The 109,479-nt window shown below is 47.6% G+C and overlaps 23 protein-coding genes across 23 annotated transcripts; 10 read left to right on the plus strand and 13 right to left on the minus strand.

Moving 5' to 3' along the window:
* Window positions 1-9,235: 9,235 nt before the first annotated feature.
* Window positions 9,236-9,748, plus strand: N7473_011110 (uncharacterized protein; the record flags this gene model as incomplete). Its single annotated transcript, XM_057157049.1, has 1 exon — window positions 9,236-9,748. One exon carries the CDS (start codon window positions 9,236-9,238, stop codon window positions 9,746-9,748), a length of 513 nt encoding a protein of 170 aa, XP_057004171.1.
* Window positions 9,749-19,428: 9,680 nt separating this feature from the next.
* N7473_011111 (uncharacterized protein) lies at window positions 19,429-20,644 on the minus strand (the record flags this gene model as incomplete). Its single annotated transcript, XM_057157050.1, has 2 exons — window positions 19,429-20,108; window positions 20,164-20,644. 2 exons carry the CDS (start codon window positions 20,642-20,644, stop codon window positions 19,429-19,431), a joined length of 1,161 nt encoding a protein of 386 aa, XP_057004172.1.
* A 4,564-nt stretch (window positions 20,645-25,208) lies between these two features.
* N7473_011112 (uncharacterized protein) lies at window positions 25,209-25,469 on the plus strand (the record flags this gene model as incomplete). Its single annotated transcript, XM_057157051.1, has 1 exon — window positions 25,209-25,469. The coding sequence occupies one exon, from the start codon at window positions 25,209-25,211 to the stop codon at window positions 25,467-25,469; it is 261 nt and encodes an 86-aa protein (XP_057004173.1).
* Window positions 25,470-30,819: 5,350 nt separating this feature from the next.
* Window positions 30,820-31,947, plus strand: N7473_011113 (uncharacterized protein; the record flags this gene model as incomplete). The annotated part of the gene is made up of 1 exon (XM_057157052.1): window positions 30,820-31,947. The coding sequence occupies one exon, from the start codon at window positions 30,820-30,822 to the stop codon at window positions 31,945-31,947; it is 1,128 nt and encodes a 375-aa protein (XP_057004174.1).
* A 4,883-nt stretch (window positions 31,948-36,830) lies between these two features.
* On the minus strand, window positions 36,831-38,727 carry N7473_011114 (uncharacterized protein; the record flags this gene model as incomplete). Its single annotated transcript, XM_057157053.1, has 2 exons — window positions 36,831-37,977; window positions 38,096-38,727. The coding sequence occupies 2 exons, from the start codon at window positions 38,725-38,727 to the stop codon at window positions 36,831-36,833; spliced, it is 1,779 nt and encodes a 592-aa protein (XP_057004175.1).
* Window positions 38,728-40,824: 2,097 nt separating this feature from the next.
* Window positions 40,825-42,653, plus strand: N7473_011115 (ankyrin repeat domain-containing protein; the record flags this gene model as incomplete). Its single annotated transcript, XM_057157054.1, has 4 exons — window positions 40,825-40,843; window positions 40,916-41,873; window positions 41,927-42,005; window positions 42,078-42,653. 4 exons carry the CDS (start codon window positions 40,825-40,827, stop codon window positions 42,651-42,653), a joined length of 1,632 nt encoding a protein of 543 aa, XP_057004176.1.
* An 833-nt stretch (window positions 42,654-43,486) lies between these two features.
* On the minus strand, window positions 43,487-44,764 carry N7473_011116 (Aminoglycoside phosphotransferase; the record flags this gene model as incomplete). Its single annotated transcript, XM_057157055.1, has 5 exons — window positions 43,487-43,574; window positions 43,738-43,804; window positions 43,964-44,047; window positions 44,095-44,344; window positions 44,666-44,764. 5 exons carry the CDS (start codon window positions 44,762-44,764, stop codon window positions 43,487-43,489), a joined length of 588 nt encoding a protein of 195 aa, XP_057004177.1.
* A 2,847-nt stretch (window positions 44,765-47,611) lies between these two features.
* N7473_011117 (uncharacterized protein) lies at window positions 47,612-50,057 on the minus strand. Its single transcript, XM_057157056.1, has 6 exons — window positions 49,699-50,057; window positions 49,414-49,651; window positions 49,302-49,358; window positions 48,937-49,254; window positions 47,994-48,884; window positions 47,612-47,931 (listed from the first exon to the last, which is right to left on the minus strand). The coding sequence occupies exons 1-5, from the start codon at window positions 49,887-49,889 to the stop codon at window positions 48,570-48,572; spliced, it is 1,119 nt and encodes a 372-aa protein (XP_057004178.1). The 5' UTR covers window positions 49,890-50,057; the 3' UTR covers window positions 47,612-47,931; window positions 47,994-48,569.
* Window positions 50,058-51,106: 1,049 nt separating this feature from the next.
* N7473_011118 (uncharacterized protein) lies at window positions 51,107-52,613 on the plus strand (the record flags this gene model as incomplete). Its single annotated transcript, XM_057157057.1, has 3 exons — window positions 51,107-51,581; window positions 51,647-52,010; window positions 52,065-52,613. 3 exons carry the CDS (start codon window positions 51,107-51,109, stop codon window positions 52,411-52,413), a joined length of 1,188 nt encoding a protein of 395 aa, XP_057004179.1. The 3' UTR covers window positions 52,414-52,613.
* Window positions 52,614-54,144: 1,531 nt separating this feature from the next.
* N7473_011119 (uncharacterized protein) lies at window positions 54,145-56,199 on the minus strand (the record flags this gene model as incomplete). Its single annotated transcript, XM_057157058.1, has 1 exon — window positions 54,145-56,199. The coding sequence occupies one exon, from the start codon at window positions 56,197-56,199 to the stop codon at window positions 54,145-54,147; it is 2,055 nt and encodes a 684-aa protein (XP_057004180.1).
* Window positions 56,200-56,399: 200 nt separating this feature from the next.
* Window positions 56,400-57,456, minus strand: N7473_011120 (uncharacterized protein; the record flags this gene model as incomplete). The annotated part of the gene is made up of 2 exons (XM_057157059.1): window positions 56,400-57,428; window positions 57,451-57,456. 2 exons carry the CDS (start codon window positions 57,454-57,456, stop codon window positions 56,400-56,402), a joined length of 1,035 nt encoding a protein of 344 aa, XP_057004181.1.
* Window positions 57,457-58,042: 586 nt separating this feature from the next.
* On the minus strand, window positions 58,043-58,345 carry N7473_011121 (uncharacterized protein; the record flags this gene model as incomplete). The annotated part of the gene is made up of 1 exon (XM_057157060.1): window positions 58,043-58,345. One exon carries the CDS (start codon window positions 58,343-58,345, stop codon window positions 58,043-58,045), a length of 303 nt encoding a protein of 100 aa, XP_057004182.1.
* A 35-nt stretch (window positions 58,346-58,380) lies between these two features.
* N7473_011122 (uncharacterized protein) lies at window positions 58,381-59,616 on the minus strand (the record flags this gene model as incomplete). The annotated part of the gene is made up of 1 exon (XM_057157061.1): window positions 58,381-59,616. The coding sequence occupies one exon, from the start codon at window positions 59,614-59,616 to the stop codon at window positions 58,381-58,383; it is 1,236 nt and encodes a 411-aa protein (XP_057004183.1).
* Window positions 59,617-63,034: 3,418 nt separating this feature from the next.
* N7473_011123 (uncharacterized protein) lies at window positions 63,035-63,712 on the minus strand (the record flags this gene model as incomplete). The annotated part of the gene is made up of 4 exons (XM_057157062.1): window positions 63,035-63,070; window positions 63,178-63,444; window positions 63,500-63,544; window positions 63,602-63,712. The coding sequence occupies 4 exons, from the start codon at window positions 63,710-63,712 to the stop codon at window positions 63,035-63,037; spliced, it is 459 nt and encodes a 152-aa protein (XP_057004184.1).
* Window positions 63,713-67,495: 3,783 nt separating this feature from the next.
* N7473_011124 (coatomer protein complex subunit alpha (xenin)) lies at window positions 67,496-68,076 on the minus strand (the record flags this gene model as incomplete). Its single annotated transcript, XM_057157063.1, has 2 exons — window positions 67,496-67,790; window positions 67,814-68,076. 2 exons carry the CDS (start codon window positions 68,074-68,076, stop codon window positions 67,496-67,498), a joined length of 558 nt encoding a protein of 185 aa, XP_057004185.1.
* A 7,772-nt stretch (window positions 68,077-75,848) lies between these two features.
* N7473_011125 (uncharacterized protein) lies at window positions 75,849-76,526 on the minus strand (the record flags this gene model as incomplete). Its single annotated transcript, XM_057157064.1, has 1 exon — window positions 75,849-76,526. One exon carries the CDS (start codon window positions 76,524-76,526, stop codon window positions 75,849-75,851), a length of 678 nt encoding a protein of 225 aa, XP_057004186.1.
* Window positions 76,527-78,684: 2,158 nt separating this feature from the next.
* N7473_011126 (uncharacterized protein) lies at window positions 78,685-81,192 on the plus strand (the record flags this gene model as incomplete). Its single annotated transcript, XM_057157065.1, has 1 exon — window positions 78,685-81,192. One exon carries the CDS (start codon window positions 78,685-78,687, stop codon window positions 81,190-81,192), a length of 2,508 nt encoding a protein of 835 aa, XP_057004187.1.
* Window positions 81,193-86,538: 5,346 nt separating this feature from the next.
* On the plus strand, window positions 86,539-86,907 carry N7473_011127 (uncharacterized protein; the record flags this gene model as incomplete). Its single annotated transcript, XM_057157066.1, has 1 exon — window positions 86,539-86,907. One exon carries the CDS (start codon window positions 86,539-86,541, stop codon window positions 86,905-86,907), a length of 369 nt encoding a protein of 122 aa, XP_057004188.1.
* A 2,295-nt stretch (window positions 86,908-89,202) lies between these two features.
* N7473_011128 (uncharacterized protein) lies at window positions 89,203-91,281 on the plus strand (the record flags this gene model as incomplete). The annotated part of the gene is made up of 6 exons (XM_057157067.1): window positions 89,203-89,310; window positions 89,363-89,627; window positions 89,687-90,293; window positions 90,360-90,618; window positions 90,669-90,967; window positions 91,065-91,281. 6 exons carry the CDS (start codon window positions 89,203-89,205, stop codon window positions 91,279-91,281), a joined length of 1,755 nt encoding a protein of 584 aa, XP_057004189.1.
* A 1,342-nt stretch (window positions 91,282-92,623) lies between these two features.
* N7473_011129 (Ty1/Copia family ribonuclease HI) lies at window positions 92,624-94,180 on the minus strand (the record flags this gene model as incomplete). Its single annotated transcript, XM_057157068.1, has 1 exon — window positions 92,624-94,180. One exon carries the CDS (start codon window positions 94,178-94,180, stop codon window positions 92,624-92,626), a length of 1,557 nt encoding a protein of 518 aa, XP_057004190.1.
* Window positions 94,181-95,866: 1,686 nt separating this feature from the next.
* N7473_011130 (uncharacterized protein) lies at window positions 95,867-97,428 on the minus strand (the record flags this gene model as incomplete). The annotated part of the gene is made up of 3 exons (XM_057157069.1): window positions 95,867-96,801; window positions 96,871-97,218; window positions 97,287-97,428. The coding sequence occupies 3 exons, from the start codon at window positions 97,426-97,428 to the stop codon at window positions 95,867-95,869; spliced, it is 1,425 nt and encodes a 474-aa protein (XP_057004191.1).
* Window positions 97,429-101,920: 4,492 nt separating this feature from the next.
* N7473_011131 (uncharacterized protein) lies at window positions 101,921-103,171 on the plus strand (the record flags this gene model as incomplete). The annotated part of the gene is given in 5 exon segments (XM_057157070.1): window positions 101,921-101,944; window positions 101,973-102,377; window positions 102,389-102,680; window positions 102,701-103,128; window positions 103,151-103,171. 5 exon segments carry the CDS (start codon window positions 101,921-101,923, stop codon window positions 103,169-103,171), a joined length of 1,170 nt encoding a protein of 389 aa, XP_057004192.1.
* A 2,821-nt stretch (window positions 103,172-105,992) lies between these two features.
* N7473_011132 (uncharacterized protein) lies at window positions 105,993-107,741 on the plus strand (the record flags this gene model as incomplete). The annotated part of the gene is made up of 5 exons (XM_057157071.1): window positions 105,993-106,190; window positions 106,253-106,300; window positions 106,372-106,672; window positions 106,753-107,051; window positions 107,112-107,741. The coding sequence occupies 5 exons, from the start codon at window positions 105,993-105,995 to the stop codon at window positions 107,739-107,741; spliced, it is 1,476 nt and encodes a 491-aa protein (XP_057004193.1).
* Window positions 107,742-109,479: the final 1,738 nt, after the last annotated feature.

The raw sequence follows: 109,479 nt of genomic DNA on the forward strand, positions 1-109,479 counted from the left end.
CCCTAAACCCTTTAGCGGTAGCGGTTCACCCTAGCGGTTTAGCGGTAGCGGTTCACCCTAGCGGTTTAGCGGTAGCGGTTCACCCTAGCGGTTTAGCGGTAGCGGTTCACCCTAGCGGTTTAGCGGTAGCGGTTCACCCTAGCGGTTTAGCGGTAGCGGTTCACCCTAGCGGTTTAGCGGTAGCGGTTCAGGCTTAGTCGCCCTAACCCTAGGGTTATAGGCTACCTATCACTGACCGCGGGTACTACCTACCCTAACTGCACGAGACTGGGTCTTAATATAAAGTCCCATAGTAGCACTTAGTTTTAACTAAACGACGCTTAGAACTATACATAATGTTCCTTTAGAGTAAAGGTATACATGTGCTTGTTGGATTTACGCTATAAGCATACATCCTACGTATACACGAAGCGTTCGTGCTGGTCGATCCAATACCACTATGATAAAAGGATAACGAACGTGCAATAGAGATGGGTCACTAGCAAATAGGTCGAATAGTGGAGGGTCAACTTTGTTTAATCACATTTTCCTTGAGCTCTATGCGTGAGTGAAAAGTCCGTCAAACTCAACACAAATCGTGTGAGTCTTATTTTATTTAACTAGGAATGTAGGTAGTATTTATAACTTTCGGTGCGTAGCAGAATATCACAGGAAAACGGTTATAAAAATCCGAAATAATAGAAGTTAGAATATACTGCCGACGCGGAACCTATAACCGAACTATATTTCAAAGCCCCTCTTCCCTTAGGCCCCTGCCATCTGCCGAAATACCAAGTCCGCCACTGCAATCGCTCGCGATGCCGCCTCCCCGAACACTTCCTGTTCCTCGCCAAGCCATAACATATATCCCGCCTCGTCGTCCGCTACATGTCCGCCACCCAGTGTGTCAAGGTACTGTGCAACCCAACTCTTGTTCTGGAAGACCGCCCAGCAACTGGGCATAACCAGGTCTCGGAATTGGCATCCCCCGGCTCCTAATCGGTCACACACTGCCTGCGGGTTAAAGCATCGGTAGCAACTGCTATACTGTCGGAACCATCCCCCACGTCCTTGTCCCTGGGACTGTGCCTCCCGCTTAGCGTCGAAAAACCGAAACCGCTCCGGGTTCACGCATCCCGCAAGCCCATGCCGTGCGTGCCCGACTTGACCAGATGCGACCCGCGGGAGATGGTAGCAGATCATACATACTCCGCGCCACGTTTCTAGACACCCAATATAGTCCGCTAATCCACGTGCTTGTTCCTGAATCCGAGTCTGAAGGAGCTCCGCCCCGGCCTGTAAATCTCCAAGATCATCATCCCCGTCCGTCTCCTCTAGACGCTGCCTAGGTCCCACAGACGGACTGGCCGGTAGTTGGACCGCACTAGCATCCCGACACCGATCGCACATAGGGGCCTCTCGCGTGCAGGGACTACCGTCACCATCGAGGAAATGAGATAGCTCCAACACTCGACAGCCAATGGCCCCGATATAACTCTGTATTGCCGCCTCAGCGCCGTCCAGTGGTCGTGCATTTCGCTGACTTGTCGTGGCCTTCCACTGTGCGGGAATTAAAACAATCGATTGCCCTCCAGCTCCGTCCCGTCCAAGTCGCCCAACCTCCTGCGCAAAGTCGATAGCACTCCAAGGTACCCCAACATGCACTACCCACCGGACTGCCGGATGGTCAATGCCCATGCCAAACGCAGACGTAGCCACAATATAAGAAGGTTCCCCGGCTCGCCATTGCTGAAGGACTTCAGCCTTCTCCTCGACGCTGCCAGACGTAGAGTGATACACCGGAGCATCGATCATCTGAGCAACCTCCTCAGCCACATCCTTCAGGCTGCAGTAAATAATAGCACGCGTGTCAACCGCCAGGCCTCGAATAACATCTTGGATTCCAGGGACAGCAAATTCACGAACAAAATCACGCTTCGGAGGGCAACGGCTGACGTGGAAATATATATCCCGCCGCATCGTAAGGCTGCGAACCATCCGCGCACCACGTAACAACATCGCCTGCTCGAATTCAGGAACCATAGACGGTGGCATGGTGCCCGTCAGAAATATCATTTGTACCGCTAATTTCCGGAGCATAGGCAGAAGCCCCATTGCAGCCCGATACGACACCGCTGTGATAGCGAGGTGGCACTCGTCAAACACCACCCGGTCCAGTTCGTTTGCGACATGCAACCGAGTTAAGAAACCGCGGAATCGATGTGTCACGGCTTGCTCAACCGCAACCATGATCAGTGGACAGGAATATAACCGATCCGGATCCGAGTCTGCCTCCCACACATGCGCCTCGATGCCAGCCTCGGCGCATCGCCGTCGCATCTCGGCTTTTAACACCACAAGGGGCAGGATAACTACTGTCGTTCCAGCACCAGGGAGCTGACAGGGAAGGAGATATAGCAGGCTCTTGCCTTCGCTAGTCCTGAGGATCGCTAAGACCTGGCCACTGCCCGCCAGGATATACTCCATCGCCTGCTGCTGCCCACTGCTTCGATACTGCGCATTCGTGCCATACATCCGCTGAAGCACCTCCATCGCTTGGTCCATACGCCATTGCCGCCGAGTCCGAGCAGGAGCCTCTCCCGTCGCGCGATGCGCCGTACAATAGGACTCTCCAGCTCCTCGTCCCGGTGTCGCTTGGACGGAGTAATCGATGATTGAATCAGTGCACTGCCTGATCTGCCCCCACTGCTAGCTGCCTTCCTCCAAGGATTGCTAGGATGACTATTCGGGCTCTGGTCCCATTCTCCCCAAACCCACGGCGTTCGAGGCGCAACCGGCCGATGCGACTGGGTGAGCGTAGGCTGGAAATGGATAGGGTCTCGCACGAACTGGTGCTAAAGCTGACTGACGTGTCGAAACTCCTGGAGTCCCGCATCCGTTAACCCGGCCCGAAAGTTCACCGTTCCTCCATAGACACGATTGCCCGTGTGGGGGGTATGGCCGGCCTGCCAGTGGATAGCGTCCGACATGCTACCGAGCGCAGGATCCGTCTCCTCCTCATCTCCACCATCCTCGATCAGCAGGTTCGCCTCGGCGCTTGCGAATTTCCGTCGTGCAATACCCACTGTGATTTGTCGCCAGCCCTGGACATGGATATGTTTCCCTAGGGTAAGCTTCCCTGCATCAACAATAACCCGCGTCATCACATCCGCTCCCCACGGATCCAGGCCCTGACACCATAGGTAGTCAGAGACGGCCCTAGACTCTGGTGTCTCGTGCTGAAGGAACGCTCGGAACGGCTGAATGAGAGCGAGGTACTGGATCACAAGCTGGGCGACTTCCGGGAGGAGGAAACGAACCGGCCATCGAGACGCATTATTCTGGTTCCGGGTCTTGTGGTAGCTAAGGATAAACAGCATCTGCCCGTCATGGAGAAATAGGTCCCGCGTGATTAAGGTAGTATTCCTCCACCGAAGTGCAATAAACTCGGTGCGACGCCCTTGTTGCCCGGAGCCAATAAAAAAAGGGACCATCAGCGCGCGCAGAAACCGCTGCACAGCATCCTCATACTGTTGCACGGTATCGGTGCGTACCTCCCACGTACCCGCGGCGGTCTGCGACCAGAACGTCTGGAATAACGCCTGGGTCTTACCTACCCGAGAGACCAGCCAGTCCTTAAGTGGGTCGAAATACGATGCGTTCCGCGAGTCAGTTAGGAAGGACTGACCCGGCGCGGTAGCATCCCAGTTATCGACAAGGAGTGCGAGGTCAAGACTAGGAATATCACTCGCAGGGCTAGACCGGCCGCTGAGGCATAGCTCCTGTTCAAAAATCCGCCGAGCCTCCGCAATCCCTTCGAAGACGATCCGATGGAGGTCGGAGAGGTGGAAGATCACATCCGACCATACCAGCGTCTCTTCATCAGCATGCCAGCGGAGCTGTGCTGGTGGAACTTCGGTCTGGCCAATCCGGAAGCCGAGTAACCGATTCTCTAGCAATTCCACGACGGGGCCTTCTGTGTCATTCAACAACCACTGATCCCGAATTTCGACGATCATAGCACCAATGTCCGCATCTTGGTTATCACCCGTCTCGGCTAACACCTGGGCAAGTACCACCATCTGACAATCATAGATCAATTGCGATAGAATCGATGTATAGTTCCCGATGAGCATCCACGCGCCTTGCTGATAGCTCCAGAACCGCACGGCTGCATACGACACTAGGACAGAATCGAACTTGCGATGGCGCACAGTGTGTTGAATAACTGCCAGGCTAAACTCGAGAACAGCCCGGTCGAGCCGGTCATAGGAAGCCCCGGTGTCTGCCTCGCCGCTTTGGGGATCTGTTCGACTGGTGAGTTCGCTCGCGGCCTCAGTCACCTCGCACCATGCTTCGAGCTGTCGACTGCTTGGCTGGAAGAGTGTGTCCCGGAGATGGCCTTGCTCAACGACTCGGTCCCAGTAGCAGATCAACCGCTGCCAAGTGTCGATATATTTTCGACGAGACTGCTGGTTCTGTAGTTCAGTGATGGGATCCTGGGAGGTTTCCCTCCGTGTGAAGGTATTCAGTAGTCGTGCATTGCGCCGGCTGAGGCATCGGGCCTCTACGTTCTGGTCATGCACGAGGACAGTCATTGTTTTCTCTAGAACCCGTCCGATACTCTCACAGATCAGGAATAACAACGGCTCGTCTTGCACCCGAGGGAGGTAATAGCTAGGACCGAGTTCTTTGAGCTCCAGCCCAAGGAGATGGATGTAAATACCGGTACGCCTCATCCACGGCGTCAACTCGGAAACGTGCCGCGCGGTCTCTACACAATCTCGTTGTGGCTGAGATTGACTCTGTTGGTACCGTCCCATAATTTGATTCCATGCATTATCTGGTACAGGAGTGGGGGGAGACGGGATGTGGGTCGATGATGGAGCATTCTCTGGTGCATTGGCATGGGGATATATATATTGTGGAGTAGCGGACTGGTGGGTCTGGTCGGCCAAAACCACAGCAAAGTACTGTTGGCATTGCTTCTGCTGAAATAACGTCTGAAGGTACGCCTCATGCCATGGGATAGCCCCTTGACGTAGAACTTGCCATTGATGTGTTTTGTTATAATGTTGTCGCATCCAATCGGTGCTGGTCGAACGAAAGTCGCAGTTGGGGAGGTGGCAGAGGAATCCCAGCACGGTCGGCAGGCCACGAACCTCGTTAATGCCATCTCGTGGGTGAACCACACCAGCGTTGGAGGCGGCGACCGGGTCTAACTCGCTGGAGGATGCAATTCTTCGTCGCTGGCCGCTTTGTAAGTGATGTTTCTCTAATAGATGACGGGAGAGATTCTGTCGTGTGTAGCAACCCCCGTGTGTGGTGCAGAGTACCACATGGAACGCTGGCAAGACTCTGAGGTACGAGGGAAGCGCTTCCAGTTCTGGGACCACCACGGACTCTACCGGGCTAGAACTACGCATAGACATAATAGAAAGGTCGGAGATCCAGATCCTGTGGTCAGAATACGAAAAATATGTTGATTTGAGTAGAGAGAGCTTTTTGAAGAACAGCGGGATTTCCCCTGAAGAACAGCGGGCGCTAGTAGATTTTTGGTTTAGCGCCGGGAAGCTTTTGTTAGTAAGGTTGGTGAAGTACGCTGTACTTCAACGTGGACTATATACAGGCCTACTTTTGCTCTGCCGCACGGCAGCCCCCGAGTGAGATCAACAGCAGCGCAGGCTTCTGCGACTACTCCAACATCAATGAGCCGATTGGGATCGATCTAGGTTATCAGTTGATGTGAGAACACACCCTGTTCCTTGTCTTCTCTATATGTTCATGTTCATACTACTGACCAGTATTCAATTGCAGCGGCGCGTCTTCCAGGCTGATCTTACTGGCATGTTGGCTTAGCCTAGTGGCTTGTGTCCTTGCCGAGTTTTCGCCTCATTATTTACGACTCTTGCTACATTAAGCCCGAACCTGATTGTGAAAGGCTCTATGGGCATCATATGACAAAAGACCGACATTGAAATTGACATATAAAGGAAACGGTTTGGCAGACTAAATAGATTCTGATGTAGCTGTGATCGAATTGAAACACATTCGAGCCCACCTGGGAAGGATGTATCTGCAAGATTTCTTTTGGCAAGTGGTAGACAAAGTGACGGTGAAAAGAAAGCACTCGAAATGACAGCCTCAGGTGTGACCTCCCCCCTATTGGCAGTAATATTCGATCAGTCATAATAATCACATGGATGATGGCAGATGGAGTTGACCGGGAAGAACATATAGACAAACTGTCAAATGGGTCACAGTATGTTCAAACAATCCCTGACATCAATGTCTAGGTAAGAAACTTGAGAGTAATTCTGGGATTCTTGTTAATGTCTACTTTATGCAATATTTTGCCCTTTCAAGCAGAACTCACATCTTAAACACCCTAGCGACCCTGAACGTTGTGCAAATTTAATTGATCTTTAGATCATTCTGCCTTCGAATGGTGGATTGCGTCGCCTCATCTACCCTTCTCGTCATTTCCGACCGGCCTTCCTGCAGGGCCTCATCGCCTGATTGAGGAGAGAAACCACTGAAAATTTGGTTCAGGGAAAGATTTGTTTGTTGCATGAAGCGAATACACTCATCAGGACTCGAATTACAGTCAAAGGTTTCCCATTCTTGTTGTTTATTCTTTATATAATCTTCGGCTGCTTTTGCTTCACGTATCATAGTAACCAACGCATTTCTGTCGTTGAAGGGCTCGTCCGAAAGCGGCGCAGTAGGTAAGAAGTGCCGAATGGTCATATCTATGGTCAATATGATGGTTGAAGAAATGCGCAAATCGTTCGGTTTGATGAAGATAGTGTAGAAAGAAGAGAGTTGCGGCAAGATTACTACTTTCCCAGGTCTGGACAGCTCTTTATATGCAGTAGGAGGCAACCTGGAACTGGGTTGATCTAGTCTGGTGCGGGGTTGCCATACCTCTACGAAGATTGTTCCTAAGTGTTAGCGCCCTGTTCCATCTGAGCGGCTATTGGGCGTATCGGGAGAGCGGGTCCTTATGTGGAGGTGAACTAATCAAGTGAATGAGTTATGTCGAGGAGTGTAAACATCCATGATAACGACCAGTCATATCTCCTAGTTTGGCGCCCGCCTTCGAATCCAGCCAGGGGCTATTTTTTGTTAGCGATCGGGCGAAATGTGCTGAAGAGGGCAGAAGGCGTCAACGGTTCCACAATTGTTTCAGGGGTCCCGTCCCCACCTTGAACCACTTCGATCGGGCCAGATACCCCTCCGAACGATCCGACCATATAAGAAAGGTATGGATCATTCCTCACATCCTCGATCTTGCCTACTAATTCTACTTTGATTGCGTTACTGCATTATTTTAGCATAAGTTCGTGTTCGTTAAGCAGAATGATTAGATCGATACTGAATGAGCATGGCTCCTCACCTATAGTATCTTGGAATTTCACTCTAGCGCTCATCTGAGGCGTTGGAGTTACCACTCCTAAATTCAAAGGCACCGTCACCTGTTCTTAAATCAACCCCACTGTACTATACCGCACGGGAATGGGCCCATTCCACACTTTTTGTCCGTGCAGCCCATTGTAAACCATCCAGGGGACGGCAGGGACCTTATACCCTATTATCAATTGGGATCTGCTGTGATCCCACAATTACCGCTCGGTTTCTTCGCACGACCAAAATAACCGAAAATAGACCGCCAGTTGACCATCGACACCGCCTAACAGCCCTGTTACAGAACTGTCGGGTTATACGCTCCTCTGCTACAGATGATCATTAGGTGGGTGGAACAGACCCTCAGGCAGCCATGGTTGTTTCGTTGGGCAGGATAACGGCTGGAAGCGGAACCAGATAATGAGGGATGGGTCCACAAAAGGTTGAAAAGACGTGCACAACCAGGTTTATATTTTATATTTAGTAAAGTGATATCTGGAGTTTAGTGTCGGCGTTGTGACAGAGGTATCCCCTACATAGATTGTTGGACATCTTGCCACTAAAGGCGCAGCGAGGTGGCCTCCCAACACTAGAACTTGGAGCTTATTTGGCTCGGCAGCTACGCGGACCAGTCAAATGTTAAACATTTCCAAGAATATTCCCGGATTCTACAAACCAGCTCAAACAGTAAGTTACCACAGCATCTCGGCAGAAGATCGCATTACCACGCTCAAAGATCTTTCCGTGCGCGTTCGAAAGTGATTTTGCTATGGTTCCCCAAAGCTGTGACATCTGTTTTTCGACAAAAGATTCACGAAGCTCCTAGCTCTGCCCCTCTCACTTCCTTATGCTGGGAAATTCAGATCCCAGACCATCCCCATCCTTCATGAACACGAGATCTGCTTGTCCTCCTTGATTTGAAATTCCACTTAGAGCCTTCAGCTGCGACCATTACATGTTACGAATGCAAGCTACTGCGCCAGTACGCGTCGTCGCCCGATACCCGAGGGAAGGTTATTCATGAGGTTGCAGATTTTTGGCGAAGTGAGTGAGAGCACGGGTCAGCCATAAACCGACTAATTTTGGGCCGATTCTGAGCTATATGAGAATGCATGAGCTAGTCAATGGCTTCCTCAATCTCTTCAATCTAAAATTGGTGGAAATCCGAGAAAATTACATAAGAACGGATTATATTTTGAGGTGCAGATTAATGCCACGATCACGGAGGCCTGGACTGTATTCCAGTCACCATGAAAGAACTAACAGTGCATGGGGGTAGAAGCCTAGATTCATCACCTCAACACCACCCACTAATAGTTTTCGCATATACAATTAATGTATAAGAAAGTACAAGGCGTAGATCCAGGCAGGTTAATTCCACAACCTTCTGACCGTATCAGCGCGGTGTGCAGGAAAGAGGGGTCAGCACGAGCACATGGTCGATAACGAGGTATTAAGAAAGATTAATGGGCCGCTTCCCATTCGGTGCTCACTTTCAGGATCCAAAAGCACACTACAAGACCTGCCGTTTACTAGGCAAGCTCTAGTAGCTTATGCAGTATTTCATATTGTCTTGAACCTAGGGGTAGGGTGGTCAGTGCTAAGGGTAAGACCAACTGACAGCTTTGATTGTTTGACGCACAGATGCGCCTCCTTACTTTTTCTCTCCCTTTTCTTTCATCCCCACTTCACCGCCAATTTAATTTTCCCAACACCCCTCACTGTCCACCAATATTTTTGAACCGCTTCTCAAGCTCTCTAAACTTCCTCATTTTCACTTGGCAGACGCCAAACGAAGCACTGCTTCTACAGAAGTCGAGAGTACCAGCTACTCTGAGTTATAACCAATATGTTTGACTTTATATTCGAGTGCATATTTGGAACGCCGTCGAACAGGTCACTGTCTCCTGCCAATCATAGATCGCCCGAGTCCGTTGCTTCCGAAATCGTCACCAAGATCCTCAAGGCCGACACCCGCTGTTCACTCCAAAAAGAACTGAACGAGCTGATTCGCATCAACGGTTGGTCCGATACCGTAGCGAAGGCCATTCTGGATGGCTTACAGAATGCAATTGAAAACGGAACGGAGATGGCCCGGGCAGCGACAGAGGCTCTTGCTCAAAGCAAGGAAGCTGCTGCCAGCTTTGCAACAGATCATCCTTTCTATGCCACATTGATTGCACTTGGTGTCCTCGCATTGTTGATGCCCTGGGCTCTTGAGATACTCGGCTTTGGGGAATTCGGTCCAATCGAAGGTTCGTTTGCGGCAGCATGGCAGAGAACGTATGCTGGGTATGTGCCGAAAAGAGCTTTGTTCGGGTATTTTCAGAGACTAGGGATGAAGTGGAATTGGAGTCTTTGAAATTCACGTACCCCGGATTATTGGAGATGTTATGGTTGGATTACCATCCATAATCTCTACCTGGCTGATTTGTACGAAGCGTAACCTGCGAAGCTAATCTTGTTGATCTTCATTGAGCTTCATTCTAATTTTTTGTGCCTTGGATTTCATTTGTTGCGGTTTCTGTGCTAAAAGCCGCGACTTGAGAGCAGCGAAAGATATCAAGCCATATCCCACAGTGTTTCTTTCTCTACCTACTGAGTGAAATCGACGTATCCCATCCAATCACCATCTGAATTGGTCTACTGTGCGTATTCTCCCCTTAAGCGTGGCCAATGAGAAGTAGAGTTTCTGTATCAAAATAGCTGCACCACAACTAGCACGAAGAGCAGAGTGAAACTCAGCCACAGGTTGACTCCGAAATCCACATGTAGATCAGAGCTCCGTGCATGTATAGACTCCCAAAGCCACACTGAATCAATAAGTTGTCAGCAGGGGTGCCAGACCACCAGCTGGTGCGCTTGACAGGTCTTCGCAACTGCGTGGCTCTTCCTTTCTGATAGGTAATATCACCTTTTTGATAGACTGTGTATCATGAACAGAGACTTACCGCTGGTTGCCACGTTCAAAATTTTAAACGATGTACACCCAGGCTTGAGCGACTGCGAGGCTTATTTCGGTGATCACTCCGTCAAACAGAACCACAGTATTTTGACAATCAACCCACCTTTTTCAGCGTCGCGTGTGACGTATCTCATATAGTTACACGCCATACGGACATAGGCGTATACAGAATGAGAACGGCGAAAACGTGTTCAGACGTGATTAACCAGATTGCATTAACTCTGCGCACTAGCAACCGCGGACTATGATGTTGACGCCACCCATGCCATTATTCCTAGGTTTGTTTTGAAAAGACTAGGGGCATATGAGAAAGTGGAAAGAGGAAAGTGAAGACCACGGAAAAGGTATAGTGATACTGGAAGTGAATGGAAGCTACGAAGCTTCTTATATACACTCCACTCCCCACTTTGAATGAGCTGTCAGCAAGTGCTAGCGCCAGACGTACAGACAGGACAAGCGATTGGACAAGAACTAGACACCGATATTTGCACGAAAGTCAGTGTAATCATCAATTCACTCACAATAGGGAATCTCCTGCCTTCTTCTCTTCCCAGCGCGCGTTCCATTTTCCGTTTAATCAAGAGAAATCTTTTCCAGTTCTCAAACCCACTCTAACAGTTGATAATAATCCAAATTTATAGGAATTCGGTAATTTCCCATATAATACATTGAGCTGTACATGCTGAAAAAAGCCCAGATCCTTGCCTCCACCAGGTCATCCGATGCGTGACTTTCTTCAGCTATGTGAGCGACTACCCTCCACGCCAACAGAGATTGAATCATTGCGGATGAACAAGCCACCCTTATGCGTCAAGGGCTACAATTAACACCTCTTGAAGAGCTAGATCTCCGAATGAAGGCATTATTCGATAAAGGTCCTTCATATGCATCCATCAAGATCCATGCACTTCAAATCGCTGCTCTAGAAGGACCCGCAGTGGCGAATATAAAAAGTGCGCGCCGCCTACCCCCAATCTTTATCAAGGCCTTTCGTTGGGACACTTGCAAGCTCGCTTGCACTCTTATTTTTTTGCTTGCCCGTTCCTCTAATAAGTCGCTATATTTGAGGCTCTCAAATTTCAAAGTCTGTCTTTGGGTATACTTCCAACTATAGCAGATATAGTCAAGTCTCCATCAGCTGTCCTTTCAAAACATTTTGCGAAAGGAAAAAAGGCAGCTATTGGCGGCAAAGTTGGGAAAGCAACCGTTCACGGTGTTAGCTTAGTCGATATTGAAACGATCGACAGAGCAGAAAGGAAGTCTTCTGATATGCTCTATTCGTCCTTTGCGCATTGCTTCGTTCTAGCAATCGGTGGAGAAGGGTTTCGTCTTTAACGACCTTTGGGAGAGCATGACTACCGTTTAGATCAATATCTCATGGCGGGTGGATCCAGACTTTGTCCTTGGAGGACACTCAGAAGCTTTTGAAACTATTCACAAAGCTGGTGCGTTCTGAGGCATGTCATTCTTGAATCCTCGATCTGGCGTTGCGGTTCTAACAGATGATAAGAGGGCCAATGGTCCAAAGATCTTAATGATGGCTAAAAGAATATTGTGTTGAGATAAATACAAATGTGTGGTAAAGGGAAAGCACAGGAGTCCATTGTTCCGGTATACCGACCTTGGGTCAGGATTTTCGAGAATGAGAACGTCCAGGTAGCTCATTCTAAGAAGTGGACCTGTATTCGAGAGATAGGAGACAAGAAGGCTTGCAGAGCATTAATTTCGCGTGAAAAAGAATGTACAAGTCGTCAAAAAAAATCCTTGAACTTTGAGATATCTGTTGCAGCTACATGGGAACCAAATTTGCATTTCCACAGGTCTCCTTAGCCTTCTTATCTCCCCGTCTGAAAACACAGCGTCAACGGCCTGTGGAGCCGATTACGCCGCCTAACGAGGCAGTATAATGACGGAAAAACGTCGTGTTTACCAACAAGTTAAATCATTAAATCACGATATGTTTCTATTTAGCTGCAGATTTAACTTGGAGCCGAATTTCAGATTGATATGTGAGTACCAATCCCGATTCTAGGGCGGTTAAATGTTTCTCAGTTTACTGATGGGATTGGACAGGCCAACGGGGGCTAGGGTTCCTAGACTTAACAGTCGATACATTGCGATGGTCATTAGCTATATGACAATTGTAAATAGCTTAGAATTTGGGGATGAATGACACTCGGACACTTAGGGATCACCAGTTGAACTGTGAAGCCGTTGCACATTGTTCAACCGAGTTCGCCTTACTGACCGAGTTAGTACATATCCCGTCTAAGGGACTATGGCATTGACATTTTTTGACCTAACCCGGTCCATTCGTCCACTTGCCCAGGACCACCGCCGAGCAGTTGTGCTTTCGACCACCCCAATACCAAGTAATCGTGCGTCGAAAGATGTCAGTATGCCGTGCGGTCCACCTGCATCATAGAGCGAGAAGGTTTGATGCCTTACAAGAGTCTATGTCTGAAGACATTACTCTTATTCGGGTTCCATGCCTTGCACATGTGATTCAGCTTAGTCTGAATGAGCTACTTGGTTATATCAAGGCTTGCCCGCTCAATGAATCAACAGAGACGCGATGGAATGAGCAGCGATCACAGTCCACGCGTGCTAATTCCGGGAAGCTTGATATTGCTGATACACTTTCGAAGGTAATATATATTCCTCAATTCTCTTTATATACATTACTAACTATTGTTACTATTAGATTCGAAATCTTGCTGTTTATATAAACGCAAGCCCTCAACGCCGAGTGACATTCTACAACCTACAAAGCGATATTGTTAAGATTATGCCTTTACAGGATGTGAAAACGCGTTGGAACTCAACATTCTTAATGCTTCAACGTGCAAAGCGCCTACGGCCAATCTTCCAGCATTTCTGCACTCAGATTCACACCAGTATGCGATCCATGAAGTGGTTCAAACCCAAGAAGAACCTCACGGTATCTCCAGTCTGCATCAATGAAGTAGCCGGTGATAGCCATAATGGCCTAGGTAAAGGGGGAGGTCCAGCAATCAAGGGCAATAGATATCCTTGTCCTTGCGGAAGTGTTCGTAAGGTTCCTTCTTGTTGGTCTTGTATAGAGGCCTTAAGCCGGCGCCGTATCGTCTTTGCTGAGGGGATAGATAGTGTAAGAGGGGCGGATTGGGCTTGCTGAATCAATTTATGAAATGCGGGATGTTCAACTAGCTGAAAGGGAAGCCGTGTATCCGCAATAAAGGTAAGAAGGCCCTGCTCCCAGCCTTCCTGAGAGAATTCTTCGACGTCCGGCACATTCTACTTATAGCAATTAGAGCCTAAGTAATTATAATTGTGTAGAATATCTACGTACCTTTTGTAAAAACCGAGTTTAAATGGGGTTATAATCTTTGACTGCTATTTGGAGTCATGTTTTATACAAATCTAAGGGGTTCTAATAAACCTAAATAAAATATCTTAAAATTAATATTTGAGTAAGACAAAATTTAGAAGGAGAATTCACAATTAAAGGTGGAAAGATAAAATTGTAGAATTCAGCTAAAGTATAGACTCTATACTTGTAGGTGAAATATATATTTCTCTTATAATACACATGAATTACTAAAATGTCCTTCCACTACAACCCAAACCTGGATTCTAGTGTTTTCATTTCCTAAAACTAGTATAGGGTATATTGTAAATAAGATATATATAATGATTTCCTAAATTTACATATGGTTGTGAAGAGTTGTTGTGAGTAAAGAGAAGGGTGAACAAAACAACAGTAAATAACAGTAATTTATCAAATGAATCATCCATTTTGTGCAGCTCAATTAGGGAATAATTATGTATTTGCGGGTGACACAGGTCGGTGAGGGTAAGTCTTGGCGGAGCAATGCGGGTTGAGGGTCGGTTCCCAATTCCCTCTGAGAGAACCGACCCGCATGCGGGTCGGTGTTCAATTCTAGTTTGAGGGACTCGGTGCGGGTGAGGGCGAGGTCTAGTCGTAAGAATAACAGACATCATCAGTTACACGTAGGCAGGGCAGACATTTATCCGTTACCCTTTCATTATCATCACATGGATGTGGAAAGAGAGAATAGACTTTGACGTTCAGTAGCCGATTACACTTTTTCTTGGTCATCCGCTCCACGTCAGTGTAGATTAACTTTAACCTCTTACTCGTTGACACCGATTGGTTATATGCATGTGGAGTATGATTTGACCGAGATGAGGAACCGCGGTTGGCGAAACCACTGACGAACTTACCAAGGTCGCCGGTTCGGATGATCTACGTGAGTCATGTGGCGTACCCGGAAGCGGCGACAGTCATCAGAACCCTAAATCTGAAATCAATCTCAGGTATGAAAGAGGCTAATCGCGCAATAATTCTCTAGTCACCCCTTAACCCATAGAATTACCATACTCAGATACACAGAAGTCAGCGCGGCGACGGTGTTGTCCACGTTTCCCTTGGCGGCCGTTCATGCCTTTCGTGTCGCAAACACCCCCATGCTATTTCAAACCTTAGTCACATGATACGCCACACCTGGTATGAATGGCGTCAAAATGACATGTAAATATGTGGTAATAATACTAGATTTCACATGGTACCAATATGAAAGCTGTGGATGATGACTTCATGTTGCCCGGGATCGAGGTCTCGTGCCATTTTGCGGCGGGTTGGGATGTTGTTGATTGAGCGTGTCAAGTGTAAATAAACCCCGCTAATCTGGCTGGATAGCCGCTAGATATTGCTTAGAAGAGTGTTGGATTTAGAAATCGCGACAAAAAGCGATTGAAGAAATGAAAGCTTATGTTAATTTGAATTGTGAGTTGCTTAACACTCGTGTCAGGCAGAACACGAACTTCCTCTCGGCCATTCCAGTACCATATCTTCAATCTATGAAAATCTCTTTTGCGTCAAATTAAGCACTGTAATCAGCACACAATATACAGGTAATCACTTGCGTCAGTTGGTTCTTTATGTGCATGCCAAATGAATCAATTATTTTATTCTCATGTCCGGTGCAAACGATAATAGAACTTGCATTGTCGCCACTCTAAGGAAAGCGTAATTTTTCACTTTCATACTCACCAATTAATTTCTTTTACGGGAGTGTTAGAGATCGGTAAAGCTTAACCGGACTCTGGCATAAGTCGGGTGATATCAAATTGTTCGGGAAGGAAGTCTAGTAATGCCTATGGCACCTGATAGTCGGCTCTTTGGTGGTTTTCTCCAACAGAAATGTTATTATTCTCAAATTCAATGCCAGTGGCTTCGTCACAGATGCTCTTCTATGTTGTTATTTGGTTGAAGAGCGAATCGCATGTCTCATTGGCGATCAATAATGACCCACAATTCTTGCTCAGGCTGGTCTGGACGATGCCTCTACCACGAATCATAATCACGAATCATTGGTCCTCCTTGAAGTCCCACTGCGCACCTCCAGGAAGGTTAGCTACATCCTATACACCGAGTTGCTTTCTAACTGGCACGAACGAATATACTGGACTCACCCAAGTTCCCCTCTCAACCGACCAGATGACCCAGCGTAGACATCTTCAAAAGCCCCTCTCTACATCTGTGACTGTTCCTCACTTCATTGTGTTTATTCTTTAGAAGACTGACTACACTCTAACCAGTAATCCTTTGCAGTAAAGAAGGCGTAAGACGAGCTCCACTGCATGTGTGGGTTAGCATAACAGCGAAACTTTGGAGATTCCAACATTTGGAAGAATTGGCCAAATGTCCCCCAGACTCCTGGCACGCAGGTGTAGCTCAAGAAAGCGTTAACGATTCATGCTCAAATATTCACACCGGCTCAAGTCGTTGATGTGCAATTACCTGGCGCATGAAGCGCTCTTAAATATCAAATCAATGTTAATTTTACGATATTTAACGGAGTCTCGCATACAGTACGTCTCGAAACTGGTCACCACTTACACTCTTCGACTCTTTCTCGACTCTCAACTGTTAATCGCCAAGACGCACTAGTCTATATGGAGAGTTTATCTGGAGTGTCCTTGTTAGTTGGGCCTATACCTATATTGTTTTTTATTACATAGATACCACTTGTAATTTTGATACAACTGACACTTCGAGAATCCCCACTTTCAAAACCATCGACTCTCACTGGGTATGGGTAGATCTTCCAAGGTTGCTGGAAGCCTTGTGACGAAAGCATCCGAGGCCTCGAGCGCACTCTCTTCTGCAGTCTGCATTGATCAGAATTTTCTAGAGAAAGCAGAAGACAATTGAAGAATTTTATGGCCTCATTACATTGCTATCAGATACCAAATAATAACCTTGCGCGGAAAGGTGTATATTTTCTATTGATCCAGATATTTGCGCACCTTTCAAATATAACTAAATACTTTCTAGTTGCGAGGACATGACATCCAAATTATAATTCGCTTGCATTGCTTGTATCCTAAAATACTTACTAATCACACTAACCTACTGCTGGCTCCTGGTTCATCTTTCATTTATGGCCTTCGGACTGGCTAGAAGAGAATTGCCACAAAATCCCTATTTTACATGACATCAGGCTATGCTTTAATCCATGGCTGTCTGTAAACCAGTGTGGGTCACTAATACTTATTTATACAACTGGTACTCCCAACTACTTTAATTCATTACCCTACCCAGATATACTTCAACACCCAATTTCTTTTATTCTTAGTAAGTACAGCTACACAAAATTGTATGCCGATGGCTAACGAAGATGTTTTGTCACGCTCAGTTTCACAAGAACTTCTCAGGTCAGTCCAGAAAATTTCTCTTATAAAGTCACCATATTTTAATGCCGAATTTCAGTTTAAATTGCTCGGCTTGAGAAGATGAAGCTTCAATATATTCTCCTGGGCATGTTTTTTACAACCATCATGTCTTTCCCAGTGGGGGAAAATGGGGAAGCAGTGCTTACCATCTATCCAGACGACAATATCTTTCCGCTGGAGTGGTGCTGCACTGGTTGCAAAAAGTATGGTGGGGCAAATAAGTGCCAGAAATGCAGCAAATGCCGAACCGCTTGGGAGTAACTATTGCTGCCCAAACCCGAGAGGTGTAAAAGTCTTACTTTGAGTTATAGTCTGCGCCATTCATTTTCAACAATTTGGGGTTGCCTAAGTGGAAACTGATATCAATTGTAATTTGTTTTAATTGACTTTTTGACATCAATGTTTGTTGCGCTGATCTCTGCCTGCTGTTCTTGTTCGCTATAATAAAAAACTATTGCTGGATTCAAATGAGCGGCTTCTTTTCTTGTACATTTCTACCCTTTCTAAATAACTTGAGACTCGCTCTATCGAAATCGATGTTCATTACCTATTCTCGAGCTCATTATAGACAATTCCAGTGTCTCCGGTATGGAAAAGCGGACAGGATGTTGCCTATAAAATTAGACTTTGGCACAACCCAACCCAACCCAACCCAAAATGGGTTTTGTTGTTGAATATCACGGTCACTGATGTAGTCACGGGAACGGGAGCACGTGCATGTATATATGTCTACCTGGCTACCAGCCTCTTGTACCTAGAACAACACAACAATACAATCAATTCCTATCAACTATACAAACATTGAAGCGTCACTTATAACTCAACAGGTTATGAGCCCGAGACTGCGCACATCAAACTGGAAAATCCCCCCTACTAGGTTTCCCCTACAAGTGATGGCTTCATCTATTGACCGAACTGGAACAGCTTGCTTCGAACTTCAGAGAAAACACGGTTCTCACGTCCAAGAGGAAAATGAATTGTGCGGATCATCGCAATAACCTCAGAAACAACTACCACACCGCTACGGGCATTCGTCAGATTAATCCTGGGATACACCTCTGTGTTACAAATACGCGACAGCCATCACACCGCTCCAGATGATTGTCAGACCAACGATATCCCACGGTCATGTTGCACAACAAACAAAGTCCGGCCCACCGCCGCAGACACATCACACCGCCAGATACACACGCAATAACCTATCCCAAGGAACCTAGGGCTTTGGGCCTCAAAGCTCAGCGGTGTACGGAGTATTAATTTATTAATTAGCCATAGTGGATTTATCGTTGGAAACTTTTTATCGTTGGAAGCTGGACCACCCAAGAGCGGTAGCGGCTGGGTGGTCCTTGCCACGGGTACTCTAGTGTGCAATATGACAGTAGGCGGAGTGGCTCCGGTGGAAGGTTAAAATTTCAGTGCCGGACTTGAATGGCGCACAGCGTAGACGACAGGCATTTCGTGTACGCGAGTGATGCTGATGTTCCTTCGTCGCTTGCAGTTCTACTATCCTACTGGTTTGACCCAACGTGTTGGAGGAGGTTGGAACCCATGGAATTTGCAGCCCATTCCAACGGGGTAATGGCCTTCAGCGGTGTTGGAGAGGAGAGTGGGGTTTCGACACACGATGCAGCAATATATGTACACATGTTTCCTGGAAAAAGTTGACTGGAGCACTCTTATCTTTCCGTCAACCATCCGCGCTCAATAGATTTTCAAACAGCCTGCGATGCAAGCAATGCATATGCCTGGTATCTGCAGATCCGCGCTGTGCAACTAGCTCAACGTCATTCGTTGGATCACAGGCGCCAGTGAATGGTCGAATTTACCTCCATTCCCGCTTGTCAGAAATAACACAAGAAAAAGTCCAAATCCCAAAAATTAATCCAAGGATATAATACGTAATGCGAAGAACGCTAAAACTGCAAACAAGTATCAAAACCCAAATCAGAGAGCACCGTAAATATGCAGCCGCTCAGGGTTCCTACTTCAGTTCGATGACCTTCACGTAGAAAGAGTCTGGTGGGTTTCTTCATCTGCGATGTTAACATGGCGGATGGCATGCTGTGCTGTGTACAAGGGTACCGAACAGGCTAAAAGAACGCGGCCATTCACCTCCGAAGAAACGCCATGCCTTTGGAGATGTGTATACCCTTGAATATAGCCAATCAAATAATGTGAAAATGTCCTCTGTACGAACATAAAACCGAACCGAAGGGCGACGTATGGAGTAGATTGTCAATCAGAAGCAATGTGCATGTGACAGCAATCGAGTTGTTGCGCTATCCGAATTGAAACTGCTTGCAGTCTCAGGACCGGGCTTAGCCTTGCGGAGACGTTCATGAAATAGGCTGGGTAGGAGTTTTTGGCTCGGTAGGCACGTCGGACTTTTCAAGTGACTTGGCCAGTCGTCCATGGCTGACCTTGGACTCCTTGGACTCAGCGGGAGACATGCCCGCCTTCTCGGAATCACTGGGCTTCAATTTGAGACGACCTTGTTCCAAAGCACGAAGGACAGCTCCAATGTCTTGCGGGTCAATTGATCGCAGCTTGCTCATCGCGTCCTCGGAGACATCTGAAAATGGATTCCATCCCAACTCGTCAAATTCCTCGGAACCGGATGACCGAGACTCGGCCACAGAGGGACCATTGATCAACCGTTGCAAGTAAGTGTCCGATACACTGAGTTTACGTGGCATCTTCACCTGCTTAGACTTGGAGCCTGGGCTTGCGGAAGCATTTTTTTCTTGCTGACGCTTCAGCGGACGAGAAGGAATGGCATCAGGGTCTTCGCCCACCTCATTGCGAATCTTGTAGTACACAAGACCTAGAGTGGCCGCGAGTACTCGATGTGCAGTTTCGGGAAAGCGACGGACGGCTTCTTCTCGAGTGATAACGGATGATTCATCACTGGAGTCACTTGAGTCGCTGTTGGCAAACATGTCGGTCTGCTGCATCCGCGACCAATCCTTGTAACCACCCAGTTGATAAAATTCCGCGAGTTCAACCAAACGATGGACTAAATATATGTTAAAAAGGGGAAAGAGGATGTGATTTCATTGATCAACGCGTACCTCGACTTCTGTTCTTGAGACACCAGAACTTCCAAACCGTACGCGGAAAGTATCCGGGCCATTTAAGAGCACCGGTAGCAGTGATGACAGGAACAGAGCTGATGGGCGCGGAAATGGTGTGGGCGAGAGAGTTGAAACGGACACGGTCAGAGAGTCTCATGTGCGATGCCATAGAGTCCAAGCGCGAGTCCACTGAGTCCAAACGCGAGTCCACTGAATCCAAACGCGAGTCCACTGAATCCAAACGCGAGTTTATCTGGGCGACATCCGAGCGCAGTGCCACGACGTTGAAGTCAAGACGGTGGGAGGTAGCACGTTGGGTCTCCATTTCACGACGGATGTGGTCATCCTCGCGGTTCCGGCGATCGACATAGCCATCTTTGGTAAGGACGGTAGATTGGAGCTCGAGTACACGTGAGTCGAGTTGGTTTATGCGGTCATGAAGATCAGCGTTGCGTCCAGACGGTCGCGCGCTGGACATGGAGGGGGAGTACTGGAGTTACACGGGTAACTCCTTACGGTGGTCGTTGGGGGCATGATAACAATGATTATAATAGTTGTATAGATGGCTAGATCATATCTAGAGTCGCAGGTCGTCCAGTTTGTCGGTGGGGATCGTTAATGATGTTGCTTGAGAGGCGAGGATGAAGGAAGAGGGGGTCGCACTGCTGACCGCCTTTGTGTCCTATCCCATGGGGTGCGTAGCTTGTCGACACGCACCATACGGCGCGGGAGGACGCACCACGAACCAATCATGACACAGAGAATTGGAATCAGCCCCTGAGTTGATTTAACAATAGGGAGTAGGCCGGGGACAAATCCCTCCGGGTAGGGCACGGAGTTGTAGGCGACGGTCGCGGGTCTCCCGTATATGATGCGTTTCCCGGAGATGGCGCTGCGCCATACGGCCCGGGACTGCTACCTCACACGCCTGGCAGAGGATTGCATTATACTCGGGATGGTAGTAGTATAGCGGTGGTGCTGTCATCGTCTTAACGATTTCGATGCGAAACGGCTTTCGATTCAGAGGATCAGGGGTCTAACCCCCTGAGATAAGAGCTCCCGGCCGTATAATGTTGTTCCCTATTCTTTGCTTTTTCCCGCCTTTACGATCGTGCTACCGTTCCCGCCCACGTATCCAGCACAGTCGGATCATTTATGAGTTAGCCATTGTTCTTGCACTAAGGCCCTAAGCCCTAGGCATGGCCGAATCTGGCCTATATGTATATGAAGATACCGCAGATTTCGATTGGAAACCTGCGGCCAGAAATATCTCTACTAGCGTTGAAAGCCCTCCGGATCTAGAGATAAGAGGCCGCCGAGGATAGGTAACAGGCACTCTAAGCCCTGGTTGGCTCGGGCTGTCGCCGGCCGCTGCCGCCGGCGACGGCAAGGGCGGGCGCCCGTAGGGATCACGTGGTTTATCGAGATCCCTAAATCAGTGGGGGGTGCCCGTCTCCGCCTACACTGCACGGCGAGGACCTTGCCAGTATTATGTCCCCGCCTCGGTCCCGGAGATAGAATATTTTAGGCTCGTGGCCGTAGGTGGCTCTCTAGGAGGCCTGATCACCTACGATCGCCCCGAATCTAGCCTTAGGAAGGGGTCAACCCGCGCTTGGTAGGGAGATTCACCGGTGGGAATGTGGAGATATATATCACTACGACCGGTCGAGAAACATGCTGGAATCCGACCCGCCGGCGGGGGCCGCGGCAGCCATCTTATAGGGGAAGATATAGAAATATGGTTAAACTAAAAACGTACGAAATTTGAACTTGAAAAACGGATGGGAACCTTAAAGCATTCAATTCTGAATTATACTGCAGTCAATTGTTTTGGCTAAACCTAACTCCATACTGATTATCTAAACCCTAACTGCAGTCAATTTGACTGCAGTACCCCCCATGGGTTAGGGAATAGGAATAATCGTCCGAATTCGCTATCTCTGGTTCACGTCATCCAAGAAAATTTGGAGTCATGTGATCAAGGATATCAATGCACCAGGAGCCATTTATGTAGCTTCTGGTGGTGACAGAAACAACCCTTGAAGTTGAGGGGAGGCTGTCAAAGATAGACTGTCTATCCTCTATCCTAGTCGATGACAAGCCAATCGGTGTCTGATCTTTCCGTGTCTGCTGTACCCATGATTTGAACGCACAAAAAATGCCTAATTCAAACACAACAGACGGCACGACGCTGATGCCAGTGGACAAAGTTTTCGAATCCTTTCGTTCGCAGCTGGCACATACTGTTATGCTGAAAAGGTAGTCTCTTTCGTCGTTTTTCGCCGACCTGTTCAAGCTGGTGCAGAAGCAAGCATTTCCGCAAGATATACAGAAAATGAGTCTGTAGATATCTCGTGCCTCGGTTGTAATCATCTTCTCGAAACTCGACGTAAATATTGGTCGATGGGGGCTCTGTCTTGTCATTAAACCCTGCATCAGCAATGTGTAACTGGAAAGTATGGTAATACTTACTTGGCCTTGCTTCACCGAAATGTAGATGGTGATGAATCCTAGTGCATGAAATCACATATAAGGATAATTCTTTGTTGCTGTCATTCCTGGTCAGACAGGGGAATGTTACAAAGTCTGGAATTTGTTAAAGTCGTTATGCAGTAACTGGTTCGCCGCAATCCCTCAATAGCACCCAGCGTTGGAATGTGGTTCTTTACTTTCTGATTAGTGGAAGATTGCCGTTACGGACCTCAAGGAATGCGCGGGCCGCGGCTACTTGCTCGTTTAACACAACAATTCAGGAGATAGATACGCATTGACCCTAATCCATAATGCCTTAAAGACCCTGCTGCCCTGGGTCCGACTTCTCTCTGCTTTCATTGGTTTTAGACTACAGTAACACTGGCCCCACATTCTGGCGCTTGGACGGAGCCATGGTTCAATAACGCGACCGCGACGCGTCTGTTTTTTCCTATGATCATTTTGCAATTGCACGATTTGAAAGAAACAACGTCGCTTTGATATCTTTCGAATTCGATCACTTGTATTACATCGCCTTATTCAGTCTGGATCAGTTAGTTGCTAGCGGAACAGCCCCCCAGTCTAAAAAAGGGGCAGGCATGGAGCGATTTTTTATCTCCCAGAATATAAGGTGCTGATTTGCAAGCCATGTGGGCATGCTGTGCTTATCTTAAATAGCCTTAAGAACTTATTCCTAAGAGGCCTAAAAATCAACCTTGTCCCGAATCTGACGCCAAGGTTCCTTCCTTAGTGTTGTCTGCTTCTCGCTTAGTTCTGCTAGTATCTCTCCTTCCTTCCATCTTCTATGCTTACGCCCCTCATTGTACGCTACCCCATTATCTTTTCTTAGCCTTCATTGTCTGGCTCTAATAGCATTGTCGACGGCCCCATCGCGAAAGTCGATGTTAACGTACTCGTGGCCGCGTTTCTCCCGGTGGTCCCCTTTGACACCGCCTCCAAGCTGGATATACCGCCGTTTACGTGTGTAAGGGTATTATCTACTTGCAGGGTAGAAGGCCTGTCAATCAGGTAGAAGAAAAGCACCAAGTCAAATTGCTTCAGGGAGGTCAAAGACTGTTTCTTGAGGAACGTAAATCCTCTTCAACATGGATCAATTTATATACAGTCTCATCGTTCAAAACAGGAAGGAGATTCATCCCTGATCATGGAGGGGAAGTGGGATACGACACGAGGTTCGGTGTAACCTCTACAGGGACCTTCCCTGTACAAGGTCGCTGGGTACTGATAACGAGGTGCCAGCGGTTGACTGCCGGAAGGCCGCCGATCTGTCAGCGAGGAGCCTGAGGCACCAATATGGGAATAACCTCATGTTAGGAATATCGTGACAACGTGTCAGAGGCGCCGGGAAACCAAGGAATTTATGCCATCCCAAGCCAATCGCCCGATACCGATTCCGCTTGCTCTCGATAACATCAGGAGCCTCTTTCAAGCTACGAATGTAAAAAGTACCAGCGACCCATGATCTATGCGCGACCTGTTCATCCACAATCGGGTCATCTGAGCCATAGTCACACTTGAACCCTCCGTCCCTCACAATGTTAGAAAACAACGTCCTATCCTGCAATTGAACATTATGAAATCGAGGGCGGGTATTGAGGCCCTCATCAACGATCATCAAGCCCAACCCTGGACGTTCTACTCGTCCAAGAACCAGCAATTACCGTATACCGAAAGCATGTGAACCACAGCATGGCGATTATACAAACCAACGGTGGAGAACGACTCAGCTCGATTTCAAAGCCTCATCTATGTCCACCGTAAGCTTTCAACACCCTCTCACCGACAAATGCGATGCGACCACCCAGACCTAACAGCAATCACGATCTGGGCGGCCGGCTTCCAGATCCTTGTCTTCTCTGTCTATATCCCACCCGAACCGATGCACATACCCGGTGAGGGTAGCTGGCCGAGGAATGAGCCCCAAATAATGCTAGCTACTTTAGTGGTTGGCGTTTCATGATAGGAATGACGGAGTGGCGGCTCGGCTAAATACCCTTTTCACAGAGGTCACCCATTAGGAACGGGTTCGCACAAGTGCCCTCAGTTTTCTCTCTCCGTGAAATTCTGTGGCAAGAACTTGCGAATTCGCACGCCAGACTCGCAACGAGGGGACGGGACCGACGAGACGGTCTAGACCATGGGTGCACTGTCGTTTTCCTTTAGCGGTGATCCCGAGGTTTTTGACTATGGACGACAACACGATTCTTCATTCGCGGCTTGCGACGGGGATGATCTAGGAAGGGATGTGATACTCCCGCGCTACTAGCGACTCCTAGGTACAAAAGTAGTATTGAAGAATGGCAGGTACAGCGGTGACTTCTTGAACGCTTTTGAATTCCAGAGCAGCTTAACAACATTCCATAAGGGGTCAGCACTGTGAAGAATGTGGCTGGTGCTGTCTAGTATAGGAGCTGATATTTATTCTTTCCGTACCCAAATTGATGCAAAATCAACCGCTAACATTCGAAGAATCAATTTGACGAGCCTATTGCTAGCACCGCCCAAAAACATCTTTCAGTCTTGAAGACATGAAAAATTATCTATCTGCGATGGCATATATTGATACCCAGCCCCTTGAAACTTTCATTTTTGAAGGTCTTCGGCAATTTGTGGGTGAGCATGCAGGATCACGCCAATCAGTGGACACAGCCTCCGAGGTTGTTCACTCCCTGTCGTTGGCGCTCAAGAACACCGTGCTATTTTCCCAGGACTTGCATCCTTCCGACTTCTCAAGTCAATTAGAAGATTCTCTTGACTGGGTGAAACGTCTGAAACCTATTTTGAAGCTTGTTTTCAAGGCTGACGGGTAATTCTAGTACATAAATTTATGGAAGTACAACGGGCTCAGAATCCATACCCTTTATTCTTGCAAAGGGCTCATATGCATGGTGAACTGTTTCCTCGCTTCGTTGATTACATGACGGAACAACCTTGTGATTCGTTTGCGTCAGACGGTCATGCCGTGGAAGAATGGCAATGCGAAAGTGAACTCAGCGAGGCTATCATGGGAATAGAAGAAAGCCTTCCCACAGTATCGGACTTGGCGGAAGAAATCGCAACACACCTCTTTAAAACGCAAATAAACAGAGCGAAGTCCGCCATGGACGGATGCTATTGTTTTTCTCGCTTTATATCTCTGAGCGGAGACATGAGGTGGACGCTACACACATCATTCATAAAACACAGCCGCCAAAAAGCTGGGCAAGAGAGCGGCCTGGCGATCTTTGACACGACGATACTTATGGACCATGGAGCCGTTGTATTCAGGGTCAGCGACTTGGTCCTTTTTCTCGACAAAGAACCCCGATACCGCGGCTCTGCTATTAACGCACTGGCGAGATACTGGGCGAAAAATGCCGACGAATACATATGTTGGGACATGATCCCAAAACAGGCGCTTGTCAAATTCATTCCGTGCGACACCTTAATTGATGTCCTTGCACCCGAAAAAATGTTTCTCATGCCTGAATTTATGGAAGCTAGGTCACTGGCTTGTTTTCGGCAAAAGGCTCAGGTTCCAATTTCGGTCGACTGCTATGCTCGGCGAATATCCCTTTTTTTATGTGATCTTATGCATGAAATATCTCCGAACACCAAAGCTGACCGCTTGATTGAATACTTATTTGCGAATCTCAGGGATCCTCAACATTGGGGTTATCACATTGATGGACACAAACATTACCTGGAGAGAAAAGTTTTGGCTGTGATTGTCGCAGAGTATGCATGCGCAATTGGATCATGGACGCTCAACGACAAATTTTCTGTTGATCTGCAGCATTGCGCTGATTTGCAAAGTGAATATCGCTTGAAGGCGGAAGAATTGCTGTTGAACGGCTGAATAACCCATGTATGTGGGAATTTTGGTTCTCAATGCAGGTTCACCAGGTGAGCAGGTTTATTCCAATAAATGTGATATATATCGAGTGGAAGGTAAAGGGTAGAAGAGCAGGCGTATTTGATACAGAAAAAACATGTATTTATATTCCTCTATAACTAGGCTTCCGCACCAAAGCCGGTTTGATGCTATAAAATACAGCTTAATGAGAAATCAGCGGTTTCCGAGCTGCTGGAATTTCTGAAAGATGTTTGTAGCCATGTCCATTTTTTTTGTCGAAACAAGTCTCGCAAGATTGTCGACGTTGAGAGCGATGATAAATAGATCTCGCCAGTGGGCGGAGCCGTTCCCGGGAGTTGAAACCGAAGCAGGGCAGTGGTCTAATTACGGGCTAGCGTGGAGCGGCTTCCAGATCGTTATGATGCCTAACATTAGGGGCTCTGAGCGTGAGTGTTGAGACATCGTAGTGGACGTAGGTGCACCTGGGTTTTCACGAACTGTCCGCTGTCGACAGAGGGACTTCCTTCTCGTATACGCAGCTAGGGATGTTACGAATTTTCGTTATCCGCAATTTACTTTCGGTATCCGGTAATGAATCAGATATATCGCCCTCCGGGGATATCTTTTTCTTGGGCTCCCCACCAATCGCGTGAATAGTTCGAATCTTCCATATCACTTGCATCAATCCGAGCATTATATCTGTGGGAAATACCGCTTTGAAGAGCTAAATTTAACAGCTGTAAGTAGAATGGCCTAGCATCTTTTTCAAGCCCCCTGTCTGATTCCGTCGGGAATGCCCAACCATTCCACGCTTTCCGTTCGTTCGTTCCATAGTAAAGAGTTCGGTCGACTGCAACGACCTGTCATACCATTACAGTCTATCTCTATGCCGGGAATTGGTAAGGACACCCCAACTTTTTAGTAACGGCACCCCAAATGATTACTTAATAACAGTTATTATGTAATGTCACCACACCCCAATTGAATTCTATACTATTCGTTGAATCCATTATACTTTACATGACCTGATTGTATGCCCAATTTCACCGCAATTTGAGCACTTAGAAGGCGCTTTTTTTCTCCCTGTTGAATTTCTACCTTGATCTCCACCTCTTGATTTGATATTTTTTGCCTTTGGTATAGGTAAACGAGGCTCTAGTAGTGGTAGATAATCAGATTGATCCTCCGATGCTAGATTTTGCCTCCAGAAAGGGTGAATCGCGGATAATGGAATAGGCTGCTTTATATCTAGTAACCGCACGATTCGGTGGGCGCATGGAAGGCCCATTGTCCTAGTAAAACCGTTAGAACATTCTTGTAAAGGGGTATGGGGTGTAGCTCTCTTCGCAATATCGACTTGATTATGAATAAGATTAAGTGAATAGCGTGAGGTTTTCCTATTAATACTTGAATATAGGAAGGACGGGCAGAAAATTAGCTGTTGTACTTGATCCTCTTTAACCTCACGTATTAGTGTATCAACCTGATAATTTAGTGCATGGCTAATTCGGTTCCAAACAGTTAGGATATCACCTGTTGAAGATTGAATATACCTCTTAATAAATGCATGTGAGCCTTCAACTCGTGAGGTTGCTGAATTCCCTAGATGGAAGTGTTGATTTGTCCAACAGCGAATAATCTTTTCCTTATAAATTAGCCACGTTTCCTTAATATACCGAATTGCGCTAGGGGTTGATTGATATCTCTTAGTAAAATCAGATAACCTTATATTATACTCATCCTCGGTAGGTGAATTAACAAGATTCTGCCAGCCCTGGTTAAATTGATCCCACGCATCATTTGTAGGAAAGAATTGCTTCACTTTTGCGGCAATATTCTTGTTAATATGCCAAATGCAAAGTAAATGCGGCCAGGTTGGGTAATTATCGCGTAATGCACCTAATAGAGCAAGATCTCGATCAGTACAAAGCACTGGTGGTTGAGGTATTAGGGGATTAAGCCATGAAAAGAAGGTTTTTAATGCCCATTTATAAGATTCTTCCTGTTCATTTTCCATAAAGCATAAAGCAATACTAAACGTCGTATTTGATGGTGATACCCCGATAATATGTAGTAACGGCATTCCATATCGGTTTGTCTTGTATGTACAGTCAAGTACGAATACCCTATTATATTGATTAGCATATCGAATTGATTGGGGAGAAGCGAACATAAAAAAAGTAATACAGCCCTCGATATCTTGTTTAAATGCAAACTTCCATTGATGAGTAATAAGTTGATCTTGAACATATTGAATTGGCGTACGGCCGGCAAGTTGTTCGCGTAGAAACGATTTTCTAAGGTTATACACGTCCATTGGTGTTATCAAAATAGTAGGATCACTCTTTTTAATCAAGCTAATGATCTGCCGCGGAGGGATATTCTCATCAAAATAATGATAGATAGCATCCCGCTGCTCCTGAGTAATCGTGCGTGCTACTGGATGTGCTATCATATTATCCTCAAGCTCATGGTTATGGTCAGAATTACTTACTTTGATATGCCATTTTCCATCTGAACTTTTACTAGTAGACTTACTAGCGTATAGACGAAAACTACATCCAATTCGCCTTGTGCTAGTCTTGCGACGCTTTGCGCCATCTGGTGCATTAATTCGGTCGGTATACTGGCCACCACGATCGCAACCAATACAGACATTCCTATCCGGGTTTGACCTGATCGTAGTAATAGCGTAACCTTGCGAAATTGCACAGTCGTGGAGAGCTTTAAGCATCTCCTCGCGGGAATCGTAGGCTTGATCAAATGGGGTTGCCATAGCTGGTAACTTGACAGTGAACAGGAAGCAGGAAGATAAGTGAGCAGGAAGATAAGTGAGCAGGAAGATAAGTGAGCAGGAAGATAAGTGAGCAGGAAGATAAGTGAGCAGGAAGATTGAATGATGAATCATTGATCGATGTAAGATGGAAGCATTATTATAATAAAATTAGGCGTATACTGGTTACTATAGTAATAGAGGTGTATGCAGCATACTAGTTGCTACAGTAATAATATGGAATTCAATTGGGGTGTGGTGACATTACATAATAACTGTTATTAAGTAATCATTTGGGGTGCCGTTACTAAAAAGTTGGGGTGTCCTTACCAATTCCCACGATCCTCTCATTAGCTGCACACATTGGGTGTGTGCAAGATAAAATCCAAGCCCCAGAGGGTGTGCAGCCCACGAGAGTTGACTGTAATGGGCAATGTTGCAGACGATTTAATACTGTTCTTGATGAGTTTCTAGTTAACCCCCCGCATATGGCACGCCTAGAACTATTACACAGTCATGGCCCTGAATTTTCATCAACGGACCCACTTTCCTCTTTTCTAGCGATATAATGCTATCTGCAGCTTGATTTACGAGGAAAGTGCATACAAATACGGCATTTTCTATCATCGTTACGTTAAGGTCATCGAGGCCCGACCGTGTAGTAAAGCCCTAATCCATAATGCCATAAAAAAGGCAGGGCCTTCTTGATTTATCTGCCCCCTTATTGGCCCATACATCTCCACACTTTGTAGGGACGCGTTCCCGCACCATCAGGGGACACACGCGAGAGCTAGAGGCGTGGCTTTTATTATCATCATTGGACGGACCGGCACGATGTTTGTAGGCTATCCCATATACCGGACTACACACCATGTGTATAGACCCGAAAGTAACAAATAAGGTCTTATGGATAACTGAGTTTTCGGCAACCTTTCATCAGTCTACCTCATATACGAAGCTATTATCGTTCTTTCCTCACTCGATGCCAGTTCGCTGAAGTGGAGAAATCGCGTGGGCATATATAAACTAGACATAGCAGAAAGGCCTTTCGGATGTACTGATGTTGGTGAATGCACGCCGGGTTCCAGATCATTCAACTTCAACTCGGATTCTAGGGCCATCCGGAGTTGCTGGATCTCAGCATCGTCCGCTGCTGCGACCGACCAGAAAGTTATCGAGATAGACGCAGACGACACTGTTGGGCTTATAGAAGACACAATCCTCGAACTGCGCCATGGTATAGCCGTGGCCCAACTAGGACAAAGTGGACGCACTGGTACCAGATCCGCGGTGCTTGTTTCATTCCGTACAGAGAGCGTCGAAGATGGCAAACGTATCCTTAAGCCACTGTAATCTTTCCATGCGCCCAGAGCGAGGGTCCGTATAAAAGGTAAGTTTTGTAAGGGGCCGGTTAGGTTGCATTGCAGAATTGCTGCTGAGCATCATGTAAGGGGTTCTCTTTTCTTCAAACAGATACTTATAAAAGCAAGGTAACATTATCCCCAAGTTTAAGATTTCTTATTTCACGCCGAAACTTTCGAACGCTTTAGTAATGGAGCACAAGCGTCACGTCTATTTGGCCTGCAAAGCTATTTTTTCTGCCCAGAATGCCTCAATCCGTAAGAGAAAGACCGTTCAAAAGCGTCTCGAAGATCACCGGTCGTCGCTCCAGTCTCTCATACCGGATTTCGATCTCAAGAAAGTGGCGGTTATATGCCAAACTCCCCTTGAGAAGCAAATTTTTCAGTCTGAGATAAAGGCGAAACTCGAATTTCCTGAATTATTCGCGCCTGCATTGGAAAAAGATTCCTACCCTTTGGCATCTGAAGAGGAGGCAGCAAGGTCAGAAGCCGAAATAATTGAAGGAATTACCCTGAACTATGAAAGGGAGGAATCAGGAGTGGACACGGTGATTCCTTTTGATTGTCGCAAAGATTGTCTCAATAAACAACCGCTCTATTGCGACCAGGGCAGGGTTTCCCGGCCTGTCTCAGCGCGAAAGCCATCACTGCCATCATTCTATCCATCATATTTCCCCTATCACGCTCAACACGCCATTCTTTCGACAGTGCAGCGGGTTTTAGAGGAGTCTTGCTTTGATTTTGCACAGAAGTGGTTTCCTCTGGATATCAAGGATCACGGCTGGGACTGCGCCGAGGCAGTCGAACTTACCAAATGGACAAGGTTGATTCAGGAACAGAGCTCAAACCTGCCTTGCGGTAGTTTACTATTAAATGGCTCAGAGCTTAGTACCGCATTATCGGCCGTGCATAAGATTCGCCACACTGCTGTCCATCGACTATTGACTACCGCCCGAGGAATAGATATTCTTGTCGTCTCTGCTATGCGTTTGACTGAGGTCCTACAGGATACATTACGCACTTCTCAGTTGGAAGATCTTCACGTGGATCTAGCAAGTAAAATCGAAACAATGGACCTTCAAAAAAAAGCACTTGATAGCTGTCTTGCACAAGATCTCGAAAACATACAGTTACAGAGAGAGCAGCTGGACCAAAAAGAGGAGGATCTCAAGAAGAGGGCTATGGGCAATGACCAGGATATGAAATCCTTGATGGGCCTCCTGATAGCGGAAACAGTGGAGAAGGTGTTTAGTCACGACTATAGGGACCAATGGGAAGCAGAGATGTCATGCTTTGCTACTGCTGACGAGGGCGACTAATTTCATTTTAGTTCGCGACAACAATATATTACAAGACGAGAGAAGGCGGGCATCTCCTTCAATGTACCACAGCATAGGCGAGAACTAAGCCTCTTGGGATAAGGTTTTTGATCTGCCTTTGCTTGCACTGTTCCGGAAAACCGATTTAATGTATTGTAGCATCACTCCTACTCCCACCCACGGTAATGCGGGACCTTCATCACCGCAAGGTTTAGACATTTGCACTTCAAGCGATGCAAAATTTGAAAGATCGAAACGCACGATGCAAGAATTCGCTAGCATATATACTTGTCGACCATAGCGACGCACTTGTTACATGCTTTTTCGCTTCATAAGATAAAGATCGGTACCTGCGCTCAGCTCCGAATTTTACTTCGACATCATTTCTTATCCGATGTGACCCTCGGTGCGTAGACGTCGAATCTAAGCGTGAGGTAGCTTCCGTAATCATGGCACAGGATCGCCACGTAAAGCAAACAGTGGAACCACTACAACAATCAACCCCACCAACGGCGAATGCGGGCAACATGAAACACAGATGCTCTTGCCGTCATCCGGGGGCATTGTGGCCACCATCGGACCACCATGAGGGAGAAGCCGACCTAACTTTACCGGACCACTACATCCTGCGAGAATAATTATTTGGACTTTAGCATAATTAGTGCTGAAATTTCGATTGTCTAATCAGAATTCTGATTATTTGTGTGGTTCATGTAGTATAATGCGTTGGAGTTCGGCAGTCCCCGGGATACGCACAAGATCTACGAGGCCCCGCCGATTATTTCACACGCCTGATTATTTCATTCAATATTGCTCTCGTAAATTCCCGGGACCATTCAGGCAGCTGCAAGGGAGTATACGTAGCTTGAATGGCGGGCAGCCGATTGGGCCGACATAGCAGCTTTGTGCAGTCGTCGTAAAGGTTCTGTCGAATACAGGATAAGGCACAATACCGCTAGACTGAAAATGCACCATGGGCAACATTCTAAGTCTATACTGTCATTCATTTTTTCAACAGCTTCCCCTCAGGTACAATAACCACGAAGCCATACACACATGGTCTACCTCGGCTTCGAACACTTTGCGAATGGTCAGGTATCGTAGCATATAAATATCGGTTACAGAACCCGGCCGAAGTGAGGCTGAAATAGAATCGATGACGTGCGTTTTTCAATGGTGATGGCATGATTGTGAAATCGGTAAAGATGTGGAAACTAGGAGACTGTGCATAAAGGTGGCTCCTTATTTTTGAGTGTTGATTTTTGAGTCCATTATCATGGGTTTCGCCCCCCTTTCGCTAGCAAGAGAATACAAGACGATAGGCAAGAAACTGAAATTATTTAATTGAATCCATTGTAGGGTATCATAGTAGACTGACGTGAAATGGAAAGTTGTTCCGACGGAGACTTAACTTGAACCAGCTAGTGCCTTAAGCGCCAACGAAATGTTGATATGAATCAAAGAAGCGTAAAGCACCATCTCCATATGGGCATGAACTCTAAGTCGTATTTTAAGCTCGGCTAGTTTCCCCCTCTCAAGAACCAAATCTATATCGCGCTGGCTCGCTGCAATTATCACCTTGCAGATGGTGGGTATTTTGATAGAGAATTAACGAGCCTCCCCAGCCAAGGGCTACAGATACACTTGCCATGTGAAGCCACTCGGTTATCTGACACCATTTTCAGCAGAATCCAAGTTCATCTCGATGATGATCACTACAGTTGATACATCATAAGATCAGCTGTACGATTGGTAAGCATCAAGCTCGCAACTGTAGCGTTTCCTCGATCGCTCTGTGCACGCAGTCCTGGGGCTTTAACACCGACGTATCATGGCTGCACCATTGATTGCCATAATTCCCCGCCATTTTATACATATTAAAAAATAAACCCATTTTGTTTCTAGCCAACAACAAAGACTATTACTATTGTAAAAACAATTTCTGCGATAGTCATCAGGAACCTAGAAAGGAACGGCCGTCACTCCAACCAATGGCCACAAAAGATTGTTGAATAGAGCGCCAGATAAAATTACGTTCCCGCTCATCACAAGACTCCTATGCATACATCCCTGACGTCCTCAATCTTACTGGAGATGTCTCACTGTGATTATGTCACGTGGAATATAGTCCTGTGCGAACCACTCAGAGACCTGGGTAATGGTGGCATCGATTGAAAGATGCTGACGGAGAGCGCCGGTGGATACGAACGTCACGCCTTCCTCATTTTCCCAAGCAGGTAGCCGTACAAAACTTTCCACGAACTCAAGCTCGAGAATTGTAGAGCGTAAAGATGAAGTATCAATTTCAGCCAAGAAAACACCAGTATCTCCCCGACCACAATGGTATCGAGCACGTTTCTTTGCGTCAGCTATGAATGGGGAAAAAATCAGAAGATGTCAGGCCATAAGTGTTTCCAAAATCGCTGTGTGGTACCAACCAAGATTATCACATGCAGAGTTAAACGGTGTTGATTCTATCGGTCGGGCTTCCCATCTCAGATGTGACTCAAACTTTTGCTTGTTCAGCCAAAACGAATTCGCCATCAGATAATGCCCCTTAGATGAGAATCCGTTCACTGAATCATAATGTGTGTAAGACTTATCGTGTTGAACGCGATACAAAGCAGCCGGTAGGTCGTCCATTGATATGACGATCGAAGGGTGCTCTTACTAATCAGAGCCCTGTCAAGTGGTAGTAAAGGGAGGCGGAGTGAGGAATGTACTTGGAAGTAAATTATCAAGTCACTGAGTTTGTGAGGCCTGATAATGCGGACTTACAGTCAATTTAACATGAAGATATCTGTCGTTGACATGATTTGGAAATCAACAAGGCCTGCATTGCGGCCTGGCCCGTCTCGATAGACCGCCATTTCCCTCGTAGAGTAGCAAATGCACCTCAGGACAACCTCATCCTAGGTGCATCAATAAAGTTGCGGTGAGATTTTGAACAGTGGGGATACAAGCGCAAGGTTCATCACCAGCACCCAATCACCTAATCGTAACACAATGGTCTCTTCACCACCCCTCCTCCATCCTCGAAGAAAGGGACGTCATACCATGACTAATCTACTTTACGTGCATGACGGGCACGCCTTACAAGATACTCAATCGATTCTGATGCATTATCACCGCCATGGTCATCTCAGAAAACGCTTTAGTTGATTTACAAGAATACTCACTAAGAGCCTGCAAGTTTTTCTTATGAGGTCGAAGCCGTTACGCCGCGCCAATTCAATACTCATCTCTCTCGCCATCACCGACACCATCCAGCAGCTAGAACCGCCGAGCTTCGTCAGGCTGCCCTGGCCGAGATTTTGAAACAGCCCTCTGGCTACCCTATCCCATTGGGGTTGGTGGGGTCGGGTCCACCCCATTTATTTTGTATGGCCCCACTTTTCCGATTTTAGTTCATTCCGGTTTCTTTTTATACTCCATTCCTGTTGACCTTCTCGATGAGCTACGGACTTTAGAGTCTGATATTTTCGAGAATAAGTAATTATGTACCCAAAATTGCGAAATAAGAGGAATCGTAATTGAATTGAGGTTGTGGTGAGGTTTTCAAAAAGGTGAATTTTTTGATGGGGTTGACTGTGTTGAGGTTTCAGCAGTCTTCGATACCGCTGAGGCTTCCTTGATATATATCATGGGACTGAGAGCTTCTGTTGCTCTCTGTCCTCCCTGAGAGACACTAACTTTGTATGGTAAAGTGGGCTTTGGGGAAGCGTGTAAAGCACGCTTCCACTCAGGGGCTATCTTAGACATCTTCAATCTTCCTCAATCGCTGGCATATAAGGCAAAGAAATATATATATCGCTGATCTGCTGGGGCATTTTCTAGAAGAGACCATAGGTTACAGGTAGTTTCCTCACATCAAAGCGAGTGGACCGAATATACATATATTTGTCCTGGTCATCCTTACTCTCCTGCTCACCACTATCAACACACATCAAGATAGCCGCATGGTTGTGAATCACGTCCCAAATCGAGACGAAACCACTCAGCACATGCCCTCTAAGTAGATTTATGTATGCCCCTAATGCATAGGTACGTAGTGCTTCTTTCTGGGCGTCAGATATGCCTTTGTTGGGTTGTTTTGGATGGGTAGCTTGGCGGCCAGGGCCACCGAAGATAGGACGGAAGTGGCAGAATTCTGTATTATAATTGGTTTATTCACATGATTAAGCAGGGTCTGAAGGGAAATTTTGTGTGCCAGACGAAAATGTGCCAGATGGCGTTCTTATATATGGGAAAACTCAAAGAAGTGGGTCCAACCAACAGATTTTGGTGCCTAAAGAAAATGCGTGCCTTAACTGGGAGTGCCGAAAACGGGAGTTTACTGTACTAGATATCGAATATGCATTCCTCTATATTTCAACCACCAGGAATCCAATTCGGTCAATCTTCTGGCACATACATATATAGGGGTAAAGAAAGAACATAAACAGGTCTGAGGACTTTCAGTCTGGTATTTCCATGCTTTACCATAAAATACACCGTAATTTTCTTGTTTCAGATTCAAATATATATCTTTCTCATTATTCGCATTTACCTTTTCTAAGTGTACAAACAGGCTTTTTATACTCTGTAGTTTATGCTCCTTGAAATGTTAAACTGAATCATGCATGGTTGTTGAGATATGAAGTTGTAATTTATCGCATTTAGTATGGTGTTTTGGGGTGGCCTGCACCACCGTGTGGCTCGGTCGGCCGTGAAACTACATTAGTTACTGAGGTTTCTATATTATTCGTCCATTTACGGTGGTGAAGAGCTGATGCAAACAATACGAGCGTTCAGGTGAGAGGATGGAGGCAAACATCTCATTTCAGCTGAGAGGATCAGAGTGGCAGTCTGTGCGACCGCGTGTAATTCTCACCCACTCGCACCTACCTATCTTCACTAACTCGAAGACGCTTTCGTGGCTGAGGGCTGTCATGACCTTCTGCCTGTTGTGGGCTTGAAAAGGAGTCCTGAACCTGCTGCAGATACGCAACAAAGACATGGAAATCAGCAAAGTCCCTCCAGGTTCTACGCGCCTCTGAACGGATTTCCAGATGGACCCGGTTCCATAGATGCTGCATGTGATCCTGGTTCGGACTAAGGTTGTCCGGGGCCCAACGTAGGAGCTCCAGGGCAAAGGTGGACACAGATTGGTCACACCATTGGTACATAGTGTAGTACCTTGTGCGTCCGGATCTCTCTACAGGGAGTTGATTGACGAGGAAAACGCAGAATGCGAACCAAGTCACCGTTTTTAGGCGGGCGGCATGCTCGTTCCATTTTTCAAGCAGTGCGGCAGAGAGATTGGTCATGGCGATCTTGATCTTTTGAGGCTTACTGAAGCGTTCTCCGTGCTTGTCCAAATGATGTTGTAACTGGGACATGAACATTTTAAATTCCCACCAGCCGCGTGATGAGTAGACCGATAGCCCCTGGGGTGGCTCGTCCGATGATAGTCGACGTTTGAATTGACCGTTAAGCTCTTTTGGAGGCAAAGCCCGGGTTCGCCGCGTGGATTGCGTCATGATATCGTCTTTGGGGCTAGATTTTAATCCATCTGTACCCGTACAGACCAAATGCTCATCATTTGAGAAGGCACTCTGCTTCCGTCGTCTAACAATTTTCGCTCGAGCTGGAATTATGTTTTCAACCTCCTGCAAATATGCGGTAAACGAAGTATAGTCCGAAAACTGCGTAGATGACATTTCGATGCGGTCGCGAATGCTGGGGAGAATTCCTTGCAGCAAGTAGTCCATGAAACTTTGAGTACTGACTTGGGGAAGGACAGGCGCCCACTGGATTAGCCAGAGAGAGAAATGTGTCACAGGTTGAGCAAGTTTCTGCCTGGCTGTTGTAATCCCATATCTGGCTTGTTGGGGGGTTGCTCGGCGTGAGAGCTGTTGAGCAAGAAACGTGCAATACGAGTTCCATGTCGTGTTCCCGGGCGTCTTGATAAAATCATCCCACCGATTCTTTAGGCTGCGCCCGATGTATTTTCCTCCGAGCTGCACTTTGCGAGTCTCGGTGTAGTAGCTAGGATATTGAGCAAAATGGGCTTCCAATGTGTTGATGTAAAGTACGCATTCAGCCCAATTTTTTCCCTGGTAAGATCCCAAGTGAAGATCTGGGGCGCGTGGCGGATCGGCATGACTTATGCATGCGTGGGTGGCTTGGGCGGATTTGCATGACGAAACGATTGCGCGTGATTGAGAAGATGACCTTCTCGGGTTCTTCACTTCTTGGTGGGAAATTGCTGCTCTGCGCTTCGTACTTTTCTTCGTTGAAAGGACCTTTTGACAGGGTAGAACCCGACTCGGGGCCATTACTCCACACTACTGGCACAGGTGACTCCCTTTTCACTCCCCCGTTAATTATCCTCGCATGTTCTGTCAAGGTCTCCTGCTTACAATATGCGGACGCATGACCATCAGTAGGTGTGTCGTTCATAACAGACCGTTCGTTTTTGCAGGCAGGGTTGGAAAAGGATTCTATCAAAGCATCCACAGCGCTGTTGAGATCTTGGCCGGAAGAGGTCACGACGGCTGGCGACTGGGGACTGATCGAATCAGATCTATCGAGGCCTATCTTTTGTTGAACGAGATCGAGGTATCGCTGCGCTTCGTCTAGCTTGAGTCTCTCCTCTGCTATCTGGACCTGTAGCTCTTTAACCATTCTCTGCCTCTGTAGCTGTGCCAGATCTTTAGTGAGACGGACGACCTTCGTATCACTCTCACGATGCTCTTTGTGGACACCTATGTCGTCTGTCATTTGGCTCGGACTCATAATGGTAGGTTCCGAAGGACAATGTATAGTTAATTTTGTGACAGAGCAAATGAGACTTCGGAGTGCGAGAAGTATTATATCGTCGTATGTCGGAGGATGACTATTAGTAGTCGAATGCCTGATACGCTAAGAGGTTGGTCTCTGGAAGAAGAGCGTTGGGTTCAAACTACCGAGTTCTATCAGTTATAATGGACATTGGCATGGTATTGACTGATTGAGGTACCACTATAGCTGGCTATAGGGCACTGACCACAAAAATGCTGCAGTGAGGAGGTTTTGGGTGAGAAGGTAATGCGTCGATTAGGCAGCAAACGGGGGTTGACTCGAATGTTGGCGTAAACCTTGTGTGGGACAGTGGGACGGTGTGTTTTATAACCCCCATAATTACGGCTAGCTGTTATAAAACCATGTCAAACAGTACGTAATTAATTAATTACAGTGGCACCGCGAAATTCTGTGACCCCCCCTATTGACCGCTTTGGTCGCCGCTATCGTATGCTGGACTAAGATAGTAGATACCTTAAGTAACTACTATTGTGGTACATCACTTCTAGTTTAGGCTAGCACTAGTCTATCTTCAGAATGCGGTCAGGAGGGGTCACAGACTTTTGCGGTGCCACTGTAGTTAGTGAGTTACTGTATGCTCTGGAGTCATCAGCCGGTGGCCAAGGCTGGCTCCATCTTCAACCCGGTCACCCCAGAAAACTATACCGAATGCGATTTTTCAGGTACTAATATATCGATCAAGAGAAGATATTATCACTTAATTTCAAGTCAATTAAGATTCTCTTATTTAAGTTATCCTTGAGAAGTAATGTATTTACTATGGTGTTATGGGGTGCCTGGGAATCTCCCCACTCAGCGTGTGGGACGCGTCCAGATTCGGCTGAGTTGGATTTTTGAAATATCTCAGCAACCACGCCAGTTGGCAACTTCTTGTAAACAACTATTTCAATGTAACTTCCTGCGCTATCAAATTAAACTGCCAATCATTGACTTTGGCTAACCGCGGAGCCTTCCGTGTTGGACTTGGAAGCCGTGTGCGCTCTGCTACAAATCTCCTCTATGAAAGAGACAACGTCTTGCCGATACAGCAATATAAATCTAAACAGAACGCATATCAGTTTAATGATGAATTGACCGAGCTGGCAGCTATCTTTAGAACTCTCGTTTGCCCGCGCCTTCCACGTGGTAGCCCCATGGGTTAGGGGGGGGAATCCAATGGGTTCCGCGATACGTATTACTGTGATTTTTTTAATTCAAATTTTCACTAGTTTTAAGTATATAGTAAATTATTCATTTTCCCAAGATTCAAGGCAATCCGATGTTTTAATAAGGTAGTTACAGGGGCTTAAAGTTAGGGAATCATTTTGATGGGTTACGGTCGGCCAGCGTTATCACCAATCTCATGAACATCGCGATGCGATACATCACACACGTATTATTGGTTCAATTCATTCTAAAATCCCGCCAGGCATTTCAGGGGGTAAGCCACGACCATCCGAGATCGCCGCAGGCAAGCAGGAACAAGAGGAGGGGTATATACCAGCGAGATTTCCCACGTGGATTAGGGTCGCATTATATCCATATTCGCTACCCCGGTGCTACGTACGAGCCCGAAGCGCCGCCACCCTCGGCCACGCAAGTCACCGAAGACGTGGACCAGTTACGCGACGTAATTACACGGAAAATACAGTTAGAAGCTAAGATCCAACCCGGCGATATCGACAATCCTAATTTGTGGCTGGACCGAATGGGACAGCTGCGTTATCCTGCTGCTGCATTTCGACGAGTTGGCATTATTTTTCAGGTGATTGGCGGCCAGCTCTTTCCGCTGTCCTCTCAAGACATTAATAGCCGAGTTCCTTTCGACCTGCAAGGCAGGCAGGCTAATCTTTTACGCGACTCCAGAAAGAAGCCCCCTTGGGAGGTAAGAATCGTAGGTAAAATGGTCGGCTTTCAGGACGTGCCTGCCGAAGTACTATGCCTCATAATAGACGCTCTTCTGCCGCAACGTTGGAACTCCACGCAGGATGGCCGTAACCAGCTGGTGATAAGACTTATCTGCCGTCAGTCGTTGCTTCCAATATCTACAGCATGACAGCCGCAGAGGGTGGTACTTGCAACATCTGCCGTTGATGCCTGGCTGCCTTATTAATCCACACTAACGATTATCTCTTTCCACCAGGGAGGTTTGATGCTGTCGTCTCAGATCTCGCAATCCGAAAGCTGGACTTGAAACATCTCGTTGAGACAGCTCCGCAAATCAACCGAGATACAATAATTTGGTTGCTATACCAAAAAGTGCGATTAGAAGGAGATGGAGACGTGACGCGTGTGCGAAATTCCCATTATGTCCATGCACAAGCGACCTTCCGGAATGATGATCTCATGGTCCGAGCCCTTTTGAATGGGGATCACCATCTCGAGTTGCGGGCTGCTTGTGCCCTTGCGGTATCATACCAGGGAGCAATTGCCATATGTGAAAGGCTGGCAAACCCATGTCAAAAACCACTTCAATGCCGACTTCTTCGCAGCAATTTAGCCGTGGCGGCTTATCGGGGCCAGGGAAGCATCATTAGGTCGCTGGTGGCACAAGGCAGCCGTGTCGATTCCTGGGATGATTTTCTTGGACCCCCATTGTATGCTGCAGCCATCTTCCCGGGAAGGGTGACTATCGTAGCCTTTTTGCTCAAATCTAAAGCCAACCCGAACGTCGGCGGAAGTCTAGGAACCCCATTACTGGTGGCCATGTGGAACAGAGATGAGTCAGTGGTACAGTTGTTACTACAGAATAGCGAGGTGGATCCAAATCAACCTGATCGCCAGGGCTTCACAGCTCTTTGGTGGGCTTGCTTTTCTGGAAAATCTGACATTGTGCGACTCCTCCTTGATCATAAAAAGACAGACCCAAATTTGAAATGTGGCGGGCAGACCCCCCTTGCTGCCGCTGCCGGGCGAGGCCACGAAATGATAGTGGGGTGGCTCCTGGAACGAGAGGACGTGTTTATTGACTTGAAAAACGGAACTCATTGCCCGCTATGGTGCGTGGCCTTCGCAGGACAACCGCACGTTCTGCAACTGCTTCTAGACAAGTTAGAAGTTAGTGCGGACGACTACGGACTTCACTCCAAGACACTACTATGGTGGGCTGCTGAAAGGTGTCACCTTCTGTGGTCCAGATGCTGCTGGAGCGTAGCGATGTCAATCCTAACTATCATGATGGCAAGGGTGATAACCCCTTGTGGGAAGCCGCTAAAAACGGACACGCCGACGTGGTGCGCTACTTGTTACAACGGAGAGATCTGGACCCGAACATCACATCCTACACCCACGATACGCCGCTTTAGGCGGCTGTTTTTGAGGGACATGAGGATGTCGTGGATGTATTACTCGGTTGTGACGCTTTGAATCCGAATTTGAAAGGGGGTTGGAGCGAATCTCCTCTTATCGTTGCCTCAACGAACGGTCTGACACGCATTGTGGCGATGCTGCTTCAGAGAACGGAAATCAACATCAATTTAGTGGATTGTAATCATCGCACGGCTTTATCATTTGCCTCCGAGAAGGATCATGAAGCAATTGTTCATTTGCTTCTAAACCGGAGCGATGTGGACGTGGGCAAAGTTGACCAGTGGGGTCGCACTCCCCTGTCATGGGCAGGGGAGAAAGGTCATGTGGAAATCGTGCGGCTCCTGCTCCAACACCAGCCGACGCTGATGAACATGCAGGATGCAGATGGCAATACGTGTCTGATTGAAGCCGTACGGGGTGGTCATCTTGCTGTCGTTGAATTGCTTTTAGATTTCAACGCGGATATCTGTCTGAAAGATTGGAAAAACCGCACAGCGCTTTGTTGGGCTCGGCAACGGCGGCATCAAATTATTGAAGCCATTCTGGCGAGGCGACGCGAAGAGCACCTCTAGAAGTACTGCACGCCCTTTTGTCTTTTTAGTACTAGCAACCAAATGGAAATCGCCGACAAGGGTCCCGAGTAACGAATGCACTCTTTATCTTGAGGATTTGGCTGTTGTGTCACACTTGAACCTGGGTCTAGCGAGCTCTATTATGGTGATGGGCTATCAGTTAGATTCGATTGCGAAGCGACTGATAGCTACGCATTTACCTAGACGACGGCTGTACTCAGAAGACCTCCTCAAATCCCGGAAAGCGACCGCCCGAGTTCGATCCCCATTGCAGGCTCAGAACCCAGTTGCGGGAGTCATCCGTGGGATCCATGTGGCAGGGTGCAATCAGTCGCCCTGTACAGAGCTGAGCTACTCTGGCGTCTCCAAAAGGATCGACAGTGTGGAGGCAAGTGCTCGCCTTGGGGCATGTCAGAAACATCTCATTTTTCGTGTTTTTGGACATCTCCCGTCAAGGTCTCCTACCAAATCAAGGCCGTCTATTGCTACCAAGAGAAAGTGATATATATTCCGAAAGAAAAAGGAGGAAGTCAGGATGAACTTTGTACTTGAAAACTTGGCTGAGAGCGTGAAATGTCATTAGTCACGGGGTCCAGCACAATAGTTAACTGAATTAGTGGCCGATCAGGTGAGTCATCTCTACTACGACCAGGGGGAAGCAAACAAATCGTTCGATATCCCAGTGAATCATCCAATTTGTAGAAAGTGACTTCCCAGTGGAAAAAGTATTTCGAAGTCGTGCACTGGGAATCGCGCCCGAGTCTTCTGGCTACGCAGGGCTTTCTAATTATTACCCCCACTAATCAGGACCCATTGCCCATCGCAAAGACGTCTCAGACCATTCGCTGGCGCTTCTCAAACGGAGGGATAACCGCCAGGATCGCAGCACAGGAGTACATAGTTCCAATCGATGCCTCGTTGCTATAAGCGACGAAAGGCAAAGCCATTGTTTGTGTTCTGGCGTCGTGAGCCATGTGATACCGTCCAGGTATTGCGCGGGCCACTCTTCGTTGACGATCTGGGTTAAGGGTAATGACAAGTCAGCATTACGCCCACTACAAGGGAGGGGACTCTTTTCACCCACTTCTGGCGTTGCCTTTTCTTGGCCATAGTCGGTGGTCCTGTATGGCGTTCGTGGAAGCGCGACGCCTCTGTGTTGCCAGAATTTCGGATTCTTAATTGGGATCTTCGCAAACTTGGCAAAGCAAGACGTTTCTCTCAATCCCTGAACCTGCCGGGAAAGCAAACGTGTTTTCGAATACTCGTCGACGCCCAAAGCTATCTGCAACACCATTGGCACTTGGACGTACTCGGGCTCAGATTCCTTCCCACCTCTAGGTAATTGATCATTAGTTTGTGTGCATCCCAGTAATCGTCTTCCTCTGCCGTCATCACTGGAAGTATGTCAACCTCGATGCCGAGCGACTTCAGGATCGAGTACACCACCAGATCGGCACCTTGAGCGCGGTCGGTAACAGATGTTGTGCCTCCCGTGACGCGTGTGGATAGGCATGGGAGCAGTACATTCCGAATACACCACCTGTGACGATCGGCTTGCCGTTTAATTCCCAATGCGGGGCCTTCCCATGCTTCATAAAGCCGGGATGCGAGACAAGGTCATGCACAATGCCATAGAGAGAGAACTTCTGCGGGTACAGTGACGCGGGGTGGAATCGACCCACCTGCGGGTTCTGTCACATAGAGGTTATAGGTTAAAGTAATGCTCTCTCCTTCACGAATGGTCTGGGTCTCATGCTCGCAGCCACTTTAAAAGGCATCCCATTGAATGCTTGGTCCACTGTGAGCGCACCAGTCGAATATCACTTCCTTACCCAGATGTTGTATCGCCAACATACCACCTTAGAATGGCGAGGGTAGACAAACGTTCAGGGAGCCGGCGTGATTCTCCAAGCGTGGAGTATCAACATGCTTACTAAAAAGACTGGATGGTCCGGAGTAGATCTATGAAGGATTTTCGGCATTTCCCTCCTGCAGTGCTGGATTCGACATACATTTAACTTGTACAGTTCGGCTTTGAGCTTCCGGAACGGCAGGCGGTTGTCCTGGTCGGTAATGCATCTGGGAAGAAGAATCTGCTCCACATTTTCCATGATTCCAAAGACCGATGGCCCAAAGTTAGTCAGGAAATGATCGCGATGTCGAGCTCGCGAGCGTTGCAGTATTCGGGATCCACTACATCTTGCTGGCCTCTACCGAAGGTGGCGAGATATCAATCGGCTATCAGTTGACGAAGTTTCTCCTGGTTCGGACCATGGCCAATCGTATCATTGAGTGGAAGCACAAGTTTTTGTGCTCTTCGTCCATTTCGAGAGTCCCAGTAGATCTGAACCGGGGCGATACTGTTTGCGTGGAAGCGGCAATATTATCAGCGATCTCACCGTTCATAACGGAGATGGAGCCGCAGGAGGCAAACGATGCGGATGCCCTTTAACCTGCGATCGAATCGGTCAATTGACATTGGAGCTCTTGAATAGCAGTTTGCGACCGAGCCGCAGGTCCAGCATCCGGATCATTTTCTCCGGCAGACTGCGGGGCGTGCAGCGTGAAGAGGACATCATTGGCTCTTTTTTGAAAAGCATCACATTCTGGCCGGTTCGTTGAATGCTCTTGATATAGTCGTGGAAACCAGCCACCCCTCTGACGACTACCGTGGGTTTTAAAGCAGACCATCGGTCTTCAAGCTTTTGCTTGATTTTGTCATGAATGAGAAAATCGCAAGCCTCGTGAGGGTCAAGCAATCGGGGAAGAAGACGGTTGATATTTGCTTGTAACTCTGCTACCGCCCTTGGCAACTGGGTGTGCTGTACCTCGGCCGCTATTAGGTATTTCAGACTCATGTGATGGATTTTGGCATTTGTGCAGCTCATGGCCAGCGTTTACAAAAAGTTATCAACGCAGACATCCAACTTGCAGATCTACTGGCGGTCAGCGTGAGTAGTCTTCTCAACGATATCAACCTTTCCACAATAGATGAGATAAATCTACCAAGCCGATCTTGTTGCCCAATGTCACCGGGACATCCAGTATCTTCCCCAGAATGTCCTTGTCTTCCCGTACAGCCAGACTGGGGTGAACATGTTGCAATATGCATAATTTGTCGTTATGCTATATCTACGGAACTCCCCTTCTATATAGCCAGCATCTCCGCAGCCGTGCGAGCAAAAGCTTCCAGAAATGGGTCCATCTAATCATGAAGAGCTTTATTTTGCGTAGCATTAGTTCCCGTTCCAGTGGATCTTAGACCTTTGTACTCCGTACGTACAGTATGAACGTCAGCTCTACTATGTAGTAAAAAGCTGTTGCGTGTGTAACAATTCCCAGTCATTCACCCGTGATATCACCGCGCATCCATGCTTTCTTGTTCCAGCGCCAGACGCATCCAATCGCTCAGGTATTGATCTTCCGAGGCGCGCGCGGCGTCTTTGGGATTGGGCGGGGAAGGGGACCCACCAAGGCTGACACGACGTGGCAACGCTTGCTTTGCGCCCTCTAATTTAGCTACGGCCCCCAACACTCTACCACACCTAGAAACTAGTAGGAGAGGGCATAAGAGCAGATTTTTCGTACAGTGAAACTAAGCGCAAAGTTATTGGCCGGCGTCGGCACGACGGCATCTCCTGCCGCTGCCGAAAACCACTGGTATTTTCTATGAGACGCCCTCAACAGCGTTCTCCAGGATAGTTCTTCAATCAACTCGTTCAATTGGTTCCCTCAGTACTAGCATGTACGGAAATCCTGTGGCTCAATAATATCCCCTGATAGAGACTGCAGCCAGAGTTCGCCGTACCGGACGTCGCCGGGGTAATGCAGCTGCTGAGGATATGTGATCAGGCGCAAGCCAGTGCGTGTTGGTGTCGACGTGTGGCCAAAAGGCATTTGCCTGTGGGTGGGGACTTGCCGTTATTACATCTTTGATGTATTGCGCCTGTTCATCTTCTAATCCAGCGATGTCGTATCTGTCTTCAAGCCTCACAAGCTACATGGCAGCCGAAATATGCTTTCCCGGGTCTTCTATGTCGAACCTCACGACACGAAGATATAGCCATTGAATGAATGCTTCAACGCTTCGAACCGAGATAACGTCCTCCATTTACTCTAGGTCTACCGCCTGTCGCTGATTCCCTCGAAGCTGGCTTCCGAACATTGCAGAAAATACAGGCGACTCGGTGCAGAGAAGGCCTTTTGAAACCGATAATTCGATATTGCTTGGTGTGACTCGATTTTTGACATGAGGATTCAGATAACGTGAGAGGATACTATAGGTTCGCATCTCAGACAAGCCCTCTCCAGTTATAGGCAATATTAACCACTTACTTCGTCACGAAATGATGAGCGCCCATTCTGGATACCCCCGCCATCTTTTCCGAAGTCAGAGTTCGTGCAGTATACTCAAGAAATGAAGATTGCCTGTGGGGTAGAAGCCTGTCGCTTAGGTACGAATAAAAAGATCAAGTCGGATGGGCGGCAAAAATGTTTCTTGGAGTCCTGAAACCGGACTCCTAGTCAGTCCAATTTTCTCAACACAGGAGACAATTTGAAAGTAAATGAGTGGAAGGTAGAACTCTGATGCGTGGAGCGGGGGTTTCTGAAAGGGCGCAGCCTTCGTGCAAAGACTCTTTGTGGTGCGATCAGATGCACCGCTAAGCGTAAACCGACACTTCTTTCTATTCCTAAATGGCGGGTGGACTAGTCCCTTTATTTAGCTTCAGATCCCCTTAGGCGCTAGACCTCAGCAAGACATAAAGAATCTTAGTAGCCTCATCATGTAAAACTTCATAACGAGAACACATTACAATCGGTCTAGTGAATTCAGTGCAAAACGTGTGGTGTGTGCTTTCAAGGGAACTCGTTAGCTCAAGCTGCCAGGAGCGTTAGAGCTCAGGCACGAAGAGGTAAAAGATTAACGTAGGAGCATTCAACGAAGGTATCAAGACTTAGTAGGAAGGGAAGAACAAGAAGAAGAAGACCACCAGGGAAGAGAGATTATATATATGGAAAACGAGCAAATAAGCAAACAGATAACAAGGCGGATAGACCCTTAAGGGCAACACCCGATGTTATTCCCACCTATCTCCTCCGTCCTCGCTACAACGTCACGCTCGTCGTAATAAGAGATTTCAGCATGAATCATGGATCTCACGGCCGCCGTGATTCGTGGCAACGGCAGAACTGCTATCCTATTGAAGTTCAACGTATGTAGGGCCGTCGCGCGTCAGGGTGACGAGAAGAGGTTGAGGATTCCACATACGTGGCGCCCCTGGGTGTCATATTAGTTGAAAATTCAGAGATGCTAGAGCTCTGGCAAACAGAATTCAGTACCGGGGACATGAAATGACGGTTCTAGGCATCTCCTCCAATTATAAGACCAGAGGAAATCGTAGTCTCTATGCTTGAGATCGCTGTGAATATGCAGCCACAATAAACGTGGGCTCGACTTATTGGCCCAACGGAGTGTTCTGATTTTCATAGATCTTGTAACTCTTACAGGTAGCAGTATGCCGAAGTTTCTACCGTAAGGCATATACTGATCTTGGAATCTCCATTTTCGTCGGCACGCCTATTTAGTCGAGCCGGACGTGTCCGCATTAGGAGCTCAAATGAGTATAGCTACGCGAAAGCGTAAAGCATGAAAACACGGTAGTATATTCGGCTTTCCGAAGCAGACTTCATATCCGTGACATCGCAATACCTATCTCTTGCAGTTCATATCCAGACCTATTATTATTTCCAGCGCTGTTCCGATAGTTTCTACCCCCTTCAATTTTTTGCAGGGTATCTCTCGCTCTGAGGCTTGCCTTGAAGGCGTGAGAAGTGTAAAGACTCTTCTGTTATCATCCCGATTCGGCCATGTGTGCTCCCATTGTCAATTCAGTTCTACCATCTGTGTCCGGGTCGTCACACCACCAAGAAATTTTGATCTCCACATGTTTCGAAACAATGACCCTCCACATTTTTCTGTGTGCCTGGACCTAAATGGTTATACTGGCGATTACCGTTGCCATTCTGGCAGGCACCGGGATTTACTGCAGAAGACGGGTTTCTCGGGTGTCTTGCGTTTGGGTATACATCCAGAACCCACTGGCATAGCTTGTCACAAATTGCCTGGAACAGAGGGTCGCCCGCATCAACGATTTTGGTCATGTCCTCGTAATTAGCGTGAATTCCAACAGAAGGAAAACGCGGCAAAGTGGCAGAGTCTTCCCCCATGAACTATTTCCTAGGAATCAGCAATTGGAAGAGCGCCTTGTTTTTGGTGGCTTACAGAATTCAATTCCAGAGACGACCCCTTGTTGAAGAAACAAGTCACATCTATTGGCGGTAACAGTCTTTCGTCGCGTTTTTCTATCACGCGACCCAAATCAGCTATAATCTGATCATGCATCTGATCGGTACCCTGTCCGATAAAATCCACGTTATGGAAGCACCCCTGTTTGTCGAGACCAGCGGAACCGGAAACGGACTGAAGCCAGGCAGCAAGGCCACTTTTTGTGAATGGCGTGCCAAGAAAAACGACGCCGTGGGCGGAAAGGGAAATATTGCAGAAGGCCGGCTCCAAGTGCGTGCTCGAGATCAATAAGGCCTGTCACCAGGATAAGTACAGCCCACGGAAACAAAAAGTTAACCTACATCGGTGCAAACCAGCCCGCCTAAACCATGGCAGATAAATGTGATGGGTCGTTCAGTCTATGAGCACTAGTCAACCGATTAATTGCTACATCCGTGAAGTTGGCTGCCTTACCGTGCTATCCTTCTCTCGATATATTGAGAGTAAAGACAGAAAATTCCTTGCGCGGTTTCGAATAAAGTCCTGCAAGTCTTCCTTCTTCCAGTCAAGCGTATACTTCTCATAAGTAAATGCGAGGATGCGAGCGGTGGGAAATAGGCATGGGAGGAGAGTCTTGGGCCAGGGGTCGAGAGTGCCTTCGGCTCTCCATGTCGTGGCAGGTTCGGCGGCCGGATCAAGGAGGAAGACGACACTGAAAATATATGTCAGAAGTCGCTCTAGGCGTCTAGATGTACTTACTCGATATTACTCTTCAACGGGCTGCAAAGCGTTTCGATTCCGGAGGTGATTGCCTCTGTATGCGACCTGGGGTATGGGGGAGGAAGCGAATCGCTATCGCCCTGGTCATTGTGGTATTCCTGAGACGCATTTACAGAAGGCTTCGTATGCCTGCGCGTTAGCCGAAAGAGCTTCGAAAGGCACCTGGGCATTCTGTCCGAAGACAAGAAGGCTTGTAGATAGAGATAAAGATAGAGTGGCTAATAGGTGAGGTGTGCTTTTAATGGTGCGATGTTAAAGCTGAAAGTTCTCTTAGCAATCTTAGGAGAAGACTGGCCTTGGAAGAGTCTTAAATCATCCTTTCGCGATCTTTTCATGCATTCCTAGAGAATCATTCCTTTTGCGCGTGCCTATTTTAAGAAATGCGCCAATTCGGTAGGGAAGGCTGGCTTACGCAACCGTTCTCAAATATACATAGCCAAGAAGAGGAAACTACTGGAATTTTGTTTAGGGCGCGAGATCATTGGATCACATGGTTGTTGAGTTGAAGCGCGCGCATACGGAGTACAGATATGTACGGTAACTGTGAGGGTTCCGTCTTCATAGCTCGGAGCCGCAAAAGGTTAGGCTGATACAGCTGTCGGAAGCGTGCTTAGGTTTCTCCGGTACCTCATGTGATGACAACAGCGCTAAGTGATTGGCTATCAGTGACGTTCTAGGTGATTAGCACACAGATGCACACAGCGGTGGATCAATTAATGCATATGAAAAAAATGCAGGGAATTGTTACAAACACCACACCGTTTTACTAGCGGCACCACAAGTATGAAATGGCCCGCTATCAGGACACGTCCACGTCGCGTAAGTATCAAGGCTGTCATCAGTCATTTTCTCCACCGCTCCAAACCTTCAACTCAGTACATGCTGTACCGTGTTTGACAGACCAACACTTGTCAGTGCCGTCACCACACTCACTTTTCATAAATCCATTGGGAGAGAGTGCGGATATCTTCCGGGGTTTGAATAACTCACCATCTTGGTGAGACGCGAAACCCCGTTACCGCTAGTCAACCGCGAACAATCGGAAGCGTTCGTGGGTTGTCAGCAGAAGCATATCATTGCCGGGTCAGACTAACCTACTGAGTCTGAGTGCCCACGACGTAGAAACCCGCTCGCTGGTATGTCGCAACCAGGCAGACCGCAAAACCACTTTTGGAGCAGTCACATGCTTGGCGACCGTAGTTTGTGAGTGTTGGCTGAGTAATCATTAATTTCTCCCCGTCCAATTAGTGAAAGACACGGGAGCAATTTTATCCGATTTGTTCGCGGCATCCCATGCTCCTTGTTTTTCTACAAGGGTTGGTCAGACACGTCCAGTGCGAAGAAGATGTCCGCCAATCACGAAGCTTTAAATGGACCATGTCCAAACATGTATAGCGAACTAAATGACTTTATCACCCGCCGCCATGATAAGGTGCTAAGACCTCTTCACTTTGCCGATATTTCCCTTTCGCAGTTCTCGGCCGAGCTAGAATGTTACCTCTCGGTATTGGACAGTGGTGGTAGCATTGCATTCTGCCGCGGAGAAAAACTGGCCAGCATTCAACTGAGCCAGAGATTGGAAACCCTCTTCCAAACCCCAACGCCCCGGGTGCTGGACGGACCGCAATTGACGTGGACGACCGTAATTCTCGCGATTGGCCCTCGTTTCGATGGACCCCCAACGCTCCGCGTGGGGGAGTCCTTGGTTGAATTTGCAGAAGACGACCTGGAACTGCTTAGGTCGGGAGCGCCATGGCGCTTTTTGAACCCTTGGCCAGATAAAGGTGATTGCACCAAAGAGCTTCAATCTGGCGAAATGACGCTCCAGGAGATCAACGAATCTCGCCAGATTCTGCATCAAGGTAGAGAGGCCCCTTGTTTCTTTTACTCTGCGTGGTGTACGAGATGCTAATGCAGTGGAATGCAGTCTTGGATAAAATGTCAGTACTTGAACAAGGCCTTATGCATCATCGCGAGGTCGTTGCTCAATTGTTTCAAAACCAACACCCTGCTACTTCTCAGGAAGAGACTCCAAAACTAGTCGAGGCTCGGGACGGCCCGCTGGCTGAATATCCCGACAGTGTGGGAGCTTCGGAAGAAAAGGCATTAGAGCCTCTTGATCCAAGTAATGATCGAACGTTGCGATCAAAAACCACCGAACTACGTTATAACGGGTCGGTAGATAGTTCCACTGCGGATATTAGCACGCAGCATGCGAGTCCGCAAGCCATGAACGCCGCCAGTCAGGGGTCTAGATTACATCAATCAGATTTTATTCAAGATTTGAGCGAGTGAGTGACAGACATACGCATTCCCTTTTAGATTGCCCCACTAATTGCTGAAAGTATCCTTGACGATCCACGGAATTCGGCAGCGATGCGTTGGTCAGATGATGGGCGATCTATCTCTCTTGGTTTGGGGAATGAATTTCCGGTGCATTTGCTTCGAAAGCTTTCAACCAAAAGCTATGATTCACTCGTTCGGCGGCTCTATTACTATGGATTCCGCAAGACATGGGGTGCCTATCATCATGATTGTTTCACTCGCGGCCAGCCCAGCTCAATAGTACCAACGCGACACATGAGCCCCAGTCCATCACCTCGTTCTATGCGTGATAGCCCTCGAGGGCCGCGAATTAAGATTATACCAAGAAAACGAGCGAGGAAAAGCGTTGAACAGTTGGCTGGAAAGTGATATACTTCTTGGTCTCAAAGTTTGGCTGTGAATTTTGCGATGTCCTTGACTCCCACCTGAAGTATGATCATCTGTTTATCAGGATAAGTCAACTTTCCGTTCGGCGAATGGATACCATAATAGCAGGCTAGTCAAGTGTACGGGTAGGCCATTTGTTGATCATGGTTTGTACAATTGAGATAATGCCCAATCATTCGCACATACAAACTTACTCTTTCCGCCGCCGTGGGCATCGTAGTCACGATGGGGTTGGTCCTGCACCGGAGTGCTTGGATTGCGACCTCTCGGCCGTAAATCGTATCGGCGATGAGGGATGGACCTCCGTGCCATCCTCCTGCCAATTCTAGGAAAATACGCTGATTGTGCCCCAAGACCGCCAACTCATTGTAATCGCAACATTGTAGTACGCAGATCCATGATCCCCAATGTAACCCGATGACCGCCCCTCCGTGGGGATAGGATTAGGATTTGTTGGCAATTTTGCTAGCATATAACCCCTGAGATGCTTAGTCGTCACCAAGACCATAGTGCCATTCGATGAACACATTGTGCACCACATCCTCGTCGTTCTGATAGCGTGGAGTTGAACCTTCCGACACGGGCGCAGGCTGGTCAGCCAGGCAAACGAATGTAGAATGATTTCTCCAATCGGCGATTCTTAGATAACTTAGATGAATTTTCCGATATCCCGGTCTTGCCTGTGTGGGATCATCGCGCAGCTGGTCCCACGGGATGCCGAGAATCTTGTTGGGTTTGCCAGCCAACAACAACTGCTCAGGTAATACCTAGGACGTGTCAAGAACGAGCCAGTAAGCCCCTGAAACCACATTGTAGGGCTAGGATGGGGAGACGCGCCGTGGACAAGAGAGAGGGACGGTGATTTGATGAAAGTCGATCTGAATTGTGAGGACTTAGATGCTGTAGGAGCTAAGCTTAGTTGTCGTGGAGTGCTAGACTATTAGCACGTCTGGGCTTTAGATCGATTCCTAGCTCTCAAGTCCGTTTACGTAGTGAATTCCCGAGCGATTGAAAGACACCAAATTCAAGAAACCTCTTCTCGTATGAGAGCCCTCCAGAGAAGGGACCATCCCCCCAGAAATGCATGTGCAACCTGCAGGAAGAAGAAAAGGCTATGCGATAGGGGCTGGCCTGCGTGCTCAAGGTGTCAAAAGTACGTCCAAATTGTCCCATTCTCATGTGAATGATAAATTTGCTCATTGATGACTAGACTATCGCAAACATGTCCATGCCACGATCAACAGGCCTTTCAGGTTTCAAAATTAAGAGGGAGTTCCGGGGTTGTAGGGACGTTCGTATTTGACTTGATTATTACCTTGTCATTCCGAGCGCAGCCTCCAAGCATTGCAGAATTAGATAATGTACCTATCGGTGCACATAGCTGATACATACTGAGCTTCAAGAGGCTCTAGTCAATGCAATTTCATGTCATGCTAAGGAATCTCTCTCCAAAAACGATCCGGCGCGAGATTCGAGTTCCTCGCAGCCTACGATGTTTGTACATATGATAAGCAGCAGTAACAACCCCCCTGCCTTGCAAATACCAAGCTGGGGAACGATAGTGAGATTTCTAACCAATATGCATTTATCAGTTAAGGCAGCAACAAGTAGTAGCTAATATGCGGTAACCTGAACGAAACATTCTGGTGTGCAGCTTTGCAGTCATGGCGCTTCTAGTGGTAATGTACCGGGCCCTCAATACGATTGAATGCTTTAAAAGTCTGATGAAGGCGCACCTCCACCAACAGTTGATCTATTTCTCACTGCCAATGCCTCCCGCAGCGTCCGCTCCATTGTTTCTAGAGCCATAGCTTCGGCTAGATCAAGGGGCGTGCTTGCGTCGAAGGAACGAATACCGGGATCAACACCAGCATCTAAGAGAGCCCGGACGATGTTTTCGTGTTCGTTGTCAACCGCCCAGTGCAGAGCCGTCCAGCCATTATCATCCTGAAGATTCCGTATTCCGCTCTCTGCCAAAAGAACCCTGGCAATTTCGTCCTCGCCCGCCTGGGCAGCAAGATGCAATGCCGTCTTTCCCTCGTAATCCCGGGCAAACGTATCTGCCTCTTTACTGAGAAGAAGCTCAAGAACTTTCATTTGACCCCCCAGGACGGCTCTGTGCAACGCTGTATATCCACTTGAATCGACGAACGACAGGTCAATTCCATGTACGATGAGGAGTCGAACTATCAACTCGTGCCCAGCTTCCGCAGCCTCTAGAAAGGCTTCCTTGACGGTCTCATCAAGGGTGGTACCGCTGTCAAGAAGCATATGCGCGATCGTCGCATGCCCATGGAGGACTGCATAGTACAACGGAGTCCGGCCATCGATATCTCTGACGTCTGATCTGACTTTGATACTGAGCAACAATTTTACCGTGTCCTCATGTCCTTTCGCAGCTGTATGATGCAGCACTGTGCGAAGTTTATTGTCGGTAAGGTGCGGATTGCTGCCCCGTTGGATAAGCAATTGAACGACAGCTTCATGACCATTTTGAGCGGCCAAGTGCAGCGCCGATTCTCCATGTTGATTTTGAATCTGGTCGAGGGCCCCGGCTTCCAGTAAAGCTATCGTTATACCAACATGGCCCTCGTTAGCTGCCCAATGTAGCGGGGTCCACTTTGTATGGCTGAGAGCATGTAGATCAGCCTTGTGATTCAGCAACGTAGGAACCATCTCTTCATGTCCTTTTGCTGCCCAGTGTAAGGGTGTCTGTGCGTTGTCATTTATGCTGTCGACATGCGCTCCAGCGTTTATTAGCATATCGGCAATCGTTCCTTTCCCCGAAAGGACGGCAAAATGTAGTGGCGTGGCCCCGCTCTTATCTGGAATTGAAGGACCGCATCCGGCATCTAGAAGCAGCCGCACGGTTGCCTCCTCACCAGCGCCACTAGCTTGATGAAGAGGTGTCTGTCCAACTAAGCTTTGAGCAGACACTTTCGCCCCAGCTTCCAGGAGACATTGGACAACGTCAACGAAGCCCAGTAAAGATGCCCGGTGCAATGGCGTCGCATTCTCGTGACCTTGCAGAGAAGGGTCTGCTCCTCTATTCAGAAGCTCCTGTACGATAGCAATATGACCGTTGCCGGCAGCGAGGTGTAGTGGCGAGTCGCCTTCCTCATCTTGAATGTCGACGGTTGCTCCAGCACAAAGTAGTGCCCGAACTATCTCAAGATGCCCTTCTGAAACAGCCAAATGAAGAGGCGTAAGTCCATGGGCATCATTGGCATCAATAGGAGCTTGGCGGTTTAGCAGCATCTCTGCAATTCGGCTATATCCCTTGATGGCAACCGCATGTAGAGTCGTCCTTTGAGCCCGGCCGATCCTTACGTCTGTAATGGTGGCTCCTTTATTCAAGAGAACCTCCACAACGCGATCATTTCCCGTTATAATGGCATAATCTAGTGGACTAAGTCCATTCTTATGACGTGCATTGATATCGGCTCCCACATCAACGAGTAAAGTCGCCACGTTACAATGACCGAAAGCAGTGGCCCAGTGCAGTGGCGTGTTTCCCTTATCATCAGCGGTGCAGGGATCGGCTCCTGCTTCCAGATAGCGCTTGACAATGCTTGTATGTCCACATACAACTGCAGAAAATAATATCGTTCGTCCATGTTCGCGGAGACTAGATGAAAACGCTGAGACAGCGAGCTCTGCGAATCCCTCCGCGGCTTGCGCGAGAGCCACGACATCTGAGGGTTCCAAATACTCAAATAGTTCCAGAACGATCTCTGGGGGAAGCGGAAGCCCCCACCAGCGGCCCATGTTGAGTGCGATTTTCAGTGAGAATCAGTATAAAGAGTTGAGTCTAGGTGGCCAGTGGCCCCAATCTTGGCGGAACACGAGATTTAGGCCCATCACGTGCGGAAGAGACGGCCTGTGCCAAAAGGGACCGACCGCAAATCGGATAGTAAGTCTTTGACGATGGCGTTTCTAAACATACCTCCATTTCAAAGTAGTCTGGATCAATGTCCACGGATCAATGTCCACGGATCATCGGGTGGATCCTCATCGTCAGCGTCGCGATTACGGCCACGACGGGCGTCGGTCTCCAGCTGGGCGACAGACCAGAACTGTTCCCACGCACGACGCTGGCGGCGTGTGAACTGGTACGTGGGGCTGACCCAATCGTGCGGTGCTTGGGTCCGGACGAAAAACATCAAAATCTGCCGCCATGGCTCGACATGCTTCTGGATGCTGGCCGGGTCCATGTATGCCTGTAATGGCTTGCCGACACTCTGGCCCTTCTCGATGCGCGCAGCGTCACTACGGATGGCATTGCCGGTGGCCTTGGTGATCTCCTGACTGATCTGGGCGACCTCTCCCATAGCGATCCAGATCGTAAAAGCTACGGCCTCGATGCCGTCTGCATCGCCGGCCGGGGCCGCGATGGTATCGAGCAGCTTACCGGGCTCAATATCCTGTAGACATTCGGCCCACAGCGCCCGACGAAGCCATGAATTCGCTTCGTCAACCTCGCCGGCCTGGATGGTCGTACGACCGTTGCTCTGCGAATCTAGCTGTAATTGGTCTAGCTGTCGCGCAATGCGGGTAGTCACGTCGATGGGAGTAGGTGGCTCTTCAGGCGTGTATGGGCTGGGCGGCTGTCGAACATGGATGTAATGCGATCCGGCGGCAACGTTAAAAAATCGCTGGCACACAACGCGCCCCATGGCCTCCTGGAGCGCCTGCTGAACAGTGGGCAATTCCCGCTCTGGGACACGACCACCAACTCCAACGGACCAGCCATGCTCATAGCGCCAATGCTTTCGGATACTCTCTCGGGTTCGACACACATAACCACAGTCCGTAGTGACAGTACATAGTAACCCATCAGTGTAAACGGCTAAGCCTTCGATGGGTCGCTGAACGGATGTGGGGAGAACTAGCTGCGGGTCCTCGACGTATCTACCCCATGTCAACACCGTCTCCTGCACATTGCGGGCATGGGAAAGTTGGATTAAGTGAATGCTACGTCGTAAATGCTTCACGATCTGACTTGGTCGTACAGCATACTGGCATCTGCGACACACAATAACTTGATATTCGGGAAGCTGAATAAACAGCTAGTCGGCGGTTGGGGGTGACATGGCGAGTGTGCCCGGTCGTGTGAATATATATCTTGTACTATACCTGACTAGTACACACTGACTGTGGTAATGGAATGGGTAGTAATGGGTAATGTTGCAAATGATTCAATACTGTTCTTGATGAGTTCCTGTGATGTTGACTACCCCTAAAAGTCTAGATAACCTTCTACGGTCTCGTGACTCAGTTACTATATACATAACATGGTAGTGGTTATGATAATGACCGGGCGATGAGCGCTCTAGATACCCATCCCGGTCGCACCCCATCAAAAATCCGCCAACTTTGACCACGCCAAGATGGACCTTTATGGGGTTGAATTGTTCTAAAAAATTGAAACAATTCCAAGTGAATCAATTTTCTATCAACTGGTGAATTCTCATGCCCATACGTCCACTCAATCAAACCGGGATGCGCAGCCAAATTTAACTGGGATGCGGGCCCCCTCGGCCAAGTGGGTCCCATACTTAAGAAACCAACCCTAAGTGGGATGCGCCCGCATCCCGGATACCCCCATGGGTTAGGCCCACGAGACTCGGTATTCCTCGCGAATTCCAAATGACTGACTCTTAGCCGCATGAAGCCCTAGATTGACCCGAGCCTTAGAGTTGAGGTATGATCGGAGACCTGTCTCAGTGACGACTTTTTGGATTTGACTGCTGCGACCTAAGTTGCCACCGGCTCGGGCCCAGAGCTGAAGCAGGTCGGTAGGAATCAAGAGGCTTTCAATATTCGCATTGGTAAAGGGAAACACTCGTCGCGCATCTACAACTTCCTTGTAGCTGCTATACCGCTGAGCATAGACTAAACCATCTGCATGCATCGGATGGAGCTGACGGACCTGTATGTTCATCCCCGCTAGATCCCGGACACCGCTAACAGGGTGCAGTCGCGTAGCCAGACGATGTTGGAAACCCATAGAACCGACCCAGTCCTGTAAACAACAGCGTTTCCACAGTGGATATTAGAGGGCCCTGATAGACATTCCTTCCCAATATCGACATAGGTTTTAGATTCGTCAAGGTAGGCTAGATTCAGTAGCGAACTGAGCTGCCTACAAAAGTCGTTCCGAAGCTGGGTGAAGTTCTCATGGTTCCAAACCAACTTAGTGCCATATGTCTGTACGACAATAAACATCCCACGGAACTCCGCCAGAGATGGGTGGATTAGCTTAGCTCGCATCCGTTCCCAGAGCTCAGAAAGGTATTCCTCCTTAATCGCATAAGGGATTAGGTCGGTGCCTCCAACATCTCGGGTACGGTGTTCGTTATGCTTAGCCCGCATTTTTGCAGCCCCATGCGCCCATGTCAGCGGAAGGTGCTGCATATATGTTGGTGGCATCACCTCACGGAGAGAAGGGAGAACAATCTGGTCGATCCAGAGAGCATGCTGGCTCTTTGTTAAGTAGGTTTCCCGCGAGCACTCCAGACGGGGAAATGCAATATAAAGCCATAAGTGCTGATCATGGAGGCCCTCAGCGAACCGAATGTGACGGCACTGATGTAATTGCTTGCCGTGGAACAAAACATGGATAGATTTCTGTACGTTGTGCATAGGCTTCGGATGGTAAGAAAACCGGAGTTCTCGGAGGACCGCTAGTGAGCGAGCCTCCGCGATTAAGGCGTCAATGTCAAATCGGATATTTCGAGTGTGGTTGGCGGCGTGGGGTGGGCAGGCACTAAGTGGAGGGACGCTTGGATCTCCAGTAAGAACAGTCTTCCAGAGAGGATCATGGGGAGGTGGTAGGGGATCTGAAATGGACTGGTTAAGTATATCCGGAAGGCCTGACTGGCGAATCCATGCCGCCATATCTTTCATGCTCCATCCACTGCCATGCTCCAATCCTGGGGCTCTGCATCGATAACATGCTGGTTCGTCACCCATATATCGTTCAATCCATTCTACAGCCGAGGGAAATACCTGCTCTGAGTAGGCAAGCGACAGTTCTCGATCACCGCCGATCGATTCCCCATCAGTCTCTGATTCCGACTCCTGTGACGAGGCTTCCGGAAGTCCATCACTAGACTCGGCCCAGGTGTCATTCTCAGGCAGAAGAAATAAGCCGTCTTCAGGTAGTGGAATCAGCCCCGCCATGTTCGACTGTGAGGAAAGACCCTCCGCTAGCTGTGCTCTGTCCGAAGCCAATTCCTCTCTTAGGGGCGACTGAAGGCTATTTCGCTCCTCTAGGGCCGCAAACTGGGTCGAGGATAGATTTGACAATGAGGAAGACGAGGTGGATGGACGAATAAATGGAGACAAGCGTAGTCTTATGTCGACACTTAATTCCCTTACATCGCGGGGGCTGTCATCTTGCTCATATGCATACACCGGGCTAAGAGATGGTAGGTCCGGCTCTTTAGAAAAAGCTTCACTAGGAGCCAAGAGTATCGAAGGCGACCCTAGATGCACTGCGGGAGAAGCACCCTTGGTGAGAGCTCTCCCGCGCTCCATTCTATCAAGTGTTGACTCGTAATCGTTAGAGGGACTGTTTAGAGAGCGGGTGGTTTCGTTTGGATGAGGAGAGAGACCCAGATCCGATGAGCAGTGGCGTGATGGTCCTCTGTCAATACAATCCCCCGATGGAGATAAAGTGGGACCTATCAGAGAGCTGATTGGAATCTGACAAGAATGTATACTGAGTTGGTCCTGAGATATATTATGGCTACACAGATCTCGCGTGGGGTAAAGATTCGGTGGATCTGGTTCTAGGAGTGTGTTCAGGTCTCCATTGTGAACTGAGGGCCTATGGTTAGCTAAAACCTCTTTATACTGATAGAGGTAATCACTCTGCTTAGCCGCTTTCTCTGCTTTTCGACGAGCTCGCTTCTGGCGCTGCCGCTCTCGTGCACGCTCCTTAGCCACTTCTATAGGGAGGCGGGGATGAGACCGTTGGGGGCATATTAACTGAGACGGATCTTTGCGCGCTATAGTACGGGTATAATTGGCGAAAATAAAGTCACTAGCAAGATGTTGTAGATAGACAACAGTGAAGTGTTCGGATAGATTGCTGTTGAAGGAGGGACTTGAGAAATAATATCTGCCCCTGACTTTGACAGGGGTTCAGCTTATTTGACCAGGGTTCGGTCTATTTTGTCGGGGGGTCGACATTTTGACAGGGGGTCGCTGACTGCCATTGGCCGGCACTCCACTAGCGCCCCGCACGGGCCCCTCGCTGGGGCGCCGGTTGGCAGGTTCATAAGGTGTATGACAGACCTGGGTTGTACTCAATACTATTAGCGGAATATTGATGAGTGCTGTTTCAGGCTTTCTTGCTGCCGGATTCATTTTCCTGGTCATATTGATGGTGACGTTTAAGACACAGCTGGTGTTTGCCTAAAGGATTCCATCGACACTAAATATCAACTCACTTAGGCTGGTTTAGTGGTTCAGCTACTACCTCCATTGTGGCTAATATGAGTAAACCTATTCACTGATATTTTTCCAAATGTGAGATCAACATTTTCAAGATAGCATTAGCCTGGTCTGAACGTCCCTCACTTACACACCGGGTGCATAGCTCTAACATTCTGATGATTGCTCCAGAGCTGCATAGTCGCCCCTGTATTCGATCGTACCCCAGCCTATAGCCAATAGCTCTCTTCCAAGTTTGGATTGCTTTGGCGGAAAGGCCGTCTTCTTCCATCCTTTTTGCTTGAATTTCATACGCTGTATAGTACCCTCTTTTCAACAACCAGCACTGTCGCGCAGAACATGTTTTGTTGTGCTTCTTGCTTTGCTTCCTCATCTCATCAAGAATAGACAAGACATGTCTCTGCTTCCACTGTGCCGGATATTCATAGAAGTTCGCAACCCAATTAACAGGAAAATTATCAACGAATTTAAGCCACCAATATGTTAGATGCAACGCTTGATGGCTAGAATCTGTCTTGCTTTGATTGCACTGTTCACGACGACGAGGGAGCTCAAATAGTAGCTTAGCTCGGAGTTTAGGCTCATATACCTTTGTCTGTGTGAGATACTCAACCAATAATGGGAGAACGCAATCTTCACATTCGCGCGAACCATCAATGAAAGAATCGACAATTGCGTCGCAAAATTTCGAAAGAGACGATTGAATAGTAGAGATGTCACCGTTGATCGTCCAGAGATATTCAACCATCTCGTAAAATATGACTCGAAAGGGATGAGATGGGCTGAAAGCATATTGCTGAACCCAATAACGCAGACAGAAGAGGAGGCGATACATAATTCCGGTGTGCTCGAAGGCGAGTTTATTCATGAGAGCGAACATTTGAATGATCGTTAAAGGATGTTCCTCTTTGATGACTTTCGGAAGAAAACCGGAAGCATGCTTCAGAAGTGGACGGTAGAACTTTCGAAGAAGTCGAAAATAGCTGTTCTTAGAGACCGAGTGTATTCTTAACGCTAAGTGTAACACTCGTTTGAATTCCTCAAATGCCCGACTGCTGTCCTGTCCGTCCTGACGCTGATATTCTCCGAGTTCATTCCAAACCCACGAACCGGAGTTGAATGAATCAATAATATAAATCCGGATAGCACGAAATATTATATCTGGGCGGCCTTGGCCTTGTGGCATCTCCGGCGCTGCGAGAATGGTACGAATTGATTTGTTGCTATTGTTCTTAGCCCAGCCCCATTTAGAGAACTTTTCCTTATACATAGCTTCACTAGGTCAATGAGTTAGTTACCTTCCATTACGCCGTAGTGAAAAGATGAAGTCAGAAACCAACCTGGCCCAAAAATTATAATGATCCTCCATTATCCTTCTGACATGACGCAAAGACATCCATTTGATATAGTAATAATATTTAACGATTTCAGCGTATGGGCCCCACGTGTCTTGAACTGGTGCTCTCAAATGAAAAGGTAGATCCGGCCCTTGTCTTACTATTGGAGGCATGGGGTTCTCGACCAATCCTCCATCCTCGTCACAGATCGAAGGAATCATATCTGGCAGGTAGAATAGAAAATCGGGGTAACTGGAGCCCATGATAGAGAAATGGGAAGTATAGAGTCATGCGAAAAAGGTAAAGGGTTGGGAAGATGATCTAACTCTTAACTATCCGTTGGCAAGTCATGATGACATTGTGAGCTTACTAACATTTTCCTGGAAAGCCAGCCCGTGCTTCAATTGGCTCAACTCTAAAAAGTTTCCCCACCGATGTAAGCATGCATGTCATTGGTTAGCTTAGCTGCCAACCGTGGATCCTGTTCAAACTAAAACCGAAATGGAGACAAGAGATATATTGGATCCGTTTACTACGCTCGGGCTATCATTGAGGTTGATTGAATACTTAATCAATCTCAATTCCACAGAAGAATGACTTGTAAATTTTCCACAACCTCTTAGATCCTGACTCCTTGGGTCCCTCTGTGTACTTTCTTGTAACACAAGCTCTCCTATCCTGTGCACAACGCGAGACAAAGCTGTCACAACATTTCGCTAGCCATAAATTTGACGAATTGATCTCATAGATCGGCAAGTTACAGTGCGGGATTTCAATTGCGTTCATAACTAACATAGCATAGACTACCGTTGCTCAACCTCTTCGCTTGTGGGCCCATTCTGCCCATCACTGTTATTGTGAAGCTTGCTTCTCTAACGGCTAATTTTCTACGTTTGCCTGCGGCAATGGTTGTGTCTCTTGCTGTTGGGGCGGCAGGCATACCTACGCCTGCCGTCATGCCGCTCTTCTTGAAACTATTTGGAGGCGCTGTGGGCAGTGGGGGTGCGATTTTAAGTGGTGCCACGGCTGGAGCAACGACTGCGGCAGCAACTCTGACAACTGCTTCTGGCATGGCCGGTGCTGTTGTGGGCTCGGCTGTAACTGGCGGAACAGTGTCAGGGATAGCGGCCGGAGCGGTGGGAGGCACGATAGCCGGAGGCGCGGCATCAGGGGCGGTGACGGCGGTTACATCGGGTGCTGTTTCCTCAGGTTTCTGGACGGGAGTTACAACCGCCTCCACGTTCATGGGACCGGCTGGATTAGCTTACGTCGGCGCTGATGGGTACACCTGGGACTGCTGGAAGCCTGTTGTGCTAGATGATTCGAACGGTGCCTCCAATGGTATTGCACTTCGTGACCTCTATAGTCACCCGAATATCCGGCGAATAACTGTTGATTGCAAAGGCTTCATCGCCGAGAACATCCGCGGTGGCCTGTTCCGCCTGTCCCCGGTCGAGGTCGAAGGCACTCTCGCCTTTCATGCTTACCCAGTCTAATTCTCACATAATTCTTGGACTTGGGTGACCTGTACATTGTTACTTTATAGAATGAATGGATAGCACGGCTTATGTTGCTCAGTTAAGACCTGACTCGTACTCCCGATTCTATACTCTATTACTAAATGCACTCGGGGGCTCATTGCAATTCTTTGCGCCCTGATTGGCCCCCCGTGCGTGCTCCCGCCGTCCGACGTGCGTGTTGCGCGCCCGCTGAACGAGATACACCGTTTGTTTCGCTTTGATAGGATGCTACCGGGACGTGTCCGCGGAACCCCGTGGTGCTTATTTCATGCCCCTTAAGCTCTCTCCACCATTCAATGAATTTTCACACCGCTACTTATGTCCTCGGGTCACAAGCGATAGCCTTACGGGATGGCTCTCTTGTATGTTAGGATATAATACTCGGAGTGTTTGATCTCGATTCGCTAATTCTATTTTTTTCAGAACTTAAATTTGCTCTTTTGTTACAAAAACTGATCATCATCGCTTCTCAAGTTGGAGTCAGGCCAGCGGCTCCGGAAGTAAAGGTACATCGTGAAGACCTGCGAACAAAAATACCTACCCCGGTTGTGGTTCGCCTCGGTTGACGATAGGGCCGACGAATCCTTCGGTCCCACGCAGCATGACTTTACGATTCTTGACGAGCCTCTCTCGGGATTTTCGACGTGAACCTACGCGAAGTGTGGCAAGTTAAAGTTGGGAATCTTATAGAAGTAGACAGTGCTTTTAGCTGTTTGGGGAAAAAAGAATTGGGCATCAGAAATACGTATTAAACAACCAGAATGGGCTTGGCTAGCAAAATAGCAGTCCCGGACGGCGAGAGAACCTAATTGCTGGATAGGCCGGCATCACTAGTTTGAAGGTGATACGTGCTGACACTTATATTTCATAGCAACAATACCATTCCAAGAACCAAAACTTCCACAGACGGGATGTGACAGTAACCAGTAATAGATTTTGAGAAGGTCCTTCGCTCAGGGCTATAAATGGAGTTTGTGTCCCGTTAAACGCTGGTTGCTAGAGCAGACATTATACAAATATATATTTACGCGCTCTGGCTTTTCTATCATCCAATAAAACGCTAGATATAGCCATGCATCCAAGCCCGCTGCGACTGCAGGAATTTCGAAGAAGCTCAGCCGAGCCCCCAGGGGTGATTCGATGATAGGATGGCTCATACGACTGACCCTTCATGTGGTTGCCTCCTATCTCATATCCATTTACCGACTGGGATCTGGTTGGTTTCCCAGTTTGATTAAGAGGGATGTTTCTTTCTAGGTATGGAGTAGCGGTGTGGATAATCTTATAGGGACTGCTCGGCTGATCTTGGACGGATATTTCAATACTGTGGCTGGAAGAATACTATGTAGTTAGGGGTGTAGACATCCCGAATCGGGGTATGGGTAAGTCACAAATTTCAGCCGCCGATCATTTGTAGAGCCCCATGCGGCAATTCTGATATACATATTCAGGTGGAGGCAGCTGGTAGTGGGCCCAAATGGCAAGAGAAGACCCTCAAAAATCTTGTTTCTCTACTTTCTTTCAACCGGAACTGTGGGGCCGATGACTACACCTTCTGCGTCTGATGGCTGATATGTTGAGTAACTGTCACAGAGTACGGGCAATCATTATAGGCAGAAGTGTGGTATACGACCATGATACCTCCTAACTAAGTAGCTATCTCCCGTATAGGTTTAGTTATGTATTCTGAGCCCATCACCCAAATTGCCAGTTAGGTGACCTGTTAATATCCTATTGGTGCACTAGTATGACCCACTAAGCAGTATTCCGACAACACTCTCCGTTTTCCACTTGGTATCACGTGGCGAGGCGCATCTGCACGTAAAGCCGCTGTCTCCCCTTTGATTTACTTTGACTTGCCATGCCTCTCAATCGGATTCTACTGTATCTGCAAACACAGTGAGCCCAATATCTTCAGAGTCACTTCCCATATGGAATGCATATCGGCCGAGATTATGTCGATGATCATGGAGAATCTGGATCTCCAGTCCCTGATATCACTCTGCCTTGTCTCGAAATGTTTCCGAGACTTTGCACGGCCTTTGGTGTTCAAAACTGTCAAGGTAAGCTCTAGCCACCCCGACATACGGAAGCGACTTGGTCTGTTGTGGGAAGCCATTTCTAGTTCCAGCCCATTGACCAAGTTGATTAAGACTTTCATGCTCAATGAATGGGGACTGGACCACGCCTTGTATGAGAAGGTCTCCCACTTTGCACATCGTCTAAAACCAATACTTCCAATGACTGCTTTAAATCTTCGCTATTTATGCCTGCCGATCGACAAATTTACACTTCTTTCCCTTCAAGGGCTTCAGTTTCCCAATCTGCATGAGTTCTGGGGCGAAGAGCATCCTGATTTCAGATCAGACGGGGATGAGCTGTTCAAGCTGCGGCCTTTTAAGTTTGCTCCATCTATATCAGCGCTTCACCTAAAGGGCTTTCGATCGGCCGGCGCCATTGAACTGTCGAAAATTGAAGTTGCAGCATCTGGAGTTCGAGAGTAGCTGTTTGGATTTTGACGATATCAGCAAAATTTTCCGGCATTGCAAAGGGTTAATGACATTTGAATATCGCCATCCTGTATGGGGGGTTTCGGACATTGATTCCCATTTTAACGCATCCCAGATCGTTCAGGCCCTTACTCCATTCAAAGACAGCCTAAAATCACTGGTCTTGGAGTTTCCTTATTTCGTCGGCACCGAACACACGGATCAGGACCTACCCGATGAGCTTGATGATACATGGGACCTATCCGATGACCTTGACGATGCTTAGGGGCAACTGGGATCGCTTGACCGTTTCGCTTATTTGAGATCTTTGAGAGTTGATCACCGTATTTTATCAAGGCAGTCTGTGTTCCCTGGTCACTTGGAAAATTTGACAGTCCGTCTGCTTGAGCCCGAAAGGGAAGCACTTATCTGCCATCTAGGCCAGTTAAGCCGTGTAGTATTGCTTTCGCTAAAAACTGTTGATTTCGTTTACCCGCTTGAACCTTTTGATGGTATTGATCTTCAGAGAGCTGGATTTCGAGACGAAGCCACCGCGACTGTGGGTGGACCAGAAGGGATTCGTTTCATCTGGTAATATGAAAACCAAAAGAGATCCTCACTCGACGTTTTGAGTATCTCGTGCAACGGTCACTCCGATAAATGTTACTTAGATTAGCGCAAAGGGTCTATCGTAGACATCCATAGAAGGACAAATTGTAAGGGGAGCAAAAGTGCCCTCAGGTTCTACGGTTACATTCTGAGCTGAACCAACCTGGTCGCTGCTGGATTTATTTAGCATCGCTGGTGGTTGAAAAGATTCATAGTCATGGAGGTGGATATAGAGCGGCGAAGGGTTTGAGTGGGCCGGAGAAAATGTTAGTGGAGGCGGAAGCGTCTACACAAAACCATGACTCAGAATATTCATGCAGAATATTCATGAAGTCGCAAGAAATGTTTTAGTTATGTCAAATAAAGCTAAGTAAAGGTCATTCACACGTACATCCTATCACTACATTAACCCAGGTGCGCGGCGGGCGACGTATTAGATCGATCATTTCTTACAGGCAGCTTGCTTAGAGCTATAGCTGCGCTAAGGCTCACAATGAAATGTCCATGAAAGGGCGTTTGAATCCCCGGTTTCCAATTGTAACATCATCAGCCCTCTAAATGGAGGTCAGGAAAGGGATTATTTGTACGCAGACTCGTCTTCGGCGTACATCGAGTCATCACGAACACTGTACGGGGGGAGACGAAGTTATCGTGCATTTGCTTTCCATGGTGCTTCTGTCGCTGGATTCGATGTTCCCATCATGCAAGAGCCCGAGACTATCTCCTCCATACTAATATCATCTGCCTCCCGGCTACAGGCATTGACCTTCTCATCGACGTTCTTGCCGAGACCAGCCTCCACATCGCCTTCAACCTCGAAGCCATCAGCAGTCGCCTTGTTCCCAGAATCGGCCCAGCCGACCAAGGCCTTCTCGAATGAAGAGGGGTCAGTCGTCTTGGCACGCCAATTTGATTTAAAGGTGGGGACAAAGGATGCGGGACTGTGAAAGGGCCTCCGTAACACTACTCTGGGTTCAGAGAGTGTCCTATCGATTTAAGCATTGCAAGCATTTCGCTAGAATCAAGGACAATAGCAGACGAATCCTGATCATCCGCAGGAGCACCAGGAAGTGGTTCGATGGATACCTGCAAGACTCCGTGTTCCCTTACTTGCTTGATTTTCTTCATGGTAGCCATACCCATTGGATCATCGTTCGGAGGCGTGGGCGATTTTGTGAGGTCAGGACCTGCGTGTGCTGCAACATGCTCTTGAGAGTTCGTCGCCATAATCGATTTCTGGGACAGGAAATGAAGTTGCTGAGCCAAACGACGATACACGTGCTAGAGAGGACAAATGTTGAGTCAGGAAGGAGTCATGATAATGGACGGTCATGGCTTACTCAAGTGACCCTGTTGTGCGATCTGAGATGGGGGGCCCAGGATAGTCCAACAGCCAACTCGGGAATGCGAGGGGTTGGCTCAACTTAAAGAAAGTGTTATGCGCCTCTTGTACTGTAAGGTACCGTAGAGTAAAAGCCTAATATTTAGTCATCGACTGCGTGATAGTGGCGCTGGGATATGCGTTTGGGATTGTACCAGGACTTGTTGGTACTTTCTCGCGCGTCTTTGGCTGGATAAATTACCCTGATGCACCTGCATCACCCACGTGCATTAAACATGTCTCATCGTAAAGATCAAGCAACTTATTTGTTAAGTTTTAGAGCCTCTGAGGGAAGATCAACCCTAGGCGACTTTTAGCCACGTATGTGCCTTGAGCTGGCTCTACGACTAGACGATTGGCTAGTAAATCCCCCGGAATATGACTCACGACCTTTCAAATTCTCTGGGTTTTGACGGGTCACATATAGGCAATACACAGTCGTGTGCCCACCTACAGCGCCTTCCTTTTGTCTCTCTTCACCCCAGAGATACAGTATTCTGAGTAAGAATCTGGAGTATCCTCTTTTTTCACTCGCACTCCTTAAAGCCTAATATTCCTTTGTGGCTATCATAATATTTTGCTGCCTGCGTTGCTGGGTTGTAGGTGATGTACGTAAGCCAGACTTGCTCTCACCCTAGATTCCTAGGCCACCGCACTTGATCCACTTTGATTACGGTTCGTATACTGCCCGTGCGCGCGAGAGAGCTCCGAACTGAACACAGAAAAATATATAGAACCTTAACTGATCATTCAATTAGTCGCGCATGAGATACAGAAGAAACTAGGAGCGCGAGGGCAGAAGGAAATGTCGTTTCTTATGGAGAACATTGATGTAAGCTGGATGGCCAAGCGCGGGTGATTGCCGAGATAGTCAAACGCGCTTGTAATTTGACAAAACGTTACAATCAGAAACCACACTATGACTGATCGCTCGGTTTCTCAATATTTTACTGTTCAAATCCTCTGGCTTCGTACACGTCACCCTATGTTCGCTATCGGGTCATCACAATATAAGTTTGGCGCCAATGTAACCGTATTCACTGTGATCTGTGTGATTGTTGCATCAACCTCTGGCAGTATGGGCTAGTGATTGCCTTGGGCGAATGAGATGGGGAAAAGGATTCAGCAGAACCAATCTTGAATGCAATGGGTTAGTTCATTGGAGAAGGAACGAATGCCGTGGGGGAGGTTGAAAAATCTAAAAAAGACGCTAATATATTAACTGGACAAGGCAACATTCTACGTTTTACATTAACCTGCACATTAAACGGCAGGACCAAGCTGGAGTTGTCGGTTTTTGATTTGCGAACAATAGACCCGAATATGAAAGGCGCGGATAGCCAGAAGGCTCGATCACCCACATGTTCACCCATCCATCGTTTGTAGCTTCCATGTACCACTGTAACACAAGTAGAATCCCCGAATGACCTACCTATTGCTATCAGTTGACTGGCTTGAAGGCTAGACGACTGGGCGGAGAGCTGGCCTATCCAATATTTTACTATGAGGCGTCCTAACAGTGCAGGTGCTTATGGAGTGATGTGTCAACTGATGTGCAGTGTGGGCTAGGCGCTAAGAAAGCACTGGCCGTGCGCAGCTTGTTCGCTAATGCATGGTGGTCACATCTATCTCCTGAGAGCTTATTAAATTCCTGTGCGCTTGACGGAATGAGGCTCGATAGAGCTGTGCCTTGTCAAAGAAAGGTTTTCGATAGATCAACATATCGTATTAGCGGTCGTCCACGCTATCACCATTCGTTCACAGCGAATCATTAATTCCATCCCCCACCTGTCTTCTCTAAAACTAGAGATAGAGAGGCCCAACGCTAAAATAAAGGAACAGGTTGCTTGAGGACATGCGGAGGTAGCACTGAGAAACGGCATCATAATGTGCAAACATGGTGCTTGGTATTGGTTTCCTGGTGTTACATTCAAGCTAGTAAATGAGGAACCCGAGATTGCCGCGGGAAGTGCAGTCTTTAGTGATTGTCCGGCCTTCCATGAAAGTTTGTGTGAACCAAGGCCGCAACTAGAAGTGTTCAGACAGTGTGAACGGAAGTTCGCCCGACAGCCATCTACTCTAAACGACTATAGGAAGAGTACGTTGTTAAGAATCCGTTCCTCCTTTCTCATTTTTCATTTTTCCTTCTCCCTTTGTCTTCTGATTGAGAAGTCTGAATGACGGCTTTGTGATAGTTCCAAGGTTGGGAGACTGAAATGCAAGTTTCATTCAAATACCTCGGCCATCCTTCATTCTCAATCCATATGTGTCCGTGTGTGTCAATCATTTAAGCTGATCTCTCACTAGGCGATATGCAGCAAATAGCAACTATTTATCTATGTATTCGCCCTGCGCATACGATACTACCCCAGCAGCGTCTATCGGCTGGTTTAGCTGTTCAGCTAGCTGTAGGCCCTCTTCAACGGTCAAACCCTCTTGACAGGGCATCCTATGATTCGGCCGATTGCATTTCTTAATAATCCCCTCGTTCGCTGCACGGAGGTCCGCGTTATCCTGCAGAAGTAACGCAGTGTGATGTAGCTCTTCGTAGTGGCCCTTGATAATCTGATCTACCACTATTTTCAACATGGTTGGAGGGCTTTTTGACCGCTGATGTAGTAGTTTATTCATTATGCTAGCCTGCTTGTTTAGCTGGGATACCGCCCTAGTCGTTTTTGGTGTGAATTGGCTAGATCTGCTGTTTGGCCGGCTACTTAGTGGTGACGGAGTTCGTAGAGAGATATTAAGCTTCGAAAGCAGTCTCTCTGCATCGATTGATACCAATGTAGAATCCCACATTTGCGAAAGGGCAAGGGACAACTTGAAGAAAAAAAACCTTGCCTGGAGTCAACAATGTCCTCAACTAGTCCCGAAGGTTATCGGGGCTTTGCTCCAAGGCTTCCTGGAGATGAAGTGCTTCTTCACAGCGAAGGCTAACTTGCGGAGACTTCCAGGTGCAATTGACTGTCGTGATGTGAAAATTTTCTTCCTTAAAACAAAGGTAGGTCCATAAATTCGAAATGATTGTGAGTGCGTGTAGAGGATGACCACTTGGATGCGGCTATCTGTCCGGTGAAAAAGCCTCATGAGACAATGTCCACTGACCTAAAGATAGTACGTTGCACAGTTAGCCAATTCCCCGTCAATAGACTAGCTGACACATCTCCAGTAACAACGAATGCGCCAAATGGAAACAGGGTAATACGCCAAATGATCACCTGGCCACGTCCCCGACACTCGAGACGGAAGGTGATACACGGTTCACCGTCAAAAATAAATTAGGTTTAATCCAACCGCGTGGGGGTAAGGCCTTTCCACATCACTATCTTAGAATCCCAGTCGGCAATTCTGTAGACCTTAATATCGGACGCAAAGATTCACAAAATTCATATCAGGAGGTACCAAAAGTACGGTTAATTGGAAGGACTGGGAAGATCCTTCCCCCTTCTTCGATACCGTGGTCGGAAACCCGTTGGCGCTGGAGGAGGGGTGGATCGTACTTGCAGGTCATCCAAAAACCGCGCACGTCCTTCTCCAACTGACGCCCAACAGAACCAACGCATCCATGTTTCTAAGCAGACAGCCGCGCGCATGCTTGCCCGCGCGTCCCATCATCACTGCAAGGAGCATCTTGGCATTACGGCTGATACACGCTAAGGTCTATTGTTTTGCGCATCGGTTTCTGATTCCAGGATTTGCAGATCTGGCTATACAGCGACTGACCCAAGTACTGCTTTCCCGCGACTCCCTGAATCAGCCCTTTCTATCACATCTCCCTGATGCGATACGCCTGGTGTACGGTTCAACGCCCAATGAGACACAAGTGGTTGATGCCGGCATACGAGATACACGCTGGTACTGTTATAGGACAATATAAACACTGAAACCTGAATGCGGAGACGGTGGGATCACACAGAAAAGCTGCTTTTTGGACCACATGCAAAGAATCGCCGACCGCAATCGCAGACACGGTCACAGACGCGTCGTCCTACCTTGCGCCGCCACTATTCGTATACGGGCCGTGAAAAGAAGCAATTTTGTATGATATGATATAAACTGAGGTTATACCGTCCTTACGGGCAGGCATCCTAAGGGGACGGGACCACGGCCGAGGCAAGGCCTGCTCGGCCAATTAGGCGACGAGTAGCCCGAATGAGGGCTGATCTGTTCACGTACTGGAGTATAGGCCTACACCACGTAAGGCCCCTGGCCGAGGTCGAAAATTATCAGAAGAACAACTTGATGAGGTAATCGACTATATCTCATCTTCGAAAGATACACGACGGATGCCGTACTCAAGGGTTATAGAAGAACTACAGTCCCCCTGTTAGTTCTGAGACTCTACGAAGGGCATTAGCTAGACGTGGATTTCATCGATGCAAGGCTGTTCGAAAGCCTCCTTTGTCTGATCGTACACGAGCACTACGTCTAATCTGGGCGCTAGAGCATGTTAATTGGACGAGTGAGCAGTGGGAAAAGATATTATGGACTGATGAGACCTGGGTCACATCGATCTATCATCGACGAATCTATGTGACGCGCAAGGCTGGCGAGGAATTTGATGATACATGTGTACGAGATCGAGTTGCTCGTGCACCTGGCTGGATGTTTTGGGGGTCATTCTATAGTAATGAGAAAGGCCCTTGTCTATTCTGGGAGAAAGAATAGGGCACTATTACTACTGCTCAATATACAGAGCGAATTGTGCCTCTTATCGACGGTATAGTTTCGCTGGCTCGCAATCAATTTAATCAACATCTAATTGTAATGCAAGACGGCGCACCATCTCATCGAAATCTCTTGACAATCGAGGATCTTCACGAACGTAGGATATACTCTATCGATTGGCCACCGTATTCGCCAGATCTTAATCCAATTGAGAAGGTTTGGGATTGGATGAAGGATTGGATCGGTGATCGAAATTTGAAAAATTATGATCGTAAGCTATCTTATGATCAGCTATGCGAGGCTGTGCGAGCTGCATGGGATGCGATCCCTAGAAGCTTTTTAAACCAGCAGATTGATCTCATGCAGAAGCGCTGCCAGGCTGTTATCGATGCGCAGGGGGGTCATATCCGTGCCCTTCGCTATGCTGCGACCCACCCATACGCTCCCGCATATGGGTGCCCCACCCCCGTTCACCAAAACGCGTCCATCACCAATTTTTTCACCAAATCCTACACCCAGCTATTACACCCACCCAACATGCCTAAATCCTCCAATTTTAGCGAAGACCGCATAGCTAGGGCCTTCGAAGCCGCTATGAGACAGAAGAACCCGAATATTTCGAAAATTGCGCGTGAATTCGACGTGTCTCGCGAGACCCTTGTAAGCCGCATCAAAAGTGCGAAATCGCCTACTTCTACAGGGGCTTCGCGCCGATATGCCCTTCAAGCCTACCAGGAGAGCACCTTAATCAACTGGGTAGGCCAGATGATCAGCTGGAACCTCCCCCCTACTCCTGCTCTTATACAGGCGTGGGCGAATCGTACCCTTGAGCGATCGGGTCAGGCCGAACGCCAGGTTAGCAAAATGTGGGCGTATCGCTTTATTAAGCGTCTTCCAAATGATATAAACCTCGCGCCAGTGAAGTAGAAGACTAAGGAATCGAAGAGAATTCAAGCTGAAGATGCCGGCTTGCTTGCGCACTGGTACGATCAGCTAGAAAATCTTCTCCATAGCGTACCCTCCCGGCTAGTATATAACTTTGATGAATGCGGCTTACAACCCGGTCAAGGGCGATCGCGAACCGTCATTAGTTCTAAGTCATCTTGCCCTGATCTTCCTGAAGCTGAGCGAAGCGAGACTATTACTGCGGTTGAGTGTATCGCTGCTGATGGCTGGCTTATGGACCCGCTCTTTATCTTCAAAAGTAGCGGCCAAAACTTTATGGAGGCCTGGTTCGATGGCAGTGAGAATCTTCCACTACATACAGGCACTGCAATATCACCAAATGGCTGGATTTCTGATGAATTAGCCCTCTCCTGGCTAAGCTATTTCGATACTGCTACTGCAATTGCCGACCGATTAAAATCTGGCGAAAAGCGATATCTGATATTCGACGGGCATGGCGCACACCTTACTCTTGAATTCCTCCAGAAATGCGAGGATAAATCAATTATTCCATTCGCATTTCTACCACATTCAACTCATCTCTGTCAACCGCTCGATGGGAAGCCCTTTTTGAATTATAAGCAACAGTTTCGGCAGGTGAATAATGAGCTATCATTCTGGGGTGGCCGCCCGTACGGGAAATCAGAATTCCTCCGGATTATTGCACCAATTCGTGAGAAAGCCCTTACACAGCGGGTAATTCGCAATTCCTTCAAAGATCGTGGTATTTATCCGGTCAATAAGAGCCAGGTTTTAGACAATCTATCGAATGGGTTTGACAATCTTCCTGTTCTATACACACCGGAGCTTCGATCGGCTAAGCGTACACCATCTCCATCACTGCAAGAGCTATCTTCTAGCGTGGAAATAGCCCTCCTAATACGATTGAAGCGCTCGAGAGGAATCACGCGAAGATATTAAGGGATATCGCTATTAATTCAGAGAAAACTCAGCGAAATCTCAGAAAAGCGTTCCTACACCAACGGGAGAAGTTCGAGGAGCTTGCGATGACACAGGATTCGATTCGGCGTATAAGAGCTGCACAAGCCCCCCAACGTCGTGTATACACTAAGCGGCAGGTTAAACCGCTTAGCCAGGATGGTATATTAAGGCCTCGTGATGCGAATCGGTCAATTAAAGAGCGGAAGGAGAAGGAAAACGCTGCAGAGAAGCGGAGGATTGATAAGGCAGCGGAGAAGGCGTACGGCTTCAAGCCTTCACAACTATCGGATGAGACTATTCAGAGGGCAAAGGATAATGAGAAGGAAGCAAGGGAGAAAGGAGAGCTCTTTTACATGGGTTGATAGTGTATTTAGTTGATTTCTAGCTAGTTTGGTGGATAAATTGCACGATTTGATGGAAAATTGGTGATGGACGCGTTTTGGTGAACGGGGGGTGGCGCACCCATATGCGGGAGCGTATGGGTGGGTCGCAGCGTAGCGAAGGGCACGGATACGCTTACTAAGCAGTAATAATGTATCACAGTGGTTTAATTACATGAAGTCGTAACTAATAAAAGGGTGGCAGGATATTAGTCATGAGAAAAGGGTGGAAGTACCACGCTAACATTATCAATGGTGTCAACCTGCGTAAAGAGCCGGCCCGATTAGGCATAGCTTACCCGTAGGCACCGACCTTGGCATCCCCCATCAAAAATCTCCCAGCCAAAACTGCCCCCTTAGGATTCGGCCCTTCCACGTGATAATCCTAGAATATTATGTGACATTTAGATAGAACTAGCGGTCGGACGAAAAGATCAAAAAGATCCGACCGAATATCATTACTACTCGTAGAGATGGGGGTGGGGAGAGGGGGTCGTATAGGGCCAGTACCCCCGGGCAAGACTTTCTTAACTACATATGAGTCTATTAGTAAACAACCCCCCGGTAGTGGGCCGGAATACCTTTAGGAGTGGATTTGGGAACCCTTCATAAACAAACTAATTACGTTGGAAATCGAATTGGGTGAATTGCCCCGTTCATACGGCTTAAATTGAGACATGGACTCAGAAATATACATCCCCAGAAATCACATACCGATTCCCTATACCTTTGTGGAGACTTAGGACTGATCCCCCAGTAACAAGAATATTGTCGCCACTGCCGCTATGTTGCTGGAGGGCATCTGCAGACCTGTTCGTGAGAGAGACTGCAGTCGCGGTCGTGAGAGAGGAAGGCATATCTTTCATCTGCTTCATCGCCTCTTTGATCTCTTGCACTTCAGCATCGGTAGCAGTTCCTATAAGCTTTCCACACACAAGCACATGGATGTCCTTCAATATCCCCTCCATTAATCCTTCCACCGAACCCTGTTTTCCCAATGTACCCACCACGGTTTTCTTGTACCGATCGTACCACTTGTCGTCATCCTTCCGAACAACCTTCTGGAATATTTTTTGAAGGGCCTCGACCTTTGCTTTGTATGACCCTAGAGTAGGCTCCAATGCCTCCTGTGCAGTCTCGTCGAGTACCTGCGCCCTCTCTTTAGCGCTATGAAGCATTCTGATCACTAGTGGTAGTCGTGCAGCCACTTGACGAAATGCTTCTGGCTGGCCTTGCGCATCTTTGGCGGCATCGTACACGGTTTTAATCACCTCGATTTTTGAGATTGTGCGCGAAATGAGGTCAACGACAAACGCGGTCTCGGGACCGCTCATTACGGGTACTTCCACGTGGTATCTCATCGGCGTATGTTAGACGGACGGTAATGGCACTAGAAAACTAGTGAGCCTTTGACGACGCGGCGAAATGTAACTCTTGACTTACATAACCGGGTGATACTGCTGGGTGGGGTTGAGAACGCCCACTTTGCTACAGAGAGCGTAGAGAGTTTGCGAATCATTATAGTAGCGAAGCTCGGAAAGCTGAAAAGTGGGGTTTGGACTTTATTTAACTGTTGTTCGGTAGCCGCTGGCCCCCACGCTGTGTGGCTGCCTGGAGTCGCTCCACACCCCCATAATAGGTCACAATCCTTTCCCAGGATCTGCGATATTTTAGAACAGTACTATGTATAAACACAAGAATAAAACCCGAACGGGTTTTATATCATGCTCTTAGCAGATGTAAGCCACTATTTTGCAGGTCTGGCGTGGAGTAAGACCCCCAGCCCACCACTTGGACATCGGCGTGGCGGAGGAACGTGTCGGTCACCCACGTCCCAAACTTTATTTCCCATAGTTAACAAACCATGATGTGGGCATCCTTGGTAGGATGCCCAACCTCCCATGTGTTAGAAGATGATGGAATCAATTGAGGGAACAGCTAGCTTGTGCGCGTTACGATACGTTGTGCTTCCGGCGATGTACAGTCATGAGAAATGGATACGGTAGCTTCAGATGCACGCAGATGCCATGTCTCTTGTGTCGCACGGTAATGAGCGGGTGATTGGCTGAGAGGCCGGCCTTCCCCGTGATGCGGGAACTGCCACAATTCCCCTGAGGAGCGATCCTGACCATTTCTGAAGCGGGGCTGCACCAACAATCTATCAATAACCGTTCCTTTCACAAGCCGCAGCCTCCAGAAAAGGCGTCAGCTTGATTGGATTGGCAGTTTGGGAGCTAATTGAACGTATATTGTTAGAATATGCTTCCAAATTTCAATTTGCACACCTAGGTGGCTCATCACATCGCACATCATCTAGGGCGTGCGAGTGCGGAACCGTTCACAGCTAGGGTGGGGAAGCCTCACCCAATCACCTTGTGATCTTCACTACAGTATTTGCTCGCTGGTCCATTTACGCAGTACGGAATCCTACGATCCGACACGTCCATTTGTTCTCATTAAGCGCCGTCACACGTAAGCAACTCAAGGTTTGGGGATCGAGCGTTCTGGTACGGACGTAGCCAGGATGGACCTTCTAATCCGAGATAAATTACAGAATAATTAGCCTAACGCGGTTTTTAATTACTACGTACAGTGGAAATACATTTGTGTCGGGTCGTAAGATTTCCGTGTATGCAAGTACCGAGGGAACCAATTGAACAAGTTGACTGAAGAACTGAACTCCCGTCTAACTATCTATCACTGGTAGATCAAGTACACGCTGAATAATGACGACCCAGAAGGCGGTAACTAGCGGTATTTATTACCTCTCCCCTCGACACAAGTTCCGTTCAACTCCTTCACCGCCATGAACGCACTGTCTCAAAATCGCAGATTACAGATTGAAACGAATCGGATCAATAATTTGATACTCAGATAGGATTGAAAGCATGAATAATTATCGTTATGCCAAAAAATCGAAGAGCGACTCCCGACAAACCTGAATACTTATTGCCGGCTGAATAGAGGTAGAGCACCCACTGTAGCGCCACCCTCACGTTTCCAGAAGACGGCCACGGCTAAGGAAATTTTTGAAGGGCTTATACAACAAAGCCTATATAACTAATCTAGGCGCTTGCCGGAGCAAGTCATGAGCTGCGGCCTCGCCGTACGTTTTCGTCGCCTTGTATGGCCGTGCATTAAAGAGGTGCTACCCCTGCGACCGGGCGGCTGCAGCAAAGTGATAGGACGGATGGGAGATAAAGTCCAGCCTCCCCGCTCAGCCCCGCTCCCCGAACCATCCTTCAAACTTCACTCATTCAACCGAAACATCATCTACACCAAGCGTCTCTACATATCTGGTTTGTCCACCACCTTCATTGATTCCTTGTCGGCACCTTAATCTGATCCCAGATCCTCAGCTTCTCGTTGTGCCATCAACACGTCATCTTGCTTTGATTATCTATTCTCCAAGCTGGAATTTCCGCCGCCTCTTTCACAACCTCATTATACGACTTTACAAGCAATCACCTAGCTGGCTGTATTCTTCTCTTCTGAATTGCTACATTTTGGCCTTTAGAGATGAAGTTTATTCTATCAGGATTCGAGAAGCAGGAGGAATTGTGCGACCAGCTTGTTACTATCTTGCCCGTGCTCAAGGAGCAGCTCTGTCTCCACGGTGCTACCTCCAGTGCTTCATGCAAGGGTCTTAGTCTCAATTTTCCCAAAATCATGAAGACAGTTCGATCGTTCGAAGACATTTACGGACGTCTTGATTTCGACAATCTAGACTCTTGGCTGGAGCAGATTAAACAGACGATCAGGCACCACAAGGAAACCCTGCAGCAAAATATGCAGCTTATGACCGACCTAGGGCTTGATTTAAATGCCTTGTCTGACTGGGATTGGAAAACAGGAAATCCGGAGACGCTTGTCGAAAAGGCGTCCCGAAACGCGCCTCGTCATAAACTGATGCGAAGCTTTTATGGTCCGAACTGGTCGTCTCACGCTTACACGTTCAACGTCCTCTATGGCCTTACAAAGTTGTTGTCAAAGAAACAACTACCCATGAAGATATTCAAGCCCAAGATTAACACGATCGCGACTGAAATCTTCGATTTGTGGGAGACCCTCAGGCGGCTGGATAGTCAAGGCAGAGTCAGATCTTTCCAAGCGCAATGGAGCCAACTGCACCCCGAAGCACGAAACCGTTGGCTTCAGCAGTTTAGGGAGTTGCATCGTCGTCCAGATTTGGCAATTTGCATATTGGCGCAAAATTCGAAGACGGCTTCGGCTCAAGAACCATTTTTATCCCCCTTGCTCAATATCGAGGACCTAGCACAAGCAAACGTTCTTCCGGAGTTTTTACAAAATCGGTCCGCCATACATCCGAAGGCCTTCCTTTTCGCAGATTCCCGCTTTGTGGCACTTGGATACTGGCACTGCTTTTTCAAGAAAATTGAAGTCGAGGGGAGAATCTCGTTCTTCTCTGATACCGACGCCAACGCAAGCAATTCTCCGTATGGGATACAATTCGAACTCGATACTGTGAAAAATTTACATATGACAAATCCAGTCACGGGTTATTATTCCCTAATGGCCCAAAAAATGACGTATGAGTTCCTCGTCTCATGTCTTTCGGCCCCTATAGAGCCTTGTGTCGAGCCCACTGCTGGCCCAAGAAGGGACAGCCCAAACCAGCTCCTCCCGATCCTGAGTCTGTCTGCCCAGCAGCAATATGGGAGACCAGACCACATTGATTGGAGAAATTTGAAAAATATTTCAAAGGCGTCTGCTGATGAAGCCCTTGATGATCTCTGGCAGCTCCGCAATGACGCAGAGTACTGGAACATGCGATTTACGGACATGAAAAAGAAAACCTTGCCCTTTCTCTCTGCTGTTTTCGGGCGTATAGATGTGCTTCACACTATCTATCGGAAACTTGATTCTTGCCGTACCGACCAGCAGACGAGCTATGGTGATGATTTGTCGGTAATCCAAGTACCTTCTGATGATGCCCAGATCAAAGACGCCATATACATGCATTCTATGTTTCGCTCTATCCTCGATGAGATGCTTTCCTCGATACAGAACAACGAGTGGTTACGCAGAGACCGGGAAAATCGAACGTTGCATTATCTTTTCAACTTAATGGCGGAAAATCATCCTACAATACGATTAATGGGCTTTGGGCCGATGCTGAGGACTATCGACCGGGAACTTTCCGATGGTAGTGATCAGGAAGCGCTCCCACTCCCCATCGCCCAAGCGCTCCATGATATGTCAGTTGTCTCTGCTTGTACGCAAGCGACTGCCAAACACTATAATCTTATTTCCTCTATAGACGATAATTACGCCCGTTTGGCACTCGATGCTACATTGGAGTGGCAGAAACGCGAAAGACCGTGGCTATTCCCTATCTCAGGATTTCTGAACAAGATTAAAAGCAGGGAATACGAGTTCAACAGACAGGCCCGAATTGACAGTGTTTCCCTGGTAGATCGCCACCGTCGGTTCTGGAATAGTATCGATGATTGCATGCTATTATGGGACAACACCAACCCTATTGTTCACATGATTTTCAGTCAGGCCCCGGTCCCGAGAGCATCTACGTCAAAACCAGCGTCAATCATGGTGGAAGCGGGGTGGGGCTCGCCAGATGCAAGCTCAAGGCCAACTGCTACACAGAAGAGGAAATCGCGAAGACAGAAACCGTCGAAAATTTCAGAGTCCTCATCACTGGCGGCCGTCTGGTCCACCGAAGATGAGCCGCGTATTCGGCCTAATGTTTATATCACAGAGGAAAGTGATATAGAGTATTGGAGTCGCTTTCGCGAAAAAGGACAGGAGAGTTTCGACACTTGGGTAACATTCCTGTCTCATATAGGTTTTAGCTGGGAACGATCGTTAGGGTCCATCCATACTTTCCAACTCGAGGGCCCCGAGGGAGATGCTCATAAAATTCTCTATCATGGACCGCACGGTCGGAATGGGGAGAAGTTGCCGCATGATTTAGCACGACGAAAGTGGGTTAATAGATTGAAGAGACACTTCAACGTCATTGTATCGGAGAAAGGGGTCTCGGTTTGAAAATTATGTTCATGTTTGTTTTGCATCTTTATGTCTGTTTGTATCTTAATGTTTGTTTGAATACAATTTCAAACCGCCCTGCGGCAGCGAAGAGTTCATTCTGGGTAGCTTGTCAGGAGGCATTTGTAAAACTTGTCAAGCTACAACCTTAACGGTGGAATCTGATGGAGGTTCCCTCCCTTTGGCGATGATTCCGCGGGTCGTTCCAGGACCAGCGCTTGATGAATGTTCCCGTTCTTGGCCTCTATTAGGCCTCTCCTTTGCGTTTCTCCTCTTTCCATTTTAGATGCTTGAACCTAGATGCCTTCTCGCTTCCCTCTGCTTCCTTTGAGTAGCCCCTCTCCTAAAAGAAAAACCTCTCTCTTTGTAGTTGAGTGCAGCAAAGCATCCATCACATGTGCAGGGACCCATAAACTCGATGATGATTGGATCGTTTCTCTTGGCGGCAGAATCATTTACCGCTTGCACCCCGCAGGGGATCTCCCGATCTCAACACCCATGGCCCACACCACCATGCTTAGTTGCCTCGTTGGATGCTTTGACTGCGTGAGAGATGACGAGCTACCACCAGAGGCAAGCAACTGACTCTTGTGAGGTAGTTGTAGGAGGACCAATCCCTCCGTAATTTCGGACTAGATGGCACGTGAGACAGCGTGGGCAACCCCAATAAAACTCCTCCCTAGTACTACAGAGAGCGGGTCTAAATGAGGGTCAAACCACTGATTGGTCCCGCTTTTCACCAGCCTTTTACCATAATTTTACCATAATTTTACCATCCTTTATTATTACAGTTGAATACTAAAGGCGAGGGTGAATACTCACCCCCAGTGCCAAAAACCCAGTTCATTTCCCGTGAATCAATGGATCCCAAATTTAAAACCGTCTGCCTCAATCCTCGTCTAATATCGACTTTGAAAATCACACCACGCCAATAATTCAAAAGCCTATCATATAAACCGTTCGGCCTCTTCCAGATCATATTATCAAAACTTTACTCTTGCTGGCTTGCCGCAAGAACTCATCGAGGGTTCAAATATATTGGCCAGTAGAGCCCTCCACATCGCCTTTTGAACCAATGCGATGGCACCAATCTACTTGGGCACTTCGAAAATCTCGATGGTGCCTCAAGGTATTAGGGAACCAAGTACATGGAAGCTCAAGCACTTTCTAGCTACTTCTTTGTCCATTGAAGGTCTATTTCAACTCTTCAGGGAAAAGGTATGTCAAATCTACCGCCTGTGTCATTTACTTGCTAAAAATGGAAAAAGCTACCAAGTGAAGAATGTGATTCTATAACATGGTTCAATCCCGACCGGGCTAATCGAGTCGATGTTCCTTCCAACACAGTGGCAGTTGTGTTGGATCGAATCAATCGCAGAGGTGCAATCTGGGTTTTCGATCAAGAAAAAACATATGTAGGCGGCATTGGAACAGAGACTGCAGGAGATGCTATAGTCATTCCCTGGGTTACAAATCGGTGGTTCTATATCTCGGGGAATTTGAGAGTCGGTCTTGTATTCAGGAAGGAATTCTAGTCGAAGCGATGTTCTTTTCGTTACGGGTCAAAAAAAATCCTGGACCAAACTGTGTCATTCGACAAAATAACCAAGACTAGAGAACAGGAAGAAGAAGAGAATCTATTTAGTGGGGTATCGTTGGTAGATTCCACTGATAAAGAGCGCCATCTCTTATCATCCCGATTCGGTAAGTTGGCTCAAACCTAGCACTCCACGTGGTAACGGCTATTCTACTCGTCACAATCCCCTCCTCTTTAAAGGGCCTGGCCCACCAGGTCAAGTCATCGCCATGCGGCCCTGCCGTCGTCAGGGTGGTCGGGTTCAAACTGGTCATTCAACGCTGCTTCTGCCCATAGAGCTAGCCCGTTTCGGCGGCCCTGGCTGATCCGGGTGACGACGGTAAAATTTGCGACTATCAATTCCCGGAGCAAAAAGAGTCAGCGGCGCCCGAATACCCGGTGGGACACTTCTGCTGTTGGATAGAATACTAAAACTACTTGGGTCTCAAGGCGGAATAATCAGCTCGTTGATTTCAAAAACAAGGAAGCAATTCAAGAATTATCTCTTTGAGCTGTTACGGGCCAAGAAAGAGATCGACGCGGTTTATGCATTGCAACGAAAGTACCAAGACTGAAGAGAGGAGAAGAGGAGTCTCTAGCTAGAGTTTCTCTCCTAGACACCTTCCTTCCCTCTTAAGCGGCTTCACCTCCCGCGGCTGTGCTTCATGAGCCAGTGCCCAGCGCAATTAAGTACTAAATATTCTCAGCGGGCAAGGTAGGTGAGCATATAAGGGAATTGGAAGCGGATATCAAAGTTGCCAGGACGCAGATATTAGTGAAAGAAATAATTCAATTGCAGGCGGAATTAGCCGACCTGCAAAAACATATCCGGACCAATCAGCTCACACCATGACGGCAAGGTCGACCTCGGAAGGCTGCTGCCACGATTGTATTGACGCAGCCGCAGGCGGGCTCGGATCTCTGGGAAACGGTCTATTGCCAGCGCTTCTTCCCCTCGGGCCCCCCAAAGTCGATTCTTTCGGGTTGCTCCGCTTCTTGAACCTACTACAGTATTGGCCAGAATACAGTCATGTGGCTGAGTCTCGGCCGTTCTGGTAAGTTTGTGTATGAGAACAAGAAATATAATACAATATCAAATCAAGTGGGTTATTCGGTAACTTAACCTATATCTGGCTGGCGTCGACAAATGGACTGACCCTGGTCGCTCAAGGAACTGTAGCAATTAATCATAGCCCTAGTAGGATCTAAAATATGTATGCACTAAAGCACGGCATGATTCTGTACGGTGCTGACTCTCTCTCTGTGGAATTACAGCACATTGCTACCGGACGTGGGTTAACCAGGCTACCCGCTTGAATCTTGGCACTTTGCGTGTTGTATATTTCGACAAGGTTGAACTTGTCTGGTCGCAGGGAGCACGTCAAGGCTACTATGACTATTCGGGGTATGTGAGGGAGATTCAAATTTATTCAATTTTGAAAAAGACCATGAACTGCAAACATAAAACAGAATCACAAAAGGCCGAACGTGTTATTCTTTATTGGTGAAATTTTGAGACTTGCCAAAATAAGTGGTTCCACCACCGGTATTAAATTGATTTTGGGTAAACTAATTCTCGGCAATTAAATCATGGAGGGGCAAGCTGCGACGGTAACTGCTGTAGATCCTGAACCCAGACACCCCACCTTAACGCTCTTGGGGTGACCGACTTAACAACTGCTCGGCGGTTGTCCCGAGCAAGTGGACGAATAGGACTGGGGAACATTTTGATATGTCACGATCCACTGCGTCCTCGCCAGCCATGGGCGAGTTCTCGTAAGTATCTTGCCCGCTATACTGAGAACTATTCTGTGGTTTCTGGACGGTATGAAATTTTTCTTCTCGTTTGCGTAGGTTATGCAATAATTTCATATTGGCGGTACACAATTGAGGCTCATTTGCACCACTCTCAGTCGTGCCCTTTAAGGGTGCGCTCAAAATGGTCCAGAATGATTGAGTCGTAGTTGACTGGGTCCAGGACTGAACGAGAACTGGCTTGTACAGCATATCTAGATCGACACAACCCGTGGGATCATCCTGGGTATGTGTTCCCCTTAAGTGCCGGCAAACGAGATGCACGCTTGTACTGATATAGAGACACTGTAAACACTGAAACCCACCACTAACCTGGAGAGCCGGATGAGATTGTGACCCGGTTGGCCGTGGCTTAGCTAGGCGGCCGCTTTTGAACTGATGTCCTTGAAGATATTGGTCCAGTCCAGTTCGCCGGTTCTTGGAGATCTGATGTTTTTTCCGGAAATGATTGCTTGCCTGTATGCCTTCGGTGGGTATCGCATACCGGCAAAGCGTGCAGATTGCAACATGCTCCTCCCAATCGAGATACAAGGGGAGCGAGGGCCATTCCCGGGTGGAAACTGGATAGGCAAGAGGAGCAGAGTGCGGCATGGAGAGATGATGGAGTCCTAACCGACTAATCGAGCAGAAAAGGAGTGAAAATGGCAGGAGTTAATGAGGAGAGCTCGAGAACCCCCAGGTCTTCCCCATATGTACTACCGCTTTCTAGTAACGTGACGCGTCGCGTGTCGAGCGACGGAACACATATTGCTTTTTCCAATCCCTTTACAGCCATCGCTACGGATTATTCGGGATTGCTGCCAGTGGTAGTGAATAAGGAGATTTGAAACTAATAGGTCCAGGTGTGTTAACCCCGAAGTCCAAGTATGTGGGAAGCATGGTACGATCTATAGTAACGAGTACATAGGATGGAAGGAGTACATGCTTCGGAAGCACACGGGCATAAGTATGGACTGTAATGGCGGGACAGGGTCCTTGCGGTCAGCCGGACTGTTTACTATGGGGTGCACGGACAAAAAGTGTGAAATGGTCGACCATTTCCGAAGATACTAGTACAATAGGGAACGTACTTCACTTCAAGAGGTAGGAGTGGTGCCGACCAACCCGTTATCTGGTGGTTGATGGAAGTCTGACTTGGATATTGACCAATCTCCTCATCTCTTATAGATTGGAGGTCCGAAGTTCCCGCGAGATGAATGTTCCATAGAGTCCATGTATCTTACAAAATGTCGGTGAGGGAGAAATAGACCGTTCAAAGATGCTCATTTGTTCTTCCAAATCAAATCAAATCTATCATCTGGAATTACTAGTCCGTACTGCAGACATGTTTGGGGTGGGATGCTATTAATGCACGCATGGGTGATGTTAGACAATTTGCCTCCCGGAAGCTTTGTGAATCAATTAGCTGGAGCTTGGACGTGTCCATGGCGAGAACAAATGCACGTGTTTTTGGCTGCAGTCGGCTCTCATGGCTCATTCAACACAAGCTTGCAGCGATCGTGAAACGATGGTAGGATTTGAGAGTATACGTGTCGACTATCCATTGGCCACAAAGGAGGCTGCAAATGTAGCCGCTCGGCTGTTCTTTCGGCCGACTACGCCCTGATGCTTCTTCACCATCTGCAAAGCGTCACTGGCCCGCAGATACGAACGGCAGCTACGTTCGTATATGCGGCTCAATCTGGAAACCTGCTTCCTTCCCATTCACAATAAAGGCGATTGTGATACATCAAACCGCTTAGAGATTTCATCGGTAGGATCGTTTTGTTGCGTGCTAGAATTTTCATATAAACTGCATGATGTTTTCAGTTGGAAAGAGTCTTTCAGAAATCGTTCACGTTTTCACTCGCCAGCTTATCATTATTTTAAGACCCAAACCTTCCTGTTCCAAGCGAATCTTTCAATCCGAAACCTCTTGCATCTCCAATCGTCGAAATAGCACTATATATTCGCAAATGTCCTCCCCGCAAGGCCAACGCATTCAAGCTAGCTGTGTCACTATATGGGGCAGTGGTGATTATGATATCGACGTTGAGACCGATGATTGGGCATCGTACTATGCAGTTGTCAAGAAGGATTTTGGAAGTTCGTTTGGACCACCTTTGACTATAACCGGGATTTGCCAATCTGAAGTCCATGCATGGAGCGAATTGGACCGAATGCTAGGATTATGGGCCAAGGTCATACAGAGCGGGGAGCCAATGACAGAGGAGCAAAGCTTGGAGATATTTGGAGGACCGAATGGCCGAAACAAACCTATCTTGCGTCAGTTCTTCGCCGAGACGAAGAAAAGACGGATGGAACCTGATGGCAAGAGTACATAAACACACGCACATATACACAATCACTCTAGATATATTGACGGAAGTCCCATGGAGAGCATGTAGCTTGTGACCACTATCCTTACAATGTCCCGGGGCAGATCACATATTTCGGACACGAGGATTCATCTGTCCAGGAATGGCCTTACAGACCGTCATGAGCAAGCTATCTTTTTATGTCTGAGTGCCCTTTGTAGACCACTGACACGATCTATCTTTAGGAAATTTATAGTTTCAGGGATTAACCAATTTACGCACATATCTTTGCGCTGGCAAATTGATATGCAAAAAACCGTGGCAGTACTACCGATAAGAAAAAGCAAATGGCTGGGTGACAGCGCCCAGAAGCATGCTACTGAAGGATTTCCATGGTTAGAGCTCACCCAATGGCCCAAATACTTTCAAGGTCACAGATTTCGGATGTGCCCAGTCTAGGCGTGATTCTTCTTATGAGCTACTGCTTACCGCGTTCACGCAGAGTGTAGAACTATTGATCAAGCGTGTAAATTACACTATCCAGGACCGGCGGATTAAGGAGTTTGACCAAATCCGAATCAATAGCTTTCTCTCACGGCAGGGCATTTGTGAACGACCAATTATCGTGGATCCAAAACCATCCACATACACCCGGTACCAGCAGGTATGGCAGCGCCAGATCTGTTTCACCTACCGCGTAGTCGCCCAGATCAGGAGATCATCCTGCGCCACCAGTTGACGACAACTCAACTTGCAAAATTAGACCGGATGGAGGATCTTGGTACGCAACTACTGGCAGAGCTATCCCTAGCAGTTCAGTATCAGCTAGATAATGCCTGTCTCGCACTCTCGATTGCTTTGTTTGATAAACTTGTTGTTCCAGACAGAGCAACTTTGTGAACGGCCGGGAATAAGCTAGTCTTGAAGGTGCTCACTGTGACGACCATTCATGCTACAAAAGTCACCACTGTCCGTGGGGGCTGAGATGCAAAAAACGGCTTAGCATGGGCTGCAAGTTTGAAATTCATTTCGGGCCAGATGAAACGGAGGTCATTTAATGCACCTAACTATGGGAAACATATGGTAAGCTGGGAGGACAATAAGATACGTACTGCAGCCGTGTTTTGGGTGAGATGTCATTAAAAGGAAATTTGTACTGCAGTCAATGAAAAGATAGAGAAAACGAAAGCTTCGTGAATGACAACTTTTTCAGCCATCCACAGGATTCCTTGGCATTTAGCGAGTGCTCGGCCACCCCTGCTGCTCTATGGCCACGAAAACCGTTATAATAACACTGATTCTTTTTAAATCAGAACCTTTTCAGAATTGGCTGTTGGTCCAGAGATGATTAGAGGAGAGCATGAAAGTCTTGACGTGGTTGGTCCGCCGGCTGCATGATAGTAAAGGCGATTGATTTAACATTTTTTACTTCAATTTCCCTTGCAGGATAGTGAAGAATAAACCCTGAACCATCCTAGGTAGACGGTTAAGCGATGTTACTCTCTGAAACAGCTAAACAGATGCCCTCTTGTCTTGCCAGTATTCATGGAGGTTGCTGACTCACATCCTTTTTCAGAACTATCTGTCAAGTCCAACTTGCTGACGGCATGAGCCACAATCGCGGTAAGCTCCTTCCTGCCGGAAACGTCAGCCTGCCTTACTGCGACTGTCTATAGATCAGACCTATCATTTCAGCCACTTTGGTAAATGTATACTTCATTAATGTCTGGCCAGCCTGGACTCAATTCACCCAAGTGGGAGCCCTCGCTAAACTGCCGAGTGCGTGTCGAAATTATCTCCCCTAAGGTTCTAATGCCATTTCCTAGGTGCGTTTAGAACCAGGTTGGTGGAGCAAGGGAATTATCAATGCGAAGGAAATACTGAGAAGACCAAGGCCGTATCGTCTTTGTAGAGGTGGTTCTACAGGATCTACCAATACATGTCTGAATCCTTCGTAGGCACAGCCATGTGCTTTCTTTTGCGATGATAGTCAAGTACTTATGCGAGCTGAAAGGATCATAACTCTGCGATATGGATGGCATTGTATGCAATTCACAAGTCTACAGACTGATCAAGAACTTCAATCTTTTTGGGAAATTGAGTTCTCTCTTCACTGCAGACTATTTGTTGCCACGTTGTGCATATGCAAGAAGCGTGTGACTCTTGACCGCTACTTTGGGCTGCATGTGCCCACAATGACCTGGATCCAAACTCTCCTTACTTTATTCTCGAGATTATAGTTTACGGCATCTGCGCTGCTTCATATCTCAGGCCATCTACTGACAGCAACTCAGCGTCATCTTCATTCATCTAACTCCCATTATGGAGGGAAATCCGTCTTACTCGCAATACTGTGCGAACCTCGTCTCCGAGTTTCCGCCTTGCCAAATGTTTGGTAGACTAGCCTGCAGCGGCTGTCAACTAGTTGCTGTGAGAGACCACTTTCTCCGCTTAGCTCGAGTAAGCTGCTCATCTATCACAGTATTGCAGTAAGAACTGTCAAAAGGCCCACTGGAAGACTCATCGAAGAGACTGCAAGTCCCCGTTCAATAATACATGCTGGCGCCCAGCATGGGACCGTGAAGCTCGGGCCCCAGCATGGGCGGCCCGCGACCAAACCGGGAATTTCCACAATCCTTTCGGATCGCATCAGTATTTGTGGGGAAACACACCAGCCTTTGATGTGTTGCAACTGGAAAGCCATGAGGGACTTGCCGATCAGAAGGATGTTGCGCTCTTATTTGCTGGTGTGTTTGATTGATAGTCTTTTGAATGGATAAAATTATGGCTGACAGGAGAGTTCCAGCTTCGGGCGATTTACGGAACGTTGTGAGGACCGTCGCAGATCTTCCGAGTCAGTTTGAAAAGAGTATAACCTTGACAATCAACGATCGAAACTCTACAGTCGTTGCGAGGAACCTGATTCTGCTTCTCCTTGCTCTTGACACGGCTGATCAGCACTGGTCCGAAATTGACCAAGATCGAGAAGTCACCAAAACTTTAATTCATATTTGGTATTCCTCATTCATCAATTCCAGGACACTGTCTCGAATTCAAGCCAAAGCTTTGCCCCTTATTGCCGGTGTCTGCGACGAAGCGCTCTTCCTTGAGCCTGGCGCTTTCTTGAGCAAGACCTGGTACTTTAAGTCACAGAGGAGTCTACAGGTCACCCTCAACCGAGAAGAATGGCTTCTTGCCAGACGACTATGTTGTGTTCCTGGTAGTCTGACGTTTGAACAAGCGCAGAAGATTCGTACCGCGGTTACCCTTGCGCCTGAAAGGGCGGATTACATGGACAGGTGGCTATACAAAGAATTGACTCCTGCATTGAGAGTTGGACAAGAAAGATTTCGGGAAGATGGCATGCTTTTGCCTTTCGGGCACACCCGCAATGGGTTCAATATTCCAAACCCGTAAGTATGGGTTGAGCCTCAGCCGAGGCCAAAGAGTCTCAGGATCCTTTTACTAAATTTAGGTAGCACGTTATTTCACGACCAGAGAGCCTGGCCTCTGGATGATAAGGCCGATCCTTTGACAGGCTGGCCCATTTGGGAAATACGCAATGAAAAGTCTCATACAGTCTCAGATCTTTACGGCAAGCTGTTTACATATCTTCAAAAAGTAATACGGAAGTTTTTAAAACGGCTCACTACTCTGACAGCCCACTTTGAATTATATAGTACAGACGTCAGAGAGCTAGCTCTTCAGCTGCCAAACGACCATTTCGCAAGAATTGAGGTTCTTAACGTCATGTTCTACGTCCACAATCGATGCTGATATCCTGTTAGATTTCCAATATTTCCGATGTCGGTTACGTCGGAATATATGATACTCTCGCTTTCCTGGCACCACTTCTTCAACCACACTATCAGAACTCGCACTCCACCCTCATCACATTGTTCCTCAATGCAGTCATGGAGATTGTGAAGGCAACCGGAGAAAAAGATTCAATGAGCAAGATCAATTTACTCATGGAATATTTGCCTCAACCGGACGTTCTCAGGCTTCTTAGACCCGACAACGCAGATATGACGAGGCTTTGGGACGCCCGTACACTCTCATTCGATGTAGAATATTATTTCCAAGCGTAAGTAGAATGTGCCAAATGATGACTTTGTGCGGATACCTGTGAAGTGAAGGGTGGATGCCTTTGTCACCGTGACATCGTTATAACGACTTTATAGGTACATGGTGATCCACAAGTTTGCTGAAATTGGAATGGCTCAAGGAGTCTACATTAAATCGCCCAATACCATTATTGAGGAGTGGCCAACGCAGCTGAAACGTCAGAAAGGTCAGGAAGATGCCCGAGAAGAGTTCTCTGCTCTTTTAGGGTCGAATCTCTCCGGCCTTGAACGCTATGTTGAATGGAGTAGAGTCCCATCTCCTGCAGTCAATTGATGCAACCAACAAATTGATATGGGGAAGGGCTACGGGCCAGGGGGCGCGCAGGTGCTGAATTATCGCACAGAAGGCGAGTCGAAGGGGGACGACTTGTAGCGAAGGCTGGCGGAAGACCATTAGCAAGCGATAACCCGGGCCGCGCGACGAATATCCTGGCCTATGGATTATCGATCGCACCTTGTGTATATTCTGAATTTCAGCACCTGCAGGCATCATCTGTAGGCAATCCGATCATTCGAATGTACTTTTCATTTTCATTTACAGTTTCGCTCAGTCATCAGTGCAGTCTCCTAAGTTTCCTTGCATAATCCAGTGCGAAGTTACCGTGGCAAGTAGCCACTCCTATTGTCAGCTTACCATCCCCTTCAACAACAGTAGTCTCGTCTTTACAGCGTCCTGTGTACACATACTCAAAAGCTCTCCAGTCCGCTTGTGGGATAGGGTCGTTGCATGTCAATGTTTTGGTTTTTGATTTCCGAAAACCAGCCGAGAAAACATTCTTAAAGTACGGGCTTGCCCTTTCCAGAATGACGCGATGCACGGGTAGATTGATGCCACTTATGATGGCCTGTGCATCTGATAAATGTTAGTTATTGAAGGCCTTGTTCGTGTGAGTGTGGTTCCCATAGAGCACACATATGGCTTAGGTCTAACGTTAGCTTACCCGGTAAAGTCATGCTCCAAAGGTTTCGACATCGTCTCAGAAGGATACATATAGTAGCTAACAGACCTTTGAATTGCCAGAGCTTTGATTCCAGGGTAACAAATGAGTATCTGAGTGTCAGCGGGTTGTTTTACGGTGACAGGATTTTGGGTTTATTTGAATGTCTCGTTGGGAGGATGAGGGGTAATGATGGATTCACTAATCAACCCGTTTTTGCTGTAGCAAACTCTACCATTGACCATTCAGTACTAGACAGAATTGCCCTTCTCACAAGTGCTACGCGCCCCTGTTGAGACACGGGCGGAAGTGCCTGGGCCACGGCTAGTACTATATCAACAATGTGACAGCTACGGAGTACTTGGAGATAGGCCAATCAGGGCAACGGAATCAAAAGGGGAGAAATTGAGTATATGATTGATTGATTGAAGAACATAAAATGAGGGCGCTCATGGGGGTTGAAATACCCATGAGCTTACAGTGTAACGGAGGTCCACGCATGTTGAATATCCTGGTGCCTAATGACAACATAAATGACTGAGATTCGCCATATAAAAGTGTTGCACCATCTAGAAAACAATTGACGTGATGTTCATCCTTGTTTTGGTACGAGTAGCAACCCATTGGGGTTGACACACCCCCTCAGCAAGGGTAGATCACGAAGCTTGCTGGTAGAACTCATTGATCACCATCCTCCAAACCCTTCAGCAGGTGGCCAATATCCTCCATGCCTAGCATTCGAAGGAACTCTAGGTGCTTTTGGCGAGGAAGGATCTTCGTGAGCCCATCTGCAATCATATCAGATGTCTTCATCCATTCGATTGAAATCCTTCCTGCTTGTACTTCTTGACGAAGCCAGTGGTGATGGATGTCCACATGTCGCAGCTTGGTGCGGAGTTGAGGTGATTCCTTAGTTAATAAGGAGATGGTTTGCTGGTTATCGCATAGAAGGACGATAGGGTGACCAGGATCGAAACGAATAGTGTCGAAAAGTCTCTTCCACATTGACAACGACTTTCCAGCTTCTGACAAGGCGAGTAATTCGGCTTCGGTCGTGCTAGTGGTGACAGTCTTCTGTTTTGAAGCCTTCCAATCAACCGGCCCGCCAAAGATCATGCAGATATATCCCGCAGAGCTCTTTCGATCGTGGTTATCCCCGTATGACGCGTCACTCATGAACTGCACCGACGGTGGAATCGTCTGCTTTCGGTAGCAGATTGCCATGTTTCTGGTTGTATTCAGATAGACTATCACTTGATCGATCGCATGCAGGTGCTCAGGGCCAGGATTTGACAGGAATTGAGCCAGGTATGAGGTTGCTTTAGCTGCATCTGGCCGTGTGATAATCGTGGGGAACTGAGCTGATCCAACCTTGCTCATAAATTCGTGATGATGACTTGGTGAAGCAGTGCCGTTGAAAGGCTTCAAATTCATGATCGATTGTGGGAGGATTTCGAGTCGGCGATGTTGGGCTAAATGATAGCGGTTCGCCATTGCGGAGATATAGGCATCCTGACATAGCCATAAAAGCCCTTTGGAACGGTCTCTGATAATGCGAATCCCTAGGAACCACTGCGCTTCGCCTATTTCTCGCAACTCCCAAGCCTTGCCAAGTTCCCTTCCAATATCATCGGCTTCCTTTCTTGCAACAGGTGGGTTGAAAATGAGAATATCATCAACGTAGAAGATAAGGAGAATGTCACCCTTGACGAACAGGCAAATGTCTTCCTGCACCACTTTGAAGCCCAGCGATAGCAGTACTCGTGTAGCCTCTTCCTGCCAAAGCCTTGGGGATCTTCGTAGGCCATATAGAGCCCTCAGGAGCTTCCAGCACCTTCTGCCCTTCGTGAACATGCCAGGGGGTAGTTCGACGTACACATCCTCCTTTAGCAAGGCGTTAAGGAAGGCGTTGACAGCATCATATTGGCGCGAATCGAGATTGAATTGGGCTGCGAGAGCGAAGAGTAATCGAGCTGTTCTGACGGCCAGGGTAGCTGAATATTTTTCATCATTCGTGACTTTCTGTAGATCTCCACGAACGCAGATTCTGGCTTTGTACTTGACCAGGAACCCATCGCCATCGAATTTATACGTGAAAACCCAGGTAAGCGGTATAACTTCAAGTCCTCTATCAGCAGGCCTGTCAACTTCCTTAAATGTGCCCTTTGCATCGAGTGCCTTCACTTCCACTGCAGCTGCATAGGTAAACCCTTCGCTGTGCGGGTGCCTTAGCATTTCGGACCAATTCTTTGGGGCAGGCGGTAAATGGGGCCGCCTATCCTATATTCGGACTAGCTGGATTCGGGATTCGTTCTTAGTCTATCCCACTATGGTATGACAGAGACAAGTCTAATTTAGTAATATCCCGCAGCCATGGGCTCTAGTCAGAAAGACACACTTTGGGGGCCGCTGGATGTTTGCTGTGGGCGCTTACAAGCAGCACTTTCCTAGGCCTACCAATATTGGGACACCATTTGCAGTAATAATGAGTGAGGCTGAGTGCTACACTGGCCTGCTTGGTACGCTAATGGCCTATCATTTAGCGCCCTGAAAACTAGTGATATTATCTGCTTGCATTAGCGGAGGCTAGAGCTGCTGGCGTAGTCTATCTATTGGATCAATCCATTGCAGTCGAGGTCTAACAGGATGATGCCTAGGGGAATAGAGGCGTTCTGGAGCTGGGTGAGAGTTGAGCCACCATGCAAAAAATGCGAACGGCCCTGCAACCATGACAAGATGATAGATAAAGACGTAGACAAACAAAACGGCAAAAACAGTCTCAAGCCCCCATATTGGTGACGACTTGTCCTTCTCAAACCACCTCCTCCGCTTTGGGACGCGGTCTAGTTGCACGTCACCAGTTGGTGGTGGCAGGCAGTCATGGGGGAGCAACCAAGTGCAGGGAAAAATGACAAGTGTTAAACAGAGCCTGAAACAAATGGGGTGAAATTGGGGTATCCCCGGCATCTGGATCTCCAGCACGAGGTGCATATTGGTAGTCCTTATGAGTGGGAAGGTCTCTGTGTTCGCGAAACATGCATTCTCGTGTCAACCTGATGAACTAATGGGTGTCAGTGCTTGGCGTACAGTAAATGGTGGCGGCGGGTATACCTTACCGCTTGGCAATATTCTAAGCGCCAGATAGAGAATCACAATCTCAATCGGCCTCTGTGGGTCCTATAGCATTTCTTGAGTTCTTGGAAGACATGCAGTCGGTGCTTTGGTCGTTGACCAAGATTTGGGCCGGTGTGTCAAGGTCCTTCTTGGATGCCAAGCAATATCCAGCTTTGAGTTGGTTCAGACGTATCCATCGCGGAAACCTGAGACTGTTGGCCGGCGATGAAGCTCTCTGGTCAGGATGAAAGGTGACCCTGTTATGCTAGGTTGACTACTGCCACTAGGCAAGTTTCCCGGCGAATATGGCGATACATTGTTTTCCAGCGGTATTTATTTTTGAGCGGCTGATGAAATCGTCATCCCTGGTGACGAAGGCGCTTTTGACGTACTGTCATTAGTCCAGATTTTCAGGAGCGATCCAAACCCCGGGTTCGTCATATGGCGACTCGAGTATCTTCTCCACTAAGTCGTTTTGTTCCAGTGATAGTTGATCACGCTGCAGTGCGGTTCCTATTGGGATTTATCGGAGCAAGCCAAAACAGTACGGATTAGTATGCGTCAGGGCAAATAGGATAATTTCAAGATCCCAAACTATAATCCTACACTTATGACCTGACATTCTGAGAAGTGCACGGCGTGAGTTGTAGCGCCGGTAATCCTGAAGCTAGCTGGTGTTGATATGGCAAATACAAATCACATTCATGAAATATTCAATAGACATCAAGTCATTATTATGCTCTGGCTGTATTTAAACCCGGCCTCATTTAAATGACGATAGAACACAACGAGAGCTGCGCCGATCTGCTAAAGGATGATTTTGTGGCACTCCGCTTGGTGCAGCATGTACTCTGGAAGTCTAAACAGCACTTCAGAACAGCCAGGAATATCGCACTGACGACCATTCGGAAGGATTTGTGGAAGCTTATGGGTCCTAAAATGCTTTTGCAGTCCGTTCTTCCGGGAATATCGAAATTGCTTTGCCGTGGGATGTATATCGGTTACCCCTAAGCATACTGGACATTCAAGGCCGGTGACGCTCTTCATTGGGAATGGTTGCGGTTCAGTCTTGATAGCCGGCATGGACTCAAATTTTACTCGCTTTCGCAAGGACTTCGGTACATGGAGTCCGTGAAGTCGTAGTCGTAGCTCTAGTGACCGGATCCGGTCTTCAATCAACTCTGCATCATCAATGTTGTCAACATCTCTGTTCTTGAATTCAAGTTCTGCGAGCTGTTTCCTTTCCGGCTGTATATGTGACGTGTCCGGTTGGAATTTCACTGATGTTCCCTGGTATTTTTGGTCGATAATGTGGTTCCCAATGTTCTCAAAAAACTCGTTGCGGACTCTTTCCTTCGCCTCGTCATGAATTTTCTTCCTTCGAGCCTTGACTCTCCTTTGAAGGATGAGAAATGCGTTATATCGTCCAGCATCAGCACATTTTGCTTTATTTAGTTGATGGAATTCAGCAATTAGGTCGTTCCGAAGTGCTTGACACTCTCGTTTCAATTGATCGAGCTCCTTGTCGTTTTCAAGGGACCTCCTCTGTGGCTCTGTGAGATGCTGAGGTGCGGATGCATCCCGTGTTAGGCTTGAGTTGCAGGCAAGCTTGAGTAGGGCATCTCTAGCAGGGGTCTCCATAAAGGCAGATTGAGTATCATCTCTGACAGAGACATAGTAGGCAAATGTACCGCTCCGCTGATGTCCCATTATGACGTTCCGTGAATGTTCATCCAGATGCCCTACAGTGGCAATGTTAGTGCATAACGGTCAGAGAAAAGTGAGAAAATTCGTGTTGAATCTGTTCGTACTTAAATTGGCAGCAGCCCCTTTCCGATATTTGCAAAAAGTTCCTTTTTGTTTGGACCCAGCTGAAATGCTTGTAGACTTTTCATATTCTAGCGCCGTGCCAAAATTGAGTGCGCGTCGTGGATCGGTGATCCAAAGACCCCCTCCATTCTTCACAGCTCTTCTAAAGATTGGAATTTCTTTGACAGCCTCTTTGAAGTGAATAGTGGTACTAAGCCGGTGTTCCGGGACCTCTGTGAGGTTCCAAATATCTCGCGGACATTTAATGCGCTCGCTAGCAAAAGCATTATCGAGAAAGGCATATTCAAGAATATCCTGAATAACACAAAGGCCCAGGTTATCGTTCCGTTCTGTGTAGGTGAAAACAGGTCTGCTTTTGTCAGGATTGTGCGTATCTCTCATAGATTGTGCTTCTTACGGTACGGTACGCCTTTGTTCCTCTTGCCTTTGTTAAGCCTATGTGTGACTCTCATGAGGAGCACCTGGCATGTCGGATTGTCGGGATTTTTCACCATATACAATTCAATATCCTTCCATTTCAAGGCATCGTTACTCCTCATATAGCCGTATTGATAACAGAGTATAGAAACTCGTTGATAGGGAGACCCCATCAACACCAAAAACGCGATGTCAATCGGTTGCTGCCGGACCAAATCTGCATCTAGCGATCCCATAAAATCCTGTCGACGCGGCGCACAATGATTTATGTTTCCCGATCTGAAGGGCCTCACAATTTGTCCACTCTGTATCTTCGTCTTGGTCTCAGCCCTATGAATGTTTAGAAGGAACTCGTGAATAGGAAGACAATCCCATTACCGCCAACTCGGACGCTCATTTCCAAATCACGCAGAGAGGCTGACTGCATCTGCCATTACACAGACATATCATTACATGATCGGAAGTGGCCTTGAATACGGGTCTTTTGATTACAGGCGCAGCGATCATGTTTCTTAAAGTGGACTGGAACGAACCTGAAAATATATACTACCATCTAGCGGAGCTTGGCCCGGAGGTTTCAGCCCACCCAAACAACGTTCACATATATACGGCCGTTGCTCAATACTTAGCGTACACGCTCAGGGCTTTTGGTATACCCGGAGAACGGCGGGGACGTAGGCAAGAGGAACGCCGTGCAGTTCTTGGACGCCTAACGACCTGGGTGGAAGATTCTGTCCCGGAGAATGAGAGAATGAGGGGTCGGCATCGGACAGCTCACCCGGCTATCGACCTATTGCCCGTGAAGGTATTGACCGATGCCCGTACATCCTTCGCGGAAGGAAACGTCGACCCCTCGACTGCCACGGCAATGAGTACCTGTCGAGGAAAAGTGGGGAGGTTCATCACAGCGACACAGGACTGGTCCTTCGGAGACACCCATTCTCTATTGAAGAGGGAAGCGCCCAACGGCAGTCTGACCAATCAGACGGGTCGAGATGAGAGAACATCTACCACCAAGCCTCGAGATCGTGCTGAGAGACCGAGTAAGAACTCGGAGGGGGCCTTCTCCTTTAAGCCATTATGGATTAGGTTTGTACTCCCGGAGAAACTAACCCTTGTGAATACAAGTATCAGAATGGAGCTGATCTAATATTTGGACTACCTCTTGCACGATGGGAACTGGCTGAAGTGGCAAGAGCTGCCTGAGTTGATCGTTGCTTCGAAAAGAATGGAATGTCCACAGTATTAACGCGGAGGAATGAATAATCTACATGATTCCTCTTCGGAGAAAATGCTCACTAGTTAATCCTTCCTCAAGGCGAGGAGGGACTTTATATCCAAAATATCCTTTTTGACATGTCGATTACAATTAGCATTGTGTGCGCATAAGTTGTGAAAATCTGAAGTCCGTACGAATCCTATATCTAATTCTATTCTACTTCTAAAGTGATAATTCAACCCTACTACCGCCCCACTTTTCCCTCCCATACTTAAGACGGAACCCCTAATTCTACCCTACTAGAGTCGTAATACTCCCATGGGATAGGCACTTCGAAATAGAGCATAACCAAAATGTGGCTAACAGCGGTCTTTGTACGAATAGTTAACCTCCTTGCACTGTGTAGGAATCTCCATGTTCCAAATTCAAGACGTAGAATCTACACGATGGTTTTCTTTGACAGACTGTTGTAAATTGATAGAATATAGCTGACTAGGGTCTCCGTACGGGCATTCAACCTCAATCCACTCGGTAGGGATCTCCTTGTTCTAAATTCAATAATTATCGTCGTAGCTGTAGGGTTGTAGATTCAGTCGCAACTTACGTTATAGCCTCAGTGAGGAAACCATAGGGGATTTCCTGGTTAGCTTGTTGTTTACAAGGATATCTCTTTTCGACCATAGGCGTTTTTGACCATAAGCAATACATATCCATGAAGACTAAGGAATCGTACGAGAGGTCAGTTCTGGCTAGTACAAAATTCATATCTGGGTGACACACTGCCTAGTATCAACATATGCCCTTCGTCAGGACGCCTGCTCCGTACGGACAGATAAAAGGTAAGGGAGGTGATTTCGGAGTTTAGTCGTGACAATCAGAGGGCTCTTCCGAGTCGGAAGAGAGGTCGATAGTGTCGGCATTCATCTTGAGACTTGATGTGTAGAGAGTGTCTCAAAATCGATGCAGATGCGACTGTGTCAGAGAGTGTTCAGAGACTAGAAGTCTTCATGAAAGTTATATTCGAAAAGCGAGAGGGTATCTGTCAAAAGTAAGGCTTCTATAATCATACAGGAGGTTAGTTCGAGCAATAAGAACTTTCATAAATAGGTGACTTACTAGCATAGCCTTGATATATACCCTTTGTTAAGATGCCTGCTCTGTACGAGGAAAAGAGGATAGAGAGAAGGAAAGTAGAAAAGGCTGCCTGGCTGGCGATCGTCGCGCTTATAATCAATAGTGTAGGTAAGTAAAAGTGTCTGGTGGGGGTTTTAGGGAAGGTAAGTGTGATTTATGTAAGAGATTAGTTTAAATAGTGGAACAAAACCCTCTCTTTTGCTTAGTAGTATATGTAATGGGAGTCTCCGTACGAGTATTGACGTTAAACGTATGTAGTAGAAATCTCTATGTTGAATATAGTAATTGTGTAAAAGATGTAGATGTTTATTCTTTGTTAGATATATAATGTATTGTTGAATGGAGGATTATAGGTACTATATAGGGACCCCATCAAAATTATAAAAATTCCTAAGTAGCACTGTAGAACTTAAAACTTTAAAGAAAAGAATGTAATATATAAACATAGAGTCTACTATTATTTTAATATCGTACGATGCATCATTATAATAGAGTGTGTTGAAGATAATACTGGGTGAGAGGCTCTATGTTAGAATCGAAACGTGAGGATCTGCCGGTCGTATTATTCTCTCCCTTAGAAGACCACCCCATTAAAGAAAACAGAGTGTATTTTAACAATCCACCACGCTCTAGACGATGATTAGAAATTCGTACGGTGAAGACTATAGACTAATTCTGATATAACTTAAAACTTGTGAGAATTTAAAGTTTGTAGGATGCATCATTATAATGTAGGTTTGAAATAATACTGGGTGAGAGAGGCTCCATGTTAAAATCGAAACGTGGAGGATCTGGGTCAGCAATCACAACCGCTATCCATAACCTGAACACTGAGTTTGTGAAGGCTATCCGTGCCCACGAGGATAGGTACCGACAGGACTCCACTGGGCTTGAGGTATTTATTACTTCCCATGCTGCCTCCGTTTCCGCCAACCCACAGCCCCGAACGGCTATCCCGGGTAAGAGTCAAACACCACATATCATGTACGCTAAAGCCATGACCTATCCGCGTCTTAAGCAAGGGGATCATGGCTGGTATATCTGGAGGCGATCCAAGATTTTAACAAGAGTATGATGAAAATCATTGATAAGTGGGACGAGAGCGACTACCGTCCCGGGGATTAGACTTGTCTGCAGGATTGGATGCAAGACTTCCCTTTGCCCCTAGAGGACTTCTAGTTCAATAGATATTTTGAAGTTCGACATCGCTTAATCAGTGGCACCTAATAGAACTAAATTCATATTAGGTCTTTTTAGCCATAGGAAGAACTACTACCCCACTCAGCGGGAATGATAGAATCTTAAAAAAGGGAGCTCACTCGGAGGGAGTGTTTCGTAGATTCAAGAGTTCCGCACTTACTGAACCCGTCGTGGTAGGCTCACTATTAACGTTAAGTACCGCGAAATCAATAGCTTCGGGTGACTGGAAACCCCGTGATTATTCATCCCATTAAATAGCATGTCCCCATACTCTGCCATCCGCCGAATCTATGAGCAGGTATATTCCAGGCAACGATTCTGAGCAGCATACGAACGACCAATATACTAGAAGCGCCATCACCCCCCGGCAATGGGAACAGACATATTTCTAACAATAGCTAGTGCGAGCATCCGAGTCCGAGGCACTAGTTAGGACGGATTTTTCGGAAAAGCGGCCTTCGCGTCGGAGACGCGATAGTTGCTAAGAACACTAAGCCTACCATTTTACATAGATATCCCCTTCAATCAATTGCAATCAAGTCCAGATGAAACACTTAAGAAATGACGAAACACAGAAACTAACTTCGGATCACTACATCCAGTCAAAGGATATGTATACCCCAGTCTCAATGCACCGGGCGCTAGATGATTGCTGAGCCGCACTGAAATGCCCCTGTCCCAACCAACCATTTAAGCGCCTTACTACCTATATATAATAGACGTAGCCCGAAAGGGCAGCAAAGTAGCAGCCACACCGCAGCCTCATTCTAAATACCGTGGCACATAATGTGGGTCATCCCCCGCCGCTCTTCTAAATTACCGGGTCTCGGCCATCTGTCTTTAAAAGCTTCTGGACTGACCTCTACGGTTCAATAAGCGTTTTCGACTTGACTAAACACGTCCACGGAACTTATCGCTGCCCAGCCTCGTCCGTTAACCTTCCTACTCCGTCTTCCTGTGTCACATAAACTCGCCCATTCTCGCTGACGACCTAACACGTTCGCGCTCCCTAAGCTCTCAAAAAGACCATTTACGGCCTTCTCTGTTTGTTTACGATCAACATGGCCGATGCATACCGGTTTCCGGTACGGGGATCTTCAAATTCTGGCCCAGCAACGGTTTCCCTCCCTCTCCCCTGACGATGCATACCTTGCGCTTCACCACGAAATGCTCATAAAGCATCCTACCGAGATGGCGAAAATCATTGGCCTAGACGGCATAGAGCTTGTATCTATTGCCCTGACAAAACGTGATATTCCAAGCCTAATCCGTATGGCTCGCCTCGGTACGAAGGTAGCACATCGCTTCAAGGAGGTACTTAACCCTTCCCCGGTCGACACCCAGCGTTTGCTCAACACTCTCACTCCAAACGTGGGACCTATCGCGCCTCAGTCCAGCGTAGGAATACCCAGGGACTTGCCATTAGCTCCTTCTGGTCCTTCGAACTCGGCAGTTGTTGGCTTCGAGACAGAGGCGCCCAATTCCTCGGGAGATGTGGTGAAGAATAGTCCAGTGGCGGTAACAGATAGCTCTGGACCAATGCCAACACCGTTTCGGAACCATCATCCCTCAGTCGTGTCAACTATCTCGAATGCTGGAACGCTTCGCTGAAAGTGATTCAAGCTGCCCAAACCCAGCAGGCCATCAAAGCCTTGAATGCCATCGCCGATTATCTCGCGGACAGTAACTGCATCGCCGTGTGCGGTTCCGGTGGCTCTGATGGGTTCGCCCGGCTTGTCTACGACTTTATCAAAATGACGAGAAAGACCGGGAGAATCATCGTTTCTTCGTTTACCACAACTCCACGAACTGGCATCCGGGGTTTGACCGATTGACCACAGACCACCCGCTGCCACCGGAGTTTGTCAATAAACCTGGCAATGACCTCGACCATATGTGTCTGTTCATGCTTGAAGTCAGACAGAAGTTGCTCGCCGAGGACCCGAAGAGCGCGAAGGCTATTGTTTTCCACCTTCTCATTCCCTCGTGTTCCGAAATACAGATTAAGGAGCCACTACATTTCCCCGAGGACCTCTTTCCTCTTCAGATTGAGGGTATGACGTACAAAGGCGCTGCCCAGGTCAAACTGAATCTACCAGCAGTCCCTGCTAGTCTCTTGTATGACGTTGCAAATATTCTCGACCCGGCCCACTGGAACGCAATAGCACAGGGAACTAGCATCGCCGTAGGGGCTCCAGCATGTATCTGGGGCATTCCTGGCGCTGCGACCGCTTTGGATGCTGGGTTAGGTCTCTTTACAGGACCTGGGGTGCTCCTTACCATCCCGATAGTGGGTCTATGCGGGCCATTAGGGGGCTTTACACTTGTGAAGTCAGTTGGACCATCCATCTATGATTCTATATGTGAGGAGGCGCCGAGGATTTTAGGTTCTACGGAGCGGTTGTATTCGGCAAAAAGTAGTTTCTAAAGAGCGGTTGCATTCGGCAAGAAGTCAAGGAAGTTGGAGAAGATGCCGCGCTAGAAACGGACAAACCGTCGGATAAAACGACATCTCTTTATCATGTTAACTTTGGTAGTAAAGCGAACAGATCATTCCTGTTTCCTGAATTTATCTTATAATCCACTTGATATTAAAATTAACTACTTATGGCTGTCTGAGCCCTTATACATAGAAAGTCGAAATATAAAGCATAACTTTGCGGCGGCGCTGTAGCCCCGTATGCAGGTAGCCTGTTAATCTGTAAAGGTATACTCTATAAGTCAGGATAGAGGCCTGTCAATCAGGTAGGAGAAACGAGGCCAAGTCAATAGTGTGAGATAGTCAAAGACTGTTTCTTGAGGATCGTAAAACCTCTTCAGCATGGGTCAATTTATATACAGTCTCATTGCCCAAACAGGAAGGAGATGTATCCTTGGTAGGGGAATGGGAGCGGGGTGAAACACGAGGCTTGTGTAACCTCTGTCAAGGGTGTTCCCTGCAGGAGTTCGTTCGCATACTGATGCCGAAGCCCCAGCGAACCTCCACAGAAAGCCTGCCGGCTTATCAGGTCCGGGAAGCCTGAGGCACCAACACTTGGGAATAACCTCATGCCAGGGTATATCGTAACATTGACTTACTTAGCGCGCACTTCTAGCACGTTCTGCAAGATACTCAACAGGACCCGAACCCGACGTAAGGCTTTGCATAGCAACGGTACGGTTGCGAGATAGTCTTGAATCCGCAGTTGGAATCAGGCAAGTATAACCCGTGGACATTCTAACTCACGGTGACTAGTCGGCAACGCGTAACAACAGGGTCTATAACAGTAAAGTAGTGAGAGTGAGGCCCTTAGCGGTATAGACGTTAGCAGGTAACAGGACGGGTGTACTGCTTAAGGAGCTCTTAGGTAGAGGGGGTAGAAGAAGGAGAATTAGATAATTAAGAAGAAGATTGAGCAAGCTATTAATGACGAACTCGCTAGTGTTCCTTTATCCCTTTCGCTGTACGATATATATATCGATATAAGGGCGTACGCTGGTATTGAATGTTATCTTAGAAAAGAGGAAGAACATCAAAAGGTAGGGGCTGATTAGGGATAAGGTTATAATTAAAGGTAGATAATAACTAGGGCTAAAGAGTAGGAAGGTAATGAATCTGGGTAGCTGTACGAGGGGAAAGAGAATAAGGAGATGAGCGAAGATAGGCTATAACTTAACTAATTCGTACGGCTGATTGGTAGTGGTAGCAGACTAGAATAGGAAGAGAGGGAAGAGTAGTAAAAAGCTCTTGAGTTAGACAGTGAATATTAGTCTCTATTTTCAAGTATAAAAATTCGTGATAATTAGTAAGTGCTAGGAAATTGTATTTAGGGGTCGTACAAGAATAATTAACCTAAGAAAAAAATTAGTGTGGGTCTAAATAAGAAAAGTAGGCCCTTCCGGTCGCACCCTATCAAAAAGAATTAAGGGGTTTGGGCAATTTATGATTAACTCGTACGACAGCTATAAGTGACTGCAGAAGCTAAGAATGAAACCGGATATAGAATTATGTCAACTTAGAACTTCTGAAATTTTCGAGGTGATCGTACGAAGAAAAGTGCCAGCAGTCAGGTAGGGAAAAGAGCGAGCAGTGAGGGTGGTGGGTCCAAATTCTGCCTATACATAAGGCCTCTACACCGCCGAGCAGCGACCCTCACTGCTCCAGGTCCCTTGGGATAGGGCCATGTTAGTCTCGTCGTCCATGTTCGAATGTTTTGGCTTTTATCTTAGATTCTTAGAGATCTTCAATATTACTCAATCGCTGGCACATACGCCATTGCTCCTCCTAGATCCAATCCCATCATCTCAACAATGCCAATGGAACCAAAATTACTATACAGAACACAAAGGAAAGTGGGTCAGTCCCTTGTCTAGGCCGTAAGTTACCGCTCCATGTCTCGACAGCTATTGCCCAGCAGTGGAGAACGCTACAAAGAAAAGTTGTCTCGTAAATACTTGGGGGCCTATGGCTCGGTGGTCGGCGCATGGTCAAGGTGTCACCCATACACCAATGTCGCGAATGCTGGTGTGAAGAATGCATCAGCAGTTACGGACATCTGATATTAAATCGAGAAGGTCGGAGAGGAGCGAAACAATGAGTGGGCCCTCCTCGAGGCTGAAATCCCAATGTTACTTCAGGTTACAACAGCGAAGTTACAAGAAACCTAGATTACCATACAAAACATTCGGAAGTGTAGATCAATTACCTGAGCAAGATGAGATAGTAAAGGCTAGTAATCCTCTCAAGCAAATGGGATCGTGGATTAGGTCAGTCGGAATCAATCTTGACCGAAAAATTTGGTTGGTCGACGAAAGAACGAATGAGGGAGGTTAAAAACCGGAGATACTGTACACAATGTTACGACAACAGTAATACCAAGGATAACAAATTACCACACAAAACATAAATGAAGTGGGTCAATATGGCTTAGCGGTAAGTTACCGCCCTGGCCTACTCTGACCCGTTATTTACCCGCCCGCCACGCGCCGACTGATTTGACTTTCCCCCACTGTATCATTTCACCTAAGAATCGAGGAATCTCTGCTCCTTTGGCTTCTTCAAACCTCTCTGCTTTTCGATTGAATGTCCACGGCCCTTGCTAATCTCTGCTGCTCGGTGGGACAGGCGTATGCCCTCCCGGTTACTCTATCAACATGTTGAGGGATTCGGATATAGATTCATTGACTAACCACCTTGGGGCGTTGTCAAAGGAGAATCAAAAGCACCATGAAACTCTACAAGATGTTCTGAAGCAGTTCAAGAACCTCCTGGAGGACTACAACTCCCTCAAAAGTGACTATGAAGAGGTAAAGGAAGGCCGTGAGAAATACAAAAAACAGGCTCGTGGTCAGGTATGAGGCTCGAAGTCTGCGCTCCTGATGAGGTGGGAGATGCCAAGGCTGACATAGTGAAGGATCGCAACCCGTTCGTGCTGGTGCTTGTTGATGGTGATGGATATCTCGTATGGGACCTTCTGTGGCTCAAAACACCATCTCTTCCCCGGAACTAACCCGGACTTCTTTGTTGTTCTAGTTTCAAGATCATTTTATCAAAGCCGGTGCGGAAGGTGGTATTAAGGCAGCCCGTGAGCTTAGCGACTCCGTCAGAGAGCTCATGCACTCCACTCTAGGGATGCAGGCTGATCAGTGTCGGATCATGGTTCGTGTTTACGCCAATATGCTTGGCTTATCGAAGACCCTCGCTCGAGCAGGCCTATGTGGTCATGAAGCTCGATCTCTGGCATCCTTCACCTCGGCTTTCAACCGCGCTCAAGATCTCTTTGATTTCGTCGATGCTGCCGAAAAGAAAGAGGGCAGCGATTTTAAAATCAGAGGTGGGTTCCTGACGATCTGCAAACCAGCTGGCATCAGCCTCCATTCACAGCAAGTCCTGACCCGCTGTTTCGAACTCCAGAAATGTTCCGACTTTTCGCCGATTCCAACCAGTGCCGACATATCTACTTTGCGGGCTGCCACGATACTGGGTTTGGTTCTCTGCTGACCCCATATAGGGGCAGAAGTGACCGCATCACCCTCATCAAGGCTGCTTCCTTTCATCGGGAGTTTAAGGATCTAGGACTACCGATCAGAGAGCTGCCGTCGGTGTTCAAGTCTACGCCTATTTCTAGCACTAAACCAACTACTATCGTCAATACGAAGGCGGCTTCTGCCACAAATGGCAGCGCTAAGCCGATCTGTAAACATTACCAAAAGGCACGGTCTTACCCCTATACAATGAGAAATTTTGGTCTATTCTAACTGGCGTGGCTCCAGGGTACCTGCAAGTACGGTAATTCTTGTATCAAGCAGCACGTTATGCCGGGTCAAACCCTGTCTGTTACACCCGCGGATGAATCGCCGAAACAATTGTGGTCTACTCCAACTACCGTGGGCCGCTCGAAGGAGTTTCTTTTCACTCACCTACCGCCAATGAGCCTCAAAGCGGAGGGGCGTATCGCCGTCAATAAGGATGGCGAACGTCTAGACACTTATTGTCCCCATCCGTCCATGGATGCCATGGATGAATACCACCACCGTGCTAAAGAGCACAAGGTTTGCAACAGTTATCACCTCTCGGGGGAGTGTGGTGACAAGAGTTGCCTCTATGATCACAGCGATGTCTCTGACACCATATTTGAGGCGCTCAGGTACATCCTCCGCCAGCACCCTTGCCCTCGAGCCGGGGCTTGCCGGTCCATCAAATGTTACAAGGGTCATCTATGTCAGAAGCCTAACTGTAGGCCCGTGGGTGGCTGGCCGTGTCGCTTTGACTACCGTGCCCATATACTTGATCTTAAAGTCTCTCAGTTGGTTCCACCGGTCGCACAGGCCGAGGAAGAACAGTCCCAAGTGAGCGGCGACTCACACGAAGGCACCTCTTCTCCGGGAACTCTCATCTTCTAAACTGCGCCTAGATCGCCTGATACACTACCGTTCTAATACAGGAAACCGTCACTTACTCAAGACCCACGCCAATCGTGTCGGCCCGGTATGTGTGAAATTAATGCAAGGCTACATACAATGTAGGACATTTGTCTTAATGGGTACTGAATACCCTATGAGTTCAGTTTATCCCATTCAACAATTCCTTCATCCCGTCACTGTTTCCCCCTTTGGTTCCGTTGCCCTGATTGACGACTAAATCCTTAGTATTCATGGCCTATATAAGCCATTCCTGTTACTATCTGTCCGTGGTGCACAATCAGCTTTTTCCGTGTAAGGCGGCCTTTCTAAGCCTTTTTTTCCTGTCAATCTAAAGTATACCGCCGAATAAAACTATGATTTCTATACGCATAGCTCAATTCCTCCTTCGAGATAGCCATAATCATGCTCAACGTGGACACTTATCTGGATAGTACCTACGCAACTCTCACCGATGAGAGCCCACTTCTGTCAGGGAGCACATGCCGACCGAGTCAGAAACAAGATGTCTGATCGAGGATTTGTCTGTGTAAAACAGATTGGGTCAAATTCCGTAGAAACCCATATTGATCGGTTTTAGAACATCACAGCGTAAAGTTTCGCTACTAACTGATCTTTACCCGGTTTCCTTCTCTCATCGCAGTTATCCAATCGGAAAGAAATGAGAGCCAGGATTTCTTCCTGCTTTTCCTAGGTGCGTAACTGTTGGTATCACCAGCTAGGTACTGTGTACACAGTTAAGTGGACAGCATGTATGCTCCAAAAGCAGAAAGTAAATTGATTGATGTAGATAGATGTGTGTTCCTCCAGATCCTCATCCAATGCCCCTGAATCCATGCGGCGGGAGCCGCAGCTTAATATGATTACGTACAACATGTCTTTGCTTATTCTGGCGGGAGGAGATGTCCCGACAGTACCATTGACATTATGCTATCCTGCTAATCGGTCACGACGCCCTGAATATGACTTTCGCCAGTCAGTGGAAAGCGAAGAAACAAAGTGCAAAGAACGTACATCATCACAACGCGTTGAAAGAGAACGATGTGGCATAAAAACTGCCGAACATGCTTTCAATATCCACTTCTTTGGACCTTTTTTGTCTTGGGCTGATGTATAGAGTGAGTGTCGAAGGTAATGATCAAGGTTTTTTCCTCCACATAAGTATATACACCAGGATTTGATGGTTCTTCAGTCTGCCATGATTCTCGTTATCTTCTTGCTCTCTCGGCCAAGTTCATGGCGCAGTTGGCGTAGGCGTTCGATATCCTCTGCATCGCCTAAACGGGCCCATCTCCTTGCTTGTTTGACCCTTCGCCTTAGATTCTCTAGCTCATCCGAATAGTACGGCTTTGAATAAAACGAGATTTTCTTCAACAGGACTGTGTGTTCTGCGGCAGCCAGAAACGCAACAATCAGGTGATCCACCGCGGTATCTAGATCCGCTGGGTCAGTAGTACCCGCTAAGCAGGTGAGAAATGCGTTTTGGCGGTCCACTCGCTTGGTGATTGCCGTAGGCGAGGGGCAGCGAGGATGAGTGCCATTGCTGACTAAGCGATTCGAGCGTAACTAACTAGTTGCCCATGCCTCCCTCGACTATGGATCCTGAAATATGCAGACCTAGAATGGGGCAACCCACGAAAGTTTTATATGTAAAAGGGGGGCAAATATATCCCAGGCACGGGAAAAGTGTGCTGCTAACAAATGTGTGCACCTCACCGGC

This window comes from Penicillium subrubescens, assembly GCF_028828155.1.
Source record: "Penicillium subrubescens strain IBT 31985 chromosome Unknown utg000009l_segment0_segment0, whole genome shotgun sequence".
NCBI classification, from domain to species: Eukaryota; Fungi; Ascomycota; class Eurotiomycetes; order Eurotiales; family Aspergillaceae; genus Penicillium; species Penicillium subrubescens.

Excerpts from the sequence above, each read along its gene's own strand:
- N7473_011117 (XM_057157056.1), bottom strand. The coding sequence starts at position 49,889 with ATGCCCAGGTGCCTTTCGAAGCTCTTTCGGCTAACGCGCAGGCATACG. Across the intron at positions 49,359-49,413 it reads ATCGAGAGAAGGATAGCACG|ACTGAACGACCCATCACATT; the intron begins GTAAGGCAGCCA and ends TAGTGCTCATAG. Across the intron at positions 49,255-49,301 it reads GCGGGCTGGTTTGCACCGAT|GCCTTATTGATCTCGAGCAC; the intron begins GTAGGTTAACTT and ends TCCTGGTGACAG.